We start from the raw sequence: 144,179 nt of genomic DNA, 5'->3' as shown, positions 1-144,179 counted from the left end.
AATAATTTACTAAGCCCATACAGAGTGGAATTTGGAAATTTATTATTGAGAAAGTCTAAGATCTGACGAGGTCATATCGGCAAAATTTGCAGTCCTAAGAGTACTCCTAAATTGGAATTTACTCGAGGGAGTATATAAACAGTAAACCCCCGCAGGAGTATAAAACCTTTGAGCCTCTCATGATCGTCAATTTTCAACTCTTTTACCCCTAAAAACCCTAGGCCTATCCTTGCAATTTTCAGAGCTTCCGAGGGGCAATTTAGCAAATTGTCACACCATGGTGTCGTCCCGTTTGGCGTCAAATATCCAAATGGAGCCAAAGATGACGTCACCAATAATTGAGGCATTTCGTACGTGCGAAGGGACCAAGAAGGGAATGCACGTGCGACATTCGCCTCTCGGATTCCAACGGTTTTATTCCACGCAATTGATAGTACGGTCGAGTCCGGGTTCCCTGGCGAAGATAGAGGCTGACCACTGGATGGTCTCCACGTGTCAAAGCGCAGCTAAATAGCCTACAGTACCCCGTGCACCTTCCTCAGAGGGAGAAAACACGCAGCGATGTTGGCTCGGCTTAGGCTTAGACGACTATGCCTTAGTAAATTTGACAAGACAAGATATAGCCTTGACAAATGTGACAATGACGCCTCTCATAACTGATTCTCCAACGGAGTTGATTACTATGTTACAAAAGGGTAAATGAAGATGGGTGTAAAGGTCCGGTCGGGTGCTTTCTAGCTTGACTCAAGACTGAGTTTAGGTCTAGGTCTAGGTTTACATCATCATCATTTGAGTATTATCCCATCAATTTGGGATCGGCTACATAAATTATATTATTTCAGGTCCAAGTCTCCATAAAAAATATATCATTATTAATATTTTTACAATATCTATAGTCATTAAAATGTAGTTAAGTCCAAATAGTTAGGATAAGGCTCGGATGAAGATGATAGAGTAGGGGTGGCAATGAACCTGGACCCAACCTAAGACCCGAGGGGTAGGTTCGATCTAGGTCTGGGTATGGATCTCGGGTCCAAATCTTGAACCCAAATACTATTCGGGTCCGAGTCCAAATATTGGACCTAAACACTGTTCAGATCTGGGTCCGATCGAATCTGGGTCCGGTATTCAAGTCCCAATATATGAAATATATTTAAATATAGTTAAATACATAGATGTTTTAAATTTAAGGGGCGAATCTGATTGGGTTCGGATCCCACACTATAGTTTAGGTATGGGTATGGGTCTAACTAAACCCAGACATGGCCGGACAATTGCCACCCCTATGATATAGTCAGGTTGACCTTAACCTGGACCCGACATGTGCTGTACCAAGATCAAAATAGCCCGACCTAAATGCCACCCCTAATCATTAGTGAACTGAAGTCATCGTTACGTTGCTTTGTCAAAAATGGGTGGATGAGATGAGGTTGATCTGACAAGGTGCATATTAGGTGAAGGGGCATTAAGCGCCAACCATCTCAGTTGTCAATATATGAGCAATACGGTTCCATTCAGTTTCAGCATTGACAATACAATCCCATGATATATGGCTTGCTTCTGACTAATATGAAAGTACATGATTTATTGTGGTATTATATACAATGTAATTGTTGTCTTTCAAACACAGGCCACAAACATTTCTAGTTGTCAAAAGTGATATAAGACACGTACAAAACATTCAAAAAACAAAAGACACAAAGTTAAGTGCCAATTTCAATACAAAATACAATATTTTTTATTTTTTTTTTGCAGAATTTGAGCAAAGCACTAATACTTGTGACTAAAATTTGATGTCTGACCTTTCTATACAAAAGATAAACGATCTCATTATATACTTCCCCTTTTATTTTAGCATATGTAAATTATAATTATATAGCATAGCTCAGGTTGAATATTTGCATGTAATGTCAACTATTTGCAATCAATATCAAAAGTTTACGGTCAATCACATTCCCTCTTTGTTTTCCATTGCTCACTTATGTTACAAAGAAGGGTCCACATTATTTGTCTGTTAAGTGCAATGATTAAAATTTCCTGTAGTATGCTCATAAATCCCCTTATTATATGATGAATACTTGAAATTTGTTTAGTTGGCTACTTGTTTTTCAACATTGTTAACAGTGGGGCTTCAAGAATAATTGACAAAAAAAACTTTTAAACATGTTTTTAACAATAGTTTGAATTTGCATTACTATAGTTTGAATTATAAGGTCACAATGAATGTTAAATCTTAAATGTAAAATTGGGTGAGTGGGGGGTAATGCTATCGACTAGGCACAAAGTCTTGAACTTTATGACACACCCGGCGAGTTTCACATATGCTACGAATGAATGTGGCCGCCTTGTAGCAAAAGTAAATGGTCGTAAAATATATAAATCCCAAAAAAGGGCACTTTCATTCTCAACAAAAAAACAATTTGGAACTCTAATTTAAAACCATTTCATTTTACTCTCTTTCTCTCTCATTTTTCTATCTATAAAAAGAAATGAAACTAGGGTGCGCTTTCCTAACTGATAGCCATTAAAATTTGCGAATTTGTTTTAGATGGTGCCTCCATTTTGCCCATGATCTCTATTTTTGGCCAAGATTCTGACCAACATTTCCACTCATGGGCCAATTCGGATGTACTCTGGCAATTTACTATTTTAATAAAATTATTCTTGATAATATATTTTTTTATTTTTTACTTTTTCCAAAAGAATTTGCTAAAATAGCATATTTTAACAAAAAATATCTGAAAATAGTTGAAAATCATAGAAAAATTTAATAATTAAATAAAGGTGTGGTTTGTATAGAGCCTGGGCTCTAAACAATCAAATTAGAGCCCACCTTCAAATAGTGGCGAGAAATGTCGTTTCAATACGGCTTTAAAATATATTTTCATCTTTATTTATAAAGTTTAACACTTCAAAAATAGTGTAGATCGATAGATCTATTAAACCTTGAAAATCTTGAAAATTGACTATCCAAAAGTGCATTACAAAATGCATTATTTCCAAAACTTGAAATTCATTTTTTTCTCTGTCCATGCATCTTGATGTTGAGATGAACAATTTTAAGATATTTAAGCATCAAAACAACCTCTTCTAGTGAAATTTTTGAAGTAGGCTCAAATTTGATCGTTTAGAGCCTCGGTTCTATATAAACTTTTTCCATTAAATAATATTATATATAATACAAAATACACACCAAACAACTCTTAATATAATGGGTAAGTATACAATGAGACCATTTACCTTTGGTATGAGGTGAGACCTTAATCTTGACCATTGGATGTGAAATTGGGTGGCTGCAATTATTCTATTGACCAAGCTCAAACTTCAAAAGAAATTCTCTCAAACTTTATGACACATCCAAGCTATCAAACTTCACATCAAATGGTTGTAAGTAATTGTGACCACCTCGTATCAAAGGTAAATAGTCTCATTGTATACAATCCCTCATATAATATATCCATAGTATATTACATTATTAATTTTAGATGAAATGGAATATTCTAAATAAAATCAAATGTCATCCCAATAGGTCTATAGAGCACATGTACTCTAACTAGACAAATTAGCCAACTAATCAAGTATTAATTTTACTCAATTTTCAACCAAATCTAATTTTTCTTTTGTCCAGGGCAAGTCCAAAACGTCCAGACTCGCACTGAAAACCGTAATTTTGACTAATTACCAACGAAACCCCCTTTTACATTTTCTTTTTGTCTCTTCAAATACTCAATTGGCTGCCTCATGGTAGGACAAAATGCCCTTTCCCATCACCATGCGTCCATTTTGTCACGCACTCATCCCTCAAATTTATTTATTGGGAAAATTACTTTGACCGTTATTACATGATGGTATAGAAATAGGCGATATTTACACATAGGTCTTTGCCCCCCATTTTTTATTTTTTTCAAGTTTGCCCCTAGTCCGTCAAATTGTATATTAATTTTATTATTATTTTATAATATTTATAAATCAGTTTAGTGCCAAAAATATCAACAACCAAATTTGTAAAGCAGTTCAATGTTCCAAAAATCGAGCCGGCCGACACTTTTTAGTCGATCCAACATCTGAAACATGGGACCGCCTTAAACATTTAAAAAATAAAGTCTAAACAGGTTCGATATTAGAAACATTGGATTTCCTTTCTAGTAACATGGTATGTGTCTCGTTGATATACATACATTAGTACTAGTAGCATGTTTCCCTTAACATATACCGATTAAGATTCTACATGTATTAGTGCTTGGTAACATCGATCCTTTAACATGCATCAATTAAGATTTCACCTCAGACAGCTCGTAAATCTCATTTTTGGAAAGTTTAAGGCAGTCTAATGTTTTGAACATCGAACCAACTAAAAAGTACAAGTGGTTGTTGTTCAATGGTTTTAACATCGAACCGACATATGAACATAAAAAAAAATTAAAATATAAAATTAATATGCAATCCGATGTTCAAAACCTCATAATGGGGGCAAACTTGGAAAAAAAAAAAGAAAAAAAAAAGGGGAGCGAGGACCTCCTCATGTTTTGGGGCTAGACCGTAATAACGGTACATACATAAATTTTCCTTATTTATTTTTGTCTCCTTCATCAAAAATTCCTTTTCTCTTTTTACACCTCCACGAAATTGTCCAAATATTATCATTTTTTTTTATGAAAAATTTTCTTGCCATATCATGTGTTCGTGTATTATTCAGTGATTTAAAGAATACATATGGGTGGGGAGTCGATCTATCAAGACCAAGAATCGGCCGAGACCGAACCAATTTCATAAAGGAATTAGTATGGGCCAGGTCCACTCTAAAATCCCTCCTTTCCTAATTTGTTCTTCTTTACTTTTAGTGATATTATATATTTCTAGATTCTCAATTCCAACCGTTTTGAATCTGCAATCAGATATGGGTGGACAATCCACGCCACTGATCCATCAAACGCTCATTAATAAGAAAATTCAACCACCATCGTTAATAATTAAGGGAATCCAACATTAATAATTGCACCACATTGTAATTTTTATTATTTAAGCATACAATATTACATGTGTGCTTAATTTATGTAAATAAGCATACAACATTACGTTATGATGTACGTTTAAGAAAATACATTACATTATAATATCATTCTATATACATTTTAATGCACATTATTATGCAATAATTTTGTGAAGCACTGCGCATGCGTCCTGATTCGTGGTCCCTCTAAGTGGACCCGACAGTGCAATTAAAAGACATTGTTTATTGCAACTTGTGGAACACCTAAGGGGAACACTAATTTATTTAGTGAGAGAGAGGTGAAATTGGCATCGACGCTAACGGAAATCTCATGCCAACTGCCAGGTTCCAACCAATTTGGCTTACTAATGAAGCTGGGGTCTTAGATCATGTAACGTATGTAAGGTGGACCTGCGTGTTTATGTCATGGGAAATTTATCAAAATACTTGTGAGATATAATCTATTTAATACGAAGAACACTTTCTAAGGCATATAGGCAAAGTGAATTAGTGTTTTCGCCCCCACAACAGACATGATGTGTCCATTGCGGTTTAGCATGAAAAATTGACCATATCAGACCTACTATGTTTATGGTGGTATTGTAATAGAGATAGTATGTTTGTGGTCGTCAATTTTTCCCCACCGTTCAAAAAAATCGGACAATGGCGAACCTATAGGTGAAAATATCGTTCATTTCTACCTATAAGTATTGTGTAGGGCTTTCCATTTAATATTATTCTGTATTGTTTGATTTTATTTCAAAATACCTATGAAAAGACACATAGTCAGAATAGCTACAAATGTTGTAAAATGTTAAATAGTGTATATGTCATGCACATGTTGATACATTTTTTATATTGTATAATATACAGATGACACACTAGTCTAATAAGGGTTAAGACATTAAACTTTTTATTAACCCGTTCCAAACCTGGGTAAAGAGGCGGATTGCATTTAGTAGGCAGCCAGTGTAAAAATTTACCATGTCTTATCATCAAAACTTGAATCCATATTGAGAATAATGGAGGAACATGATTCATATAGCTGACCCCAAATAATTGGGATAAAGCTTGAATGATAATGATGATGATGATGATAATGATACAATCGTGTTTAACACTAAGTTTAACCAATTCGACATTTCATTTTGATCTTTTTGTTATTGAAATCTTGCTACAAAAATACATAATATCACATGAAATCTTATTTCCTCCTTATTGATACCATGTTCTGATCTTCATGTCTAAAATGTCAATCTTGAAGTTGACATTTTTGACACTACTATATGTAAATTTATATCATTCACGTCGATCATCATGACTAAGATCTCGATATTTAAAATGCCGATTCCTCTCTCCTGAAACCCTATCAATACCATCTTCTCCATCGTCATATGCCATATGCGATGTTTTTTGTTCGTGCCTTCATGGATCTTCCTTATCGGACAAGTCCAGGCACACACACACACACAAAAACTTATATAAAGTTTCCCTTTAGAGTCACTTTAGATTCTCAAATGTTAGACAACAAAACTACCACCTTTCAGACACACTCTCACCTTTCAGACACAATGGTCACAAGTAACCCAAGTTATCCAATCGCCTGATTTCATGTCTAACAATTAAAAGTGATTGTAAAGCAACTGATACCACACAGTTAAGACTAATTATAAATTTTTCTTTACCAAAATTAAAGTATCTTATTCTAAATTTGTTTTTAAAGGAATTCCATGGCCAATTCCTCTATCTCCCCACAAATAGTTTTTGTTAGTTAAAATTTTATTTAAATGTAACAATTGATCTTCAAAGTGCTCACCTCATATTGACAAGGACACTTACCAAAATGGCTAGAAACTTCCTCTCCCAACAAAGCATAAATTCTTATTGCCACGTTTATCATTAGTCAAATGTTTGTCGATCCCCTCTCTCTCTAAAATATGGTTTGAAACCAATGAACCGCCATCTCTTTCTCTCTCTAAAAGATGAGAACCAATAGAACCCATTCCTGTCCTTTCACAACTTGCATCGGTTAGGAGGTTCTTGGGCATGCATTTCAACAACGCGTAAGCAAAACCCTAAGTCCAAATTATTCTCAAAAGAAATCATACTTTACCCTAATTTTGAGGGTTTATTGGGGTTTGTCATTTTTCACAGGGATACCTTGAAAATAGAGAGGTACAAGAGAGAACTTAGGGCACGTTTCGTAGAAATTATTTTTTAAAAAAATTAGTTTCCAACATTTGGTTCGCAATAAAATCCATAAACTCTTTTACTCGAGAATTTGATTTCTATGAGAGAGACCCGACCCGAATAATAATAGGTCGGGTCTAGGTCAAAAACTTGGACCTAAATATTATTCGGGTCCAGGTTCAGTCGGACCTGACGTAGACCCGACCCGAACAATATGAGTATTTGTAGGTATTCATAAATGTTGTCAATACATTTGCTTCTTAGGAATTTCTCGTTATTACGTAAAACAATAAAGAATGTGCATATATGTTGATATTCATAAATGTTGCATAACAATGTAAATGTTGCCAATAATATGTAGTATGGGTATATGATAGTCATAGGGTGGTAATGGACTCAACCAAATCTGAGACTCCGATGGTTAGACCCGACCTCAGGTCCAGGTATAGGTCTAAATTTTAGACTCGAAAGATCAAATTCGGGTCCAAAACCTAAACCCGAATACTATTCAAGTCTGGGTCTAGGTCTAGCCGGATCTGACCCATTGCCACCCCTACTTGTGAGAGTTAAGGAGCCTTAAAGATCTTATAAGGGAAGACACTTAGAGAGAAAGCCTTGATTGAGAGTCAAAAAGATATTTAACCCCGTCCCTTGATTTTAGAGAGAAAAGGCATCGTGATAAGAGAAATTCTTATTATGTGCAAGGGTGAGAAAGAGGCGCTTAATCAAGAAAGTGAAGCCCCAAGCCAACAGAGATGACCTTACCATTTAAGGGTGGAAATGGGGTGGCCAAAATTTGGCTTGAGCCCTAGAGGTCTAGTCTAGAATTGAGCCAAAGGGTGGTCTAGACCTGCATTATTTTTGGACTAGGTGAGTCAGATTATGTAGATGTTAGAACAGTTTTAGTTAAAAACTAAAAGCAAATGTAGGGTTAAGCCATGACTTCAGTGACAAGGCCACACCCAGGCATCAGAACATCATCATTTTTTTTTTTCAATTAATTGTGGTCGGCTACACAAATCCTGGTTAGTCAGTCTATTCTGTTAAAAGTCACGATTTCAATGAGACCATAAGTCTTCTTATCTTTTTTCATTACTTTCAACTTGTAACGTAGTTCAACCTAAACACTAAATCCGTATTTCAAATAAGCACAAGCCTTGTGTCACATTTTGTGGCCAGCAACTCTTGGCCGGGCTGCTCAACACATTGCCTCCTATGCCATTACTTGAAAAATCAATTCAATGGTTTTCACTATTTTACCTAAGGGTGGCAATTGGCCAGATAGCCCAATCAACTCAACTCTAACAAACTAGGTCATGTCCACAAAATGTGGCTTGAGTTCCAAACTAGGGGCAAGGCCATGACAACACTAGCCTTATTCAGCCCAACCAAACCTTCTTTTCTTTTAGTTCTCTATTATTTTTGGAGCAATGATTTCATGCAACAGTTGTATAGTAATATGATGCAACAACTTTAAAAAATCATGTTATGGCCATTTGTTTGATCCAAATTTTGAATTACATTCTTTTCAATCTAATGAGCAATCACAAAAAAGAAAAAATTGAAAAAAAAACCTAGAAAGTATTTTTTTAGCCCAATTAACATAGACCGTTCATTTTGGTGAGATGCTTAGATCTAGGCTTAGAAAGATTTTTTCATTTCCAATTTTGTTTGATGGCTTTATTATCATTAGATGAACAATGTGAAAAAAGAAAAAAAATGATTTTGAGTATACAAAGGCTAAGATCTAAAAATTCATCAAATAAATGGTCTAGATTCGTTTTTGGAGGGGACTCATTTTGACTATACGTAGGGTTCAAATTGAAATATATTTTTTTTAGAGGGATTGATTATTATAATGAAGAGAGTGTGCGTCCAAAATTTTGAATCATACAAATACCACAAGCATGATTTTTTAAAAATGTCGTTGCATGATACTATGATACAACCGTTACATAAAATCATTGTCATTATTTTATTGCTTTTATTTGGCCAAGGCCAACCCTTATGGTGATTAGGGCTAAGCAAGGCCCAAGACATGCTCAATTTCAAATTTTTACCCATAGTCTAACTAGAAGTTAGGTTCGAGTTCCGCTGCCCTGCGGATTGCCACTTTTGCCCATCTTCATCACGGTCGTCGTCAAAGCCTTTTCAGTGATGCTTCCAGAAAAACATTGGCGGAAAGAGAAAAAGAGAAGCCGGTGGGTCCAAACGAGCCGGCGCGTGAGCCGAGAGCGGAAGCCCTGCTAATGACGGCTTTTGCCACTTCAGCAGACATCTTCTTATATTTCCTCTCTCTTTGCGCCAAAACGTTTACAACCAACCAAAAAATACAGAGAAAAAGCCATGCTCTTTCTCTTTCTATTTCCCTTTCCTGGTTAACCCTAACCCTAATATTTTCTTCTTCTTCTCTGTTCTTCGCTTTCATACTCAATTTAGCTCGAAATCGACCAAGAAAAGAGAAAAAGATTGAAGCTTTTTCTTGAATTTTGCGCCTTTTGGTCTCTCTTCGATGGAATGCCTCCGGATCTCGTAAATATCTTCCAGGTTCTTCATGCACTGTGCTCTGTTAATTTTTTGTGTGAAAGATGAGATTTTGGGGGTCCCTGGATTGGTTTTTTTTGTTAATGGTTTCTAGAGCAATGGATGGTTTCTATGTGTGATGGCATTGGGGTTGAATATAGTCTGTTTTTTTTCTTCTCGGGATGGTTTGAGGAAAGAAATGGGTTTCTCTTCTAGCAAAGGATGATTATGTAGCCTTGGCTTTTTGGTGTTTTGGGGGTAAGAATCTGGGATTTTTAATGGTTTTGGTATTCGTGGATGATTGCCTGGTTTGTGTCTGCGATTATAATCGCGGTAGTAAATCAAGCTGTCTTCTTTTTGTTTGTTTTCTTTGTTCTATTTGTTCTGTACAATTGGATAGTTGTCTTTAACAGGTATGACCTGAAAACTGTTTGTTATCTGTGTTGGAATGAATATCAGTGATTCAATGCTTTTTAGTGGTTCTGCAACTATACCGTATTTGTGTATTCATTGTTATAGATTTATGTATATGATTTGATTGAAAAAGTAGGGGATTTGGAGTTAATTTACAATTCAATGCATAATCATGGCTGTGTATTGGTTTTTGTGAAAAAATAGGAAATTTGAAGTTTATTTCAGCTTTTGATTCAATGCATAGAATGTTCTATGGGTTTCTGAAAGTTCAGTTTTCTAAGTGAACAGTTTCAAAAAAAAAAAAAAGGTTCAGTTTCTTAGAATTTTTTTTGAGAAAGTTTACTTGATTTCTTAGATGTTCCACCTTATAGTGGCTTAATCAATTCTTTCTAATGATTGATTTGCAAAACTATTCATTAATTGGCCACAGAGGAAGTCTGTTTGATGGTTTCCTCCAAAGAACTATCAAAATTTGCAGTGGTTGGTGAGTTTTGAAAACTTTTGTCATCTAATAATCAAGTGAAACAATTACTTGTTTCACTTGCCTATAATAAAAAATTTGCAACAATAACCATAAATTACTCGCCTGCCACCATTTTCATAAGAATTTTCTTCTTATTAAAAATATAGTCAATTTTGGCATTGATAGCATTCTACTGTGATTGGGATGTGAATTGTAACCATGACCTGCCTTAATATGCGTTATTAACTTGTGCCTGGGATCCAGCTTCCACTTTGGTTGCATTATATAATTAATAATCAACGCAGTAGAGCTTTCCTTTACAGTCCTAGAAGTTGTTTTTATTTTCACAGCTGTAGTCTTCTACATCAGAAGTTTATTAGTACAAAAGTTTGTTTTTTTTTTAATTATACAGTCCCAGTTTTCTTCATCAGAAGCCTATTAGTTCCTTATTCTGGATCGTTGTGAGAATGGATTATCATGAGAATGGCAAGTTTTTACAGTCCTAGTTTTCTACATCAAAAGCTTTTGTAGTTTTTTATCCTGATCTTAGACCGATGATAACACAACTTTCCATGGCTAACTCCTCTTGGGAGTAACAATTGTAATTTATGTTTAGTTGAGCCATAACAGTTATTAACTATTTGTAAAGTGTGAGAACGATTAAGTGACATTCAATGACTTTTTTCTGAGATTTTCTTTTATTTGCTAATGCAGGATTAATGAAGCTTGAGGACCTTTCAGCCAAGGGTGGGGAATGCTGTACAATTGTGTGGATCTTATCTTTCCTTTTAAGAGGCTTCTATCCTAGAAATGTTGTCAGATATGACCAAATTTCCGTAAATCTTTCAGAAAAAGTTCATTGATTATCAAGTTTAGCAATATGGACAGGTCGGATACATCTGGTTTTGTGAGTGGGGGATGCCCTATATTTAAGCTCCTCATATTTTTCCAATTTGCTTGCTGCTTATAGTGTTATCTCAGACTATCAGATTGATTGGTATTTTCCTAGAATGGATCTCAACGTATCCGATCTTTACCTTCCCGAAAACACTAAAATTATCAACAACCCATTCGAAGGAACCATGCATCTCTCCCATGGTAGCCCCACTGATCACTTTGGAGATACGACCTTGCGGTTAGACATTCCTTGGTTGAGTAAACCCAAACATCACGGCCCTTTCGAGAACCCGCTTTCATGCCCATTGTCTGATGATGGGTGCCGACTAGTCCTTGGACTCGGCCCTGCAATGAGCACAAATCCCAGTGATGGTTATCCCATTCGAAGCAGCAAGGACTTGACACCACGAATTTCAGACCGAAGTATGGATAAGTGTTTAAATAACTCCAAGGCCCATGAAAATGATTTTGACATTCTAAAGCTCGGTCTCTCACATGGGTTATTTGAGACACCGGCAGAAAAGACAGACCTAGTTCATATCGATGATGAGGGCTCGACCTCAGCAGCTCGAAGGCAATCAGCAGGATACATGCAATCTCTTCTCAAAACTCAGTCTTGCACGAACATTCGAGAGAACATTGAGCTCTCAGGCCTCTATAGACTGAGCCCTGAGCCCTCAGTCACTACCGAGGGTTCCTTGGGCCTTGGGTCCAGTGGACCCTCTGATTACCGCTTCCATCCCAAGAAGTGCAAATTCGAGGGGTGCGCAAAGGGAGCGAGAGGAGCATCTGGGTTGTGTATAGGACACGGTGGTGGACAAAGGTGCCAAAAGCCTGGGTGCACCAAGGGTGCCGAGAGCCGAACAGTCTATTGCAAGGCTCACGGAGGTGGTCGGAGGTGCCAAACACTTGGGTGCACCAAGAGTGCAGAAGGGCGTACTGACTATTGTATAGGCCATGGTGGAGGCCGACGGTGTTCACACCCTGGTGGGTGCACCAAGGCGGCACGTGGAAAGTCAGGGTTGTGTATACGTCATGGAGGTGGCAAGCGGTGTCAATTCGAAGGGTGTACTCGAAGTGCTGAGGGCCAAGCAGGATTGTGTATCTCGCATGGTGGTGGACGAAGGTGTCAGATGCCTGGGTGCACAAAAGGGGCTCAAGGGAGCACAATGCATTGTAAAGCCCATGGTGGGGGCAGGCGGTGTATATTTGCAGGTTGCACGAGAGGAGCGGAGGGGAGCACGCCCCTTTGCAAAGGGCATGGAGGGGGGAGGAGGTGTGCATTTGAGGGGGGTGGTGTATGCCCAAAGAGCGTGCATGGTGGGACGAGCTTTTGTGTGGCACATGGTGGGGGAAAGCGATGTGCTTCTCCAGGGTGTACAAAAAGTGCTCGTGGGCGCACTGACTTTTGTGTGAGGCATGGAGGAGGGAAGCGGTGTGCTGCTCCAGGGTGTACAAAGAGCGCACAGGGAAGCACCGACTTTTGCAAGGCTCATGGTGGTGGAAAGAGGTGCACTTATGGGCGTGAGGGCTCAGTGCACGAGGGTATGGGCTCATGTGATAAATTTTCAAGGGGAAAAAGTGGGTTATGTGCTGCTCATGGGAGTTTGCTTCAAGACCCAAAATCTAGCAAGGTGGGTGTGGGGATTGGACCGGGATTGTTTTGTGATCTTGTTTTGGGGGATAATGAGTCTTCAAGCACGCTCTCAAGTACACATTTTGCTTCTGAGGTGGCGGTTGATACATGTGAAGGTTCATCAGAAATGGTGGTGAGGCGGCCCCTCATACCACCTCAAGTGTTGGTTCCTCTCTCAATGAAGGCTTCGAGCTTGGTGGGTTCGGAGAAAGAGAGAGAGGAGGGGAGTGGTGGAAGCTCCTGTAACTTGAGGACCCGAGCTTTGGTGATTCCTGAAGGGAGGGTGCATGGTGGTGGGTTGCTGTCTTTGCTTGGAGGGAGCATCAAGAATGGTGCTGAACATTTGCAGATCTAAAGTCACCAGCTATATTATTTGCTTATGCAGATTTTATGGACTAGAATTATGTGAATGTGTTTTTAAGTTGTGGTCATTTGTTTGTGGACTGTATGAGACTTTGGTAATTGCAAATAATGCTCTGGAAGATAATTCATATGCTTTTATGATTTCGTGAATGACGTCCGGTTTGAAATGAATTTTAGGGAAATAATCCCATATGGTCGGTCTACTTGTAGTCTGATAATACTTATAGTGTAAATAATCCCATATGGTCGGTCTACTTGTAGTCTGATAGTACTTATAGTGCAAATAATCCCATATGGTCGGTCTACTTGTAGTCTGATAATACTTAAGAGTGCATTGTTAAGAAGGGACCTCTGATGATACTTGGGAGTGCATTGTTAAGAAGGGGCCTGAATACCCTTCGAGTGTCTTACTGTCATAAGCCAATGTATGTTTTGCTTTGATGTCAATTACCAGAGATGATAGATTTCTTAGGATCAATTTGGGATTTTGAAATCAATCTGTGTTCCTGTTTTTAAACTGAAACTGTTTTTTACAGTAACATAGCTTAAGACAGCGGTGCTGCTTTGCTCCAACTTTGGGTACATTATTCAATCATTCGTGGATATATTGGATGATTAATACCATAAATGTAATCGCATCTTGTTTGCTTCAAGAAGCCTAGCAATATTGTAACATGGATTAAAAAAACAGCAGTGTTGCTTTGCTCCAATCTTCGGTACATTATCCACTCATTCATAAATATAGTGGATGATTTGGATGATTAATGCCATAAATGTAATCTTGTTTGCTTGCTTCAAGAAGCCTAGAAAAGAAACAACATAATTTGAGCTCATTTATTTAGCTTAAAGAATCCCTGCATATTAAAAATATTGCAGAAGCGATCGATATATAAATATGGGCAAGCTTTCTATGCTTCCCCTATAGCATAGAAATTCTATCCGCCCTTTTATCCAACCCTCCATTTTGAATGGAGGGCGAAGATTGCCCCAATCACAATGTCACCTCTCTACATTATTTTAATTTTAATTTTTTTTTTCTATAAACTATTTTGACACCAAATTTTGGATGTCCATTTTTCTATTAAACTTGCACTAGCAAAAAATATAAAAAAAATATTTTCAATAAAATAAAATGATCAAAATACTCCTGAAAGTTTCAAGAGGTATTTTGATTGTTATATATTATCAAAAAAGTATTTGTAATATTTTTTATAGATACACCCTAATGAGAAGATGGCACGTACCAAATTCATATTCATACAATTTGTATAAAAAAATTAAAAATAAAATACTTTGAGATGCCGGATCTAAAAATGAAAAGGTAAATAGCTCTCTTGATTAAAATTGGACAGCTGGCTCGTAAGGGGAGGATCGAACTTCTATGCTGTAGGGGAAGCATAGAAACCTTTCCCTATAAATATATTGAAAACAAAAGGAACTGATTACAGTAATAACACAAGAATCCTAGACCTTTCCCTATAAATATATTGAAAACAAAAGGAACTGATTACAGTAATAACACAAGAATCCTAAAAAAGAAACATAATTTATGCACATTTATTTAGTTTAAATAATCCCTGCAGGATACAGAGATGGCAGAAGATCCTCCGAAAAGTGAAAAACAAGCCTATATAAATATATTGAAAAAAACAAAGAGCCGATTACAGCAACAACCCATTAAAAACAGTACCACAGCGTGCTTCTCAGCATCGGAAACATGTGTACCTCAAATTGTTTACCTCAAGGAAAAGACTTAAGTAATGAAGCAATCTTCTTCCCTCTTCTTGCTGGTCATCAACTTTGGAGAGAGAGCCAAAAGAAATCTTCGTCCTATTCACCATCAACATCTTCTTTGTGGAGCTCAAAGCTGTCCTCAGCTTGATTCCATTCATGGGAGCCTTCAGATTTGGGATCTATTTCCTCATTGTCCTACATATATCATAAGCATTTCAAAACAACCAAGATATACATACAATGCTTGGTGTGCGATTGATCAGCAGTTTGCGTGCAGGAAGTGAGGTAAGACAAGGGACTACCGCAGTTTCAGAAAGTGTTACTCAGAAAGTAGCACACGTGGAATTTGCTAACTGTTCTTTTTGGGATCCTCTTTTTCCTTTTTTGTTATTTGATATACAAAAGTTGCATCACAATGGAAAAAAAAGAAAAGAAAAGTCTCCAGGGTCTAAAACTATCATCCAACACTTCATCTAGATGCAGTTTCTATAGGGCTCAGGCTTTATGAAAACACAGTAAAGCCTCACCTAGAATCCTCATCCCGAAAGCACTTTGGACATCGGAAATGTCCATGATGGCTCAAAATTTAATTTCCAACGCTAACTAGGAAGTTTGAGGCTCAAAATATGGTACAAATCTTGTAGATCCGTGAATACTTATTTTTTGGGTGAAATGGACGCTCTAGATAATGTATTACGGTATATACTATTTTTAGGGCTTGAAATCTTTTTTTTTTGTTCAACCATAATGGTCAAGCCCGAGATGATCGATTTGGAGGTTTTCCGACGCCAAAACTACAATTTTTGGTGAGGTTTGTAGTGAGGCTTTACTTATTTTAATACTTTTGTAGTCCTATCTAAACATTTTCCTTTTATAATTCCCCCAATATTTGGAATGGCCACTACTCTTTTTCTTTCTTTTTTGAATTTCTATATTCTCAATTTTGGAATTACATCTCTCTCTCTCTCTCGATTTTGGAAGCAATGGTGTAAGGATCTGTTTGCCATTCCTATGGAATCAAGAGGGATCCTTTGGGCCTCCTAGTAAGAAATATGGAGACCAGGGTTTTTCACATTTTACCAAGACCAGCAAAGAAGGGAAATCAGACTAAATGAAAAATGCAAAAATCACCTCATTTTCAGCATTCAGTTCAGCCGCTTCGGCCTCTTTAGCAGCAGCCTCAACCTTGATCCTGTCCATCACCATTTGGTAATGCGTATGATCTGAAAGTCAAAAAATGACGGAAAGATCATAATTTTGTGATGTTACCATAATTAAGACAGGAAAATGTTCATTTATGTATATATGTGAGAGAAAGAGAGAGAGAGAGAGAATGGGGGGAGGACAGATTCTTATTTCCTTCAATGATGCACCCTCCCCCCGAACTTTCCCAACTTCAAAGGTTGCTTCTTTTTTCTGTTTTAAAATTTTTGGGAAGCCCTACTCTTTCTTCGTTCTTTTTTTCCAGCAAAAGGTCTCTGTTCCATGAAAGAACAGGAAAGCTTATTAAAACATAATATTGAAATGGGTATAACTCTACCACTTGATCGGTTGAACAAAGCATCCGCAACTTCCATGGGGTGTTCACGCTCTTCCTTTTTGAACTTGAGTTTCACTTGATGCCGAGTCTTACCAGGGAAGAGCTTCTGTATCATAGCAAAATCTGTCCCAAATTGCCTCATGCCCTGAAACAATAAGAATCTTCCTAATTAGTCCATCTTCAAACACACTCTTTCTCTCCCTTTCATGCACACACAAACACACATTTCACTTTTAAAAGTCCATTCCAGGTCCATGAATGGGTAAATTACCATGCTTTCTTGCACTCGAAGTACATGTACAATAGGAACCAATGGTAACAGTACCTTAAAGAACAATTCTGTATCTGATTTTGACCATCTCTCTGCAGGTGACCTTTTCATGAAGGAATGATAATTAATTATGGGGAGATTCTCCACGTACATGTCATCAATTCCATCCTTGTCACCATTTAGGCCTGCATTACTGACAAACAATACTTGCGTCAGGAAAGAAAGGAAAACGATATCATTGCACCAACAAGACAATCACTCTTACATGGAACTCATACTTTTCTCTCACCCATAACAAGTCATAAATCTCAACTTGGTTTGTAACTAGAGAATAAGCCTCAGACCATACTTGAATTATTTCCTTAAAACTGTAAAAGTCAAACTAATGCAGTGGACAATAGAAATATAAATTTCAAATAGGACAAAATCCACAAGAAGATTACAGTTCCCATTTTGATCTCATACCAAATCATAGGTAAAACATTGTAGATTCTCAACAGAATGTGCAAGAGGCTCCCATGAAGAACATTTCATTGTTTGATGCACTAGTAAAAGCAGCTACTTCAAATTTTAGTCAATATAGGTAATTTCTAATTTCATTGTTTGATGCACTAGTAAACGTATGATTCCTAATTTTATTCAATATAGGTAATTTCTGTACTCTCTGGAAATGAAGTTTAATTTTATTGAGATTCTCTCCCCATGATTTTCCTACTAAGAGTTCTAAAATGACTTGTACTACCCATATATTCAAAATAAGAGAAACATAAACAGAGGTTATTTTATAGTCATATTTTTTTGGAGTCTAACATCACCATTAGAAAAGTGAACTATAGAAAAATCTTATACATGCATACATACATATATATTTTGTGAGCCAACGGCCATATAGAATAATAGATGCCAGAGACTCCGAATTGAAGGAAATGAGGTGACCTGGATTGCCACATATTTTACCCCACATTTTTCATGCATGTCCAATTTTGTTTTTTTTTAATTGGAGCATCAAAATGAGTCCAACATGGGAGAAAATTTTGGGGTCCATCAGACCCCTATTTTGTGCCCAAAAAACATTTTCTAATGTGCAATGCTAACCATTCATTCGTTCTCCTCCATTTGGGCCATGGGTATATATATATATATATATATATATATATATATATATATATATATATATATATATATAAGATACTGCAAAACGCCTATAGGCGAAAATGAACAGTGATTTCGCCTACCCTCATCACCGTCCAAAATTCATCGCACAGTCACGATTTGTCCGGTAGTGTTTCATTTTTATTTTATTTTTCTACAAATCAGAATGACCTGAAATTTGGAACGTGTGTTCATCAAAAATAGGCGAATCTAAAAAAAATCAAAAAAATATTTTATATGAAAAACATTGACCAAAATACCCCCGAAAAGTTTCAGGGGTATTTTGGTCAATTATTTTTTCACGAATCATTTTTTTTACATTTTTATTAGGTGCGTCTCACTAAGATGTACACACGCTCCAAATTTCAGGTCATTCCAATTTGTAGAAAACAAATGAAAAATAAAATACTACTGGACAATCGTGACTGTGCGATGAACTTTGGATGGTGATGAAGGTAGGCGAAATCACTGTTCATTTTCGCATATAGGCATTGGGAAGACGTTCCATATATATATATATATATATATATATATATATATATATACACCACACTAATGGTAAACTTAGAATTTGCTACTCTAAAACTTTTACCGTAAAATTCCCTTATATATTCAAATATAACTTTTGACAATAAATAGTTCACGTATTTTAAGGAAGGTTATTTTTATCTTTTTAAAGTCCCTTAAAAACTCAATCTCAAATTTAAAAATATTCTTTAGACTTTTGAATGATGAGTGCATCTTTAAAATAATTTTAAATTACATATATGCCCTTCTCAAAATTTTCAAACAAGCTATTATTAAAGTTATTTTTATACAATGACACCATTTATCTTTATTATAAGGAGTTCACAATAACTCCTAACCACTAAATCTCAAATTGGATGATTTGGGTTGTGTCACGAAATTCGAGAATTTTTTTTTTGAACTTAAGTCTAGTCAATGACATTCTTACAACCACCCGATTTGAACTATGGAGGACAAGAGTAATTTCGACCTCCTTGTACCAAAGGTAAATGGTCTATTTATATACTTTTTCTTTTTATATTTGTAAGGGCATTTTATTGTCAAAAATTTTGGAGTAGGAAATTCTAGGTTTAGATGATCTGTTTATATGTTTTTCCTTTTATATTTGTAAGGGCATTTTATTGTCAAAAATTTCGGAGTAGGAAACTCTAGGTTCACCATTGGTATGATGTGTATATATCTATATAAATAAATATATATATATATATATATATATATATATAGAGAGAGAGAGAGAGAGAGAGAGAGGGATCCATTATTTCCAATTACCCACACTTTTTTCTTAGAAAAGGTCTATTATAAGCAATACATTACAAATGGGTTATCTGTTATCTCGAGGATGACCTCTAATGTATGGAAATGCATACAATAAGACCATTTATTTTTTATAAAAGGAGGTCAAAAGCATTATTGACCGTTAAATTTGAAATCAGATGGTTGAGGATGTATCAATATTTAAGCACAAAGTCCAAAATAAAATTTCTCGAATGTTGTGACACACTTTCATCTATTGGATTTCACATCCAATGGTTGCCTCTTTAAACCAAAAATTAATGGTCTCACAGTATAGAATCAATCCCCTAGTGTATTCAATATCTTCCATGGTGCTTGTTCCTCACCCATCCAATAATATTCAAGAAATTGGGGACAAGAAATGCATGGAAAAGAACCTAAAACAAAGGAGGACACTAGCTCTTGCCTTAATGGAATCATGGTGCTCATGGGTCACAACACCCTCAACACTAAAACTTCGGTATTTCTAATTGGACCCAATCTTGTAGATCTAGGGTCCTGAAGTGAGTTGCTTGGACATTCAACTTGAGCAACTCGGAGTGACTCACAACTAGAAGCAAGTACCATGATTTTGGTTAAGGGAATCTCATTTTCAGTTAGAGATAGGGTACTCCATTGATGTATGGGGACACCTACTTTTATTAGGCTTGCAAATGGGTTGACCCCCATCTTGGCATGATCCATGATCCAGCCCTGAGCTGGACCCCGACCCAGTGGATCCAAGGTTAGTGTCCCAGGTCAGGTTGACCTGATCCAATGTTTGAAAACCTGGCCATCTGAACAGGGAAGCAGTCCAAACCGACTGAGCCGGTCCTGCCACCACCACCACACACACACACCTCTCTCACTTTTTTTTTCCCCTTTTCCATATAGCTTATCTAATGTTTTCTTAGGTGGACAATCCACACCATCAGTCCATGTTTTCAAACACTTACCCGACCCATTTAGCACCCCTAAATCTGATGCCCTCTAAATTCTTGCTCAGCAAGTGCCAAAATATACAATTGTTGTGATTCCCACCTTCATCAAACCAATGCTAGACTCATCCCTCAAAAACTTTTCTATTTGGCTCCTTTGACAAGCCCCAGAAATCCCTCTTCCATGCCAAGTTAATCTACAATGAAAGGAGGATAAAATAAAGCTCGCTAACTTCAAAATCAAGTACTTTTTTGTTGCTCATTGTCTGAGCTAATTTTAATTTTTCCTAGAGGAGTACATCTTGTACTGCATGGTGATGTTTAAAAAGGGATTCATCTAGCATAGTGGTAGCTTTATTCTTTTTTTACAATTTTATTATCAGCCAAAATATAAAACAAGCCCCAAGAAATTTGTTAAGTACAAATCTTCCATAGAATGTGTTCTCTTTTGGGAAAGGGGCTAATGCTTACAAAGGGATTTCTTCCATATAAAATTGAACAGAATGCTTGACCTCTCTTAACTATGTCCCCCATCGATTTGCTCATGGGGTATTACCAAATGACCTAATATATGTCATCCTTTATATATAATTCTCACATTGGAGACACAATATGACCAAGAGCTTCTAGCAACTTTGCTGCCAAAACCATTCCTAGATCTTATAAAACTCTGCTAGCTAGGGTAACAAGATGGAATAGTAGGGGCTGGAGTGGATGGATCGAGTAAGTTGTATTGTTGACAACATTAATCCTGAATGAAATCTTTTTTGCAATTCTTGTAGTGAAGTTAGTTGGATTTAGCAGCCAGCTATGGCATTTTTCAAACAAGCAGGGTTAAAAAATGGACAAAGACAAATATGTTATGGAATAGTTCCCAACCTAGTGTGTTCAAAAAAATAGAACTAGCTTTAGGCTAAATGAGGGGGTGGGGCACTCCCAATGATAAAGAAAAATAGCCCATGGCCCATAGAGATGGTTCTAGTATTGGTTTTTTGTTTGATCCTTGGCTAAATAAGGAGTTCTTGTATGAGATGTGTGGGGAAGAAATCGCAAGGGATTACACCTTGGAGCATCCCTAACCATCTCGCAAGTTTGGAAAGGAAATACATGATAACTTGTTCATTGTACAGGTGGAAGGAGATTGCAGGCTTGGGAACTGATATTCAGAAAGGCCTCCTATCAAGATAGTGAGGGAAAATATGTTCACATGAGTTCTCAACAAAGATGGAGAAATTACCTCAAAAAAGTTCATGAACTTATAAAAAACCATGGGGCCAAAAATAAAACAGTTGAGGCTGTATTGGTAAAACCAATACACCTGATGACCTCATGGTTTGCATGGGGAGCTTATTAAAAGAGGCCACCAAGTGCCGATTGAGAGCAAAAATTGGGTTATCACAGGTGCAATAAATGGCAAGATTTCAAAAAACGCTAGGAGGCCCCAAGACGGCCTACCTAGCGCCCAACGCCTAGGCAGGAGCCTAGAACCTCAGGCGCTCTGTAGTTTTTTTCACTTTGGGGGTTTTCATATATTGAGAGTTTTTTTTTTTTTTTTTTACTTTGAGGGTTAAAACTAAACCCCATAACGTTTTTATACAACCTTAGAGATCAAAATGACCCCCTTTGCCCTTTTCGGAGATTTAAAAAAACAAATAAGACCTTAGGGACCTGAGCGCCTGCCTAGGTATGTCCGCCCGTGTAGGGCCGCCGTGGTCTAAGCGTGTGGATTTTTGGTCCAGGCCACCTAGGCAGGCGCCTAAGTGGGCACCTAGGCGCCAAGCGGACCGTTTTTTAAATCATTGATACATGGTACTTAAGTAATGCCAAGATCGAAAGATTGTGATCACCGTTGCATTGCATGTGCTTTTGTGTGTGAGATTTGGAAAACAATCATGTGGCAATACAACATCGAAACCAAAGCTGGCTCAAACATAATGATTTTGTTCCAAAAGAAGCTCAACTATGAGTCCCTAGACAAGCTTTGAATTGCTTCTCTCCCATTCTAATTTGGGTCAAAAGCAAGAAAGAAGCCGGTGGGTGAAATACAATCAACATCATACCATCTACATGACATTAAGTGAGATGACATGGGAAATTCGAAATAGCATCATAAAATATTAAAAGGAAAGACAACTCCCTAATGAATGAAAAAGAAAAAGTAACATATGAAAGATGGGAAGTACAGATACCCAATAGACCTTAAGGGAGAGAGTTAATGAGGTTGTTATGTACATAGAGTACAAAGAAAGACTTGTAATAAGGTCCATTGTAATATTATACCCCACATATTGTAAATTTTTAACAAAAATTAATACAATAGGGTGGGATTCCCGTAAAAACCTAAGCTAACATAAAAAAAATAGAACTAGCCATGTTTTGTGGTCCATATGCCCTCTCATGTTTGGGGATCATGTGATAAAGTGGAGCATTAAGCCCTTTGATGAGCTCACTGTGAAAGGGAAACTCCTAAGGGAACTTCAACTAGACGTCATTGACAAAGTCCTAGCCATCCTGGACAAGAAGGAAAAGCAAAACTTTCCAGGTGTGGCACTATATCCCTATCTAAATCAAACACTGCTTACTCACTATTTTTTTTTGAAACTGTTCACTGTATAAAATTAATTCAACTCTATGAACTTTGCCAGTCAAAAAAAGTTTGAATTTGACAGAAAGTCCGGCGGTATACACCATAGTTGTCTATGAATGAAGACTTATTCACTCTTAAAGATAAGTCACTTGTAGATTAGATTACCATTCCTAAACCAGATAATTCATAATCTTGGACTTATAAACTAGCATATATCACCACTAATAAGTCCCCACCCCCTCAAGCCACCAACAGAAAAAAAAAGTAGGTTAGCTTGTTTTGGGATTTTCTGGGAATAACTTCAAGCATTTGAACCATTGTTAGAAAAACAGGCCGGTTGGAACCTGATCCAGCCAGTTAGCTCGGAACCAGTGGGTTCCGAGTCCAAGTTAGAGCCGGTTTTGTGTGTCTAGTAGCCTATGTAATACCCCCCTAAAACTTCTGGCCCAAAACCGGCCGTTTACGGGTCAAACCGGCCATGTTGCCTAACCGACCGGTTTTCTCCTAAACTGGACCGGTTAGCCGATATAACGGCATTTTTTCGTACACAACGGTACAGTATTGATAACGGGTGTTATTTGACATAGGGGCCATTATATGTAGCAGGAAAACCATGAATCCAATTTGTCACCTCTTTTATTCGTTTTCCAGCCATTTTTGGCTTTTTTTTTTTGTTATTAATGCTTTAAATCACTATAAAATGAATATAAAACAATGAATTTTGATTTAAACATCGAAAAAAAAAGGAGTTTTTTTTATCGAAATGGAAGATTTTCTAGGTTTTTGAAAATTTCCGCCATTCTTTCAATTATATCTTCAATACATAATGGTTCTCGAAGAAATTTGAGGGTTTTGATAGCTATTCAAAGTATTTACCTTATTCATGTTTCAATTTGTTCAAAACACCAAAGATCGTGGGTTGATTTTGGCCTGAAAAGCTGCTGCACAGAGAACTTGTGTTTGATTTAGAAAAGAAAATTTTTTATCCAATTATTGGTCATTTTTTATCAAATTTAGTTGTGTATTTCGATCATCAAGGCTTCATATCTGAAATAAAATGGGTATGTTTATTTATGATTGATTAAAAAAAATTATATGAATTCTTTTGGTGCACGATGTCATGAAAATTGCATAGATCTGAAATTTCGGCATTTTATCAATTAAATCCAAAATACATAATATTTTTTGATAAAATTTGGTGTGTTTCTAAGATGATCGAAGCCTTTACAATGCGTGTGTGTTGATTTGTTCGATTATTCGAACATTGATGGTTGTTTCTTGCTCGATTTAGGGGTTTTGAGAAATCGATTTTTTTAAATAAATATATTTTGCTTAGTAAAATTATGTTTTTTGATGAATATGGGATTGGTTTTCTATTTGCTTAATAAAATTATTTTTTAATAAAATTATGTTTTTTGATGAATATGGGAAGTGTTTTTCTATTTTGCTTAATAAAATTATGTTTTTTGATGAATACGGGAAGTGTTTTTTTGTTTTGCTTAATAAAATTATTTTTTTATAAAATTATTATTTTTAATAAAATTATGTTTTTTGATTAATATGGGAAGTGTTTTCTATTTTGCTTAATAAAATTTTTTGATAAAATTATTTGTTCGATTGTTCTTATATGGAACCGCGAAACAATAGCAACATCCTATCCTGATTATGGCCTCAAAGGACGTTACTTTAGTTTGCATTGTTGTAGAATAAATATTCATTTTCCTATTGCTTTCTTAATTGATCATTCTATTTCCGAGCAAAAGATTTGAAACCCTCTCAAATTTTAAGCTTTGGATTTGATAGCAAGCTCGAGAAAAGTGGTTATTGATCCACCTTGGTCATCTACAAAAAAATTTCTTAAGATAAATGTAGGTAATAAGATAATATAAACTGAATCTATGTTTTTTTTTTTTGGCATTTTTGGCCATTTTAAAAAAAAAAATTCTACCAGACCGGTTAGTCCGGCTCCGGTTCTAACCGCTCCAAGCCCTATGTCTAGTTAACCGTTCCGGTTCGATTTTGCGAATACTAATTCGAACCCTTGACTCATATATCTACCATTAAGCCAAAGCCTAAAGGACTCCACTAATAAGACAAGGCAAAAAGAGGTTTAATATCAGCCTACATTGATTGTAAATCATTCTTGCATATAACGTTGAATACCTTTGATCTGCAGCATCATGCTTCCTTTGTGCTGCTTCTTTAATCTGCAATGAATACAAAGTGGAGTAGTTGGTATCAGGAAACACTGAATGAGAAAAAATGAATATCTCCCGTAGCCAATCACAATAATTACCGTGATTTGCAAAAACACTGAACGATAAACATACAAATCAAATATTCATGGAGATGCCGCTTAAGGTACAAATACAAACACAAACAAGGGACTTCAAAAACAATTATGATCACACTTGCGCTTCAAAATTTCAGGAATTTCATCACCTCTGAAAGTGCAGTAAGTTTCATCAGCTGAAGCAAAGTGGAGACGTTTTTTTTAGGCAGGTGCTGATTACTAAATTCTATTTTTGCTCCAACAATTAGTAAGCCGCAAATATCCTAAATTTGTAGGTTGAGTATAATTGCCAAATAAAAAAGTGCCAAAAAGATATGGCAGTTTGACCGTGACACAAACCATTACAGCTGTCAACCATGCAGGTATTGCCCACTACAACTTCACTCTAGCATATTTGAAGAGGTTCTTTTATGCCCTATTCACTACGCAACGATGTGCTATTATGTAGCAATAAAACGGACTGTGGAAAAATAACAACCACAAAGGAAGATGCACATGATGGTACAACTAATGTCAATGATTAAGGCAGAAACATATAAAATTATAATGCAGTGTAAAACAAACTTCAACAAGTGAAAAGAAGAGGAAAGAGTAAAGGTGGAAACCCACCGTTCTCTTTTCCTTGACCTCTGCAAGCAAAATGAGTTGCCGCATAGTCAGTATTGAGACATCAATTTCATCTTCTGGCATAGCGAGAACGTCATCATCCACTGTCAAAAACAGAAACTCCATCATGAGATTCTCTATTCCATAGTAAGAAGCATTAAAAGAAGGCACTACATTGCTAAACAGTTAAATTTGCTAAGAAACCAAGATGTTCTTACACTGCCTTCTTTTTCGTCTGGTGGAGTGGGAGAACTTCCTTTTTGCAGCTTTCTCTGTCAAGTTATCTTCTTCTGAATTCTTTCTTTTATTGGGGCGCACTTTTGCGTTGTTAACAGACTTCTGATTCTTAGAACTTGAATGTTTAGATCTTGATGAACATCTCAACTTAACCTCATCCCCACCCAAGTAATCACCATCGTCAGCGTCATCATCACCACCACCACCACCATCATCAATGATATCATCATTTTGTGAAGTTTCAATGTTAGATTCCTCATCCTCATCAGCAGTTTCTTCAATTTGTTTATTTTTATGGACAACACTCCTCTTCCTAAGCTGCCTTCTAGAGCCACCGGTTCCACTCACATCATGGCTAGCTGGTGGCATTAATGCATGCTCCTCTGCATCTTCTTGCACAGAAGAGGTCATGTTCCGCTTCCTAGTGCTGACTCTCCTCTTCTTCTCACAAGAAACGGGAGCAGAAGCTTCATTATTCCCACTATCATTATTGAAGTCTTGGGTTATTTCTCCAATTTGTGAAGGTTGAGGTTGAACTTCTCTCAATGAGATCAGGCCCTCTTGACCGGTATCATGGTTTTCTGTAGATTTTGATATAGTATGATGCCAATCCGACAATTCCTGGTCAAGACACAAAAATATACATTGTAATCTGTCAATTAAAAGCGCTGACATAAAACACTGTAAAAATTAACAGAATTACCAGATGGTTGATGAATGTGTAACGTCATATATTAAGCACTGCATTCCTAAATAGAGCAATACGTAAAATATCATTGAAAAATCCGTGGCCCAAACAAACCCTTCCATGTTAAAATCCCTAAACTTGGTTGCGGTTTCCGAATATATGCAGAGGATACTAATGATGATGATGATTATTATCAGTAGTAGAACCCTATAATTGAAACCCTCACCAAAAGTGTGATGATGAAGAACTCTTAGGTGTTTGATAATGCTGCAAATGTACCAGAATCACTGTCTTCTTTTCTGAAGAATATCATCACTTGGAGGATATTTGCTAGATTTACCAGAATACTGTCATGAGGCACGTTAGTTTTAACATGCATTCAAATGTCCATTAACTTTTCTGATGTCAATGCATAAAGGATTCGAAGAGAAACCTAAGGATACACCACTTGAGCTCCAATGTAAGCTATTGGGCAGACTCGATATATTACAGAACTTTCTATAAGAAAAAATCATGTCTACATTTTTTAAAAGTGTTTTTGGTAGAAGATGAAAGAAGTAGTACTTCCAAAAAATGATTTTCTCCATTATTCCCTTAGATGAAAATTTACCAACAAATCAACATTCTTTTTTTCACTGATAGAGTCATCATTCATAGTGCGACAGTATCGAAATTACAGATTTTGACCCATATTTTTACTTTTTAAAGTAAACAACTAACCCATTAAATTGTTTATTATATTGGAAATTAATTGACATATATCACTCTGATGAATTACCAGATACATAAAATTCCTAAAAGAATAACAAATTCAGAGCCTTATGCATTCAAAACAGTGAAACATAAAAGCAGGTTTCCAAAAAGCATTAAAGTGGGAATAAACCTCAAAACTCACAGTTTCCTTTGCCATCTCGGAATCTTTCGGCAAGTTCGTTTCATTGGGACCCTCCCCAGCATCGCCATCTTCTCTGATACCAACTTCATCTGAAACTTCTGTTCTCCTAGAGATCAACTCTTGCTCTTGCGTACCATTAGAAACTGATGAATCCAAGACTCCTCTATCATCAACAGGGGATTCAGATGTAAGAAGATGGGTGAATGAAACTTTGGTTGCATCGTTACATGGCTTGATGAGAGATGAAAAGCCATTATTGGGATCATAAATAGATCCATCTTCTACTGTGTTGTTAAGTGGTTTTACAGTGGGTTGAGGATTAATTTCAGGGATTAAAGGTTTATTGGAATTGTCTTTATTCTGTGCATGCGAAGAAGGAATGGACGGCCTCTTTGCCTTAGCCTTTGGCTGGAACTTGGTGCCCACCTTCTTGACTGCAAGCATGAATCCCACCATTGTTAGCCATCAAATTTACAGATCATTGCAAGAGAGAGAGAGAGGGAGAGAGGATTTACAGGACTGAGAGAGAGCGAAAGGATTTCAAATACCTCTAGAGAGAGAGAGCAATCTTAAAAAGCAACCAAATTTACAAAAATCATTGCAAGAGACAGATAGACATAGAGAGAGGATTTAAAAGACCTCTAGAGAGAAAGAGGGGGATTTACAGGCCTCTAGAGAGAGAACAAATCTTTTTTTTTCTTTTTTCTTTTTTTTTAAATCAGTTACTACAAATTCACTACCAAACCATCGACATGTCGTGAGCTAAATACCTAGTTAACAATCATGCAACGGCTACTTTCTGGGTTTTCAAATTCAAAATCAGGGGATGAGGAGACTTGCAATCCCATCTCAAATGCTCCCCGCCATTTCTCTTCACTCTCTTCCCCTGCATCTCCTTCACCACACTAGCATCAAGAAACCCAAACCCTAACCATAAATATGGAGAGATAAACCCTAGAACCATCCTCCATCCCGTTTAAAATGCTCAGACATGGCAACCCTGAACCTAGGGAATAATCCAAACATGCTCAGACCCTCCACTTGGATTCTGTTCCCCTTCCACTGGAGAGAATTTGCACTCCTTTCTATGTTGTCATTTTTTTGTACCTTGTTCTTCAAATATTCAAGTTTCAGATGGGCAGGGCCCGAGGTTGTTTCATGGACTTGAATGGGGAGAGTGAGACTTGTAGCCTTGCATCTAGAGCAGATGAGTACCCAAATTCTCCTAGAAAAGAAGAACCTTTGCCCTCGAGAAATCTGAGGAAGCTTGCCCTTAAGCATCCCAACATCGCTTCGACAGTCACTTTCTATCTGAACTACAAAGATTTAATAGCTTACCATGACTCACAAGCATTGCATTGCCAGTTTGAAAATTAGCATTTGACTCTATGGTTCACCAATAATCCATGCACGAGCAAGAACCATCTATGAAGTGGTGGAATCGCACTCGATCTCTAATAATGATTTCCCTATCAAAGATCCTAGAGATCGCTTTCATGGCCGAATGGCAATCTCCACATATGCGAAGGTTTTTCACAACATAAATCATATCGCAACTTCTCGTAGCGATAAAACCAAAGGCAATGGCCAACTTCTCGCTATGGTAACGCAATGCATCTTCTTTCTCCTCTTCTCCCACATCATGCAACACGTTCTTAGTATCTGGTGAGTGCCCTTCCAATCTCAATGTCCTAATAATCTTTTCTAACATTGCATAAATCTCTTTACTCCTAGAATGAGATCTATCGCCCACTAAGAATTGGTGAACTATTCCCTCGATTTCTATTGAACTCCAACCTGGCAAAATCTTGATCCCTTTCTCTCTCATTGCCTTTCTCACCTTCTTGACCTCACCCCATCTCCCTGCCCCTGCATATATGTTCGAAATCAACACATAGGTAGCAGCATCTCGAGGTTCCAACTCAAGCACACGGTTCACTACCTTTTCTCCAAGCTCAAGATCACCATGAAGCTTACATGCACCAAGCAAAGCTCCCCAAACGATATTGTCAGGCTTCATGGGCATGCTCTCTATCAATTGTTGGGCCTCGATTAGGAGGCCAGCACGGCCTAGGAGATCAACCATGCATCCATAGTGCTCAACTTTGGGCGTAATATTGTAGTCTTTGGTCATGCAACCATAGAAACTTTTCCCCTCTAGCACCAACCCTGAATGGCTACATGCACTTAATATGCCTATGAAAGTAATATCGTCGGGTTTGATACCTGAGATTTTCATATTACAAAAGCAATCCATTGCCTTTGCACCAAGACCATGCATTGCAAGGCCCGAAATTATGGCATTCCATGAATCCACATTTTTTTCACGCATCATATCGAAAACTTCAAATGACTCCTCTAATCTAGCACACCTTGCATACATGTGAATCAATGCAGTACCAATATTAGCACTTAAAAAGATGTTATTTCTCTCTATGTACCGATGAACCCACTTGCCCAGGTCAAATGCCCCCAAATTTGCAGAGACTGACAATACAGTGACCAGTATGGCCTCATTGGGTGCAACCCCATTTGCTTGCATCTCACGAAACAAATCTAAGGCTTCCTTGGACTGGTCACTGCAGGCATAACCTGAAATCATAGTGCTCCATGAGACCACATTTCTATCAGGAATTTTATTGAAAAGTTTATGTGCAATATCCAATTTGCCACATTTTGCATACATATTAACAAGAGCAGTGCTCAAATGTACACTCTGCTTTACTCCAAGCCCATCTATACTGGCATTTATTTGCTTTCCTCTCTCTAAATCTCCCAAATGGGCACAGGCCGATAATGCACAAGTAAGAATAGCATCATTGGGTTCAATCCCTGCCAGACCCATTCGATCAAGAACCCTTAAAGCTTCGTCGAATTGGCAATTTTGCACGTAACCTGCCATTAACGAAGCCCAAGTAACCGCATCTCTCTCAGGCATTTCATTGAATAGTTCTTCCGCAATTTCCATCTCCCCCCTCTTTGCATAAGCATTTATGATTGAATTCCAAGAAACCAAATCAACGCAAGACCCACCATCAAAAACCCACCGCGCGAAATCCACCTCCCCACAACATGCATAAAGATTGATGAGTGAATTTCTCACGAAAATGTCCAAGTCAAACCCTAATTTCAAAGCAAAGCCATGGCAGCTCTGCCCTAATTGAAGAGCGAGCATCCTAGCACAGGCAGTGATAGAAAATGTGAAAGTGAAATTATCGATGGATATCCCTTCGTCAATCATTCCCTTGAATAAGAGTAGAGCTTTAGAGGGAGAAGAACTATTGCCATAGCCTCTCATAATGGTGTTCAAAGCAAAGGTTTTAGGGTTCGGCATTTGAGCACAGAGTAAGGAAGCATAGTTTAAGCAGCCATTGGATGAGAGTGAACAGAAGAATATCAGCTTGTTTACAATATGGGTGTGGCTTATCAAACCAGTGGTAACCATGTGAGAATGAATATGTTTCAGGGTTGCCATGTCTGAGCATTTTTTAAGGAGATGGAGGATGGTTCTAGGGTTTATCTCTCCATATTTATGGTCAGGGTTAGGGTTAGGGTTTCTTGATGCTGGTGTGCTGAAGGAGATGCATGAGAAGAGAGTGAAGAGAAATGGCGAGGGTTTGAGCGTTTGAGACATGATTGCAAGTCTCCTCATCCCCTGATTTTGAATTCGAAAACCCAGAAAGTAGCCGTTGCATGAGAGACAGTGGCCACCATTAACAAGTACTAATAGCTACAAAGAGAGAGAAAAAACTCATGACTATTGTTATAGAGAGAGAAAAAACTCATGACTATTGTTATAGAGAGAGAAAGGGCATAAGAGACAGAATCAACCGCATGAGTTTGCAGAGATAGGGTGTTTGCAGAAAGAGAGAGAGACAAATATAGCAAAAGTTACAGCCATTGCCAATGCCTCTCCAGAAAATAGCAGAGGGTACATAAACATATGCACAGGGCTTTGAAGGAGACCATTACCAGTCGCCTCCGGCACACACGAACCAAAAGAGAGTGAAAGCCATAGAGAGAGAAAAGAGAGTACCGTCCTTGGCGACAGGGAGATCCTCAAGAGCTTCAAAGGAGAATAACATGATTGGTAGAGCCCACTGGTGCAGCAGCAGAGAAGATCCCCAAGCGAGCGAACCCTCTCTCTCTCTTCTCTGTGTTTCTCTCTCTTCGTTTTTCCGTTGAAGTAGTTTATCGGAGGCCGAAGGATCGATCTCTTACTAATGGCTCCAATGCGTGTCCAGGATTTGCAAATTATCGTTCTCTGGTTCGTCGTGGTTTCGAATCCAATCGATAACTTATGAAATAGGTTTATATAGTTTATAACCTCCTCCTATTTAAAGATTTCGAATCCAATTAAGTAATGAAATAGGTTATAATACAACATCTCTCCTATTTATATATTCTTCCTTTTCAATAGAAAACCCCACTAAAGGTTAGAAATTTACGAAATTCTCCTAATTTTTGTATTTGAATAGAAACCTCTCTCTCCTATTTTTCGTCCTTTGTAATAGTAAAACCCAATAGAGGATAGAAATGTAACATATTTATTTAATAGGATAGTTTTTGTATTTGAATAGAAAAGCTATCTTTCCTATTTTCATTCCTTTTTAATAATAAAACCCGGATAGAAATTTTGAACTAATAGAAAAACCCTAGTTTTTGTATTTGAATAGAAAGCCTATCTCTCCTATTTTTTGTCCTTTTCTGTAGTGAAACCCAATAGAGGACATAAATTTTTAATAGAAAAACCCAATATATATCTCATATTTAGCTACAAATACACCATTTATCTTTGGAAAAAAATTATATAGAGCCAAGTCTCTAAACAATCATATTAGAGGCCAACTCAATAATTTTATTGTAAAGGGTTGTTTGGATGCCCAAAAAATCCTCAAATTGATCATCTTGATCTCAAGATGCATGGACATGAGAAAAAAAATGGATTTCAAGTTTTGGAAATAGTGCATCTTGTAATGCATTTTTTTACCGTCAATTTTCAATATTTTAAATTTCATATATTTGCTCAATCTATGTTATTTTTTAAGCTTTAAATTTTATAATTAGAGATGAAAATATATTTTAAGGCTATCACAAATGTTTGCAGTATTAAAACCACATTTTTCGACACTATTTGATGGTGTGTTTTACTTTGATTGTTTAGAACCTTGGATCTATACAACCGCACCATGTTTATCTTTTGCACATGGAGTTCACAATTATTCCTACACTTTAGATGTCAAATTGGATGGCTTGAGGTGAATCAAGAAGTCTAATAATTTTTGTTTTTGAACGTTGTATATGTTCAATGATACTCTCACAACCACTCATTTTGAAATTGAAAGGACAATAATAATTGTGGCGTTTATGTACAAAATATAAATGATATTTTTATAAACAATCCCATATACCTCTCCTATTTTTATTCGTTCTTAATAGAAAACTACAAAAAAAATAATAATAATAAAAATCCAATGCATGTCTCTCCTATTTTTATTATTTTCTTAATGGAAAAACTCAATAGAGGTTAGAAATTTCTGAAATTCCTCTAACGTTTTTTATTTTCAATTCGTACTTTAGGAACTGGTATGGGTTTGTCTCGATTTTATCATATACGACAAGTTGTTAGCTCATTGTTAGAGTGCATCATTGATAATTGCGTTTTTATGCCTAGGCGGTGAGGGTCTTAGCCATATAGATAGTTCAATGTGCTCATTAGCACCTAATTTGGAGATGTGGATCATCCAAGGCACATTAATATGGTATACTCTTTTTATGTGAGCCGAAGGTTGAAACGTTTTCAATTTTTTAATTTTTCTCCAAAATGTCCCCACTTTGTAGTGGAAATGTCTTTGGATCAGAGTCTAAATTCATTTGGCTTTGGATTGTGAAGATCCAAAGCCAATAAAATGACTTAATTTATTCAACTTCACATCTTGAAGTCCACACATAATGAATATTTTTTATATGTGATTTCGAATCTTAAATTCATTTAGCATTGGATTGCGAATATCCGAAGCCAAGAAAATGACTTAATTTATTCAACTTCACATCTTGAAGTCCACACATAATGAATATTTTTTATATGTGATTTCGAATCTTTGAGGTAAAGCTAAAAATTTAGGAAAAATTATAAATACCCCTCAAAATAAACTTTTTACCTATCCTAACTCCAATATTTTTTATACTATACCCTAAATCCTAATACTATCTTTCGTTGTATTTACCCCAAGTCAAAGGTCAATGAGTTTTGAGAAAAATTTGTCGTTTTTATTTTTCTACCCCTTTTGAGGCTCGACTGCAAAAAAAAATTCAGTCCACCAAGAAGTGTGTCGGACCTCATAACAAAAAAGAAAAATTACATAAAACCCCTCAAAATCAATTTACCCCACCTAACTTTTTATAGCAATTTCCCCCCTAAAAAACATGTTCCCTATTAAATACCCCCAATACAAAAAGTTCATTTTTTTTTTAAGAAAATACCCTTCTGTATAGAACAGACCATTATCAGATCCCAGTTAAAGGAAACGCCGAACTGCACTTATACAACGTCGAATTGCTCATTTCAAAACACCAGACCGCCACTTTAAAACGTCGGACTGCCCCCGTATTACCACTTCAAAACGCGGTACTACCCCTTTAAAATACTAGACCGCTTTTTCAAAATGTAGGACAACCCATTTCTCCAATAGCATAATCCTCGGACCGCCACAATGAAACACCGGACCATCCATTATAGTAAAATAATCGTCGGACCGCCATCTCCAGCGAAAATGATTTGTTATGTATGGAAATGTTATTTTCGTCAAAAAAAAAAAAAAGAACTTTTTGTATTTGGGGTATTTGCTATGAAACATGGTGTTTTAGAAAAAGTTGCTAGAAAAAGTTAAGTTGGGGGTAAATTGATTATAAAGTCCATTTTGGAGGGTTTTATACAATTTATCCTAAAAAAAATTGAGAGAAAAAAAAGTAAGGGAGGGTAGAGAGAAATGGTGAGGAGGGTAGGAGAGAAAGAGTGAGGGAAGGTAGAGATATAAAGAGAGAGTGAGGACGGGTGGTGAGAGGTAGAGATAGAAAAAAAATATATGAAGACGAAGAAATATAAAAATAGCAAGTTTTCTCACAACTCATTAACTTTTTGATTTGGGGTACAGACAAGAAAAAACAATATTGAGGTTTAGGGTATAATTCAAAAATGATTGAAAGAAGGATGTGCAGGAAGTTGATTTTGAGGATACCTATAATTTTCCCAAAAAATTATTTCTTAACTTCAGACCATTAAGGATCAAGGTCTAAACTCAACCAAGATATTGAATGATCTAAAATAATATCTTTACCACTTAGGACCTAGATCAAAAGGGTGGCATTTTCGAAAAAATAAGGAATTTTTTTTTTGGAGGGGTGGGGGAGGGGGGAATATTTTGGGGGAATGAAAGTAAATTTCTCTATATAATGCCAAAAATTATCTCTTCGGGTATTGGGCAAGACTCGATTTAGGAGTATTACTAGGATTCTAAATTTTAGAAAGTAACCTCTTTGACCAACCTCAATAAAGAAAAAAAAAAGAAAAGAATCATTGAATATAACAATTGTGTATGCCATTTTATATGTGGCCCTAAAAGGTAATATCACTGGACATGGACACCATCTAATCAGATCGAAGTGTTTCATAACTAAAAATTCAACTTTTCAATGAAATATTCATATTGTAATTCTAAAATGGACCCCAAACTTCAAATACGAAAAAAATAGGAAGTGAAATGTGTGGTGTGCCCGGAGGTTGCGATGGATGTTGGAATAGATCAGGGTAAGGTTTTTGGCCCTGTAAATTCATCTGATTATTTATCATCTCTATGAGAAACCCCTTTGATGCTCTCTCAACATCCATTTTCAGCCTTAATTAAGAGTTTTAAGGTTTTAAAAAATGTTACAAATAGATGTATAAGACTAGAAAATATTAAAAATTAATAGTTTTGATAATATGTTACAAGATGTACTATCTTAAGTTTTAAAATCATTAATTTTCTTTCATATCCATACAATTGGCAGAAAATCCATTTCCGCTTTTATTTATCAATTTTAAAGCTCATAAAATGATTCAGATGGAGTAGACATATAAACGTGTAACAAATTTTTAAAATGAAGAGTGTAGACAATGTGTTACATGACGCACTATCTTAGGATTCAAAATCATTGTTTTTTTCCCATATCTATACAATTGAAAGTCGAGATGATTAGTTGGAAAATTATCTGGCGTTGAAACAGCCCTTTCCTTATGAATTTTTAAGGTGTTGCCTTGTTTTCATGTTACAATATTTAAGCATTATATACACGTTCCCCTTTTTTAAAAAAACAATGAACTTAAAATCTCTATATGGCATGCTAATTATTTATTTGTTGATGTCCATCATCCAAGAATTAATTTCAAGACAGGTTATGCCCGGGATCATATAACCTTTTCGAAAAAATAGGTTTTTTTTTTATTTATAAAATGTTTATATAAGGTATCAACCTTGTACTATATATATATATATATATATATATATATATATATATATATATATATATATATATATATATATATATATATATATATATATATATATAATATGAGACTATTTACTTTTGATATTATGGAGTCATAGTTATCATTGACCGTTAGATGAAAAATCAGGCGGTTGAGAATGTATATTTAGTTGAGCACAAAGTCTAAATTTTCTCAAATGTTGTGACACACTTCAATCTATTGATTTTCACATCTAATGGCTAAAAATGTTTGTGACCTCCTTGTATTAAAAATAAATAGTCTCATAGTATACAATCTTTTTAAAATGTATCGAAAATGTTATTTCGATGGTAGAAAACATGTTATATCAAGCTCAAAAATATATGAATATTAATAAAGTAATAGATTTCAAATCCTAAAAATAATGCATCTTGTAACATTTTATCTAGACCATTAATTTCTAAGACTTTCAAGTATTTATACACATGCGCTATTCAAATGATTTCAAGTTTAAAATTTCATAATTAACAGTGGAAATAGAGATTTAAGCTATCATGAAGATTTCCAACATCGAAACTCGATCTTTCTGAAATGGGGTTGAGGATACTTAGGCTATTGTAAAAATTTCCAACATCAAAATTGGATCTTTTGAGAATGGGTTTGAGGTTGTGATGGTAGCACCACCTAAGCCGTTGCTAGGTTTCTATTGAGATAACGCATTCACAACTATTTCTAATATGCTATTATAATAATAATAATAATAATAAAACACACTAACAATTTCCATAACATGCAGAGATCCAAGGCCGACTCCAACGCAAAGTGTGCCCTCTGATTATATCTTTCACGATCTTCTCGCTCTAGAAAATAAAATTTATATTACGAAATCCATGCGTGTTGGTGATAGGGTTAGGGCACAAGTGCTATTATTTGAAAAATTTAGATAATTTGGTGTGTTTATCTTTCTCTCTCTAAAATTCTGGGGCCTCACGCCCTGTAGAAGGAGGAGTTTAAGGAGAGGCTGTTAAGGGTTCTATTCTATTGAATTGGCAACCATACAAGGCACTGTTTCTTCTCCTCATCTAAGAGTGAGACCAGGAACGAGAGAATACCTCCCTCTTTACAGAACTTGTTAATAGCCTCATCAGGTATGAGCACTGCAAGCTAACCTCAAAATTGCATCATGAATGATATTTTTATGGTATTTAATCCTATACTTTTCTCTAATATTTTCCAGTATCTGAATCCAGGTTTGGGAAAATACCTCTTCCAAACCTGTAAAAACCACTTATTTAGTTTTTTTTTAGAGTTTTTTTGGTAAGCTAGGGTTTGCTTTTATCACCTCGTTACCTTTTCATCAGTTGTAACCATGGGAATTTGAGTGATTTTCATGTAATTTTGTGGTTTTTAGTTTGTGCCTATGAAACTTGTAGAAATATAGTTTTGAATCGCTGTATTATGTAGCAATCTGCAAAAGAAAGTTAGAAAATATGGAAAACAGATAGAAGAGAAGAAGTTTATTGCGGAAACATGGATTTTGAATATCCCGAGATTTGACGTGAACCCAGATCTAATAAAGTTGTTTTGGTTATGAAATCCAGCTTATTTTGAGTTTCTACCCATCACTAAACTCTAGCCTTGTATTACTCTGAGGAAGCACGTACGCTTTTTTTCAGGGTGTACTTTCTACGCACACACTATTCTCATTGCACGCAATATTAGGTATTTGTTTTATTATTACATTGTTTTGTTCACCAGCAAGATAGTGACTCAGTCAATTTTGTTGCAAATTTCCAGGTTTTTAATGTGGTTACTAAGAATTTACCAATGGTAGACTCTTCACACTAGCAATTGTAGCTGGGAGTGCTTTTGCAATGTATTCTAGAAGGCTTAGGTGCAAATGCCAAAATGGGGTTACTTTTCTCCGACAAATTCATGATTTGATCAACTTACAGGGCTATGAGTGTAGGGGATTATGCAGGTCCCATTTTTGGGCTCCCCCAAATTCTCGATCGCTTAAGACTGATTCTTCTAGAGTTCCGGATTGGCCTGATAGGGGGGCTTCTAGTGCAAGTGGGAGTTTTGATCTTTGCTGCCGAATATTTCCAAGAACTTTACAGTACTCTCCAATAAATTTCACAAACACTTATGGGATTAGGAGCCCTTTGTATTTGTCATCGCAGTCTAGGTTTTATAGTTCAGATGGTGACGGAAGGAATGCAAGTGAGGGAAAACATGTGCCTGTTAAAGATACCAGTGATATAGATAAGACAGTGAGTGGCCATATTAATGATCATGGTGGAGTTGGTAAGTCACAAGGAGAGAGAATTAATGGGGATTTGAGGTATTTTACTGACCATGCTCAGTTCGGTGAGCAAGATCAGAAAGAGTGGCTGCTTAGTGAGAAATCATCTATGGAGAGCAAGAAGAGAGAGTCACCATTCCTTTCCAAGAGGGCGAGGTTCAAAAATGAGTTCTTGAGGCGGGTGGTTCCATGGGAGAAGATCAATGTCTCCTGGGAATCATTTCCCTATTTCATCCAGTAATATATCAACCCATCTCTCCCTCTCTTCCTCTCTCTCTCTCTCTCTCTCTCTGTGTGTGTGTGTGTGTGTAGTGTATGTGTTTGTGCTAATATTGCTAATATTTCATTCTTTATTATGTGTTGGTTTTGCAGTGAGCATACTAGAAAGACTCTGGTGGAATGTACGGCTTCACATTTGAAACACAAGCGATTTGCATCACAATATGGTTCCCGCTTGAGTTCTTCTTCGGGAAGAATCTTGTTACAGAGTATTCCAGGTGCTTGTAATGGGAAATTGTGGCTCATGATGCTTTTACTTATTTTATTTCTTTCAGTGTACTTACAGCTAATAATCTGACTGATTTTTGCAGGAACAGAGCTCTATAGGGAAAGGCTAGTCAGAGCTCTAGCACGTGATATGCAAGTCCCTTTATTAATACTAGACAGCAGTGTTCTTGCCCCTCATGTAAGATAAACTTCTGTGATTTTCTTGAGATGGTGTTCTTTTTTTATCAATAGCTTTTTATTATCTATAGCAGTCAGTTCTCCACAAATAAAATATAAAGTATCAATTTGTACATGGGAAGCTCTATTTTGTATGGGATTCAAACCTAGAAATTCAAAGTTGAAGGAATGAAAGTATGGTGAACAATCAAGAAAAATATTGGCTGGAACAGATTAGTAATGTTTATTGCTACTTATGATCACATACACTAATGAGAATTAGGAAGCATTGCTAATATTAATCATATTCTTCATTAAACACTAAATAACTAATTACATTGTTTTTTTGATAATGTTAACCTTTAAGATGTGAGAGAGAATATTACAAGAATTCTTGGCAATCCACAAGCGAGGATGCTCAAGGACGAGAAGAAACAAAAAGCAGAATCAAAATCCTCTTTTAGAGGTTACAGCGAGGCACAACAACCTAGGAAAACAGGTTGATTCGCAACACGCAAGGAAAGGCCAAAAAACCAAAATAACATATCTAAACGTTATCCATCGCCGCTGCTTCTTTAGCCAGGGAGCCAGGGTCCTGATTTCCTTCCCTCCAGTAGTCAGCATACTGATTCATTAATTAATTACATTGTTAATGTCATGCTATTACCGTGCAGGACTTTGGTCGAGAATGTGCATCAGAGAGTGATACAGATGATGAAACTGCAGAAACAGGGGAAGAATGCACTACAGAGTCGGAGGTTGAGGATGAAAATGACGCGAGCAATGAAGAAGAATGGGCAAGCAGTAGTGAAATCAAGTCTGATAGTGATGAAGATGAGGTTGAGGCAAGGGCTGCTGAAGCTCTCAGGAAGCTTGTGCCATATACCATTGAGGACTTTGAGAAGGTAATGGTCCTATGTCATGTTATGGACCCATTGGAAGATTTTGAACGTAATGGATTAGCATAGATGGGCTCTTTGAATAGCTTGATTCATACTTTTGAGTCTGCTTTATTGCACTGAACCTTTTGACTCCTTGATTATTGATTTCGCTTCAGATATGTGGTAAAGGCCCTCTTTTATAGTATATACAGTGGCCTCGTAAACTCATCTTTATAGTTTAAAGACACTTGCTTTACTTGTTATGCTTGTTAATTAAATTTTAATGACTAAGGTTGGGTTGCACCATGAAGAACACGATTTGCCAACTTGCATAGCATCTTTATCAACTCTTTAGCCTTTCCTTGAAATGTTACATTGCTAAAGAGTATCCATTAGATCATATAAATTCGGACCACACGAACCAGGGATAAATCAAAATGCATCACTCCAAGTTACAGGTAAAGAAGTATATCTCTTGTATCCAGTTTGATGAAGTGATCTTGAAGTTGTTGTGCCTAGGCTGACCGATTTGCCAAATTGAGCTTTATATTCCCAACTTGAAGGGGATCCCATCTCTCGGCTAGGGTCTGAGCCTAGTGGATTCTGTCAATTCTTGAGTCTCATTTCTGATTTTTATAAAAAACTTATCTTTATTTACTGGAAATGCCTAGTGAACACCTGTAGCAGTGAGAGTGCGAGCACGTAAAGAAATGATTTCTGATTAGAAACTGCCTATGAATTGCATGGAATATTAGCTTTGGGAATGGGACTACTACCCATGTGCAAGGTTTCTAAATTAATTTAATTTTTTTACCATTTCTTCATCGTCTTCTATATTGTGCTGAAAAATACATCGGTTTATTGTTTCTTCACTATTTTGGTCAAATTTGTTTCATGGAAGAGTAGATGTAATATTTCTTCATAAAGAGAAGGGCAGATGTAACGTTTCTAATATATTATACTGGGGCTGCTAAGTTGCATCGTAGTTTCTAACTTTAGATTGTGATACTTTATAGAGAGTATCAGGAGCAGAGGCTGAAAGTAGTGGTGCATCAACAAAGTCAGATCCTGCTGAATCTTCACAGCAATCAAAACAACCCCTTAAAAAAGGTTGATATTTCCTGTTTACTTTGTTACTTTTGCTTCTTCTTTGGATGAAATTTTTTAAATATAGTTGCTGCTGTCCCTCTATGTGTCCTCTAATTGCAATCCTTCCAAGGAACAGGTGCTTACTGCTGTTGTTTCTGTTAACATTTAATGTAACAAGTAACTGGAAAAAGTCATCCTTTATGTGCCAATGGAATTCTCCATGTCCCTTATCTGGGAATTGCAAAACTAGGGTGAGATGGAGATTGGGTTCCTCCAACACATGCAGCATGAAGGACTATCTAGGACTTTTAGTATTTCCCAAAACACTGTTGACTGTTGACTATATTATCGACTCCATTAAGAATCTTTATACTAAACAACAAGAACACACGAACAAAATAATCTTCATTGTTATTCCGGCATTTCAGTTTCTTATTTGTAGTAGTCTAACTTTGTTGTTCATTTCCTTATTAGGAGACCGTGTCAAGTACGTTGGTGCTTCTATACCTGATGCTGTTAATAACCGGTGTGTTCCTTGTTCCTTGCCCCTTGCTCAAATGGACATGCATTTTGAAACAATAAAGTGGTTGAGCTTGCTTTCTACAATGCTGTGAAGCAGTGTGGATTCATTATTGAGGTCACTGTGATTTTTTCTTGCAGATCCATTATTACTACCATGCCTTCAAAATATTTATATGATGATATGATACATTTTGCCAGACTATGGATATTGTTCAGAACTGAGATGCATAATTTTGCACTAAATCCTCCACTTACCTATAACTCCCTTGAAGTTGATTGTACTGACACATGGTCTGGAAAATTTTTCATGGCACCGACGCACTAGATGTGGTTCCACAAGAGACATGTATGCTATTGATCTATGCAGCAATATAATAAAATTAAAAAACTAAAAAAATAGGAAACGCTCTATGAAGATGGTTTAGGAGTGTGGACTAATAAGACACATGGATGCCTATAATAACAAAAATGTGAATACTGGCCATTTAACAAACAAAAGGGAAGAATGTGGACGACAAAACGTTGAGCTATAGATGCCCTTGATGGAGAAGATATTCCAGGACATGTACAGCTTTTCCCATGGCCAAATGTACCTTGTTGTTTTGCAGAACTGCTGATTGTGTTCCTGTTTTGGAGTGGGTGTGTTGAAAATTGAATTTTGTCAGATGTTTCTGAGTAAAAAGTTACTAGCCATGAAACTGAGATGCTATTTGTTTATATGGGTATCGTGCAGTGATGATAAAGGGACCATAGAATTTTTGGGTTTGCTGCTAGTACTTTGTTGTGATTGCATGCAACTCCGATATTTGGAATAAAGTTTTGGTTCATGATTCTCATTCGGCATGCTTCAACAACTTGTACTGGAGTGTTTTTATCCGTTTAAGATTGAGATATTTTTATAAGGGTTTGTGGACAATGGCCAATGCCTGTTTAAAATGTTCTAAGGGAACATGTGGAGTTGCATTAACCTAAGAAAAATCAAAATATTGATTATGTAATTTGTTTAAAGCTGGCTATTGGTTTATTTGTTGGATTTGTTTTTCCGCTTTTCATTTGATTAGGTTAGTGAACTTTGTGGACTTTGATGTTCTGCTTTAAGTATTTGGTTTCTAGTGCCTGATGCCTATCAGTATTGGCTCTGACCACTGGAGACATAAATCACTATGGGCATATTTGCACATAATGTGATAAACTATGACTAGGTTATGCAAGCAGTAAGTTTGAAGTCTTGCCGTGTTCATGCTTTGACTGCTGACTTTGCAGATGAATCTAGGGATGTGGGGAGCCCAATTAATGAGTGGATAATTTATAAATGGTAGTCATAGCTAGTGCTTAGCATATTCAGCCAAGGCTATATATAAAGAAAGATAGTTGTGTAAAATTTCCACATTTCTGTGTATGCTGGGAGATGGTTGATGTGTTACCCTCAAGATGAATGCAAATGACTCTAACTTCAATGTTGAAATGTGTTGAATCTCTTTGGTTTGGGTATATGAAAGTTCCAAAAACTTAGGCTCAGATTGGAATTAGGCCTGGCCCCTAGATGAGTTGACTTGCCGAGTCTTTTCCTTGTGAAATTTAAAGATACCATTCAATATTTGTTTCTTTAAAGGTCATTGAAAGATTCCCACCCAATTCCTTCAAAAATCTTGACGAGCATCTATCAGGCATTCTTTTTCCTCCCTTCAGCAATTGTTGATGTTTTAGTGTATTCCTTGTCAACTTGGAGATTCTCATGTCTTAAATCAGGAGTAAATTTTTAAACATTTGTGCGACTCTTTGGCTTCTTCCTTTGCTATGCAAACTGTAACATAAACGGATTATCTGATTTTTCTGCTTATCGATTTTAGATTGGGTCTCCTGCACCACAAGAACGGCAGTCATTATTATTAAAATGTGAGGTCGTTATCTATCTAAACTGTATTGGAATTCACTTCATGGTTCATTTTATATCTGTTACACAACTCTCCAGTCTCCATTGTTGGGTTTAATGATTTATGTATATTGTAAAAGAAAACACTTAGCTGACTTTTGATTTGGTTGGTATTGTGGACCTTGGAACTGGTTCGCATATGAATTTAGAGTAGCGTCACTGACTCATTCAGCTTGCATATTTATTCAAAATCCTTTTTCTTGAAGATGTACACCCTCCATGCTGAACTACTTTTTTCAACTCCTAATATTTGGCATATATATTTCATCACAGGATTATTCTTGGGAAAATACCTACAACTCATGGCCCAACTAATGCATTTACATATCTCAGTGGCAGGTGGGTTGGTAAGTCTACAGTGTATTCGGAGTACTGCTGTTGGCTAGAGAGTCTTACCGAGATTTCCTTATTTCACATCCCTGGATCTGCGTTATTCTTTAACAAGTTTTTTAATTTGCTGTCAAATTGTTCCCTCATATTGTTCGACGTACTTTATACTGATGTGAGGTTCCAAGAAAGTGCAAGAATATCAAGGTTCTATGGTCTAGAATAAAATTGTCACCAAATTTAACATTCACTGTTTGATAAGGTCTATGTCCCTTGTAACCACTGGACTCCTTTATGGAAATGCGCCTGGTACCAGGTGTAATTTATGAATACGAGGAAAGTAGATATCTTTTGGTGCCATGCATTCTTCTGTGCGGTGTTCCAACAATCTATGTTTAGCTGTGAATACGTTCCCAGGTTGGGTTTGGCTTTGAATGCCCTCGTATTTCTTCTAGAGCATGGCGATGGAAGAATTTCTATTGGGAAGAGGCTTCTTTGGTTTATGGCATGGGGTTGCATTGTATTCAAGTGACAGATGGCAGCTGTGGCTGTATTTTCTAAAACGCCTTGTGATTATAGAGCCATAGAAAGAATAATGCTTTTGTATCATGTATATATAAAATGTGATGAATGTAATAACATCATGAATAATTGAAGGAGTTCTTGAAGTGAAGGTTTGGTGGTCAAGTTTCAAAGTTTGGGATTGACATCATAGATAATTACATGTTATGGAGATATTTGGCTATGGAACGGAAGAAATTATCTTACATGATCTATGTGTGAAGTAGTGTTTAAAAAAATGCTAGGCGGCACCTACGCAGTCGGGGGGGTCCAGGCCGCCCAGTGCCTAGGCAGGCCCAATAGAAGTTGTTTTTTGGGTTTTAGGTTTCAAATGAACCTAAAACCCACAATTTTACCCTTTTAGTATTAAGAAAATGACCTCAACGAGGGGCATTTCCGTCCCTGGGCGGGGGGCGTAGGCCCTAGGCGGGGCAGGCGCCTGGAATATCCATCGCCCAGGCCTTCTGGACCGCCTGGGCGGCCACCCAGGCGCTGAGCAGTCCGCTTTTTAAAACACTGGTGTGAAGTTCTCTTTTATTTTTCTTTTCCTTGATGGATTCACATAATCTATTTATTGTGGCAGCATGGCTTTGGGCTGTGGGCTTTTGAAGTTTGCCGAGCATAAAGCTTCGTTTGTTTCATCCTGAAAACTGTTAAGCTATATGATGAAGAATTTCAAATATTTTGAGGAAATTTTGTATTCATGTTTCTCTAATGGTCGATAGGGATCTATTATGTAATTGGAATTGAAAAAAGATGAAAGAGTGGCAGGAAAAATATGCATAAAAGAGAACAGGCAGGGAATGCAATTAAACTGGTCATTTTCCTTGATATTTTCTTTCATATTATCATCTCCACTCACTAGTGTGGCAGTTGCACTTGGCCTTGCTTGCATGTTTTCTATATTATGCGATGTCGAGTTGTATGAGTTAATAATATATCGTACGATGGATCTGTAGTTCTTCTTTGTTATTTAGTGATCGTCGTCTCTCAGCTCCCTCAATTATGTCTGAGTTGCATTGCATGCTTTCATAAGTTCCTCTCGAAATACTATTTTCTGCAAATGCTTAGTTAACAGTTTGGTTTTGCTCAGGCCCTTGTCAAGTGGTCAACGCGGGGAGGTATATGAGGTTAATGGGGATCAGGTTGCTGTAATTTTGGATCACAGTGAGAAGAAAACTAAGGATGAAAAGAACGGTGAAGTTACTGAAGATGCTTCTAAAGCACCAGTTTATTGGATTGACAGTACGTTCTCGATTTTAAATATGTACTAACACACCTTGATAAAGAACTTCTATTACCTATAAAAGAAACTACTTCTTCTGAACACATTCCTGAATAGAAAAGAGATCCCTGATTAGCAGCTACTAATGCTTCGTGTACCTAGGTAACCATTATGGATGTTAAACATGGTAGGCTTTTCACTCTATTTGTGCAATTCATATCTATGGCTATTAAACATGGGACGATTCCTATTCTATTTGTGCAATTCATATTGGATGTTATATGAAATATGCAATTCTTGATGGCTGATTAGACACTCTTCTTTGTGGGTTTCATTTTATGAATGGTTTAGACCTTAAATTAGGAATTATGGTTGTGTTTTGGTTTATTGAAGTAATTAGGAACTTCTATGACACATGGCCTCTGGAAACCAAAATTTTGCATTGCTATGCTAGAATTGAGTTTTCTTTATAATGTAGTGGATGATGTTTTCCGTTCACCATATGCTTTGCATTATGCTTGCTAGATCATCATCATCATCATCATTTTAGCCTTTTCCCAATTAATTGGGTCAGCTATATGAATTTTGGTTATCCATTCTGTTATATTAAATGTCACATCCTCAATGAGGCCATAAGTTCCCATGTCTTTTCGGACTACTTCCAACCATGTCCTTTTAGGCCAACCCCTTGCCTTTTTTAGTCCTTCCACTTGAACTAATTCGCATCTCCTAACAAGTGTTGTACTTGGTCGGCACCACACATGTCCAACCCACCTAAGTCTACTCTATCTCATTTTATCGCTTATTAGTGCCAAGCCTAAATTCTCTCGAATAGATTCATTACGAATTCTATCCCTTTTGTCTTGCCACTCATCCATCTCAACATCTTCATCTCCGCTACACTCATTCTATAGGTGTATTGTTTTTTATCCGCCCAACTTTCCTCTCTATAGAGCAAAGCTAGTCTCACCGCTGTCCTATAGAACTTTCCCATCAGCCTCATTGGTATGCGGCGATCACATAAAATTCCAGTTGCAGATCTCCACTTCGCCCACCTAGCTCTAATTCTATGCGCGACTTCTTAGTCGAAGCCTCCATTTTTTTAGATTATCAACTAAATATATTGAAAGTACGGTTTTTTTTGTACTTCCTAGCTGTCAATCTTAACTACTTCCTGGTCTCTACTCCTATTATTACTAAATTTGCACTCTATATACTATGTCTTAGTCTGAATAATTTTAAAACCCTTGGATTCTAAAGCATCTCTCCAAATTCTAACTTTGTGTTGATGCCGTTTCGGGTCTCATCAATCCGTTTCGGGTCTCATCAATCAAAACTATGTCATCTGCGAACAACATGCACCATGATACCTCATCCTGTAGGTGCTTAGTTAAGTCGCCCATAACTAAGACAAAGATATACGGGCTCAATGCTGATCCTTGATGTAGAACTATTGTCATTGAAAACTCACTCGTCTCTGCCCTTGTTCGTACACTAGTAACTGCTCCATTGTATATATCTCTCTCCAAGGCTATGTGTCTAGAGACACCTTTATTTTCCAACACCCGCCAAATCAAATCGTGAGGTACTTTATTATAAGCTTTCTCTAGATCAATAAAGACCATGTGGAGGTCTTTCCCTTCACCCTAAACTTCTCAATCAGTTGCTTAAGTAGGAAAATAGCCTTAGCTACTGACTTTCTTGGTATAAAACCCAATTGGTTTTCAGATACACTCGTTTCATGCCTTAGTTGTTGCTCAATGACTCTTTCTCAAAGCTTCGTATTTATGACTCATAAGCTTGATCCCGCGATAGTTTGTACAATTCTGTATGTCTCATTTATTCATGTAAATAAGTACTATAATACTTTTTATCTATTCGTCTGACATTTTCATTGTTGTCAACACCTTGTTGAACAACTTTGTTAGCTAGTCAATGTCAATTTCCCCCATGCATTTTGAAACCTCTATCGGGATACTGTTTGGTCCTAAAGCCTTTCCTATCTTCATCATTTTCAACGCTTCTTTCACTTCCGACATCCTAATCCTACGAATGTATCTATGACCTCTGCCATCACTTGTACCAACAGTCCCTTCAACCACTACGTTCCCATTTTGTTCGTTATTTAATAATATTTGAAAATAGAGTCTCCACTTTTTGTTGATCTCATCATCTTTTATCAAGACCCTTTGATCCTCACTCTTAATGCATTTAATATAGTTTAGATCCTTCATTTTTTCTCTTTTATTTTTGCTAATTTGAAGTTGTATTTTCACCTTATTTTGTTCCCAATTTATTGTGTAGATTATCATATGCCTTAAGTTCAGCTTTAGTTACTATTTGTTTAGCATTTTTATATTCTTCTAAGTTTTGAACTTTTGATCATTTCTATTACACTGCCAAGTTTTATAACATGTTTGTTTTTTGCTAATGGCCTTCTAAACCTCATCATTCCACAACCAAGTTTCCTTATTGAAGTTTCTTGTCCCTCTAGATTCTCCTAAAACTTCTTTTGTCACTTTCTTGATACAGTCAGCCATCTCATTCCATATTACATTGGCATCATGTTCAAAGTTCTATTTTCCTTTTTCAACTAATTTATCCCTAAATAAGTCAATTATCTCATTTTTTAAATTCCACCACCTAGTTCTTGGACCCCCATTACTTTCATCCCTTCTCCTCCATGCCTTTATACAGACGTCCATAACTACGAGCTTATGTTGGGTAGTCAAACTCTCTCTTGGGATAACCTTGCAGTCTTTGCATGATGGTCGATCTACCTTTTTAACTAGGAAGAGGTCTATTTGGCTTTTATGTGTTCCACTTTTGTAGGTTATTAAATGTTCGTCTCGCTTTTTAAAGTAAGTGTTTGCTATTGCTAGGTTGTAGGCCATAGCAAAATCTAGAATAGTCTCACCCATCTGATTTCTTTCCCCAAATCCATATCCTCCATGTGCCCCTTCATATCCTCTACTATCCTTCCCTACATGACCATTTGGGTCCCCACCTAAAAAAGGTCCTCTCTCTATTTGGTATGTCCATCTATGTCCTCCCAAAATTGTCTCTTAATTCTATCATCGAATCATCCTACTTGTGGTGCATAAGCACTAATTATGTCAATTATCTCTTCTTTTAATACAAGTTTAATTAATAAGAGCCTATCACCTATTCTTTTGACATTAACTACTTTATCTTTTAAATCTTTATCTACTATTATTATCCTTTCCTGTATACCATAGTTTATACGCATCTCTCTCTTTAGATTTTTCTCCTTTCCATTTAATTTCTTGTAGACAAGCTATGTTTACTCTCCTTCCGCTCATTGTATCGACTAACTCTACACTCTCACCTGTAAGCGTTCCTACGTTCCATGTAGCTAAACGAATCCTATTATATTGGACTAACTTCTTTGCCCGCGCTCGTCTAGAGTGTTGCGGGAACTCTTATCTATTTTTGACCACAACCAGGTGGCGCTGCGGCTTGTCGCTTTTAGGGAATGCCCTAGCTACCCCTTGCTCATTTCTCACTATACGTGGGTTTCGGTACAACGCATCGCTTCCGGGGAGCGCCCTAGCATAAGCAGATACATAAGTTTATCAAGATTCATGATGGGTTTTAGCGATTTTATATTGGCTGCCTACCTAATACAGCCATGCCCCTTTACCCGGGCATGGGATGGGTTAAGGGAAGTTTAAGGTCTTCACCCTTCTTAGACCAATTATGCTTGCTAGAAATGTTTTGCAAAAAAATCATTTTCTTCATTTTCTTCCATTTCTGATGGCCGATAAGACATTCCTCTTTATGGGTTTCATTTTATGGATGGATTGGGTTTCAATATAAGAAAAATGGATGGTTGATATTTTGCTTCATTGAAGTCATTTAGATGTTTGGTTGCACATTGGTTCTATTAATTCTGCATTCCCCCATCAGGAATGAAACTTCTTCACAATGCAGTAGATGCTTTTCTGATCGTGTTTAGCATTGCATCGGCATCCTAGAATGGTCTTTGAACTTTATTTTCTCCCATTTTCTGTTCTCTAGATTCATGAACTTTGTTTCCTTTTTGCTCCAGTTCACGACCTCGAACATGATCTGGATACCCAGACGGAGGATTGGTACATTGCAATGGAAGCCCTTTGTGAGGTAACTTGCTTGACCTAGCTGATAGACTTGTTTGACAAATAAATTCTGCTTAAAACCAGTTTTATTTTCCCTTTTCAAATGGACTGGAGAAAGTTTCAGTAGGTTTTGCTATTACATTCCTAGTGGGGATTGCTTGATCTTACTTAATTCTATGTTAATTGTCAGCTAGAATCAGTTAACTTATTAGGACATGTTGGGTATATTATGGTTAAAGAGATTTTTCTGTCCTCTTTGTACAGGTTTTGCCATCTTTACAGCCAATTATTGTTTACTTTCCAGACACTTCACAATGGTTGTCGAGGGCAGTTCCAAAGTCAAGCCATAAGGAATTTGTCCTTAAAGTAGAGGAAATGTTTGACCAATTATCAGGGCCTGTTGTTTTGATTTGTGGGCAGAACAAAGTAGAATCGGGGTCCAAGGAGAAAGAGAAATTTGTAAGTTTTTCTATTCTTGGCAAATTGGGGAAATTTGTTGCTTATAATGTTATTTTTCTGAGGATGCTTATTTCCTTTTATGTTGTATTACAGACAATGGTTTTACCTCATTTTGGTCGTCTCGGTCGGCTGGTAATTTCTTATGATCTTATTTTATTCATTATTTTGTTTATATGGACTTTTAAGTCTGAGAGTTGCCATTCTTCAATACCTTTTACTGGGATTTACATTCTTTGATTGCTCTCTATTATTTGTTGTATGCGAAACTTCTGGAAGCATGGATTTTCAGCCTGTGGAATTGGTTATATTGTTTACCTTTTTTTATTTGTGACGTGCTTATTTCATCATGCCTTTTTCATTTAATATTCTTATTTGATGAGAAATAACATCCATTGTCTGTATCAATGTTATTAACTTGGTATTCGGCCTTCATGCCATGTGATGTGACTCGGCTTGGATTGATTTCTTCTATAACTCAGTTTGTATATTATATTACATAAATACATACAGCTCATGTTTTCATAAGAGTTCATAAAAGCTTGCACAAACCATGAAATATCTGGGGACCTGCATTCATAGTATACTTGTTGCTTGATTTAATCATGTCTAAAACTGAATAAATGGCATATGTCGTCGTAATTGTTTAAAACATCATTGGTAGGCATTAAAAATTACTAGCTATTGCACTCCAGATTTATTCAACTTTTGTGCTCCTTGTTGTTTATTGAATGAACCATATTGTGGTAGTGTTGATGATGTTCGCCTATATGTTTTTTCACTTCAATCAATTTTTTTTTTGATAATTTGTATTGTTATTTGATTTCTTTCACAGCCTGTTCCATTGAAGCGACTTACAGAGGGATTGAAGGCTACCAAAACATCAAAGAATGATGACATATACAAACTTTTCATGAATGTCATAAATATCCAATCGCCAAAGGTTTGCTTTTTCCATCACATATCTTGCTTCATTTTTTTAGCTGTTATTTAGATTTTTCTGTTATCCATTTTGAAATCTGAGAATGTAGGTTGATTCCTGTTTTACATTTGCCTGCTAACATGCTTATTGCTTCTTAACTTACCTAAATATGTTGAGATCCCCTCTTAATTGAGTTTCAGATTTATCTGGTATATAACGATGCCAATCCATTAACTTAATTGGGGAGCTTATCTAAATCTGTGCTCGGTACTGACAGCCAGGCCTATTGGTGGATATAAACATCAAAGATCTAGCTCATGAGAATGTAAAAGTCTGTGCTTGTTACTTTCCTAATTCATATATATGATTTTACACTTACTTTCAATGTCTGTTCTACTCATAAAGTGATTTTCATAAAGTTATGCTGTTGTAAATTGAAGATCCCAGCCAGAGTCACATTTGCCATCCCTTTAGACCCGTGAAATACATTTGCCTTCAGAGATCCATGGTCTAATCTATAAATCAGCTAACCCATGTGGTGTTCTATCACTTGGTGTTTGATGATCCATTTGGGAAATGTAATCCCCAGATTTGAGTGGGACTCTATTGTTCCTCTTCATTCTTCTCTATTCCTTTGGGCTTTTGTATCTGACAAAAAGGGAATATCAAGATCATATTGGAAATCAGGAGCTTCTGCCATTTGATATTTGCCATCTACTCAATGTCCAGTAGTATCTACCTTGTGTTGGTTATAGCTAGGGCAGATCTTAGCTTAAACTTTATGAGAAGGTTGTTCATAATTCAGCATATTTAATGGCATGTTTATTTCATGTGAACTTGTGCATTTCGTTTTGTAATCTATCTCCAACTGCAGGAAGACGAATTGCTAAGAACATTCAATAAACAAATTGAAGAGGATAGAAGAATTATCATCTCTAGGAGCAATTTAAGTGAGCTACATAAGGTGAGAAGATAATGATTTCCAACACCAACATCTATATGGTATTGCGCATTACTTGACAATAGTTGTGTTATATTCATTCATGCTTGCACTTGAGTTTCATGTTTGTGCAGATTTTATGTTTTGGTGAATTGGTTTCTACAGGTTCTAGAGGAGCATGATCTATCATGTCCCAATCTTTTGCATGTCAAAACTGATGGGGTGATTCTCACAAAACAGAGTAAGATATCATGATGTCCACATTTTAACATTTACCCTTCTATTTAATGTTATGATGCTCTATTATGTAACCTAGTAGCATGGAGCTCTTAATCTTGCACCTTGGTTGAGCTTTCATATCTAGCACTTGTGATTATTTTGTCCCCAAGAATTTTGCCTTGCTGTCTATATGAATCTTTTGAACAAACTAGTTCATGATACTAGTTGATTTTCTTTTTTTGTATTATTTTTATGATGTCTCCGGAATTTTTGAGGTTAGCTGCATTGTTTGTGGGAACAGTGTTTAAAATCAAATTTTATTTTTCTTGCAGAAGCAGAAAAGGTTGTTGGTTGGGCCAGGAATCATTATTTGTCAGGATGCATTCTTCCTTCAATAAAGGCTGATCGGCTCACTGTACCCCTTGAAAGGTAGTACTTTAAAAGTTTTTTAAGATACTGTGCACTTCAGTTAATTAGGGCTTTCGTGATGTAGACCATGGCTCTGTCTGCAGCCTGGAAATTGCAGTTACAAGATTGAGGGATCAGGAAGTGCTGTCCAGAAAACCCACACAAAGCTTGAAGGTATGATTACTCTAAATGTGCGTAGTGTTAGATTTTGATTATATCAATGAAAAAAAATATTGTTGTAGTCAGTTGCACCTTTCCTGTATAACATTTGAAGTTATGGCAGAGTCTAGCAAAGGATGAGTATGAGAGTAATTTCGTCTCTGCGGTTGTTCCTCCTGAAGAAATTGGCGTAAAATTTGATGATATTGGTGCCCTGGAAGAAGTAAAGCAGACATTAAATGAATTAGTTACTCTTCCAATGAGGAGGCCAGAGCTTTTTTCTCGTGGAAATCTCTTGAGGGTAACTTCTTGTTTACAGAAATCTTGAGAATTTTTATAGGTTTTAAGTTTCTTTCCCATTTTTCTATTGGCAGTGATTACACAGACTGCAATTTTTTTTGGACAAAATAAAAAATAGATATGACGTTTCTGTTAGGTTTCTCTGGCTTCACTCTAACGATATGAAGCTTTTTCAGCCTTGCAAAGGAATTTTGCTCTTTGGTCCTCCAGGGACTGGGAAAACTCTTCTTGCAAAAGCGCTTGCAACAGAAGCTGGAGCAAATTTTATCAGCATAACTGGTTCCACTCTTACATCTAAGGTAACCTCTTCGGAATATTAACTTGGGACCTCGATAAGAATGGAACATCCTGACCCTCCCAACCCTAGAGGTCATTCCTCATCAATAGTTTATACTGATAAAAAAAATTTCTGTAATCCTTACTTGTTTCAATGGGAATGTGAGCTTCTCATAGTCGCTGTAACACTGGCTGCTCATCAGAACACATGTGGCATAGATTATTCTCTCGCCATGTGGAAGCACACCATCATAAACAGAAATCTCCTGAGCTTGTGTTGCTCGAAATGCAATGCTACCCAAATCTTCTAGTTTGCTGTTTCAGTCTCGGATCTTCATCTAACACTTCTGACACCTTGAGACACTCATTGATATTTAATACTTTGATTTGTTGCTATTAAACAAATTTGTATAATTGTTAACAATATTTATCATCTCGCATTATAGGCTTTAGGAGAATTTTATTGTGCATAGGCTGATGCACGTGTCCACCCTGATTTTGAATGGATTTAGGATCTGGGACACATCCTAAATCACAGCAAATGCATTTCTGTCTTAGCTCCATGGTTTTGCAGCTCCAAAAATAGTGCAGATCTAATGATCTGCAAAGAATTAACCCAAAAAAACAATAAGCTTTAAAATATACTACTTTTAAGGTTCAAAATTTATTTAATTTTTCTTTTTTCCATATTCATAGTCATAATGGTTGAGATTATTGACCTGTGAATTCAAAGTCCATCTTTAAGATAAATTAGAGATGGATTTTGGAAGGTTTCAACAGGTCTGTTGGCTGGCGCACCAAAACCGTATCCTAAATTTTATATATGCAAGTATGTAGAGTTGTTGTGCAAACTGCCTACTCGTTCAGCAACCAATGATTAATCAACTAGTTACAATTAAGATTTTCTATGCATATATGGCTTCTAAGTCGATGCTCTTATTTATAATGTTCTGTGTGTCTTAGTGGATGTGTGCTTATAGATGCGATCTTTTTTTAATACCATATATCGAGTCTCTCTCTTCATTGGTAACTCTCTTTGTGATTTTATTATAAATTTACTCATTGTTTTAATATTGCCCTTCTTGGTCAGTGGTTTGGAGATGCTGAAAAGCTCACTAAGGCCCTTTTCTCATTTGCATCCAGATTAGCCCCAGTTATCATATTTGTTGATGAGGTAAACATTGTTTGGGTACTTAACATTTCTAATTTTTCATGTTTTTTTATCTTAGATCTTCATTATTTTATTGAAAAGCAAGCTATTGTGGATATGAGTATGCTATAATCCGATGGACTATGGTATGCTCTTTGTCCAATGGATTCATCACCCATTGTGCTATGGTTTGAAAATCTGTAGTTATACTTTCCCCATATATACTCGTAATCAATACTATGCTGCTGTATTTTAAATTAGTTTAAATGATTGCAATATTAAGTTTTCCAGGTCATTAAGATGTTTTTTATCCCATGCTTGTTGAGATTTGTAACTTGGTTTTGTAGGTTGACAGTCTTCTTGGAGCTCGTGGTGGTGCATTTGAGCATGAAGCCACAAGAAGAATGCGTAATGAATTCATGTCAGCTTGGGATGGACTTAGGTCCAAAGATAGCCAGAGAATCCTCATTCTTGGTGCAACTAATCGGCCGTTTGACCTGGATGATGCGGTCATACGCCGTTTGCCTAGAAGGTTAGCTTGTAACATGGAAATATTCTTTCTCAATGAATGATAAAAAGATTATTGGTAGTAGGATGACCAAAGAGCGCAAGAAGGCTAAAACCTGAAAAAATCGCCAAGTTTTCTCATTTTAATATGAAGTGCAAATATTTGTTGATTTTTATGATCTGAGTCGTAAATCTAATGGTTAGTTTGGTCTCTAGAATATATGTGGACCTGCCAGATATGGAGAACCGAATGAAAATTTTGAAGATATTCCTTGAGCGAGAAAACCTAGATTCCAGCTTCCAACTTGACAAACTTGCCAATGCCACCCTAGGGTATTCGGGAAGTGATTTGAAGGTGAGTTGCATGGAGTGCAAGAAAAAAGAAGAAAGCAATTTTATGTAAAGCATGTGCGTTATGACACTAGTTGGTATAATCTGTTTAACTGTTCTTTTGTATTTGGTGTAGAACTTGTGCATTGCAGCAGCATACAGACCTGTTCAAGAACTTTTAGAAGAAGAAAAGAAGGTATGCAAACCAGATCTTTCATCCTCTTTATTTTTGTATTTTAGTTTGAGAAAGTAATTGCCATGCAGTATCGTGTGCTATAATCCGACTGGGTCACAACTTCCCACCACCCAATGGTGGGACACTTCATTATCGTCCATGAGCTATGTTTAAAGTTGATGTTGAGTTGAAAAACGTCTGAGGGTACTTTCTTCAGTTCCTCATCATTCAGGCCTTTCAAATGAATGATAGGTTTGGATCTTTCTGAACAGAGTATGAGCGTACAGAGCATGCTCCCATGGGTAGTACACTTACACCCTTGGGCAAAGAGCTACTTAGGAAGATTATTTCAATATGAAATTCTGGGATCCACCTAAAAATCTCCAGATGGTTATTTTTACATAAAGAAAAACAAATGGATTGGATTTTGAGTTATTAGAACTGGATGGTCTTTGTTCAATCTTAGGACATACTTGCACATATGGAGTGCCTTTTTTTCTCCTGAGGTCAGTCGCTAGGTTGAAGAGGTTACATTCCAAAAATTTGGGGGGCCTAAAAATGCTCCTATATTGGGTTTTACCTGAGGGAAGAATGTAAAGAAATGCTGATCTGGGAGTGTAGAATCGTTTGATTATTTGTTTTATCCCCCATACGAAATATATGCTTTTACATGGTTTTCTTTGTCGTGGCCGTGTCTTTGTGAAACCTTGTATGCTGTAAATTTTCTGGAACACATTTCTCATATAAACATGGTCTCCTGCCCTTTTCTCAGAATGGAAGAAAAGAACCAGCACCAGTTCTGAGGCCATTGAACCTGGATGATTTCATACAGGCAAAATCGAAGGTATGGATCCAGAATATCCTCTATTCCTGTCCCTTAAACAGAGAGAGAGAGAGAGAGAGAGAGAGAGAGAGCAGCAGCAGCATGTCTCTATTCCCGGCAGAGGAACTCTCCTTCAGATTTCTTGGTGTTCTCCCATTGTAGTTGTTATAAATGGATGCATATGTGCCTCTCACCTTTTATGTGTTATGCTGTAGTTTGAGGTTTTGGAAACTAAACTAGTCAATTTTCAAGTTAAATGATCCTGGGGCATGCTTATTACTGAATAAGGATACCAAACGTTAAGAAACATGTTTGGAAGGTCATTCATGAACCTTAGAAGCACAATTAAAAATGTTCTAGTTTCAGCTGTTGTTTGAACTTCACATTTCATGATAAGACCTGATGAGGTTTTAGGAAACATAATGTTGTTTTTGAGCTAGATTTGTTGGAGAGAGAGAGAGAGAGATTTGTTCTGGCAGATGCATATTTACTGGTTTCATGTTCCACCAGGTCGGTGCATCGGTAGCATATGATGCCACGAGTATGAATGAGCTTCGGAAGTGGAATGAACAATACGGGGAAGGAGGCAGCAGAAGGCGATCTCCATTTGGTTTCGACAACTGACTTGATATTCCCTCAAAAAAAACCCCATGTAACCCCTTTTTGTGTGTTCCTCTAAACATCCTCTTAGAGTAAAGGTTAAGAAAGCAGGCTATGTAATTTATGGATGTAAGGGCCTTGCCTGTTTCTAAATTTTCGGCCTTCTTTTGAGCGATAATTCTTCTATGTAATCCCATTTGGGGAGCTATTTAGGGTTTAATAATATATATTTGGCATTTAATTTAATGTTCATTGTGTACCCTTGTTTCTTTCTTTCCTTTCTATAGTAGTTCAAGTACAGTTCACTGAAATGGATGTTGGGTGTATTTGCCTGAGGAGATCAACTGTCCATTCAAGAAACTAATTGCCTGTTACAGTATTGCAGTGTGTGTTCCAATAGAATTGAGTTGATTGAATTCAATCATGTTCCAATAGAATTGAGTTGATTGAGTTCAATTATTTTGTGAAAAATAGTTGCCAAGAAGGAATTATGTAGTATAAGACTATTTACCTATCGTGTAAGATGGTCGCAATCCCCCAAGCCATCGTATGTCAAATCAAGCAGCTGCTTATCTATTAAAGCTGAAGAATTTTTCTCAGGCTTCGAGTATGCTCGATGGTATAAGTGCAGCTACCCTGATTATGACTTTCTTTACCAACATCATATGATCTTTTTCTGCAGTATTATTGGGTTTTATGTACTTTTCATACTAGGTGAAGCACACAATAAGGCTGCCTTTGGTAAATACTTGTGAAATACAGTTGTGCCATTGACATTGCTCAAAGTTCCAAATATTATTTATTATCATTTTGATCGTTATCACTATTTTAACTTGCTATTAGGAAAGGTAAAGATCGCAAGAGATGAAATCTAGGTCCTTTACCCAAAGACTTCTTTTGTTTAAAGTGTAGGCACAGAATTTAACATGATTACGGTTTCCATATTGACACTGCAAATCTACTTCCCAGATTCAAATTCCTACAGCTGAACGGCCTGTAACTCAAGGGTGTATGAAATCTTGAGGTGATTTTAGCAGGTACTAGTTAAATTTTCAGCATAACTGGTATTAAATTTTCTTAATCATGATTAAAAAAAAACCGTGTCAGCAACATAATAACCCCAAAAAAAAAAAAACATTAAACCTATGTTTTTTTAATATAATTTAGATCTGCGTTTGGTCAGAACCCTATGACTTGTGAGTTGTGATTTCAAAGCCAAGGTCATTCAGTAACTTCTAGTATTCTGCCATCCCATGTTTCCATATCCTTTTATTTTCCCTCTGCCTCAATTGCTCTCCCTCTGTTTTAACTCTTCTATTTAGCTAAAGACTCGCTTATCTACGCTCCCTCAGGTAAAACCCTTGTCCACAAGTATTTTTTGAGGGGCCTCAAATTTTGGAAATGGGCCTCTCTCTCTCTCACTCGGGTAAAACCCTCGTACACACAAATTTTTGTTACAATCCGATTTTTAAAAAAAGATTAAGATTCAGACGGTGATATATATTGTGAACTACTTGATGAAGATCTGACGGTTGTAATTTCATCTATATTATTATTCATTATAATTGTCAAGTATTTGTTAGTTTTTCTATATATATATATATATATATATATATATATATATAAACAACGATATTATAGAACCCTCCCACACGTACAAGCATGAGACCCTAACTCAGCACCATCCATTTCGATCCACATCTCAAACATTCACTAAAATTACGACAATCATTTTAAAGAGAGAGAGAGTTAATGTTTAATCATTTTAAACCTTCAAGAGAGAGAGAGACAGTGCTGTTGTTTTGGAGAAAGAGAGATAGAACAACTGATTTAGAGATAGGGGGTGGTGAGAGAGTGCTGGATGGAAAAGAGTTTGGAGAGAGAGAGATAGAACAACTGATTGGAGAGAGGGGGGGCGAGAGAGTGCTGGATGGGAAAGAGGAACGAGAGAAAAAACTCAACAACTGGTTCTAGAGAGCTCGTTGACTGGATGGGAGAGAGAATGAGAGAGATTGAGAGGGAGGGGGCAACTGGTTCCATAAAGAGAGGGTGAGTTGAGGATGGATGGGAGAGAGAACGAGAGAGATTGAGAGGGAGGAGGTGACTGGCTCTAGAGAGAGAGAGAGGGTGAACTGAGAATGGATGGGAGAGAGAACAACAGAGATTGAGATGGAGGGGGGCGACTGGTTTTAGAGAGAGAGGGTGAGCCGAGAATAGATGGGAGAGAACAAGAGAGATTGAGAGAGGGGAGCGACTGGTTCTCACAGAGTGGGTGACCTGAGAATGGGTGGGTGGGAGAGAGAACGAGAGAGATGGAGAGAGGGAGTGAGGGGCATTGAACGAGGTGTGTCAAATATGTTGACATAGAGGAATTAAAAAAAGGGAGGAATTCAAATCTCACCTTGGATCGAAATCGATGGTGATGAAGGGGGATCTTATGCTCGTAGGTGTGGGAGGATCCTGTAACTTCTTTTATATATATATATATATATATATATATATTTCATACAACTATTTTATAATAATATAATGAAATAATTTTTAAAAATTGTATTAAGGCGATTCGTTTGACCTTGCCTTTAAATATATACTCTTTTTATTCTAATGAACAATTATAAACAAGAAAACAGAAAAAAAAAAAGGTTGAAAATAGATCCTCTAAAGCATTTTTTTAGCTCAATTAATATAAATTGTCCATTGTGTTAAGATACTTAGATCTAGGCCTTAGAAAGTTTTTTCCTCTCCTCATATTTTTTAGATAGCTTTATTATTATTGGATGAATGATGGTAAAAAAATAATAATTTGTAAAAGCCTTAATCTTGAAATTCACCAAAAAAAAAATGAAGATCTAGATTCATTCTTGGAGGGAACTCATTTTGACCACATCTAAACTGTAAATTGAATTTTTTTTTTTTGAGGATTGATTATTGAGATGAATATTTATTAGGGCCGTACAAATGTCACAAATATGATTTTTCAAAAATGTAGTTTCATTATATTGGGATGACATGCTGACATGAAATCACTCCCCTTATGTATATTCATTAGGTTGCGAGCTTGCAGCCATCGGCAATGTACATTAACTTGAATGGTGGATATATTTCTTGAAATTCAATGGGAGAAACTGGGAGACCTAAATCCTCTCTCCCTCCACCTCTTCTCTCTTCTTCTCTCCTCTCTCTAAACCGCTTTTTATATGCAGAAATCTACAGACCCCTTTCCACCACTTGGGCTGCAATAAGCCCAGGTTTTGAACTCGCAATAATGGGCTGCAATAAGCCCATCCTCTTACTCTACCTCACTTAAACCCTCAAAATCCCACAGGTTTTGAACTTGACAAAGGAGTCTACAATCAAACCCTCAAAATCCCACAGGTTTTGAACTTGACAAAGGAGTCTACAATCCCATTGTTCTAAAGTAGGCCCAAGCTTGGCTCGACATACTGCAAAACTCAAACATGAGTGTAACAAAGATGAGTCTTGGAGTTTAGGATTTCCTCTCCATTATTTTAAGAGATGAACCAAATACCAGGGAGCTCTTTTTTGTTTTTACAATGTGAAGTGCACTAGCCAGTTCAATTCTGTTGAACTTTTGCAAGGACTTAGTGATGATGTTAATTTTTTTTAGGGAAAGGTTTATATGCTTCCCCTACCATCCAGCCGTTGAATTCTAGTCACGAGAGCCACTCACCGTTTGATCTTAGATCCGACGTCTCAAAGTATTTTTTTTTTTAGCTTTTTTTTTATATATACAATTTGTATGAATATGAAATTTGGTACAGGCCATCTTCTCATTGGGGCACACCTATAAAAAAATATTAAAAATAAATTTTTGATAAAATATAATGACCACAATACCCCTTGAAACTTTTAGGGGTATTTTGGTCATTATATTTTATTAGAAATATTTGTTTTATTATTTTCGCTAGTGCGAGTTTAATATATTGGATGTACAAAATTTGGAGTCAAAATAGTTTATAAAAAACAAAAATGAAAAATAAATTAGTGTAGAGATATGACCTTGTGATTGGGGCAATCTTAGCCCTCCATTCAGAATGGGCAGTTGGATAAGGGAAAGTATATAAGTTTTATGTTGTAGGGAGAACATAGAAAGCTTACCCTTTTTTTATATATGCTAATGGTGGGTATAACTTCACCTTGGCTGGTCATGTCGTTCCTAAGTTCGAGTAAAAGATGAGTTTTTTGATATATGCTAATGGTGGGAATAACTTCACTTTAGCTGGTCATGTCGGTCCTAAGTTCGAGTAAAAGAGGAGGGTTGAGTTCGGTACGCAGCCAACATAAAACTGTGCCACAACTGTTCATAAATCTTGAATTTATGTTATCTACTCACGCTAGGGCGCTCCCTATACAACCGATCAAACTTTGTTTTTTTTTTTTCAAATTTTTTTGTACCTTTTACGGGTGATAAGATTAGAGAAAGTAATTTACGTAGCTCGACACCCAAATAATTAGAATAAAACTTTGATGATAATGATGACACCCAACTAATTAGAATAAAACTTCCATGATAATGATGTTATCAGTGGAATGGAGGGTGGGATGTATGTTGAGGGGTTTGTTGTTACTAGTTCATGGGGTGATAAGGCTGCTACGGATTTTTTCTCTATCAAAGGTGGAATGTGTTGCTATATGGTTAGCGAAGATAAAGCATAGAAATCCCCAAATACAATAGGTAAAAGTTTATATAAAGATTAGCCCTAAACAACCAAATTAAAGCACACCTCAAAAATTCGCTAGAGGAGGTTGTTTTGGGGCCCAAAAATTTACTAGAGGAGGTTATTTTGGGGCTAAAAAATTGTCAAATCAATTATCTCGACTTCAAAATATATGGACATGGACATGATAAAAAATGGATTTCAAGTCTTAGAAATAGTACATCTTGTAATGTATTTTCCAGACCATAAATTTTCAAAATTTTCAAGTACTCATCCATACACTATTTTTGAAGTTTTAAATTAAAAATGAAAATAAAGTTTTAGACCATCACAAAGTTTCTAGTACTGAAACATCTTTCGACACTAATTGAAGGTGCACCTTACTTTGATTGTTTAGGCCTAAGCCTTGTACAAACTACACCCAAACCCCAAATACAATAATGCGGGGAACAATTCAAAAATATTGTGATATGCATCAGTCCTCTCCATCCCACAATGCTATGCTGAACAAACTTCTGTGGCGCGGGAACCAATGTCCACAAAAGACCAATTTATTTGTTCTAGTCGCAGGACTCTTCTTTGATAATTAACCCTAAGGATATATCCTAAAAATTATTTTGCCACAACCCATTAAACCCCAAAAAAAACGCATTCCTTTCTCACGGATTTTATGGCTTTGTGTGGCTTGTGAGATATTTAGCGTTAGGCTTTCGGGGTTTCCAAAGTGGGTTGAAATTCTTGGGTTTTGAAGATGAGGCAGCGTCTGTCATTCTTGAAGATGACTTGAGAGCAGGTCTGGCATTATTGAAGACGATGAATTTTCTTAAATAGAGGAATTGGATGATCCAGTGATCAAGTTGCATATAAATTAGAGATGATCATTATGATTACGCTACTGGCTGGTGCTCTGGTTTTCTGGCCGGTTTTTTCCTCCTCCCCTTGCACACAGAGAGAGAGAGAGAGAGATGCATAAAAAATTATCCTACCGAGTATCCAATTTTTGGAAACGCATATCTATATGTTTTACCAATTCTATTTTTTTATTTCTGAAATGCTCATCTCGTGATTATGAAGTGGATCCCTAAATTTTAGATTAAATGACTACTTCTAAGCCAATTAAGTGTAAATTGTGCTCACACAGGAGTATGCTATATGCACTTCTTTTCTTTGGTCCACAAACCGAACTTTTCTTTGGTTCTGAACTCCAAGTAGATCTCGACCCAAATTTGACCATCTAAATTACATAAAAAGAAACCATTTATATACAGGGGCTAGTTCAGAGGTTGGCCTTCTCCATGAGGCCATTTACCATAAGAATAGGAAGTAACACCTCCTGCCTTTCTATGCTCTGAATACTTACAATGGGTCAACGTAATAACTTCGGGGCAAGGGGATCAGTTCCATCTCTTTGCATTCTTCAATCCTTTCGACTTTGATTTTGCCTGTTGAAATGCAGCCACCCTCTGTTTCTTCCTAGCTTCCTTCTCCGCCTGCAATAGGTAACATATTAAGAATTTGAGAATGAAAAATGGCAGTAAATTGAAAGAAATAAACTAATACCATTAAATTTGGTCAAATGGATCTTTCTCATCAGAAAGCAGAACCCATGGTGATAAAAGAAAGTTGGACTTTGTTGGTTGGAACTTCTACATATGCATGCGTTAGGGCAAACATGCAGAGGCACGTGCATACATATGTGTGTGTGTGGGAGAGAGAGAGAGAGAGAGAGAGAGAGAGAGAAAGAGACCTACACATGAATGGATATACTTCTCTGTCGCTGGTATAAGAGTTTGTAATTATACTTGATACAAATTCTAATTTTGAAATGTGTAATTACTAATACAAGTCAGCAAAATGTTATTTGCGTGCTTTTGATTCGGCTGCCAGTGATTTCATTAGCTCTTGCTGCAATTTTCGCTTAATATGACTTTGAAGGTTCCTTCTACTCTACAGTCATTTGCAAGCTCACAAAGGAAAATCTAAAAATTCTGGATAGGCAAATCATCCAACTGAAAGGATATACAATCGTGAAAACCAGGAATATCATCTTCGAAATCATTATCGTGGTACTCTCATGAATTGCTCGAGGAGAACACACCTTTGACATCTTAGATTTGGCTTTCACTTTGGGCGCCTTTTCCTCCAACTCTGCTTCCCGTTCCAGTTCTTTTTCTCGGGCATCGAGGTTTTTCTCCAGATAATACTGTTAACACGCAGATATTGAAAGAAAAGAGAGAGAAACATAAGTTAAACGTCATTAGATAAAAATCCGGTAAATGTTGGCTAGTCTTGGCCAATTTTTAATTTTAATGTCCGGCACAACCAAAATGAGTATATAGGCATTTTGGAATCTAGCTCCTTTAAGACCTTAACCCAATAGCACATTTCTTTAATTTATAAATTCATTCCACCATAAATCCGAATTTCATCTTTTTTACTTGGACTTATTTCTCTACTTTTCAGGATGAAGTTTGTCTTGGAAGTCAGCATCATGTGTCAACATACTTCACCAAAACTGTTCCAAAATCAAACACTCTAAACCTTTGTCAAATTCATGGCCAGGAATTTACTTCCACATTAGGAATATACATTTTGCCGACCCCAATTAATTGGGAAATGGCTAAACTGATGATGATGATTAGGAATATACATTTTGATTGGCATCTAATCCAACAAATATGCAGATACTTCTTTGTAACAAGATATAACATTATCTGTTAGATGAGTTCAAGGAAGTGTAAATATATGCTACATAGGCGGTGTATGGCATATGGTAGACAGCCTTGGTATTCACTCTCCATTCTCCATGACATATGAGAGTTTAACCTTGTCATGGGAGTTTAACCATACGCAGATTAATCATTGAGAACTATGGTTAATATCGACTTTCAGATGTTGAGAAATGACAACAAATGCCCTGGCCATACCAAACTACCATATGTATGCTGTAAATGTTACACTATGTCTTGGTAATCAAGGAGTTGGAAAACATAATAAAAAAACCTTCAAAGCAAATTGGAAGAGATGCAATAATTTGCTTTTGAAATTTATTTGGAAATAGAAAATTGAAAGGCATTACCAGGTTTCTTTGCGCTTATGCGAATAATCCAATAAACCATTCCTACCAAATGCTCATCCATAAGGCACATTTTCATTCATTACATTGACCTTGTTTCTTTAAAATATATGCAGAACATTACAAGGCAGACATATCAATAATATAAGACAGGCAGGTATGCTTACATTATAATCCCCTGCATAGTCTTGTAGAGTTTTATCCTTCAATTCCACCACTCTATTCACTATTTCCCTAATGAAGTACCGATCGTGAGAAACTGCAACAACAGTGCCTGTGTATTCCCGTATCGCCTCCTGATCATAGATTAAAAAACTTTTCAGCAGGGCCCAAGAATAACAAGAACATAAATGAGATGCACCAGCTTTAGAAACTGAAAAAAAAAAAAAAAAAAAAAATAGAAGAAAACCAAAGCACTTTAAGCAAAGCCATAACCTCCAGCATCTCCTTTGTAGGTATATCAAGATGGTTGGTTGGTTCATCCAAAATGAGTAAAGTTGATGGTTTCACCATAAATTTGCAGAAAGCAAGCCGTGCCTGCAAATCAAAATCAAAATCTTAGCACAGCCAAAAAAGATGGAATATTGGTGCCCAATGGCATCAATAAGTGGTAAAAATACAGCATCAAATTATACAGCATGGTTCGAAAAGATACTGCAATTACCTTTTCACCACCACTCAAAAGCGAGACCTTTCGGTCAAGCATGTCTAATTTAAAATTGCAACGACCAAGGAGTCCCTTTATATCGTCAAGTCTCCAATCCTCCACAGCTTCTTCCACTGTTTCAATAACAGTCTTATCCAAATCCAGGGCTTCTGCCTGACCAAAACAACAGAGCTAATACATAAACTGCCATGCTTAAACATGGTAAATTCAGTAATGAGAAAATATAAAATTGACCGTGCATCGATGTTTCGTCCAAAAAAATAGAAAAATGAGACATGGTAAATGAGGGGAGGTTCCTCAATCATTAAATAATTTATAGGATGACCTAGATAAGCTATTTTTCTAAAATTTACACTGACAGAATACATGCATGGCACAAAAGGTCACACACATCAAGAAAATAAACTACATAAAAATATTAGCTTTCAGTGTTTCAAAAAAGAACATGTTGTGCTAGCTACTCACCTGGTTCTGCTCAAAGTAGTTAGGCAAAACATTGTGCTCCCCAAGTAAAACTTCACCACGATCTGGTTTCACATAACCCATTATCATTTTAAGAAGTGTGCTCTTTCCACATCCATTTGGACCAATAATAGCAACTTTTTCACCCCTCTCAATATTCAGGTTTGCCTTATGAAACAGAATCTGCCACGATTGACAATCAAAGGGAAAAAGCATTAGGAAAGTAGGAGCAAATTTAGTGAAAAACACTCGGTACATCTCCAAACTTCAGATGCTGCCCAAGACCAAAAATAAAGTTTTTCACCTGATCCTCGTATCCAAATTCCACATTTTTAATGGTTACTACAGATCGTCCACTCCTTTCCTGCTCCGGGAATCTGAACTTTATCTGTTTGCGCTGGAATGGTTTCTCAATTTGTTCTTCATCTTGAAGTTTCTCCAGCTTCTGTGACAAATAAAAACGAAATAATATGAAGAATGTGCTAATATAATTTTCTACGCTGTAGCATAAAAGATCTATGCTTCCCCTACCATCCAGCCGTCCAATTTTGATCAAGATAGCCACTCACCATTTGATCTTAGATCCAATGTCTCAAAGTATTTCATTTTTAGTTTTTTTTATACAAATTGTATGAATATGAAAAATTGTACGTGCCATCTTCTCATTCTGGCGAACCTATAAAAAATATTAAAAATATTTTTTCGATAAAATATAATGACCAAAATACCCCTTGAAATTTGCAGAGGAATTTTGGTCATTTTATTTTATTGGAAATATTTTTTTTTATTTTTTGCTAGTGCGAATTTAATAGAGGATTGGACGTCCAAAATTTGGTGTCAAAATAGTTTATAGAAAAAAAATTAAAAATAAAATAGTGAAGAGATGTGACATTGTGAATGGGGCAATCTTAGCCCTCCATTCAGAATGGAGGATTGGATAAGGGGAAGTATATAAGTTTTATGTTGTAGGGGAAGCATAGAAAGGTTGCCCACATCTGGAATATAGCAAGTGCAATATCAGAGTACACAAATTTTTAAAGGAACAAAATACTCAACTCAAATGTCTAAAGCATTTTGTTTTCTTTTTTTATTCTCACATGAACTTGTGGAAAATAGACATTAAGATCTTGCAAAATCCAATCAACACTACAAATTTAGAAAATAATGAGAAAGGGATGACACAAGTGGAGTAAAGGCCCATATGTTGCCAATCAATTTCTTATGAGATCAAAAACCTTAATAACTGTCTATATCCAATGCAGCTGACCAGTTTCAAAGAGGTTTGCACCAGAAGAATGGACCAAGACCAAACTTCTCAGGAAAAGATCAAGAGAAAACTTTAAGCTGATAAGTTTCTTGTCATGAATTTCTAAGAAATGTGGTCAAAGAACACTTCTGAGGTATGACCCATCTTTTGAAGTAAATGGTAACTTCATAACGATGGGGTTTCTAGTGTCAATTACAAGAGGTCATAGGGCGTGGGTTTTCCTGGTGTTCACATTTCAATAGGAAATACTAGAATTCCCAGCTTACCTTCTCTGCAGTAGAAGCACGACCAGCATTAGCTCCAGCACTCAGTCTATTTATAATGCCTTTTGTATGATCAATTTGTTTTTGCTGTTTCTCCCAAGCCGCATATTGAGCCTCTATCCATGTTGCTTTTGCTATGATATACTCAGAGTAATTCCCCTCATATGTCTTCGACACACCCATATCTGTCTCAACAATTTTAGTGCAGAGCTGATCAAGGAAAGCTCTGTCATGTGATATAATAACCATCGGTACAGCTTGCTTTTTAAGGTAACCTTCGAGCCACTCAATTGTGTCGAGATCAAGGTGATTTGTGGGCTCGTCCAAGAGAAGCAAATCAGGTTCCTGCAGGTGGTAAAACAATGTTAGCAACTATATCATCGAGGATTAATTACAAGTGACCAACTGGATTCCATCATTATCTTGTTTAAAAACGTAAAAAAATAAATAAAAATAAATAAATAAAAAATACTGCTATGATCTGCTGTTAAACAGATAACACAGTAAATGTCCTAATTTGTCAAGATATCCTAAAGTGTCAAAGACATTGACAAGTATAAACACTAAGTCTTGCATCTCCACAAAAGCAGGCTGAAAATAAGCAACAAAATAAATCAGCAGATGTAACAAAAGGAACAATCACTATGGAGTGGGTCTTAAAATATGATCAAATAGCAACATCTTCATACTTTCACAAGTCTAAAGCAGGCATACCCTAAATGAAATGCTAGAAAAATAACCCAAAATCTGTACGGAAACTTCTTTAGGGTTTTCCCATAGATCAGGGTAAAAAAAAAAAAAAAAGAAGGCATTTGCGATTTAAATGGTATTTCTAGAAGAACATATATTATGTACTTCAACCTTTGGAATCATTTTGGTATTCCCAAATTTCTTCCCATTCTTTCCAGTTTTCCCAAATTACAGCCTGTAAAACTCTTTAAGCAGTTACAGCCTGTAAATCTCTTTAAGCATTACCAGGCTCTGAAGTGATAATATTTTGCTTGGTGACAACTTCGTCGTACAAATATCTAGGATGCAGTTTTGTAACAAATAGCAGTTTTCCGGAGTTCTGCAAGAGATACTTACTTGTCAAACAACAGAATAGACTTAGAAGTTACATCATGCATGAAAAAGGTCAAAATTTACATATTTCAACAAAGAACACAAAATACAACCAACAAAAAAAAGTGGGTATAAAGCAGAGGTCTTTGGTAAATAAACAGAAAGGATATCAGTGTGATCAACATAGTTTACTGTACCAGGCTAGCAGAAATAGAACAAAGTTCTTAATGAACAATCAAGTAACATTAAAATCATTGTTTTATATATAGCACAATGTCAACAGATATCAGACTTCAGCATGAAAGAAATATTGGCATACCAGCCACAATACCCATGTCAGTTTATAAACTTACTTTCTCCAAGTTCAGAAGAGTTTCGAATTATAACTTTATGCAACTTTTTTTGTTTTTCAAGTGGCTTTGATTTAAAAGATTGGTTTCAAAATCTGTAACCTATTTGACCATGACACGGTTAGGTTTAATATCTGAAATTATCATCTCAATCAACAACCTAACACCACTTATCAGCATCATAAATGACAATAAAATTAAACTCGACATTAAACTGAAACCAAAATCCAAACATTTCAAATCTTGAAATGAGCTAGTCTTGCACGGTGATCACCAGTCCAAAGATAGATTAGCAAAACCATGAAAGAAGAATCACAAATGAAAAGATTGAAGAATCATACCTGAAGAAGAATTTTGCCAAGTGACATCCTCATTTGCCACCCGCTACTGAACGATGCCACCAATCTATCACCATCCTCTGGTGCAAAACCTAGCTCAGGCATCATCTTGCTAATCTTGGCATCCACTTCATCCAAATCCAAAGCCTCTGCCCTCTTTAGAAGCAAATCCTGCTCATCCAAAAGCCTCCCCATCAAATTCAAATCCTCAATTGTGGACTCAAGAGCCTTTTCAACCTTTTCAAGTCTCTGTGCAATCTCCATTTCCTCCTTAAAAGTACTCATAAATTCTTCTCTTACAGTTTTGCTAGGCGAAACCTCGAATTCCTGGGTCAAAAATGCGATTTTCATATTGGGTTTTGCCTTAATTATGTTTCCTGAATCGGGTTCTTCTTCACCAGTGATAATTTTCAATTGGGTTGTTTTTCCGGCTCCATTAACGCCCACCAAACCAACCTTTTCCCCCTTTTTCACTTCCCAGCTAACATCTTTCAAAACTGTAACTCCTTTAAATGTTTTGCTAATGTTCTCTAGCCTAATACCAGAAGAAACACTTGAAGCTCCAACAGATGACTGCTTACTATTCCTCTTAGGTTGGAACTTAGCAGTGGAATCATCAGAAAACAAAGACTCTATGTCAGTGGTTTCAGTAACAGTGGTCTCAGCTGCAACTGCTGAAACTCTAGGGTTCCTCACACTAAAAGAACATTCTTTCTTGATGAAATGCTCATTTTTCTTCATCGAATTAGTAAAAAGCAATGGCTTTTCAAAACGCTTAATTCTCCAAGCCAAAGCTGGCTTAAAATTGGGTCTTATAATTGGTTTTCTAGTATCCAGTGAAGATGAACCAGTCAAAAACTTTGAGCCAAGATCAATGCATTTCATTTTACTGGTAACCTCCATTTTTAGACGAATATCAAAAAATAAAGCTTGAAATCTTTAAGACAGTAATACCTTGTTTCAATCCTCTGATTTCTGATTACTGGTGGTTCATGTAAAAAACAACACAAAAACTATAGAAAAGATGAAGCTTTTAAAGTGAGAATACAATACTTCTAGAGAGAAGGGAGAACGAGGGCAACCAACTTCCTCTGCTCTCTGAGAGTTGCAGAGAAACTCGGTCCCTGAAACTAACCCAAAACAATAACAAGAGAAACAATGGCAGTTCCCGATATTAGCAAGAGACTGGTTCCAGGTGGAAAGGAAATCCACTTATCCCCATGAAATATGAAAAATGCAATTTGTATCCTCACTTTCTTTAAATTTTTAAAAAGTTTAGAAATGGGAAATTACAAGTCAATATTCCATATTATTGGCATTTTTTTTAGAGAGAACACGGTTTCTATGAGGCCAACCAGCATATTGTAGAAATGCGGCCTTGGCAATAAATATATTTTAAAATATAATTTGATCTTAATTTTTAGAGAATATGTATAATCTTTAAAATGGAAATCATGCATATGAAAAACAAAAATTAAAACTAAAAATAAAAATTATATTAAGAAGGCATTTGAACCGTTAGTTACAATTGTTTTAGATTGACCACCTATCATGTTAGAAAAATCGAGCGATCGATCCAGTAACTGCCCGGTTATATCAGAACCGGCAAGCCGGTTCTGGTTTTGGGCGGTTTTGGTGATCGACCGGTATTTTAAAAAAGCATAATTCAAAATATATATATAGAATATAAAAAATAACAAATTTAGTTTGTAATGCATTTTAAAAATATTTTGTATATGAAAGTTGCAAGCTTAAACAATCCAATTAAGTCGCACCGTAAAATTTTATAATAACATGTAATTTTGTTGTAATTATTTCTTATAAATCATCAAATATTCATGTAATTATTTTGTTGTAATAATTTCCCATAAATCATCAAATAAATCATTGATATATTGTGATGTTATTCTCTCTTACCCTAGTTCTCTATGCTCCCCTTATTTTCTATAGATGCAAAATTATTTATGGGAATCTTAATGTCTTTACTAGCTTTTGTGTGGACAAAACTCCTTCCTTGATTCATTTTTATTTATCTTGTTTTTTTGGGAGCAAAAATTAGGGATCATGTGAACAAGTCAAGAGATAATGTCACGTTGAAATGAGCTCTGATTCAGTCGGACCTTAGCCACTAGTTGCATGCCACGTGGTCTAAGGCGTAAGGCCAGGGTTTTTTCTTTTTTTCATGGCCTTTTTTTAATAAAAAGGACGGTTCAGATTTAGCCGAGCCAGAGCACAGAGCTTGATATAAGACATGAAACGTACGTTCAATGAAAAGGCGCATCACTATCGAATCTGGGCCGTTCGATATACCATGCATTGTACGCCAACGAAAATTTAAAATAACGAATTAGGAAAAATAGACGTTGACTCCATCGTTCCCTCGCAGTGATGGACGGCAAAGATGATGTTACTGTTGGCACAAAGTGGACCACAAAAGCAGATATAAATGAATATCTTTAAACATCAAATTGGACGGCTGAGAGTATGTCGCAGAGTTCGAAAATAACTTACTTTAACTTTAAACTTGATTTATTCTACACTTTGAGCGTTTCGATTTTGAAAACAATCATAAGTGATTGTGACTTTTTTACACCACATAGAACAGGCTTATTGTAGATATTTCAATAAGTAAATTCACCCCTCTAACAAATAAATTGTTTAGGATGATTTTCTTGACCTAAAATTTTAGGATCTATTTTAAAGTATTTGTATGAGTGTTTTTTATAGAGTAAACTGTGGATATCACCTTAAAGTTTCATATTATTATGTGTATATTGTTCGCAGGCGATATAGTTTTTATTGATGAGACCCGAAGTGGCGTCGAGATGAAGTTAGAACTTTAGAGGAATGTTTTAAAATTTAAAGGGTTTAAAATTAGGCATACTATCATATGGTATATGAAATTTAAGTTTAGCAATAATGGGAATAGAGACGCGGAAGTAGTTAACATTTATGACAAAAAAATACAAAAAATAACGTACTTTCGATATATTGGGTCGATAATCCAGAAAAATATAGAATTTGACGAAGATGTTGCACATAGAATTAGAGCTAGGTAGAAGAATGGGAGATGTGCAATTAGAGTTTTGGGAAATAATATAATGCAACCGTTGTATAGTAGTATAATGCAACCACATGCCTAAAAAATCATACTTTTGGCATCTGTATGACCCCAAATTTTGCACACACATTAACTTCATCCTCGTAATCATTCCTATGAAAAATAAATAAATTTAATTTACACCCTAAATATGGTGAAAATTAGTACCTATCCAACAATGAATATCAACCGTCCATTTGATGAATTTCAATATCTAGCCCTTGATAAATTCAAAATCACTTTTTTCTTTTTTAGCATTATTAATCTAGTGATGATAATGCTATATAAAAAATTTGGGAATAAAAAAAATTCCTTCCGAGGTCTATATCTAACCATATCAATAAAAATAGACTGCTTGTATTAATTGCGCTATAATGAAAACTTTCTAGAGCATTTTTTCAAAATTTTCTATTTTGTGATTGTTCTCCAGAATGAAAAGAGTGTCAAACAAATGTCTCTAATATGGTTTTTTAAGATATTTGCATTATACTACTATACAACCGTTGTATAAAATCATTTCCCTATAGTTTTATTTGATCGTCGCATATCGATGAAGTTGAAGGGGAAGTTCTATAGAGCATGTATGAGATCATCATTGTTTTATGAGGCAGGTTGGGTGATCATAAACAATATAATTATAAGATGAGTGTAGTTGAGATGGATGAGTGGCAAGACAATAAGGGATAAAATTCAAACCGAATACATTAGGGAGAACTGGGATGTGGCTCCAATAGACACTAAAATGAAAAAAAATATACTTAAATGGACTAGCCATGTACAACACAGATCTAGTACAACATCCATCAGGAGGTACAAGTCAGTCCAAGTTGAAAGTTCAATTCTCAAAAAAAGCAAAGGGTGGCGTCGAAATGATATGGTTGGAAGTAGTGATAAAAGATAGATAGACTTATGGCCTAACTAAGAGTATGCCTATTGACAGAGCATAATAGTGGAACATGATTCATGTGGTCATCCTTAAATAGTTAGGAAAAAGCTCTGATGATGATAATAATAGTGTATATACCTAGTTTGTTTGCAATTTTAAAAAATAATGATATCGGCCCCTACTTTGAATTTTGAGAATCAGGCTTAGCAAAAAGATTGGAATTCCAAAATCCAAAGTATTTATATGACCAAATAATTTGGAATTAGATAATTCGATGTATTTGGCTGGGGAAATACTTGAGAATTTTTTAACTTTGACAAATAAAACCTCAGAATTTAAAGTTCCGAACCATTTGATAAGCTATGATACTTTAGATTTTCAAACTCCAAGATAATCTCAGGCCTCTTTGCATGCCTCACGAGTTGGGGTGCATATAAGCGTAACACAAATAAATCTCAAAAATTGAAGTGGGGTCAATATTGCAATCTTGAATTGTAAATAGAATTTATTATAAACATACATTAATTTTCTCTTAATTGGAAAAAAACCCTCAATTTTCGTAGACCTCGTTTATACCATTTTTCATCAATTTTGATTTTTTTTTTTTTACTAAAATAGCTTTTATGATAATTGTATTACCGTAATGATTACCTCATTACGGTATTTTAATTACCGTAATAACAAGCTAAACAATATAGTACTTTAAAGACCGTAATGTTCATCGGGGTCTCTTTTCCCCTCATTTGCCACATCCGAGCATTATGATATTTAAAATACCATATTGCTTAGCGCATAACGATCAAGCTTAAGCATCACGGTACTTTAAGTACCATAATGACAAGGCTAAGCATTACATTACTTTAAAAATCGTAATGCTCATATGTGGCAAATGATGGAGAAATATACATAATAAGCATTACGGTCTTTAAAGTACTGCAATATTTAGCATGGTCATTACGGTACTTAAAGTACCGTATTGAGGTAGTCATTGCGGTAATACAACTACCGTAAAAGTTATTTTGGTAGACAAATACCAAAAGGTCTTTTTTTTCTAATTAGGTGAAAATTAAGATATATTTTTTTCTAATTTTTCAATTGCAAATAAATTAGGTACAAATGTGATAACATGAAAAATTTAGGGATTTTTAAATAATGAGATTTTCGAATGATATATACTGAAATTATTTTTTTGTAAATAAAAATATTTTCAATACTTTGAAGACCTTAATCGAAGCTTTGTGTACTCTCAAATACGAATTTATTTCGCATCAATCCCAGGGGTGCGGTTTGTATAGAACCTAAGCTCTAAACAATCAAATTAGAGCCTACCTTCAAATAGTGTTGAGAAATGTTGTTTCAACAATGGAAATCTTTGTGATAACCTTAAAATATATTTTCATCTTTATCTATAAAGTTTAAAACTTTAAAAATAGTGTAGATCAACAGATCTATGAAAACTTAAAAATCTCGAAAATTGACGGTCAAAAAATACGTCACAAAATATACTATTTCCAAAACTAGAAATCTTTTTTTTTTTCTCACGTTCATGCATCTTGATGCTGAGATGATAAATTTAAAGATATTTGGGGCATCAAAAAAACCTCTAATTGAATTTTTCGATATAGGCTCCAATTTGATGGTTTAGAGCCTCAGCTCTATATAAACTTTTCCCTCAATCCAATGTGCCGATTCAAACTTTTTTTACGTTGGTCATTCTTTTTAATATATTGCACATTGAAAATATAAGATCCGGCTCGGGTAGTGGTGGTAGCAACCCCTCACCCTGGTTATCACGTTGTGGCTTTCATTTTTTATCAACGTGTGGAAGTCTGTTTTTCCCACTTAATTATCCAAAATAAAAAACAAACAAAAAGAAAGCTACTAGTCAGGGTTTAGTCCGGGAGAGCAAATATACACTTTGCTCGAAGGAGAATGCAAACAAATTATCTAAAAAAATAGATGAGAAAAAAATGCGTTTGTCTTGGAGGTATAGAGTCGTTTGTCTTGAGAGGTAGTTGACCCTGACCTACTAAACGATAGAGGTTTCGGATTTTAAACTATTTTTCAGCATTTTCCTTTATTAAGTATGACCTATCATTTTGTGGGAAAATGAACTTACTAGAGGAACCTCGTGCTTTTTTAAAAAAAAAAATATAATAATGGTAAAGAAAAGATCCATTATGCTTTTATTTTAAGAGTTTGGATATTGTTCTTTACAGTGTCTATTGGGCAAGAACTCGGACTCGCCACTATGGTGAGCTCTAGTATACCTAAGTTGGGTGGTCAAGTTGAGGATTTAAAAAAAAACAAAAAACTCAAAAGACAAGGAATTTATTAGGAATGTGTTTTTTTATCTTCTATCATTAAGATTGGAAAGTATTTTGGCCATAAATATTTATTTTTTATATTTTCCTTTATTTTCTGATTATTTCTAAAATCCAGCCATCGCAAATGGATTTTTTCAAAATCCATTTTCTCACTAAATTTTCTAACCTTATTTAGGTGTGTTTCATTTAATTTTACTTCAAACATATTTTTTCGTTTTTTCTAGGATTTTTTAATAATTTTTGGCTTGCCCAGAATAAGGCCTGACTTGGGTTTAGTTACTCAGCTTGGGTAAGGGCCGAGTCCCATCTCCGAGTCGGAGCTTTGAAATTTTCATATGGTGTTTTTAGAAGGGTGAAAACCAAATTTGTAATCCTTCAAAATCGGCAAATAAGTTTTTATTTTTAAATGAATTTTTGGGTTCACCAACTCTCATGTCTCAGCATGGGTTCCATGTTTAATTATTTCCCAAAAAATTAGCTCAAGAAAATAAATATTTTTAAAGAATAATGATCGCATAGGTTCATTATTTTAGATCGAGAAGATGCTACCAAAGGTTTACATGTGCATTCTTTATTTTGTTGTTATTTTGAGCCATCCACAACCCCAACCATTGATGCCCCAACCCTATTCCTCTATAAAATTGAAAGAAGGGGTGGTAATGGGTTGGGTCGAGAATGACCAGTCCGGCACCCGACCGGATTAGGTCGTAGTTTGGCAATAGACCTGACTTGGACCCGAACTTACCTCCGTATAAATAAATATCAGGTCCGATCTTGATGCGAGCCTATCTTGATAAAATCTAGAACGGACCCAAACTTAGACCTCAACCCAGGTCGGATCCATTGCCCATATTGAGAACTCAGGTCGACCCCCAATTGTTACCTGCGGTACAAAACCGGAGACGACTATGTATACTTTGTAATCCCGCAGGAGCGCTTTATACTCTCTCTCTCTCGACTGAAGTCACTCAACCCTCCTCCTAAAACCCTAGACACTCTGCCTGAAAACAAAACTCTATACAGTCTTTAGTCGGTGCTCGACTAAACCAAAAAAACCCTAGAACTCCATGACCATGGCCGCCTGCTATTGTTTTCACCATCCCCCTTCTCTTTCTGCTTGAATGGAGTTAAACCATTACGTCTCTTGATTTATCTCTTCAGACTGGATTTGCATACCGCTCCTTTACATTTCGCAGCATTTTAAACAGAACATGAAACATTGAGTCACCATTGAACCTGTGACTTTTGGGAATTATAAGCAATCCAACCCAGGATGATTTTGATTTCAAGATTTCGGTCTCAATTCTCAAATCGGTTTTGCAGAAATGCTGGTAAGTTCACTCCCATGTCTTCGAAGTGGGTAAGGCCTTATCAGGTCATGCATTATAGCAGTGCTCCATTAAAGGACGAGGAAGATGAAGAAGAGGTGACAGTAGACCAGAGACAGCTCCCAGCTGATTATGATCCAGAAAATTTTGACCCCACCGAGCATAGAGGTCCACCCACTGATAGGGTTTTTAGGCTCGTTGATGAAATATCTGGTCTCACATTGCTTGAGGTTTCAAAGCTCTCTGAAATCATGATGAAAAAGCTTGGAATGAAAGAGATGCCAGTTATTGGCATGATGAAAGCTGGAATGGGTCTTCCTGCTATGCCTGGTAAGGGTTCAGGGAGTGCAGCCAAGGAGGAGGAGAAGAAGCCAGAAAAAACTGTTTTTGAATTGAGGCTCCAGAGCTATGAAGCTGCCTCGAAGATCAAGGTCATCAAAGAAGTTAGGTCATTTACTGATTTGGGCCTTAAAGAAGCTAAGGATTTGGTAGAGAAAATCCCTTCTGTTATCAAAAGAGGGGTTTCCAAGGAAGAGGGCGAACAGATTATCGAGAAATTGAAGGCTGTTGGTGCCAAAGTTGTCATGGAATAAATTACATGGGTGCCGTTTCTCAGTTTTCTCTGTGTTTTTTGTTCTCTGTCCTAGTCTCCACTTTAGTTAGCGATTTTTTTTATCTTCAAGTTTAGTTAGAATTTTGCTGAAAAACTTCCAATGAATGAGATGTATAACAATGGGATTTTTTTTAGTTAACCTTTTCCTCAAAAAAAACAATGGGACTTTTTTTGTTTTGTTTTAATTGATACATCTGTTTCTAGGACTTTAAGAATAATTGACCAGCCGCTTGTTGAAGAAACTCGCTGGTAACATTTTGAGTTCATCTTTGTCTTCTGTGGTGATTTGAAGAATCACAGATGCGGTTACTTTTTGTATTATATTGTATCGAGGAAATGTAATGTCCTTGGTACTTGGTGGGCATCAGCTCATTCATGCTAGTTATTTTTGTGATTGATTATGTCTGTGGCCAGAATTTATTTAACACTAATCTATGATCGGAAGCCATGGTCATCAAATTAGTTTTTGTTATAGGAAGACATGCCCCATTATCATATGATAAGATGCATGATTATGTTATATTTTCAGACTTTCTTGATTCATGCTTTTGAGAAATGCCTCCTCTAAATTTTGGGTTTTCTATTGATTTGCGTATTAGTAATTGTGTAATTGAATGTATTTGGCTCTGGTTCATAATAGGGCATGGATTCTTGCTAGTCCCTAGGGTGGATGGAACCTAGCATATCAGGCTGTTCAGTTTATCTGTATTGTGCGTATCATCAGATACAAGCTAAAAAAAGGACCCTGGCTTCTTGATGTAATATTGTAATGTCTCCCATCTGGTCAAGACCGTATTTGCTACCACACTTTTTACTTGTGTTTTGGGAGATGGCACCATACACAGCCTGCATAATATTTTGGTATAACATGGTAACATCCACCATCTATTCCGGATGATGGTGGTGGAATTAACTCTTCAAAGGTCAGTTCTTCACTTTCCTAAGAAAGGTTTGGTATAGGACGAATGAAATAAGCCTCATAAACAGAATCATTAGGAGTAACTTTTTCCCAAGATCGACTTAATTGGAATCTCTTCAGTTTGTTGTCATCCTCTATGTAACAAGTCAACTGAATATCTAACATACTAAGGAGATAAGTTAGAATGTGGTGCATGCATTCCACTACGCTATGATGCCATCCTTTCTATGATGCCTTACTACTTCCTCAGTCACCACTTAGTTGAATGGATGATCTGAACAGTGGAAATAACTCTTCCCAGAACCAGATTTGTTGTAATTTTGAATCCCATCAAGCAGAATCTATGTACCCATGCATGGTAATTATTCACATAGCAAGTTCAAGGAAAATTTTATACTAATATTTAAACATTCGCCAAACAGCTCAATATGTACAAGCAATTGATTTGGATTATACTCTGAGCTCCTTCACTAGATCTAATTTGGCTGCCAAAATCTTTGATGATTTTCATTCTAAATTTTTTAAGCTTAGGTTCACTATCAACAAAAAGTGGTTTTATTGAAGAATCCCTGTTTTTTGAAATGTTATGTCCCTCTGCTTTCTTGATTGTATATCGACCTGCATCTCTTGAACTGAGAAAGGTCAAGGCTGTTGTTCCAAACTAAGAAGAATATTTGCAATTCTTAAAATAAATATTCTTTAGGTAATCTTTGGTTCAACTTACTTAATCTCTTTCTAAACTGGTGTAATCTTTGGTTCAACTTAGTTAATCTCTTTAAAACATTTTAAAAAAAAAAATTTAATTAATTTCTTTCTAAACTGGTTTCAATTCATTTGAACTCATCTGTGGCCATCTTGCATAAATGATTAAACTTCTGTTTTATACTTCCTCATGTCTTTCTGAGGGAGCTCAAATTTCTACATTTGACTGCCATTATGATCATTAAATGTCTATAAGACAATAATGATTGATTTTCAATAATTTGTTTGAATTAAATTAATTGAGCATGAATATATGGCCTCTATTTGTATATTAGGTTTGAAGTTCCACAAACTTGATCAGTACTTCCCGTGACATGGGAATGCTCTCATTGCTTTGTTATATATGTAGTCCTACCACAAACATAATGATTACTAGCCCCTTTTCCATATTAGCAGGCTCGCCTCTTATGTATTGATTTCATTTTACCTCTTTTCCCAGATATTACAGGGAAATCCATATCCAGCCTGAGATGGCCCCCAGCTTTAAATGCTAGGATGATTCTGTGGATCCACAAGACATGGAAGCAATAGGAGTGATCATAATTGGAAGCTGTTGGAGAAACTCAGGGTAAGATAGTCCAGTCTCACATGATCCTGATGGGCAGCCTCACGTATGCAGATTGATACGAGGGTAACTCACTTCATCTCAATATTTTTGGAGTTTAAGTGAAGATGATATATGGGATCTATGAATTATACTTCATTTCTAATTTGATTATGCATCCTCTATTTAGTGGCTGGATTTTGTCTACATAATCTGCTTTCATAAGTTTTTGTTTGCTCTTCAATTTGTAGTGAGAGACTATAGAGACAGCCAGAATTATTGTGTGATTAGGATAACTTGGTATGCATGAGGTTTATCTAGGAATTGCATGCAAGTGCTAAATTTTACTGCCGATGATATTTTTCTTTGGGTTAATTTTGATACATTACGTGTGTGTGTCCTTGAGGAATAGTTGAGTAAGCACAGTTCACGTTCATGTACTCCAAGTTCATTATATTACATCAAGTCCTAAAGTTACAATTTATCATGACACAACAGGAACATAATTTCGCCGATTTGAATTTATTTTGAAATTGAAATTAACAAAATCGTTTTGCTGTGTCTAATACTGATTAGTTGCTCATTCAATAAAATAGAAAACAATCCTGGACATACCTAACCATAGGTTGAATACCCTCTTCAAAAACTTTCGACCTTGTTGATGTCATAAAGGTCATTCAAGTCTACCTACGTAGATCTGAGTCAGTAGACTGGATCGACTGACTGCCTCTGGCTATAGGGTTTGACCTATCAACCTTGCTTCAATCCGTCGACGCATCCTGAATATTCATTGACTGGTCTTCTCTTGTAATGCTTAACTCAACATGGAAATGACATCCCTTGTATTTCCACCATCATTTCCTTGGCTTTGCTCATCACCCATCTAAGATTCTTCTGGTTCTTTCATCAACCCAATATTGACCACTTTCTGGCTTATTTGAAATCTGGTTTGCTTCATGGAAGAGTTATTTCAATCATTGATTCAAAAAGTGGTCTGCCTAGCACCTAGGTGGCCGCTTAGGCGGGCTAGGGTTCCTGGACGGACCAAGTAGGCGGGCTGGCCCTGGGTGGATGCTCAGGGAACTGTGCTTGCCTAGGTGCAAAAATACCCATGGGGTGGGGTGTTTTTGTTTGGATTATAAAAAATACATGAATATGCATTTGTAAAACCAAACCTAGATCCAAAACAGGATTACTGGACATCTCTTGCCCCCTTTTGAACCTAGGCCGCCTCGGTTCTGGATGGCCGCCTAGGTGCTGGGCAGCCTAGACCCCCACGGCCGCCCAGGTGCTACCCGACGTTTTTGAAGCATTGATTTAAATTGTCAAATAGTCACTTGCAAATCAACCATCTTCGGGGGAACTGTGAAACTGGAACAAAATATCTTAGATTACATTTCTTCTTTCACGTCCTGAGCTACCCTGGCCTTAAACCAACGTCTTTAACTTCATTGTGAGTCGGCTTCTTTTCTTACTGGGGCTAAGTGAGAACATGCTCCATATGCTCTGACAATCAATAATGGAGCATATGCTACTGAAATCCTTGTCATTGGTAACATGCATTGTTGGAGAATTGATTGAATACAACTCTCACCATTTTGTTGTGAAGTTGTGAGTATATACAAAACATAGAACTTTCAATTGCAGAATTTAGGGTTTATGTTGCTAGCATAAGATAAAGGGGGACTTGGTGTGACGGTAAAAGGCTCGGGTAGCCAACGCAAGAGCACGGGTTCGAGTCTTAAGAGTGGCCACTTTGTGCATAAAAAGCCAAAGGTTAGGACTGTCTCCAGTTCATCCCTCCTGGGACCCTGCGTAGGTGGGACCAGCACCGGGTTATGGCCCTTTTTGCTAGCGGAATATAAACTCGATGCTCCACTCTAATTTAAAAGAATGTTCCATCACCCAAGAAACTCATGCAGATTGTTTCTTTGACTGAGTGGAGTGTACAGTGGTGTCCATATTCTAGACTTCAAATGACTGATTTCATCCATTGTAAGCATTTTGAAGAGAGAATTTTTTTGTAAAAAGTACTATATATCAATAAAAGTTCACTTCCCTCAACAAAAAAAAAACTTGGAAAAGTAGTTACCTCTTCTCAAAAAAGGGTAAAAAAAGGAACATGGGGGTCAAAAACTAAATTGTTACAATTCAAGAAAGTCTAAAAGCGCAAGGACAAGGCCCAAAAGGACATGGATGGAAGTAGTGAGAAGAGATATGGTGGCCTGTGGTTTGATAGAGGATATGTCACTTCATAGAGCGCAATGGCGGAACATGGTTTGTGTAGCCAACCCCAAATAGTTAAGAGAAGGCTCTCATGATGATGATGATGATGACGACTTATTTCTTTCGGGGGTGGTTAATTTTGCAGTAGTATTTGAACTTGGGATGTAGTATTGGAACCATCTCCACCCTAACTTGTGAAGCTCAAGCTTGAAATCTTACAATATAAGAAAGTAGGTTAACATTAATTGGAATTGAATTAATTTGATTGAGTCATGCACCATGTTCTTCCTGAATTTGGGCCTTTGTGTTGCAATTGCATTTAAACCCTTTTAAAATTTCGCTTTGGGTTGAAAATCTTCTATTTTTATGACCAAATTCTAGACTATGGCTTCCATGAGCCCCAAAAGAACAATTTTCAAAGTTCCATCATTTGAGAAACTATGGTATCAGTGAATCCAAAGTACGTAAAATACCTTTTTTAGTGGTTGTATAAGAGACTTCGAATGAAAAAATAATTAGACATTCATGGATGTACCTACCGCATGGATGATGTACTTGTTCAACTATTTGTTCCAGTTGTGTCAACGTTCTTCTAAAATTTGTGTCTTGATGTAAAAAACAAAAAAAGCTTGTTTCTCTATGGGGCCTGTTTGGGTGCCTGGAGAGGTCTGTACTTGGGATAGGCTTCTCCTGGAATTGGCCTATCCCTGGGATAGGGGTGTATGCTGCTTGAATAGCACCTCGTAAGAAACATTGAATATGCCTGTCCGCTGTTTGGATTGCCTGGAAGATGTGAATCCATGGAGCTTCAGTGGTATTTTTTATATTTTTTACCCTACATTTAATTGTGAGATATACCAATTAACTTCTCACTTTCATTGCAAACTTCAATATTGTTTCTTATGATGAAATTCTTATTATTTTTTTCTTCCTTTCCAATATATCCTTGATATGGGATTTTTACATTCCAAAATCTCTATTAATGTCAATCTATTGAAAATGTATCAAATTATTTATTTATTATGAAATTCGTTGATAATATCTCAAATCCTTGTAGGGCAAACAATGTAAGACATTTTTCCCCAAACTACACAATTATTATGGAAAAGAGTTTGTTTTTCCTCAATGCTTGGGGATATGCATCGAGTATTATCACGATTTCCATGTGGAACTGTAGGTGTGCATATCTTTAGAAGAGAAGCTTGCTATTGCTTTTTGGCCGAATTTGGAAAGGTGTCCACTTCAGCCCGTCTCCCTCTTTCTTAATCTCTTTGTTTTGCCGATTATTAAAAATCATACCATAGATAAACATTCACAAATTACAGAGCATAAAACATTTAATCTGAAAGTCCGTCATGCAACCATTTTCTATCCATATTGAGAGCCCATGTCCTAAGTTATTCCAAAATTACATCATAACCATAACATAACCATTTCATTAGTGATATAGGAAGTTAAATATAAAATCAACGTGAGGTCTAAAAGTTCATTTAGCATAGGTCCATATTTAGCCTTATGAATCTATTGCATAGGTTGCACTATTCCATGTCATCTGCGAAACCTTGGTGCATAAGATGCATAGGAGGTAGAACCATGCCGAATTTCTTTGAAGCTGCTTCATCAGCCTATGCACATGCACTTTGTAAAGATTCAATAATTATACCGGCATGTGGGTTTTCTAAACAATAAAATTATACCCATATGAAAATTTCCTTTTATTTGATGCAGTCAAGTTTTTCGAGTTGGATTTTTTTTGGAGCGAGATTATTGAGCTGGATTTTTTTGGAACTAACGGATCGTAGTCGGAAGGAGTAGTTTAAGTTTGTATTTTTTAATTTTAATTTATTTTTCTTTCTTACTCTTTATTTTTTCAACCAATCTTATTTTAGTAAGATGTTTTTTATTTTTTATTTTTGGAAGGGTAAATCCTTCATTTTTTTGGACGGTCCATATTTTTCTTTCTTTGCTTCATAAATAAGAGATAATGAGGTTGTTGGTAAAGATAAAGTTTCAAATCCCGACGATCTCATTATCTCTTATATATATATATATATATGTATAAATATAAAGGAGCATGTACAATATATGAGAGATGAAATTTTGGTTGAATAAACAAAGGTTATTCTGAAGAGAAAGAGAGAGAGCGGGAGGATGGCTCTTGTTTTTTTTTTCTTATTTTCTTGTTAATGGTGTAAGGTGGAAATCTCAAATCCTGACGTTTATGTTTTTTTTTTAGTTTTTTATTTCTCTCTCTAAAATGTGGTTATTTTGTAGGTATTAGCTATTGGTAATTTCCAAATGCGTTAGGTGATACCACCAGACATAGTTTAAATTCACGGGCACCAACAACTGGCAAAATGATTACGTTTTAGGGAGAGAAATAAAAAAGAGAAATAAAAAACTTAGAAGAAATCAACAAGAAGAAAGCACAGACGTGGGGATTTGAGATCTCCGTCACACCTCATCAACAAGAAAGAAGAACAAGAGCCATGCTCTCACTTTCTCTCTTTGTCTACAAAATAATTTTTTTTTTATTCAACTAAAATTTTATTTTCCATACATTGTACGTATTCCTTTTCATCCCACCAAACATCATCGTACTAAAAAAAAAGATGTGATGGCTTATCCTTTCCAAACTTTATCTTTACCAACAACCTGATCTAATCTCTTCCTACCAAGAAATGTCACCCGTATCTATTATTTTTTATGCAAAGAAAGAAAAATACAAACCTTCAAAAAAAGAAGAAGAAGGATTTGCCCTTTCACAAATAAAAATAAAACACTTCTTACTAAAATAAGACTGGTTAAAAAAATAAAAAAGGAAAAAATAAAAATAAATTAAAATAAAAATGCTAATTTAACGCTACTTAAAAAGGTTGATTCAGTTTATGTTCTAACATGCATAGCTATCACAAGTATGATATGCGGACCATTCGAGAATGTGAAAAGGTATATGGCATTTTTAAAGCATTTTACCATCAGAAAGAGTAGATAAGAAATGTACGGGAGACAGGTGAGAGAAGAGACAAAGTAGAACTTGAAAGAGGAGGAAAGATGAGCTGCAAAAACGAGTGAAGAAGACAACAAGACATAAAGTGCGAAGAAGCGATTGGATACTATACTGTAGAAGGGCGCCAAAGATGAGTAAGTTCGATAGCCCAAATAAAGAAGAGGATAACTCGGAGCACCAGAACAATAAAAGTCAGCGAGGTAGGGGAAAAGCAGACTTTCAATCTCTAGTAGGTTACCCAAGTTGTTCATCATCAACTGGGTAGTAACTACGATGGTATTCATGTGTGGTAAGCTGTTAGTTGACTAGTAAGTAGCAACAGCATCCGCTCTTCTGTTTTATGATATTCGCTTGGCTAATGCATAGTAGGTGATGAACTAATGGTTGGGAAGGACACTAATTAGCAGCCTCAGTGGGGGATCTCTACTTCCCTTTTCGCTAATGGTTTGCTGTTAGTTTGCCGTTGTTGCCTCAAGGGCTGTTAGCTGAAGGGGAGAAAAAGTGAAAAAGCAGAAGCAATAGTGAACATAAAGAAAATCATGAAGTAAAACATAAAACATGTAAAATCAGCAAACTTCTTTTCTCTTAATGGCACATGTAAAATCTGCTAACTTGTTGAGTGGTTTAGTCCTCTTGTTGCGTAGTGGAGTGTATACCTTAGACACCTAGTTTTGCTAGGGTGGATTTGTTCTCTACATGCTAGTAGTGTTTATAGCGGTGATAAACTGGTTGGTCCCGCCATGTCTTGTGGGTTCACATGGACCAAGTTGGTTTGGTTGCATTTGCTAACTAGAGAGAGAGAGAGAGAGAGAGAGAGAGAGAGAGCTACTGAATGCTGTAGCCTTTGGTTTGGTAGCAATTGCAGAGCTCATGGCTCCAAGCGCCGTCCATTTCATCAAATTTTAATGGATGGTGGGGTGTTTTTTTTTTGTTTCATAGAGAGAGAAAAAGTCAAGAATAACAAAAGACATATATGAGATAGAGTATGAGAGTTAGAGTGCAAAACAAAGCGCAGAGAGAGAGAGAGAGAGCTCGGGGAGGTCCTTCACATCAAGGAGAGCTTGAGGCGAGAGAGATCCATGCTTCAATGGCTAGGATAGCTTGAGGGGAGAGAAATCCATGCTCCGATGGCTAGGAGATAGAGCTTGAGGAGAGAGGGAAAGTGGACTGGAGATACGGAAAGGGAAAGTGCAGAGGAGAGAGGGAGAAGGGTTTGGTAGAGGACAATGAAGAGAGAGAATCTAAAGCTATAGAGTCTCTCTATGAAAAAAAAAAAAGAAAAAGAAAAAAAAAAGCATCCCCAACATCCATTCAAATTTAGTAGAGTGGACATTGTTGAAGCTATGACTGCTCCAATTGCTACTAAATGCCATAGCGTTCAGTAGCTTCTTCCATACATACATACAACTCCACCATGACCTATCCCAAACTGGTCATGCCGATCCCAAGCCACGGAGAAATGTAGAGGGTTATCTTATGTGGCAGCTAGCAAAAAACTTTTGCAATATCTAATTCATAAAAGCTGGACCCCAAAAAGTTGGGATAAGGCTTAGATGATGATGATACACACACACGCCATACACAACACACATAGATACACACATATGCATCGAAAAGCTACTGAACGCTATAGTGTTCAGTAGCAATTGTATATGGAAAGACCTATTAGTAGCTCCAAATCGCTTTCTACAGTACTTTCAGTCCACCTCACAACTAGTTGTATGATATTTGATTGGATGGTTGACATAGTGTGTTATTATTTGAATTCCATTCTTTTTTTTTCTTGCACATCAGATTTATGTGAAACTTGGCTTGTCTACTTCTCACCCCTATGCACCTTAAAAAATAATAGAAGATAATTTTAAAACTAAGTGATCAAAATACCGCTGCAATATTGCATGGGTATTATAGTCATTTTACTTTTTTGAATTGTTTCTTATTTTCTCTTAGGTGCACCCAAATGAGGTGTAGCTTTCAGTCCAAATTGATTTTTAAAAAAAATTTTCATTGACTAACAAGCATTCTCAACTGTTCATGAAGATCGAATGGTTGAGAGGTAGGCCGAAAATGCGGTAGGAAATAGCTGGACAGTTTGCTAGGTTCATAATATTTTATATATACATTTGGATCCATTACACCTGTATCTGATCAGTCCAAGTTTCATCTGGAAGTGTTTATTTGATGCGCACCTTGTGAAATTAGGTTTTGGCATGATGGTATTGTTTGCGGTTAGGAACTCCCCGTTTATTTAGTAGCCTGAGGAGTTCCATACGCGATTGCTGCAGCATATGGTGTTGTTTAGCAACAATAATCGTAGGGCACCCCCTATTTCTTATTTCTCAAAAAAGAAATGAATGGTGTCTTCATGACATTCTTTAGATTATAGGAAGTTTCTTTCTAGGCATCTTTGAGCGTCCAGGTTTACCTCTTCCCGGTGTGGAAAGCCATCAACTAAGTAGGAAAGGGAGGAAGCATTTTGAGAAGGCAAACCCGATTGAAACTAGAAGCCCTAAAGAGATGGAGGAGAAGTTGAGCAAAGCTAGAGAGAAGCTCCCAAGTGGAATGGATATAATGGAGGGGGTGTTGTGATTCCTGTCCTATGTCCCTTGTTGGGGGCAGTCAATAAAATCTAGAGAAACCAGCAAGGTTCTTAAAACACCTGTCATAACCCATAACATGTATAAAGGCAGTGTTGGCAATGGTACCATGAGAGAGAGAGAGAGAGAGAGAGAGAGAGAGAGAGAGAGAGAGGGAGGCAGTGTTGGCAATGGTACCATGAGAGAGAGAGAGAGAGGGGCAGGAGGCCATGGTTACTGCACTACTGATATAACTGATCTTTAGATAGAAGGTCAGGAGGCCATAGTTTCTGCGTTACTGATCTCTCTGATGTGGACTCTCTCTCTCTCTCTCGCCAACACAATCCTTGGGTGTGCTGATTTCTTAGCATAGATTCCTGAACAGCTGTTGATTGAATCATCCTGTACACAAGGCATGTATGCACAACCTTGTCTTACCTCAAAGGTGTTCATGATATTTCGACCAACCTATGGGTGTTCTAGGAATATATTAGGACTTGCTTGTTTGATTTCTCTGGTACTATTTCACTTGGAGGCAAGTTTGAAGGGTAAGTTAAATGTGATTTAAGGATGTGGACATCTTTCTTCTTTTTTTTTTTTTTGAGGGTCTTAAGGAATTTACATATCTGAATTACCAAGATTTTACCAAATTACCTGCCCCACTGAAAACTTGTATTTAAGACTGGTACGTATCAGTTTGGATTCATATTCGAGGCACAATCTAGGACCATGAGAAGTGTTTTTTAGAAACTCCTCTCCTGTGTAGCATGGACATGTCTATGCTTTTTGGTGTTTGTCTACATACCAAAGACATGATACTTATTCTTGACAATTTGAAAATTTAGATATTACTTGTTAACCTCTTTGTCTGAAATCTTATTATAGAATATAGAAATATTTTAGTGTCACCTAAAATCTCACCTCCTCTTTTCTATGAATAATGTACTGATGTGTCGTGTCTGAAAGGTCAATTTTGAGGTTGGTATTTTTGACACTCGTATCTGTGTCAGATGCTGACAAATATATCCGTGTCCTCGTAACATAGTTCCTCGCTAGTAGCACTAATAAGCCATGTATGCTAGAAACTCATTGTCAAGACTGCTTATAAGAAGCTGAAACTCTTAATGAGTATATGCCAATATTGTGACTATCATTCTCATGCCGTACCTAATGTCGTACTCGCTCATTTATGGCTTCCTTGTTTTCTCTTGTTATCGTCTATCCTTCTAAGTACGCAAATTACATGATAATATTGCATATTACATACACATGTTATATAAAAACAATTATCTTTGAATTATGTTTTTATGTATGCATGTAAACATTGTACTTCTTTTGAACTTTTTAACTGTTCAATGCGTATTAAAATGATATAACACAAATTGCTGTAAATAAATTATCTGGAAATAGGCTATCTTGTTTTCTAAGAAGCTAGTAATATTAGTGATATTTCAAAACTATAATCATGAGTTATGTTAAAAAATCTGTGTCCTTTGAGCATATATGGAGAGAATCAAATAAAATGGTTGCTCCTTAGCTCGACAATGGGCGATCAGATAATTTGTATTCATTACTCAAGTCTCCAATGCAACCTGTACCATCCCCTAAGTGACGCATTATTTTGTTGAGATTTAATCATTTGACAATATGTATACCTATGTTGCAAAGACACCAAGATGTGGGTCACCGTTTGATACGGATAGTCAGAAATACGAACCTCAAAATTAGCTTTTTAGGAACGACACGTTTGTACGTTATTTAGAGAAGGAGGGAGATGGGATTTTATTTGACATTTAAGTTTTTTTATTGTGACATTTCAACAAGAGAGGTTTGAAAGATGTGTCTATGTATCTAACGTGTCAAATATGGTGTGTTGTGTCTTGGTGTGTCGATATGTGCCAAAAATAATGGACAAACGTGTCATATGTTACATTGGCTACCTCTTGTTCCTCTAGTCTGCAATATCTTTTCTTTCCTTATTGTGTTTATCTTAAAGTACATTCTTGTACATTTTCATGCACAAATCAGTGCGAAAGTGTTAACAATCGAAACTAGAGAAATATTTCATAACTAAAATTAAGATTTTAACTGCTCAATTCTGGAAGTTAATTGTATTGGAGGTTGCAAGGGAAAAATAGGGGTCTAGCAAAGTTTGGATCGAATACTCATCTGTTTTATGTTCTAAATGACCGGAGATATGAAGTGTAAAGATCTCTCTCAAGAAACAGATCCTATTAAAATGGATATCCTACAAAATGTAAGAAACTGATGTCTCCAATTTTATAAACAATACTAGAATTACAAAAACACATATATAATAGTTATAACAGAAAAAAAATTCTGAGATTATTTTACGAACATTTTTTAAAAAGAACTGTATGTCCCAAAATTTCATGGGGCGTTCCTTGTCAAACATTTTTAAAAAATAAATGTATGTTCCATAATTTCTGACTTTGCCCAAAGTATTCATGAATGTTTTCCACACTTTCTTCTCAACTTACTCTCTTTCATCTTGCATGGTGGATTTTCTTTTCGGTTTTTTTTTTTTTTTGGTGTAGTCTAATTCAGAGAGAGAGAGAGACAGAGAATGAGAGAGAGCAGGACAGGAGGCCATGGCTACTGCATTACTGATCTTTCTGTTTTGGAATCTCTCTCTTTCTCTAACACTTGATCCTTTGGTCATGCTGATAACTGAGCATGGACTCACTGATTGAATCGTCCTGTACACAAGGCCAATATGCACAACCACCTCTGTATTACCTCAGAGGTGTTACATGATTTTTCGACCAACCGAGCATGGACTCACTGATTGAATCATCCTGTACACAAGGCCAATATGCACAACCACGTCTGTATTACCTCAGAGGTGTTACATGATTTTTCGACCAACCTATGGGTGTTCTAGGGCCAAATGAGAACATATTTGGTTGATTGCTTGGGTTACCTAATAGACTTGGAGGCAACTTTAATTGGCAAGTTCATATGATTTCAGGATGGGGATGTCTTTCAATTTTTTTGTGGGCCTTAAGGGATTTACATATCTGAATTATCAAGATTTTGCCAAAGGACCTGCCTCATTGAAAACTTGTATTGAAGACTACTACGTATAGGTTTATAGGTTTACATTCATTTTCAAGGCACATTCTAGGGCTATGGGAACTACTTTTGTATTTTACTAGTATCTCCTCTCCTATGTAACATGAACACGTTTCTATGCTTTTTGGCACGTGTTGATATACCAAGGACACGATACTGGTTTCCGATACTTATAGACTTTCGGCATTTCTTGTTGACATTTTTGTTGAAATCTCATTGTAAAAATACTTTAATGCTACCTAATGTTCCACCTCCCGTTTTCTCTGGGTAATGTATGAACCTATCGTGTTTGAAAGGTTAATCTTAAGGTTGACATTTCTGATGCTCGTATCTATGTTGATGTTGACAAACATATCCTTGTCTTTGTAAAATATACCGTCTGTACTAGTAATGAAAACATATGTCAGGTGGGAACTCACTGTTGAACCATGTCTATAAGAAACAGAAATTCTAATTGAGCATGTCAATTTTATGACTATCATCCTCATGCCATACCTAGTGGTTTAGACGTTAATTTTTGGCTTCTTTTTTTTTCTCTTTCTATCCTTTGTTTTTCTATATATTCTTATGACATGATACATATTATCTAATTACATATACATGTTATACAAAAATGCATACATATAAACTGTACATTATGTATGCATGCAAACCTTGTAGTCATTTTGTTCTCTTTTTATCCTTTGTTTTTCTAAATATGCAAATTATGTGATGCACATTATATATTACATACACATGTTATATAAAAATGGATATCTATAAATTATTTATTATGGATGCATGCAAACATGCTTCCTTAAACTAAACTATTTAATTCGTACTAAATTATATGACACCACAAACTGCTGTAAATAAGATGTCCTGAATAAGCAATAGTGCTTGAAGAAGCTACTAATATTTCAGTCGTATAATGTTAGTAATATTTCAAAACTGTAATCATGAGGATGTTCACACATTTGTTTGTCCTTTGGGTATATAAGGAGAGAGACTGAATAAAATGGTCTACTCAGCTCGATAGGGGGCAACATGGTCATTGTTTTTTTGATGATCATCAATGTTCATTACTAAATGTCCAATGTAGTTTGCGCCATCCCTTATGTGACTTAATTATTTTGTTGAGATTCAATCTCACCCTAATGTCTGTAGTTATGTTACAAAGACACGAAGATATGTGTCTGTGTCTGACATGGATTCAAGTGTTATAAATGCTAATCTAAAAAATTGGCTTTTTAGAGGTGATACTTATGTACATCTTTAGAGAAAGGGAAGAGTGGGATTTGATGTGATATTAAGAAGAAGTGTCGACATTTCAGCATGATAGGTTTAAGAAGAAGTGTCTAAGTTTCTAAAGTGTCAAACACATGTGTCATGTCCTTGGTGTGTCGACATGTGCCAAAAATAATGGACAAGCGTGTCTTATGTTACATAAGTCTGTACACTTGTCCCTGCCACCTGCACTCTCTTTTCTTTCCTTATTGAATTCATCTTTACACATTTGTGTACATTTTTGCACACAATCACGATGATAAATTGTTAATCATCATCAAAGAGACTATTTCATAACTATAATTAAGATTTTAAATGCTCAGGAATCTGATTGTATTGCATGCTGCAAAGGAAAAAGGCAAGTCTAGCAAAATTTGAATTGAATAGTTTACTCATCCGTTTTTTGTTCTAGATGTGAAATATGAAGTATATAGATCTCTCTTAAAAACTGATCCTGTTAACATAGATATCCTCGCAAACTGATACAAAACTTCTCAAACTTTATAACCAATACTAGAATTACAAAAACACTGGATAGAATGATTATAATAGAAAAAGTTCTTGAACATATTATTTTGTAAGCATAGAAAAAATAAATGTATGTCCCCAATTTTCCAACACTGACCAAAGTATTCATGAATTTTTACCATGCATTCTTCTCAACCTGTTGTCTTTTCATCTTGCATTGTGGATTTTTCTTTTTTATTGGCATAGTCTAGTTTTGAGAGAGAGAGAGAGAGAGAGAGAGAGAGAGAGAGAGAGAGAGAGAGAGAGAGAGAGAGAGGCAGGAGTCAATGGTTACTGCATTTCTGATTCTGATGTGGATTCTCTCTCTCTCCAACTTGATAGTTGGGCATGCTGATAGGATAGCTTAGACTCGTGAACCACTGTTGATTGGATCATCCCATACACAGGGCAGATATGCATGATAAGCTTGTCGCAAATCAGGTGTTCGTGGTATTTCTACCAACCTATCGGTGTTCTAGGACCAAATTAGGAGTTGTTTGTTTGGTTTTTTTGGGTAGTTCAGGCGGCATTGAAGGTCAACCTCATTGTGATTCAATAATGGGATGCCTTAAAATTTTTTTGAGGGGCTTAAGGGATTTACATATCTGAATTACCATGATTTTGCCAAATGGTCTGCTCAATTTGAAACTTGTATTGACGACTAGTAGAACGTATTGGCTTGCATTCTTTTTGAAGGCACAATCTACTACTATGGAAAGTGTGCAGTTCACTGGAAACTCCTTTCCTATGGAAGATGGACAAGCGTGTCTATGCTTTTTGGGGTGTGCTGACACACTACGAACATGATACTTGTGTCTTAACACTTTAGAAATTTTGGCACTTCTTTTTAACCTCTTTTGTTGAAGTTCTCGTATTAAAATTATTTTATTGTCACCTAAAATCTCACTTCCCTCTTTTAGTTGAATGAAGTACTGATGTGTTATGTCTGAAAATCTAATTTTGGTGCTAGTGTTTTTGATGCTTATATTCGAGTCTAATGCTGAGACATATTTGGGTCTTTATTACATATTACCTAGCTAGAAACTCATTGTGGAACCCATGTGTATAAGAAACTGAAACTCTAATTAAGCATCTGTCAATGTTGTGGCTATCATCCTCGTGCCTTACCTAATGTCGTACCACTCATTTCTGGTTCTCATGTTTTCTCTTGTTATCCATTTTTATCTAATTATGCAAGCTACATGGTAAACATTATCTGTATCTATGCTACATTTTTAAACACAGTTAATGGGTAGACACATGTTGCAAAAATAAAGGGGAATCCTATTTCTAGAGAGGATATAGGGCATATGAAGTTCTGATAGAGAAGTTTAGGGCATTTGATACGGGCTATCTTTCCAAATTTTCAATAAAAAAAAGAAGCAAATTCTATCTTTTTTGGAAAGAAGTATATGGTGTATGAAATACATATTGTTAAAATATATTAAGGTAAAAATAAATATATTCTAATGTATAAGTAGATAATAATAAATTATTATATGTTTATTATTACTATGATGATGATGATGATGATGATGATGATGATGATGATGATGATGATGATGATGATGATGATGATGATGATGATAATAATTATAATGATAATAATAATAATAATAATTATTATTAATATTAAATATGAATATTATAACTGTATAACAATTTCTTATTACCATTATTATAATTATATAATTTCTCATTATGAATATTATGGCTGTATAATAATTTCTTATTACCATTATTATAACTGTATAATAATTTCTCATTATGGTAATAACTATAAAATTTTATAATATCATAACATAAAGATTTGTATAATATTATGATAAAAGTATTTCAAACATCAAATTTCTTCTTTCCATTTTTTTCGTTTGTTTCCTAAAAGATGATAAAGAAAATGTGTATCGATAAAACCTAAATATGTTATCAATAAATGACTAGATCTTAAGGAGAGCGAAACACAAGTTGATTCAGATAAATGTTATTAACATTTTTTAATTATATAATGAAATATACACACATGTAAGCACACACTTATATATCAATAAATTCTTGAATATTATTAATCATCATCATCATCATAACCTTTTCCCAATTAATTGGGGTCGGTTACATGAATCCTGGTATGCCATTTTGCTCTATTTAAGGCCATACTCTCAGTAAGGCCATAATTCCCCATATCTATTTTGACTACTTCCAACCATGTTCTTTTGCGTCTACTTATTACCCTTTCCAATCTTTCCACTTGAACTAACTAGCAGCTCCTAAAAAGTGCTGTACTAGGTCTAAACCACACATGGCCAGCCCACCTAAGTCTATTCTGACTTATCTTATCGCCTATTGGTGCCACACCTAAACTTTCCTGAATAGATTCATTTTAGATTCTATCTCTTCTTGTCTTGTCACTCATCCGTCCCACTACACTCATTTTATGGGTATATTATTTTTTGTCCTCCCAACATTCCTCCCCATAAAGCAAAGCTGGTCTCACAATTGTCCTATAGAAAGCTTCATTGGTATGTAGCAATCACATAAAATTTCAGTTACACATTTCCATTTCGCCTATTAGCTTTAATTCTTTATGCGACATCTTCTTCAATCTCTCCATTTTCTTGGAATGATGACCCAAGGTATCGAAAGTGTGGTCTTTTTGTACTTCTTGGTCGTCAATGTTAACTACTTCCTTGTCTCTACTCTTATTATTACTAAATTTGCATTCCATATATTTTTTCTTAGTATGACTAATTTTAAAACCTTTGGTTTCTAGAGCATCCCTCCAAAGTTCTAAGTTTGTGTTGACATCGTTTCGGGTCTCATCGATCGAAACTATGTGATCTGCGAAAAACATGCGCCGAGGTACCTCATCCTACATGTGCTTAGTTAAGTCATTCATAATTAAGACAAAGAAGTACGGGCTCAATGCTGACCCATGAATATTATTAATAAAATAATTATAAATTACTAGAATTTATGGGAGATCGAAGCATGAGGTAATTATAATAAATATTACTAATATATTGTAATTATATAATGAGACATGCACACTCATGTGCACACACACTTACATATCAATTAAATTCTTAAATATTGTTAATATAATAATTATATTTGTATTAATAATTTAATTATATAATTATATTTATAGTATGAATTGCATTATTCTAGCTATATAGTTGGATTAAATTATAATGATATTTTTAAAATAGATTATTATTGTTATATAATATTTTTGTAATGATATAGTAATGATAATATATAATGATATATGAATTTCAATAATATAATATTTTTTCAAAAATTTCAATAATATAATATTAAGAAATTGTAGCACTACAATAAATTATAATTATGTTGTATTAGTTTACTATGGATTATATAATATTATAATTATTGCATAACTGTGAAACTGTCATTATACAACAATGATATTTTGTATAATTATATATTACAAGTTACGTATATATGAAAACATTAACACCTAATGGATTGGGCTCTAATTTTTTTTTTATATTTTTTTGAATATTCCACTTTAATAGCGTCTTTCTTTAATTCCATCCAAGGGAAACATCTCATATTTATTCAGATTTTTATCTCATACATATTTAAATTGATCTACTAAATGCAACGCACGCAAATTTACTAGTATATTACATATGCATGTTATAATATAATAAATTATAATATTATAGTGGATTATAGTTATTTTTTATTAGTTCGCTATGAATTATATAATAATATAATTATTACATTATTTTGAAAACTATCATTATACAACAATGATGGTTTTCTATAATTATATTTTATTAATTACATTTATATGAAAATATTAATACCTGAATGGATTGGATCCTACGTTTTTTTTATCACTTTTAAATATTCCTCTTTAATAGTGTCAGTCTTTAATTCTATTTTAGAGAAACGTGTCATCTCTATTCAAATTTTTTGTCTTATACATATTTAAATTGATCTAATACATGCAATGCATGTAAATTCACTAGTATATTACATATGCATGTTACATAAAAACATCTATAAATTATGTATTCTGCTTGTGTGTGTACACTGTACTTCTTTAAAACTTGTGACTGTTTGATGTGTATTAAATTATATTGCACCACATTTATTCAAAAAAAAATTGCTACAATAAAAATGTCCAGAAATGTGCTGTTTACTATTACTTTGATTCCTATTATTTTAGTGATATTTCAAAACTATAATCATGAGCTATGTTTTATATAGAGAGAATCCAATAAATTGGCTGAATCCTTGGTTCGACAGTGGGAGACGTGATCTATATTCATTACTTAGTTTCCAATATAATCTGTAACATTCCCTTCGTGACTTCATTATTTTGTTGAGATTTAATCAAAGATATAGAGACGTGTGTCAGCATTTGACATGGATATGAGTGTTATAAATGCTAATATCAAATTGGCTTTTTAGATCTGACATGTCAATACATCATTTTGAAAGGGGTTGAGGTATTATTTTATGTGACATTAAGTGCTTTTGTAATAACATTTCAAACCGAGAGGTTTAAAAAGAAGTGTCTAAGTTTCTAAAGTGTCAGACATGAGTGTCGTGTCCTTGGTGTGTCGACATGCCCTACAAACAATAGACAACTATGTCTTATGTCACATCGGTTTGTACCCTTGTTTCCCTCACCTGTGCTCTCTCTCTGGTTTTTTTTTTTTTAATTGAATCCAGCTCTACACATTCTTGTGCATTTCACACAATCCAATGCGAAATTGTTAATCAATTGGAGAAATAGTATAACATCCCATGCTATGGATTCTTGAAGGATACACGAGCACCATTTAAAGATTCAAATTGAAGCTAGTATTATCCAATGGCCCAAAAAGGATTTCACATTTTATTTTTAATTTTATTTTTAAAAATATTTATCTCAAATTTGGGTTATGCATGTATTTATATATGGAGCAGCAAATAAAAATAATAAAAAATATTTTAAACAAAAAGTCGATCAAAATACCCCTAATTAAGGTTATTTTTGTCAATTTTTGGTTAAAATATTTTTTTGTTGTTTTTTATGGTGCATTATGTAAAAATACATCTAACCAAAAGTTTAAATAAATATCATTTTTAAATAAAACATAAAAAATAAAAAATAAAATTCTTTTGTGGCTGTTGGATGTGACAATGTCTAATTTGAACCATTGGAAACGGCTTGTGTGCCCTTCCACTGTCTACATCATGTGGACAGGAGACTTTCCCTATTTATATGTATAAGTAAGATTTTAAATGCGTAGCTACTGGAATTTGACTGTATTGGAGGCTGCAAGGGGAAAAAAGGAGCCTAGCAAAGTTTGGATGGAATAGTTTTCTCATCTATTTTATGTTCTAAATGACTTGAAATATGAACTGTTAAGTATATAATCTTTCTCAAAGATTGATCCTGTTAAAATAGATATCCTATCAAACTGATGCAAAACTGACCTCTTAAATTTTATGACCAATTCTATAATTACAAACACACCATAAAGAATAGTTATTATAAAAAACTTCTGGACATATTGTATGGCAAATATAGGAAAAAGTGATAATAACAAAGTATTCATGAATTTTACACACTTTCTTCTCAGCTTATTCTCTTTTTATCTTGCAGCGTGGTGGATTTGTTTGGCATAGTGTAAGGCAGAGAGAGAGAGAGAGAGAGAGAGAGAGAGAGAGAGAGTCCACATCAGAACTGTCTCTCAGTTGTGTTCATGATATTTCGACCAACCTATGGGTGTTATTAGGATCAAATCAAAACTTGTTTGTTCGATTGCTCTGGTACTTCTAGTCATGGAGGCAGCTTTGAACGGTAAGTTCATTGTGATTTCAGTATGGGAATGTCTTCCATATTTTCTAGGGGCTCAAGGGATTTACATATCTGAAATTCTGAATTATCTTGCCAAACGCCTTGCCCCATTTGAAACTTGTGTAGATGACTAGTATAGTAGTATATATCAGTTCTTATTTGTCTCCGAGGCACAATCTAGGACTATGGGAAGTTTTGTTTGTAGTTTACTTGAAACTCCTCTCCTGTGTCACATGAACACGTGTCTATGTTTTTTTGGTGTGTGCCGATATATTAAAGACACGATACTTGTGTTTGACACTTTAGAAATTTAGATGTTTTTGTTAACTTCTTTTGTTGTAATTTCATTTCAAAAGTACTTTAGTGTCACTTAAAGTTATAGGCCCCCTCTATTTAAATGATATATTGACGTGTTGTGTCTGAAAGGCTAATTTTGGGGTTGACATTTTTGACACTTGTATCTGTGTCAGATGCTAACACGAATATTTATGTCTTTGTAATATATTTCCTCTCCAGTGGTATTGGAGAACCAATGCAGGCTAGAAACTCATTGTCGATTCCATGTCTATAGGAAACTAAAACTCTATTACATATCTGTTTTTGTAACATATTTCCTCTTTAGTAGTATTGGAACTAATGCAGGCTAGAAACTCATTGTTGAAACCAATACTTATAAGAAACTGAAAATATAATTGAGCATATGTCATTAACATTGGAGCTAAAATATATTCTACTCCCTCGGGAGTATATTATTCATTTACTCCCTCTAGTAAAACCCGTTTTACGATTAGTCTAGGATCCCAAATTTTGCGGATGTCACCTCTTTAACACATAGATTAACCTTATTCTAAAACAAAAACACCCATAGATTAACCTGAATAACAAAATTTCGTAATTGCACCATTTAAGCTTTTGAATAAAATAATGTCTCAAGATTGAATAGAAACCGTCCAAATTTTAGAGGGTGAGATCTAAGTGGTAGAAAAATTTAATGTCAAAATATATTTTGAGTAATTATCTAGTAATTCTATGGTTGTCACCAAAATTTCAGATTGAAAAAAATCCTCCCAAATAGGTCATCTGACCAAGGTACTAGAAGTAGACTATGCTCCCATGGGAGCGTAATATATGTGCTCAACATTAGATATCACATATAAGTATTATATAAGATTGTATATCTGTAAATTATTTATTATGTATTCATGTAATCATTGTGCTTCTTTGAAACTTGTAACTTTTTAATTAATACTAAATTATATTATGCCCACATATGGCGATAAATAAACTGCCTGGAAATAGGTTATTTTATGCTTGAAGGAGCTACTAAGTCCCTTATAATGTTGGTAATATTTCAGGTTAACTTTCTCAAAAAAAAAAAAGAAATGTTAGTATTATTTCAAAACTATAATCTTCACCCGCTTGTTTGTCCTTTGGTGGCATGGAATCAAATAAAATAGTTACAAGGGCCACCACAATCATCTATATTCATTTATCTATCCCCAATATAATCTGCACCATTCCCTTTGTTGTTGAGATTCAATCTTAAGATTGAATCTCACCCCAATCTCTGTAGTTACAAAGACATTAGGACATGAATTAGTGTCTTAGATATGAATGCTAGACGTGTCAACTTCAAAATTGGTCTTTTAGAGATGGCACATCTGTATATCATTTAGAGAAGGGGGAGGTAGGATTTTATATGGTATTCAAGTACTTTTATTGTGACATTTCAACAAGTGGTTAAAAATAAATGTCTAAGTTTCTAAAGTGTCAAACACAAGTGTCATGTCCTTGATGTGTTGACACATATCGAAAACATGAGACGAAGGTGTCTTATGTTAAGTAGGTTTATACTCGTTTCCCCCTCTTGTGCTCTCTTGTTAAATTTGTCATTACACATTTTGTACATATTCGCACAATCACAATGAGAAATTGTTAACCATCAAAATGAGAGACATTTCATACCTATATTGAAGTTTTTAAATGCTCGGGAGTTTAATTTTATTGTAGGCTACAAGGAAAAAAGAGGAGTCCAATAAAGTTTAAATTGAATATTTGTCTGTTTCATGTTCTACATGACTTGGAATGCAGAGCATAGAGATGTCTCTCAAAAATAGCTCCTGTTAAGAAAGATATCCTCTCAAAACTGACACAAGATTGACCTCTTAAGTAGTACTAGAATTACAAAAATACCATACGGAAAAGTGATAAATGTATGTACCAAATTTTCCGACATTGACCAAAGCATTACACTTTTTTCTCAACTTATTTTCTCTTTATTTCGCATAATAGATTATTTTTTTCGGGGGATGAATAACTTAACACTTTTCTCATATCTTTTAATTTAATTTCAAAATACCCATGGAAAAATGCATGGTCTTGTCTTTGAATAGTTGCAAATACGCAGAATGTTATTACTTCATCTATATTGGGTAATTTGATAAATTTTCGATAATTTATTTTCGCATTTCAAACCACAATATAGCCACTGATATATTTCAGCTCTAGACGATCCAAATATTCCTAATATTTGGACATTGATTTAAGCAATAAGAATTTAAACGGTGTGGTTCGTATAAGGCCGAGGCCCTTAACAATCAAAGTAGGCGCAACCTTCAAATAATGCCGAAACATATTGTTTTTGTTTTAGTATCATAAATCTTTGTGATGGCTTGAAATTTATTTTCATCTCTAAATATAAATTTAAAAATTAAAAAAAAGTGTAGATCAAACAAATCTATTGAACACTTGAAGAGACATGATCCATGGTTCGAAGTTGGTATCAAATTGATCGTCATGCCGAGCCCTATAAGAAAACAATCATCTTTCAATCAAATGGGTATCAGAACAACCCGGGATCATCCATGAAAAATCATGCACGTCTTAGGGCAGCACAGGGATTGTCTTGAAATTTCAAAAATTGTTAGGAAGGGGCAAATCTATCATTTTGCACCCCATTTTCTAATTTCTTTTAATTCAATTAAATTTTAATTTCCAGCAATTAGGTTTACTTTTTGTCAATCCACCAATGTTTGGGCACAACTATATATATACCACGTACTACCATTGTACAAAGAACCCTTCACTTGCTTAATAAAATTTTCATCTTGCCTATTGTTGGGTCACATTTGGAGAGAGAGAGGAAGGAGAGAAACTTTTGGATCGGTACCCAAACTCAAGGTAAATCTTTCTCTCTCTTGTCTTTTTCCCTTTCTTCTTCTCTCTCTTCTTTTTCTTCTTCTTCTTCTTCGTCTGAGCCTCCCTCAGAGGCCATGCACGACAGTGGTAGTGTCGTGCATGCCTCTTTCTTTTTTTTTCCCCCTCCTGTGGGTTCACAGGTCGCGCATGGCGATGGCAGCACTATACGCGAGCTTCTTTCCCCACTATTCGTCCATCTCTGTCTCTCAGCGAGGCTCGCAGACGCGTTGCTCATCTCCACCCATAGATGTGTCCTCGACGTCTTAGTGAAGAGCACAGAAGGTGAAACTTATTGCCGCCCGTAGGGGACTCCCCTTGTTGCGTGCTTATCAAAGACGGCGATGCCTATCACCACCCAGGAGAGGTCACGACAACACTTATCACTGTCTACGAGCTTCTTTCGCACGCTCGATGTCTATCGTCGTCTGCGAGCTTCCTTCGTGCGCTCGGTGCCTATTGCCATCCGCAAGCCTCTTTCATACGTTCAGTGCCCTTCGTCGTCCGCAGGTTCTCTTGCATCCAACGCTTATCGCCGTACGCATTGAAAAGAACTATCGTCATCTACTTCACAAGAGACTATCGCCACCCACATAGGGGTGTGCTGCCTTCTCGTGTTGCCAACGACGATGCCCAACACCGCTTGTAGTTCACTACTCACCCTCTAACCGTGAGCAGTAGTGTCTAGCGCTGTCCAAGGGTCACGACACTGTTACTCCACAGTTGTGGGTGGCAACACCTAGCGCCGTCGGGACCCCATCTCTTCGCCGTCTCGCGCCTTCTCTTCACACTCTCCTGTTCTCACTTGACTGAAGGTTGACTTAGTCTAGTACCGCCATAACAGTCTGGCTGTCGAGCAATATTGTCGTCGTGCTGGTTCTGAGTACCATGTCCGTCTTGCTGCCACACCAGATTAGGACAGTTATATTGGCCTCGATTTCGGGTAGTATTATCGTCGTGTTGGTCCTAAATACCATGCCCGTCTTGCTACCAATCCGAGTCGGTTACTATCCGACTATCATGCTAGTCTCGTCCCTTCATCAAGTTCTCTTCTCTTTTCGACCTTTATTTGAACGTTCCACTTCATCACCCTAATTTCTCACCTTTTCATCCATACGAAGGTGCATTGCCCTAAGACAAGGGTGGGTCTTTCGGCCCACTTGTCATGCAAATTAACCATAGTAGTGTTGTGCAGAAAACAAGGAGATTGCAGGTCAATGGAGGCGATTTCGAACCAGCTGGAGGCTTTCCATCGTGATCTAAGTGGGCGCCCATGCGAGTCAGCCCGAGTAAGTCACGGACCCAGGTGAGGTTGGTCCCCACCTCACATTCAAAATTCCTCTCTCACTAGTTGGACACCTGCCCTTGTTTTGTTAATGTGGTTCTCGAGAGAGCGATCTTAGGTCCCGGGCCTTCCGAACCCGAGACACATGTCACCCAATCAACTAGATCCGTGGAGACGAGATCGAGGCACCTAACCAGCCTGGTGACTTTACTGGGGACTTTATTACCCCTTCATCGGTTCGCTCTTGTTTACTCAGTATCACTTTTTACTTTCTGTATTACATTCTATGACATCTGGGTTATTCAACCCGTTCATCTGGGTCGGGAACTTTCTTATCCCCACATTCGTGACTGTCCCAGGGAAGCGAACTACTCAAGTTTTCCTCCCTACACTCCTTATGAGTCAAGACTCACAGTCCGGCTCCCAGGTTCTTTCCTGGGTCGGTGCGAGAAGCGACTTAAAGGTCCCTGACTCCCCGCTTCCTCGCCCTGGTGGAAGATGCATGTCAATACATCTTGAGGTTGAGATGATCGAATTGAGGGTTTCTCAGCATCAAAACAACATCTTCTAGTGAATTTTTGAGACGTGACCTCATTTGCCTGTTTAGAGCCTTTAAACTTTTAAATATCTTTCCTAAATAATAAAGAGTCTCCTAGATTCTGCCAACCTCTCATCGAAAATTCCATCTAAAAATTAGGATGGGGATGAGCAAATGCTCTTGTTTCCTAGCTGGTTCATGTTTATGCTTAATCCCAATCCACAACTATTATTGTATTTTGTTTTGAAACTTCCCTCTACTGTGACCCTTGATGAAACTTCCTAGTGCAACCCCTGATGAAAACTGTCATATGGACTTCACATTGGGTCATGGTGAAAATACAAAACATTAATATTGATGCATGATTCTTGGTTAGTTCTAGGAATTTTGATATGTAGGTACATGCTTAGTTTGGAAATTATCATCATTTGAGTCTTATCAAAACTATTTGGGATCACCACACGAATCTTGGTCCGCCATTCCATTCTATCAAGGGTGATACCCTTAATGAGACCATAAGTCATTATATTTTGAAAGGGGCATATTTTAAAAATATTATATATATTTCATTAAATATCAAGTTGATGTTTTCAAAGTTGTTTTCAAGCATTAGAAGCATGAATTTTGGGAAGTGTTGTATTGGTTTTGGGGTTTGCATGGGTTGGCTTCTTTCTGCACGAGAGAAAAAAAAAACCCACATTAAGCTGATTCAGCAAAAAAAAAAAAACAAATTGAAGAGGAAGTTTGGAGGGTTTTAAATCAAGGTTTTGTGGGAAGACAAATTTTTGCTTTATGAGGTTTGAATTTAGAACTGTTGAGCTTCTTCTTAGTTGTGATCTTGTTATGTTGAAGGATTCCTGTCGGATTATTTGCTTATTCATTATTCATTGTTCATTTTCTTATTGAACTCTTACTTCCATTTCGTTTCGACTTTATGTTATCCCACTAGCATTGACTGCGTTTAGAGAGAGAGTTTTACTCTAATGTTGGTTTACATTATTTTTAGTCTCGGAACAAGTTGATTTAGGTGACCCTTGATTATTCCCTACACCAAGTAGATCATTACAGTTCAATGGCAGCCTTAGGCGTGATTGTAGATGAATATGAGGACCAGCAGGGCATGTCTCCAACAACAAATAGATCAACTAACACATTTTCTATTGTGTCGAGAAGCACAGGCATAGTGCACGAAAACTCAAGTTTCATGGTTCAAAGCATGGCCATGAACCCGTTCTTTCCCGTTTGAAGAGGGTGGACAGGACAATGGAGTTGGGAATTCAAAGAATCTTCTTCGGGAACAGAGGTGAATCGAATTGAGGATTGTCGTGTAACGGACTTGGAACAAAGTCAGGATCATGGAGTTCATGTTGAACAGATTCCCATAGCTGATTGCAACCTGATGATTCCTATATCGGTTGGAAAGCATTGAACTATTTTTGTATGGAAGGTGAGCCAGAAGATAGAATGTTAACTTTGTGAGTTTGAAATGGAAAGGACGTTCTTTAATTTGGTAGAAGCAAGTCCTAACAGAACAAAGGCATATGAAAGATAATATTTGTTCATGGGACAGGATGAAAGGCACGTCCCTCCAAAATTCCTCCCTACTGATAACAATGAGGTGCTATTTCATCTCCATCAAGGTATCGAATACGTCCATATGTAGTTCTGCCCGCTCATGACCTGGAATGACCCGAGCGAGACTGAGAAATAGTACATTGGTTGTTATTTAGCCGGCTTCGTCTTCCCGTTTGAGATAAAGTTAAACTTTGATTCTTTTTGGCGAGTGGGTGGCACTTACCAACTTGCCGTAAAGTTGAAAAACAACAAAAGAGAACCTCGACGAGAACTATCGGTGACCAAGGAGCATCATGCGTGGAGGTCAACTTTAATTGACCGACTGCTCGAGCAAAACCCTCATCAAGAGTGCGACGGTAAAGGTTATTGGAATTTCTACTAGGCAGCAAGGAGAAGCCACTTTAGGCCATAAATATGAAGTAATCATGCAGATTTAAGCCTTGGTTAGGGTTTGCAAATCTGGAAAGCTAAGGAAAAGGCAGTTATAGCCATTAGGATCAGGACTGTGCCATCCCTGGAAGATCTTTAGTAGGCTGGCTTCTCTTTTGAGTTCAAATTAGGCTTAGTATTTTGAGTATACCATTCCAATCCTTTCCTTTTATAATGAGGGAAATTTGTCATAATGCACCTATAAGATCAACTATTTAACATTTTACTCATATGATCTTAAGTTAATTTCAAAATTCCTATAAAATTTCACATGATTATGATTTGGAATAGTAGAAAAAGGGTAAATTGTTAAGTAGTTAAAATGTGATGTGTATTTTGATAAATTTCTCGTTTTATAAGAAAGATGATTTTCCTGGCTTATTATATAAAAATTATAATGTAAATTAGGTGGGAGGTCCCTTGTATTTGGTTGCGTGGGAGCTTCTTTCCCAACCGTTGGATTAGAAATCAAATGGTTGATTGATAGGATGGTGGCCATTAGTAGCGTGGTGGTTAGCTCTATTTGCCATATGAATGTCTAACTCAACAGCAGGGGAAGGAACTTTGAAACAATCAAATGAGACCTACATAATAACATTGTCATGTATGTCGATTTTTTTGCCTGAATCGTTACACTAAGGACACGACAGCAGTATCTGACACTTAGAAATTGGTATAGGAATCGCCTATGTTGCCTAAAACTCTGCATCACCGCTCTTTTTTTAAATGGTTTATAGACGAATCTTGTTTGGAAGGTTAATTTTGATAGAAGCCTTTTTGACACTTGTTTTCAGTTAGGCATTGACACGTGGATGTCCATGTTCTACTATTGCATTAGCACTTGCAAGCCTAGTCATCGAACCAAAGTGAGACGTGATTTGGGGCATTCCTATTTTTGTGGGTATTATTTTAATTCTCCTAATTTGCGTAATTTCAGAGTGCACTGTGGGTATTATCTTAATTCTCCTAATTTGTGTAATATCGGAGTGCACCTGCATATGTGGAGCCACAATATGTGGAGCTGTTGTGAGAATCGGGTTGGGGCATTGGTGGTTAGGGGGGCAAATGCCTCATCATAATGTCCCACCCTCCATTCCCTTGGTTAGCATATTACAAAAAGAAAGTTCAGCCATTGTATACATTTGTAGTATTCTTTGCGCGAAGAGGTATCCACCATCCATCTTCCTCAATGGATGCTGGACATGAATCATCAGTCTATCATGAAGCCCTCTTTTTGTCCAGACCAGACTCCATTATTCCTTGTATAGCATATGTGCTCAATAATATTATAAATGGCAGGTTTTTTTCTACTCTGGATTTCTTGTATGATTTAGAAAGTAATTTTGCTAATATGGGAAAATCAGATTCATTTAGTCTGAATGAGCCTTATGTAAAGGACAGGGTTTTGGTGCATGAGCCAATATGCTCATGATTAAATGTGGGCTCTCTCAACAACCTTACTTGAGATGGATTTGGACTTAAAAAGTTCTAGTTCCACAGATTTATAGATCAGGATAATCTCAATTGCCATGACCATGAATATCAATAAAAAGGAAAAAATGAAGGTAAAATATATAGTAATTGAGACACTGTTCTGATCGTTTATTATATACTCTTTGTGCTTTCCAATCATGGATTTAAAGACTGTATCTATGGTGACTTGAAATGTATTTTAGATCTTAATTTCATCAATTCTAAAGAGGATCACATTTGAAGGGATCTCATTTCTAAGCCTAAAAAGTTGGTGTATCTTGTAGAGCCCCTTGATCTGTACTATTTTTGGATATTCAAAACCCGTAAGGGTAAAAATGCACTTGTAGTACTCGGCCCATGCTGAAGCTACAAGTTGAGGTACAATCTTTACCAAATATCGTGAAGCCGCGGACATATGAAAACCACACCCACCCTCGTAACTATGGGGGCAGTTTAATACATACTCGAGAAATCTCTGTTGTCCGTGATTGGGCTGTACATAGCTTAGTTGTATTATTTTAGAAAAAAGTAGCCAAGAGATAAAAATATGCATTTTCTTTTATTTACTTTAGAAAGTACATTTGATTTAATTAAAACAAAACACGTCACCATTGGTTAATTAAAAAAATACTATATTTTAAAGCATGGGATGATCATTTCACTTATTTTTTATTAAATCATTGTGTTAGTGGGATCTTGGTCTTGCGTAGCTTGAGCTTACCTAATAATCGTGCAGAACACACGTATATATATTCTCTCTTAGGTTCCACCAAATACTTCCCCAACAACCGATAATACAAATCTCACAAAGTCCAAGCCTGTTGTAGCTTGTATATCTTCGCTATCTCTCGGTATATATAAATTTTTTTTATAGGGTTGCAAGTTGCAACTTTAAAATATAAAATAAAAGTGTACCTCAAAACGTGTTTGATGTTGGAAAGCCTTCTAATCGATCTTCTTGGCATTGAAGCGTATGGATATGAAAGGAAGAAGAAGATTTCGAGTTTAAAAAATAGAGCATCTTGCAAGAAGGGAAATGTTTATGTGGTTCCCCTACAACATAGAAGATATATACTTTCTCCCATTCAGTCGTCCAATTTAGATCAAGTGAGTTGCTGACTGTTTGATCTTAATCCGATGTCTTAGAGTATTTTATTTTCAGTTTTTTTTATACGAATTGTATGAAAATGAGATTGGCACATGTCATCTTTTCAATGGGGGCACACTTAAAAAAAATATTATTATTATTTTGTATAAAATATGATGACCAAATACCCTTTAAAACTTTTTGGGGTATTTAGGTCATTTATTTTATTGAGAATATTTTTTAAAATCTTTTGTACAAGTGCAGGGTTAAGTTTTGGGGGTATTTAAGTCATTTTATTTTATTGGGAATATTTTTTTATATACTTTTTGGAAGTACGGGTTTAACAAAGGAGTGGATGCCCAAAATTTGGTGTTAAAATAATTTGTTGAAAAAAATAAAAATAAAGTAGTGTAGAGACATGACCTTGCGATTGGAGTTATTTCAGCTTTTCATTCAGGATGGACGGTTGGATAGGGGGAAATATATAAGTCTTATGCAGTAGGAGAAGCATAGAAATCTTGTCCTAAAATTCAATAAGTGGAATTGTATCACAATATTTGATAAATTTTGGTTTTGACTTTGTCTAAAAAATGATGCATCCTCAACTACCCAATTTTAAATCTAACAGGCAATAATGATGTTGGTTTTCTTGTACCAAAAATAAATGGTCTCATTGTGCGTGTATTTATCGAAATAATCATTATTTTTTCATTAAAAAATTATTTAAATAGGTAATTTTACATTTAAACAAGAGCAAATTTGAAATTTTTACAAAAATACAATGGCATTTTAGAAGTTAGTGTACTAGAACTTTATTTGTAGAGTGCCATTGTCCTTTAGTTAAAGTTTCAATTTGATCTTTTATGGAGACGACAAAAATACCTTGTAGTAATATTTACAAATTTGCCTCACAAAAGTAACTTTTTTTTAAAATAGACAACAAAATTAATAAATTCACCCTTCATAACTCTCTCTATCTTGAACTTTTGTAATTTTAAAGGTTGTGAAGTCTAGAATATCCATATGTGTATATATATATATATATATATATATATATATATATATATATATATATATATATATATGGATGTGGTTAGCATGCAGCCAAATCCGCATAGGCACAAATGGGTTTGGCAATAAATATATATTTTTAAATATAATTTGATCCTAATTTTTAGAGAATATATAATCCTTAATATGGAGATCATGAATATGAAATTTTATATTTTTTGAAAGCTAAAAATAATAATTATATTAAAAAAATATTTGAACAGTTAGTTACAATTGTTTTTAGATGGACTGCCTATTTGCATCCATCTTTAAGGGATGCTTTATACCTTTGGTCTTAATATTGTACAAATGCGGTCCAGCCTGCGTGAGACCATTGTTACACAAGATGCAATATTTCTTAGACTTTAAAAATTTCCTCGGATGGGTTGTGTTTGTGTGTTACCCAAGATGCAATATTTTTTAGACTTGTAATCGTTTTTTCTCATTTCCATACATATTAAGGTTTGAGATAATCAATTTAAAGATTTTTCGGTAGCAAAGCAATTTTTCTTTGGTGAATGTGTAAGGTGTGCCTTGCGTTTGTAATATAATGCTATAAACTTCCATACACATTGTATTTAAAGACCTAGGTATTTTATATTATAGATCGATTTATAGCTATATCCCTCACAATTACTTCAAAAAAGAACGAAAAAAAATCTTTGATTTTTAAAAGTGTATCCATTTTTTCATCATTTACTTTATTCTCAAATTGGACCACTTCATGTATTCAATATCTGATATGACTAAACTATTTTAAAGATCCAAAGTCATGCGACTTGTGAATTTGGACCTTGAAGACCTAAAGTCACGTCCCTTATGTATGGGTGATTTCGAATATTGAAAATCTAATATATATATATATATATATATATATATATATATATATATATATATATATATATATATATATATATATATATATATATATATATAAAAGTAGCAAAATATATTTGACTTTGGGTATTCAAGATCGGAAGTCATAAACTCACTTTACAACTTACAACTTAAGATCTTGAAGATCCAAAGTGGTAGTATATAACGAATAAAAATAAAAATAAAAATATGTGCATCGAAAACAACTATCGTAGGAATTCTTTTCAAGGGTGTGGTTTGTGTAAGGTGTTAATATTAAACATTCAAAGTATTTTGACACCTCTAAATTTGATCTAGTGCAACCCTTATAATATCCTAAAATCAACTCTAATTAATGCTTAAAATAACTGATGAGTGATTTGAATCGGTCACACCCATACTCGTGTTGGATCGAGAGAATTGGTGGATCGGATCAAAAGAATTCGTAGAAACGGTAATTTTTGTCCCAAATTTTTTTAAAAAAATATTTTAAGAAAAAGCTGTTCATCCTTTTTTTTTTTTTTGCACTTAGACTCGTTGAAGAATTGTCGGAATCAACAAATTCGTGAAAAAATCGGCGAGTCTACCACGAATCCTGGTTTTTTACTAGTTCCAGACTGGTCATGGCGATTATTGATCCGGATCGCCCGATTCCAAATCTTTTAAATCATTGGCAAGGTTTAAAAAAATTGATAGGTGACTTGAATCGGTCACACCCGTACCTGTGTCGGATCGGGGGAATCGGTGGATCGGATCGGAAGAATCCATGGAATTGGTAAATTTTGTTACAAGTTCTTTAAAAAATAATTTGAAAAAAAATTGTTCTATTTTTTTTTTTTCGCTTCTCAGTGAAGAATCCAAGGTGTTAAAAATCAATGATTCGATCCGGATTGGGAATCGCCTAGGATGCTTCGGATTAGGCCAGAAAATGGGATTCGGGAAGTTCCAAATAGTAGAATCGCTGATTTTTTTCACGTAATTACCGATTCCGACGATTCTTCACTAAGTCCAGTCAATTCTTCACTGATTCTTCATCGAGTCAAGCCAAAAAAAAAGGATGAAGAGTTTTTACTTGAATTATTTTTTAAAAAGAATTTTGAAACAAAAATTAACGATTCCCCCGATTCTTTCGATCCGTTCTACCAATTCCCCCGATCCGACATGGGTATGGGTGTGACCGATTTGAGTCACCTATACATTTTTTTAAACCTTGGAAGAATCAGTCGGACTCGTTGAAGAATCGTCGGAATCAGTAGTTTTGTAAAAAATCAACGATTAAATCAACGATTTTACTATTTGGAACTGCGAATCCCTTTTTTTGGCCTAATCCAGAGCAAAACCTTGCTTGATACCAAGCAAGGTTTAAAAAATCACTAGCCTAATCTAGAATAAGACGATCCGGATAAGAAATCGGTTGAACCTTGTCGGATCTAGTCATTAAACGAGATTCACTGATTTTTTGATACACGGTATAATGGCGTGACTCGTTGAGATCGGTGTGACGTCACGTACTTATGAGTGTCGGTGATGAATCGGCGGTTCCGCTAAAAAATCGGTGAATCTACTATTTGGAACCCCCTGAATCCCATTTTTTGGCCTAATCCAGAGTGTCCTAGGCGATTCTTGATCGCCCGATTCCGGATTAGGTTACCGATTTTTTAAACCTTAGTATTAAGTATGAAATTTAAAGCTAAAAAAATACTGAAAATCAAGTAAATATATAGAGGAAAAAATTTATATAAGGTTGCAACCTTAAAATGTAGAATTAAAGATCATGTCAAAAATACATAAGAACATGTTGTTTTAAAGTTGAAAAACCTCTAATTGATCATCTCGACATTGAGACGTATGAATTTGAAAAAAGAAAAAAAAAAAAGATTTTGATTTTTAAAAATAGTATATCATTTAACACATTATCTAGACTGTTAATTTTCAAGATTTTCAAAATGTTTATATTTTATAGATCTACTTGATTTTAACCATTTTTGAAGTTTAAAATTTTATAATTAGATATAAAAATAGTTATTTAGATAATCCGAAGAATTTTTACATCAAAATTACATGTTATAACAAAATTTGGAGGTGTGCATTGTTTAAGGTTGCAACCTTATAGAAACCACACCCATATATAAATACTTGGAAAATTTTAATAGTAGATGATCTAAATAAGGAAAACGTTTATGTAAAGATGAAACCTTATAATGTAGAGCTACGGATGGACCTCAAATATCTATGAGAAAAAGGTAGTTTTAATGTTGAAATACCATTTGATTGATCATCTCGACATCAAGATGTTTGAACATGAAAAATAAAAAGATTTTAAGTCTCAAAAATAGTGTGTTTTACAATAGATTTTCATATGTTTATAGATCTACTTGATTTTAATTTTTTTAAAAAAATTGAAAATTTTATAATTAGATATAAAAATAAATTTTAAAATAATCCAAAAAACATTTTACATCAAAATCATATACCATGATAAAATTTGAAGGTGCACCTACCTCTACAGCTACAAATGCATCTGCACGCCAACTGCACCTTCTAAATAATATGTCATACGACGCTATTTTTAAAACTCAGAGATTTATTATTTATATTGTGATATGAAGATGATGGGTGCGTTATCGAGTTGAAACAACCTTTTTCAGGGGAATTTCATGGTGCACCATATAAATCAGTGTACAAAAAGTTGATATCTTATCTAATTTTTTATTGAAGAGAAAAAAAAAAATTTCTCTATGTTTTAATCGATACTCTTGGGCCCCTTCAAAAACATCGCACGATCCCTAAGCACCAGGTGAATCGGATGTGCAAAATTTACGAATTTATCCCTCTTAAAAAAATATCGCACAACTCCCAAAAAACCCAGAGAAGCACATATGCGAAATTTTGGTAATTATGGGGTTTCGGGTCCAAAGATACGTGTGGCCCAAACTTGCCTTCCTACAAATGAGAAGGAAGAGGTGTATATAAGGTGTCAACGGGTACACTTAAAAAAAATAGACCGGAAAAGGTCGTTATTTGAAAAAATTCTCAAATCGATAAAAAAAATAGAGTTTATCTTATAGATCTATTTGATCATCATTTTTTTTGAAACTTTAAATTTTATAAATAAGGCGACAATAGATTTATTTATATAGCTTTGCGGCATCAAAACAATATTTTTGATATAATTTTGAGGTGCGCTCGGGCTGGAAAGAATAAAAATTTAAGAAATATAAAATAAAATATTGAAAAAGAAAATGAATGCAATGAGAATATGGGTCATTTAAAATTGATGAGAAGCGGTTTAGTCCAGGTAAGAGACAGTTGTTACAAATTAGGAGGGGGTGCGATGAGGCCAAGAAAACGCGTCATCTCTTTACCACTTTCTGTCTCTTCCGCACCTGCCTCCCTGTCTACTTTCCTCTCATATTCTCTCTCTCTCCCCCTTCTATTTTGTATAAAGAACCCACTTTTCTCTCTTTTCATTTCATTTTCACACATCTCTCTCTCTCCCATTTTCACATTTTTCTCTCTCTGCGTCTCAAGAAATCAACGCCACAGATTTGAACCCATGGAAGACCGCAAGGAGGTAACAACCCTTTTCTATGCCTCACTCTCTCTTTTGCCTGGGAGATGCATACGTTTTTCGAGTTTCAAAGCAAGATACATTTTTAGTTCTCCGAGGTGCTACGCATCGCTCTATTAATGAAGATTTATTTCATGGAGTTATGGGGTCCTTGGTCACCCCCAACTCTCTCTCTCTCTCTCTCATTGTTTTTATGCATTTTTCTGATGTGAATTTATTATTCAGAGGAATGCTTGCGTATCTGTACCACAATTTGGAGCATGGGAGAGCCAGTGTGACATGCCCAATTACTCCATGGATTTCTCTATGATCAGAGAGTTGAAGAAACAAAACAAGAAGGATTTTAGTAGAGCAAGTCTTGGGAATGAAGAGGAGCTTATACACCACCACCACCATAGCAATTCTCCCACTGTAATTACTCAACTGAAACCCTCCTCTTCTTTACCACTTCCCAACTTTATTAGTAGATTGATCTTTGAAAGATAAAGTTGAATTATGAGATTAGTATCAGTGATTTTATAAGCGGAATGCAGTGAAAACAGTGAGAAAAGAGGGGTAGGTTTTCAGGTTGGATTCCGGATCCCTTAGGCAGTTCCTTGGCTGCCTAAGAGGTCCTCACCTCGGCCACCAAGAGGGTTCCCCAACTGAGGTGTGGGGCCTTAGCAAAGGCAAGATGCCTAGGCCCCCATCGGCCCAAAGGTGCCGATACGGGCCCATTTAAAACACTGATTAATCTTCATTTAGGGGAGAGAATGGCCTTGGTACTTTTTGGGAACTGACCCGATTTTTACTTGCGTGCTTTGAAGTTTAAAATCATGGCTGTAGTTGTTTTCTCATCGCACTGAATGATTGTGTATTTGCAGACAAGGAAGAAGCTGCTTAGCTACTTCAACTGTTTTATAAAGGCATAATTCATAGGATCTCTACTTCAACTCTGGGTCAAGTAGCTTGTATTTTCAGATGTCAAGCCTTTTGAGTAGGTGAAATAAAAAGATTGTTTTTTGTTCTCTGATTGCTTGCTTGTTCTAAGCTTTTAATCCTTTAGATAGGGCAGGCATTTCCTTAAAAGATATAGTCTCTGTACTTGGATTCTTATGTCCATGGGTTTTTTTTATTTTTCCCTGTTCCACGTTCATTTTTATTTTTCCCTGTTCCACGTTCACTAAAGCATGCCACATTATGATATTTTAGAAATTTCAACATTTCTTATTATATTTTGTTCTTGAAGCGATAAAAGCGTAACACATTCCGACACCTTAGAAACTTGGACACTTATTGTTATTTGTTCTTGAGGCGATCAAAATGCGAACAGCCTTGGTGACGGCAGTGACAATGTGACATCTGGAGTCCTGTTCTGATCAGGTCCCAAGTTAACATTAGAAAAAGAAGATGAGGCATAGAAATTATTTTTGAGTCATTTATAAGCAAATGTATGCATGGGTTCAGATCACACTAAAACACAATCAATTTTATTAAAAAAAAAAAAAAAGATTTGGGACAATGGGTTAGCCCAAGTGGAGTGGTTTTTAAAACGACAGTGGGGTTTTGTTGTCAGCTTTGTCGTATTTACCTTAAAATTAGTCAAGTGTAGTGTAAAAGTATTGGCATTGGGACAATTGGTTCATGGATTTGCAATTCAATAAATGGGTTGTGAGAGTATTGGCATTGAGGCAACTGGTTCATGGATTTGCAATTCAATGAATGGGTTGTGAGAATTACGTAACCAGTTGAAACTGGTTTCAAGTGCTTCGTGGTTTCGGATTTTGACCCTAAGACCAAACCAAATTGTATAAATGAGGACGTTAGAGGTCCATGAAGAGAGAGAGAGAGAGTATAGAATATGGAATTACCAACAAAATTGAACTAGAGTGAGAGGAGAGTATACAATATGGGATTACCAACAAAAATTGAACTTCCACACCTGTAGAGAGAGAACATAATATGCAATAACCACAATTATACTAACACACCTAGAGAGAGCGCGAAAGAGGGCAACAAAATTGAACTTTTGTTTTGGGTAATTTAGTGGGGAGACAGTCGTCTAACCATTTTTTCAAATAATTCAAGAGTTAGTTTTTTATAGGACCACAACATGGTGACTAGGGTGGCAAAGGTGCTACTACCGCCATCTCCTTTTCCCAACATCTCAATACTATCTCAATGTCTCTTGATTCCTTGGGCATCTTCTAAATTTAAACTCACTCTCTTGTCTCTCATTACCCCCAAAGAAAAGGAAAAAGTTTATATAGAGCTGAGGCTCTAAACAATCAATTTCGAGCCCACCTCAAAAATTTCACATTTCACTTGAATAGGTTATTTTGATGTCAAAATATCCTCAAATTGATCATCTCAACGTCAAGATGCATAGACAACACAACAACAAAAAAAAAAACGATTTCAAGTTTTGAAAATAGTGTATTTTGTAATACATTTTTGAACCGTTAATTTTTAAGATTTTCAAGTTTTCATAGATCTATCAATCTACACTATCTTTTAAGTTTTAAATTTTATAATTAAAGATGAAAATATATTTTAAGGCTGTCACAAAGATTTTCAATATTAAAACGACATTTCGCGACATTATTGAAAGTAGGCTCTACCTTGATTGTTTAGAGCCTAGGCTCTATACAAACCGCAGCCCAAATAAAATCCCTCCTTCATACAAACAAGAGTTTCACCTCAATGCTGTGATCATTGTTGTGAGGGCCCATCCACCATTGGATGAGTGGACAAGGCTGCATCTCCTTTGAGAAACTTGGTAACCCAATGGCTTTATTGTGGCACCAACTTCTTATCATCAATCCAAAAGAAGATTGGGGGCCTCTCTGTCATGATATGATGGTGGACCCCTGTTGTGTGATCGGTCTTTTCATTCAATGTTTGGCTAACATTTCTGTCTGGTTAAAACGACCGGCCTTGGGTCATGCCTAAAAAGGGCAAAAAAGCAAACAGTGTGTGTAGACAATAATAAAGTGGGTCGTGTACACAAGATGGATTGGCTTTTGTAGTTCACTAATTAAGAGTCGATGGTTTGATATTTGATGTGTATTCATTATGTCATGGACAAAGTTTACATAAGGCTGCAACCTTAAAATGTAGAATTAAGGTGCACCTCAAAAATTAACATAAAAATAAAAAATTAATATAAAATGTTGTTTTGATATTGAAATACCTAGACCTTCTAATTGGTCATCTCGAGAAAAAAGATTTTCATATTATCTGGACCATCCATTTTCATGATTTTCAAGTGTTTATACTAATTGATTTGTATAATTTTTGAAGTTTAAGATTTTATAATTAGAGATGAAAATAGATCCTCTACCCCTCCTAAGAATTTTTTACACTAAAATTATATTTATGATAAAATTTGAAGGTATTTTGATAGTTTAAAGTTGCAACCTTATACAAACCACACCCACCCTCTAGGTAGGCAGCCAACGAAAAATTTTACCTAATTTTTTCATGAACCCTGATAAAATTGTATCTCAAAAATTCAGTAAAAAATAGTGTTTTGAAGTTGAGAAACCTTCCAATTAATGACCTCATATGGATATAACGAGAAAAAAATTCAAGATCTAAAAACCGTGCATCTCATACTAAATTATTTAGACTGCCTGTTTTCAAGATTTTCAAGTGTTTATATGTTGCAAGGGTTTCTACCCCAACAACTGCATTTTTTGATTTTTTGATGGATTTTTTAGGGGCAACTACACAAAAAGTCAGAAAAGTTGCCCATGCAAAAACTGCACGTTTTGTGAGATTTCCCAAGTGAAACAACAAATAGAATCATAATTTCACCTCAGATTGAAGTCTGAATAGTTTCAATGACTTTAAAATGAAACCGACACGAAATAACACCTAACACTTGTAAGGAGATCAGAGAAAATAAAAAGTTTGAAACTAATAATCTTACCAAACATTATAATGCCATAACACCTAAACCCTAGAAAAAAATGCATCAAATTTCCAAGAAGGAAAAGGTGAGAACAAAGTGATTTCACAGCCTCAAACAGCTAATGTTCTTCATGGACTTTTTGTCATAAATTGTTTCACGTTTTTTCTTTTTTGTCTACATAATCATACATCAAAACATTAGTAGAGTAATAGAGTTTCATACAGAAAATCTCAGAAGCATACCTATCCTCAAATGGGGAAGAAACCGACATACCAACTGAACAGGACCAGGTAATCTAAGGGCAGCACCCCATCTATTTTCTCTCTGTAAGGATCCTTCAAACTCCAAAATAAATAGCCTTCCATATTCTATAGATTTTTCCTTTCTCAGTTGAAAATTGCCTTCTAAGGTTAACAAACTCACCTCTAAACTAATCACACCTTCTTGATGATCTGAACCACATCCTCATCTTCAAGCTCGTGTTCCTGCAAAGCATCAGAGATCATTTGTGATTATTAGGTCTGGGAAAAAAAAACCTAAAAAATTCCTAAGTTTATATGTAACTTTGAAATGCAGCCTGAATCAATGGAAATGGTACATAGGTGCACCACATGGCATATGGAATTCATGCTTGGTAAAGGACGGTGAGGATTAATCTCCATCTGCCAATAATGGGGATAGGCGGTAGACCATCTGTAGTGTGCTATATATCATATACACCAAAAGTGTATGCTATACTTCCTCTGAACAAATTTCGGGCCCTTCTTTTCATTGTACAAATAAGACGTTGTCTCTAAGACTGAACTTTGGCTGAAGATTTGAAGTTCCAGATTTTGAAAGAAAAAAAGGAAGACTACATAAAAAGAAGCTACAGTACCTTTCCAACTCTCTGCGGCTTGTGTTTCACACTGGAGCCCCATACCAAAGCACTGAAAATTTCAGAAGTCATCGAATCAGTACAAGGACTGCAAACCGACATAGAGTACAGCACATGCATACATGGAGAGAGAGAGAGAAGGTGGAAAACTCACTACTTGAATTGCTTTAACATGTCTTTGTGGATTCTGTTGCAGAAATCCTCGACTGTCCTTCTCTTGGACGATAGGATTACCGGATCATCGTAGTCTGGGTTCATTCCCTTTGGTTTTGTGTAAATTCGAGTGAGGTTTAGATATTCCCATATCTTCTCCAATAGACCGTCAAGGTTCCATTCCAAGTGGGCACTAAAGCAAGAGGACAGCATCCATGTAACTTATGTACAAGAATGATATAGGAACACAGATAATAACTTATGTGCAAGAATTATACAGAAATCTGAGAATAAAGTCACAAGCATACAGTAATCTCTCCCTCTCTCTTTCTTTCTCTCTCTCTCTCTCTCTCTCTCTCTCTCTCTCTCTAATAAAGTCAAGCACATTTGTAAGCTGTCTCTCTCTCACACGCACACGCGTGCACGCTCTCACACACACACAGATGGGGAAATAGTGATTGACTTTGAGCCATGCGTTGGGCCAGAATATCAACATACCTTATTGGGCAATAGTGAGGAAGTTTGTCCAGGATCTCCAGCTCCTCAATTGTTATTTGGTCGATCTTGTTGACAACATAGATGCAGGGGATATATTTTCTACTTCCCTCGATAACGTCTATGAGGTCATCAGCAGTTGCATCATATCGAAGTGAGATATCAGCATTATGAATCCGATATTCACTACATATTGCCTTAATGGTTTCAAGGTCCAGATGTGTGTTTGCAACAGTGGAAGTGAAATTGATCCCACCCTTGTCTTTCTTCCTGAAAGTTAAATTAGGTGGTTCCTTGTTTAACCTGGAGATATGCAAAAGTCAGTAATTAGACTCCTAAAAAGAAAAGAAAATCAAAGAAGGTAGAAAACACCAGTGGTGTATCACATTCAATGCAACACAGGGGTACCCTCTGACCGTTCCCAATGAAACAAAGCAAAATGTGAAGTGATTAAAACAAGATTACCTTATACCAAATCCCTCAAGCTCTTTCTCAATCAGACGTTTGTGAGTTATCGGTTTTATGGCATCAAGAACAATTAAAATACAATTGCAGGTCCTAGCAGTGCTGATAACCTGGAACAAACATTTGCAAGATGCTCCCTCACAAATACATCATACAGGAATTAAATAAATTTTCAGACATAACAAGGGTCAAATGATGTCATATCATAATTAACGACATCAAAAGTGGGAATAGGATTAGGAGCAGGGGACTGTGAAAAGCTAGAAGATCCCTATGGTTGGGACCGCCGACCATATAATATATATGTTAGGGATCGGGATCCCCAAATGTTAGAAATCTGGATCCCGACATTTTGGAATCTCAATCCCAACCTTGTAGGGGTCTTACTCCCAACGTTAAAGAGTGTATATAATGTAGGACTACAGACACTTTTTAAAGAAGCGATCTCTTCATTAGGAAGCAATGCCACTAAAATAAAAACATTCCATTGCGAGCTGGTTATAAATAAAGAAAACCCATCACGTTGGCTGTTGCCTTGGTCATTAATTTGGGGACCGACGTCCCAAACAGTGGGGATCGAGATCCCATAATTTAAAAATCGAGATCCCTTTGCTGGACCTCCAAAGTGAGATCCCAGAGAAGGATCACCACCGAGGTTGGAAGATCCTAGCAAACTATGTCATATATAGCAAATATATTTCTACATACCTGCATGTGCATGTGCATATGCATATGCATATACATTTACTTTATATACTAATGTATATTCATGCATATTTATGTATGCGGGCTTATGACATACTAATAGAAGATACATATCTATTATATATTTTGTATAAGATTCTTACTTTTTCTGAAATTTTTTGTAACGCTTTCATACTTTGTTTTCAAAATATAAAAAAATAAAAGATCTTGATAACTTCACCAAGCTAGGAGACAGCTTGTTTTTGCTCAGTCGAGTATCAAGCTTGAAATGATATATGGCAACCAAGTCAAACCAAGAATATATTAGGAAACCTTGTAAGAAAGAAAAATTTCGAGGGTGACACCTTTGTCTTTCTTAGGTCTGTTAGGAAACCCGTAGCCATAATTGGGGGAATTAGCATGGGTAGTTAGAGAGTTACCAATTTGAATAAAATTGAATAATTCAAATAAGATTTAGGAGTTATTCAATTTGGGTTAGTTTCTTAATTTGAATAGATTTCTAATTAATTGGAACTTGAATAAGTTTTTGGTAGGGGATTTGGGGAATGGGTTTTAGGAAAGTGCTCAATGTATAAAAGAGAGTTTGAATAATGAAAGGATAGAGAACCATTTTCTTTTCATTTTGTGTGTGTTTGCACATAGAGGAAGATCCACCTCTAAGAGGACCAAACTTTGGCACTTTTGTGTTGCTAAGTACGGTCTCACCTTGCCGGATCCTATCATTTGGTATTAGAGCATCGAGCCCGGGTGTGCCCAACGTAGGCCATAAGGCTCAGAAGACTCAGAACGTGCACAGGACGGAAGAAAAAAAGAATGAGCTTGAAGGACAAATGTAGCAACACTCGGGGCTGCTGCGCGAGATACGTGAGACCCTCGCTGCTATGAGCCTCCAATGCAAGTGGCTAGCATCTTAATGCCAAAGATGTTGCAGATCGGTTGTCAATCGGAGCAGGAAGACTGAGACAGATGTGTGAAATGGAGGGACTTTTCGCACCCCGGTTGGTGGAAACCCGTTACATGCGTGTAGATTTTCCAAAGTTTTATGGTGATGATCCAACAGGGTAAATCTATTTTGCGGAGAAGGTCTTCAGATTCTTGGACACGCAAGAGGAACGAAAGGTTCTCTTGACATCCTTCCTCATGGAAGGAGACACAGCACAATAGTACCAGTGGTATGAAAAGGCACAAATAACTCCGACATAAACAAAACTAGTTAAAGCTACTCTCTTTGTCCATTTCAGTCCCATAGAATACGAAGATTTCGATGCACTCCTCTCTAAATTAAGACAAATGGGAACAATTCGGGAATATCAAAGCCATTTTTAGCGGATAGCGAATCAGGTTGGGTGGGTGGACTGAAAAGGCTTTGATCGGCTGCTTTATCACGGGCCTAAAGGAACAAAGTGGGATTAAGGTACAAATGTTCCAGCCGACAACCTTGATGGCTATGATCACCTCATCTGTATGCAAGAAGAAAAACTACAAACGCCTTAGCCTCAAAGGGAAAAACCAATTCAATTGGCAAGAGGCTACCGTACCCTGGGTATGGCCTCTAAGATGAAAATCCCTGCTATTAAGAAGCTAACTTGAGCCGAGATGGAGGTAGAGACAGGGGCCTCTGTCATAATTGTGACGAAAAGTTCATGCCGGACCAAAGATGTAAGTCCCATGAGCTGTTTTATGCTAGATGGGGATGCCGACTGGAGACGGATGATTAGACGGGCTAAGGAGGGAGCACTTCCTAGATTTGCAACCTTGAGGACAAGGTTGATTTGAAGGAGGGTCGAATGTTAGAACTTAGGAAAGCCATAGCTACAATTGGAGGCTTCGCACGTCAGTTATCAATTTGAACAAATTTGAATATTTCAAATAAGATTTTGGAGTTACTCATTTGGGTGAGTTTCTTAATTTGAATAGTTTTTTTATTAATTTGAATTTGAATAAGTTGTTGGTACGGGGTTTGGCGAATGGGTATCGGGAAAATGCTCAACCTATAAATAGGAGGTTGACTAGTGAAAGGATAGATAACCATTTTCCTTTAATTCTGTATGTGTTGCACAAGGAGGAAGATTCCCTTCGAAGAGGATCAAAATTTGGCACTTTTGTGTTCTTTGGGTTGTTGAGTACAGCCCTGCCTAGTGGGATCCTATCAAGTTCAAAGCCCAATCAACCGTTAACATCCCAAAAGGAAAAGAAAATTGGAGCACTTCAATTCGTCTGATGAATACTTTTAATTCCAGAATGAGCCAAATCTGTTGTTCTTGTACTTCTACAATTTAAGTTGTTGCATATCGGCAAATTGTTTTCAGACACCCACTACAATTTAAATAGGAAAAGTATACCATACACATCCTGTGTGTAGTATACGGTATACTAGATACCGGCACAGAATCAAGCATCTGTTGTTCACAGCAGATGGTGGATATAAAATGTAGCTCTGAAGATGGATGGATATTGGAATCAGAACTAGGGTTCATCTCAACTGCCGGTCTTGTGAAGGATGGATGCCCGGCCTCTTTAGTTTGTATGGTATGCCATGCACAGGATGTGTACATTTTACTCTCCTCTGAGCGTGTATAAAATCTTAAGAGCATTACCATTAGTTCCACTCACCTGTCGCCCTCTGCCTTTACCATCCTTTGCACCCTCAATAATTCCTGGAAGATCCAGTAACTGATAGTGATAGCAAAAAAATTAAGATAAATCAGTTTCGATTTTGCTAATCAAACATCAGAGAATATTGTAAAATACAAATTCATTTGATGAAGACCACACCAATAAATCGAATCCCTAGAAGGGCCAAACTATACCTGAATTTTAGCCCCCCTGTATCCAATTACGCCAGGAATGCAAGTCAATGTAGTGAATTCATATGAAGCAACCTGTAAGAAGAAATATGCAATGACAAAGGAAAATTATCATGACAATGGAACATTAAATAAGCCAAAAACCTAATATAGAAAAAATCACAAGCCCTGTTAGTCAAAAAGATTGCCATTCCGTAAAGTGAAACAAACAAATAAAATACGTTAGTTTATTCCTGTGAAAAGTGACCAACAGGTTTATACTAATCTCTTAAATAGCTCAGATGGTATACCATATAATAAATGCTGATAGCATATATTTTCTGGATTTTGTTGATAGCATATCTTTTCTGGAATTTTTAAAGCTGGCAATGGTTGAATATGAAAGAATCAATTAATAGGATGTGAAAAGAAAGTGAAGATCAAATGCTTTGATGATCCCTCTTTAATACTACGAAGGTCTACTTCTGAAAGAAAATTTTCAATTGGAAATTTTTGACAGTAAAAAGAACAAGCTGAATAGAGCATATTGGGAAGTATGACAAGGAGCACTTTCTCAGATGGTGTTCTACCACACATTCCCGCTCCTAATGTCTGTAATGTTTTACTTGTCATTATTGTGTCACACAAGATGTAAATATCCCATAGATTAATTAGTGAAGGTTAATTATAAAAAGGAGGAAGAATAACACCAAACATTATGACTTTTGTTACAGATAGCATGGTTGTGGAGAATTGGAGTAATGCTAAACCATACCTAATGAATGGTATGCCCTTAACTTGTTACAAATTAGCCAAAGAAACATCCATGAACAACACTAGCGATTGGCACACTTCTCATGTTACAGGCAAAGAGAGTAAATTCCTTGAATCATGTTGAATAGATCAAATTCTTCATAAGAGTAAATTACACATAGTAATTATATATATATCTAATATATATATATATATGGGGAATGATTTCATGCAACGATTGTATGATAGTATAATGCAACCATCTTCAAAAACCATCTTAAAGACATTTGTTTGACACAAATTCTTAAATGTGCACTCTTTTTATTCTAAAGAACAATCACAAAAAAATATTTTGAAAAAACACCATAGAAAGTGTTTTTCTAGCTCAATTAATATAAGCCATCCATTTTAGTGAGATGGTTAGATATAGCACTCAGAAGGATTTTTTTTATTCCCAAAATTTTTATATAGTGTTATCATCATTAGATTAACAATGCTGAAAAAGAAAAAAGTGATTTTGAATATGTTAAGGACTAGATCTTGAAATTTACCAAATGAACGGTCGAGATTCATTGTTGGAGTGTACTAATTTTGACCATATCTAGGGTGCAAATTGAAATTTTTTTTTTTTTTTTTTGTAGGATTGATAATAAGGATGAAGAGAATGTGTGTGCAAAATTTGGGGTCATACAAATGCCAAAAGCTTGGTTTTCTAGACGTGTGGTTGCATTGTACTACTATACAAATGTTAATGATAGAATGAGTTGTGAATGGTGGATTTACTAACTTTGTAGTTTATTTTTTTTAAAAAAGTTATTTTTTATGATATCTTACTTATTAAGTAAGGGTATTTTTGTAAATATCATTACAAGACAGAGGCACTTTGTCATCTCCATATGGGGTAAAGTTGAAATTTTTACTAGAAGATAAGAGCACCTTACAAATAAAGTTTTAGGACACCAACTTCCAAAATGTCATTGTACTTTTATAAAAATTTCAAATTTGCCCTTGCTTAATGGTTATGTTACTTATTAAAATAATTTGTTTTAAAAAAATGTAATGACCTTTTTGATAAACACACCCATCAGCACCCCTTTTAACATTAACCTTTGTGTTTTGAGTGGTTGTTAACTCTAGATAAACCCCACACACACACACAAAAACAAATAGAAACAATATCACATGCAACTTTTCCATCATACACATGAAATATTGTTCAACCCACCCTTAAGAACAAAGCCACATACCTCTGAGAAGGTACCAGTTAACTTATTAAGCAGCGTTGACTTCCCAACTGAAGGAAACCCCACTAAACCAACTCGAGAGTCACCACTTTTTGTAACATCAAACCCTTCCCCAGCACCACCCCCTCCCCCTTTTGATGAAGGTTCCAGAAGTTCTCGTCGTAATTTTGCCAGTTTCGCCTAGTAACATGGCAGGCAAACATCTAGGATAAATCAATTGGAAGCTTAAAAAATTCCCTCTTTCTTTTGATAGCTCCAAGCTTAAAAGGGTGTAGAAAAAGAAACTGCATATAATTCATTATAAGACAGAAGAATAAAAAGAGAGAAAAAGTTGCCACCATAGATGTCCTTGGTTTATAGATTCCATAAGTAAAATAAGACAATTTGTTTTCATATCATTTTCAAGGGAAGGTGTCGCAAAATCAGAAGTTGGATAATAGGCTCCGTATCATCAGCATAATTCTACAAGCTCCATCACTCATACAAGACTTATGTGCAACATCAACTAAGATTTCAGACCAGATGTGAATTTTTGTGTATTTGATAAATAACCCGCCCTTTGAAACATCTGCATCCTTGTTCACCACATATTAACTATCATTTTATTCATGATCAAATGGCAACTTAGGATTTAAAATTAGAACTTATAGCAAGCAATAACTAAATATAAAACAAGTAATCGGAGTTATTTCACAAAACTATTCAGTAAAAATTTATCATGGATATGTTTTTTTAACACAATCATATGCCCATTCCAGTCTTCAACCTATGTTTTTAGGAAAGCACACATCATGACTGTTACTTTCACAATTTCTCAACAGTTGAATCTGTTTGCCAGGTTTTTTTAGCATGCATGTTCTCAAATGGCAACCTAGTTTATTCAATTATGCCCTTTTTCATATGACCCATTCATTAGTCAACCATAAGTTTATTTCCCATATACTTATCCACCAATTTCTTTGGGTGTTTCTTGGAGGAGACAATGTGGCAAAGGAATCCGCAATAAAAAAATGTATGAAATGAAAATACCACATTCTGTCAATTGCAACTATTCCTAGAGAGGATACGGACAGGGCACTAGTATACCTTAAGCAACCCAAGGTGATGAGCTGTAGCTTTATTTTTCTGCGTCCTTGCCATCTGCATTAACAAAATCATAGTAGTAAATATTTCCAAGCATCATTCATGTCGATTATCTATTGAAAAAAAAATCTTCATTTCAAAATTTATGCCAAATAATGATAATAGAAAACTTTAAATTTGAGTGAAGCATGGCACTTCCCAACTATAATTATACAAACAAACCAAGAGAGAAAATCATCATTTCTTGAACTGTTGTGGCATAAAACATTTGCAGCCAATAAGCAAACATATTTATAGAGAAGAAATGAATTTAAGTGTTCTTAGAAGTACAAATATAAGATAATAATATATAAAGGCTTCTAAAATAAATTACGAATACAATATACTGAATTGTCAAGAATCCCTTCAAGATTTTGGCATGCATAAAAAAAAAAAAGGGTATGTGCAAATTCATAAAGGAAAAGATAACAGGGCTTGCCATGCGGGTCATTTTCCCGAGTCTTCCAAGGAAGCTGAGAGCCTCAGGGTTGGTGAGGCAGCATGAGAATTTGCAAATACCCTATATGTCCGAAATCATCATTTTTGGTTCAAGATAATCTCATTGATAACCAGTACTTAAAAAGGCGAAATTGATGGTTCATCTCCCGGTTTTGTTCATTTCAAGAAAGAAAGGAATGCCACAGTTGTTTTGGCACAAAGATGGTCCAAAAGGGGATTTGTTCACAAAGCATATGCCGTCTTTTCAATCTTTTTTTTTTGTTTGGAGCTGCATTTTTTCAATCTTCAATAGCTTTAGGAAGATTCACTACATCAAAACACCCATAACAGTGTCACCATCTCTTACTCATTTGATATTCACTGTAATATCAGGAATATCCCACACTCCTCTCATATGTTAAAAGATGAAATTGATCATCATATAATTGTGTGCAACTCATGCAGCACCCACATGGTCCTTTCACTGAATTTCATTTTAAGCATCCCAATTGCTTCTTCTTTTTTTTGCTTTGCTTTCTCTTGTTTATAATACTATGGAGCACATATTCATGGTATAATCTGTTAATCATGAAGCACAAATGTAGTATCAGGAACATATCCCAGTCCTTTCATTTGTTGGGTCAATCTCAATAACATGGAATCGATCTCATCACTCTCACTGCGTGATCTATCTCGCACAACAAACACATGGACCTTCTTTTTTACTTCAATCCAACTGTGTCCAGGCTCCTTCACAACGCCATTGCAACTCATTCCCTTCCTCACATTTGCCACATCAACCCACATTCCCTTTGAAGCATAAATGTTGGACAATAACACGTATGACCCACTATCCTTTGGATCGATTGAGATGGCCCTATCGGCTGCATACTTTCCTATATTGATATCCCCAAAGGTTCTACATGCACTGAGCAGACTTCTCCACACCATTGATGTTGGTTCAATAGGCATCGTTTCTATAAACTCTTTAGCCTCACTTAGTTTTCCTGCCCGGCCAAGAAGGTCAATCATACAAGCATAATGTTCAACCCCTGCTTTAATGTTAAAAACTGTTTTCATTAAATTAAAGTACTGGAACCCTTTATCAACCAGCCCCACGTGGCTGCAAGCCGATAGAACCCCAACAAATGTGACATAATTGGGCTTTATTTCTTTCTCTTGTGCAATAAAGGAGTTGGGTTCTACTTCTACTTTGATTAATTGCTCAAAAAGATTAACAGCCTCTTTGGCGTGGCCATGCTGTGCATATCTTGAGATCATAGAGTTCCAACACACGATATCTCTAGTTGGCATACTCTCAAAAAGCCTCCAAGCTTCTCCAATATTCCCGCACTTTGCATACATGTCCACGAGTGCATTTCCAACAAATGGATCAGACTCGATACCCATTTTTATGGTCTGGTTATGCAGCTGTTGGCCATGGAACAGGGCAGCAAGGTTACTGGCTGATGTGATCAATCCAACAAAAGTGAAATCATTGGGTTTCATTTCCTTTAGCTGCATTTTTTGATAAAGCTTGAAGGCGTCCTCCCCTTGCCCATTTTGTGCATACCCTGAAACCATAGCATTCCACACGACAATATCTCTTTCCTCCATCTCCTCAAACACAAGCCTAGCATCATCTACACCAAAACATTTTGAGTAAACATCAACCAGAGCACTACCTGCATAAAGATCCAATGAAATACCCAGTTTTATCATATGGGCATGAATCTGTTTGCTCAAGTGCTCGGCTGAAAAGGTTGCTGATACCCCAAGGAGGCTCACAAATGTCAATAAGCTTGGTGACACATAGTGAGACCTCATCTGTTCAAATAAAATAACTGCCCCCCAAAGATCACCATGCGCCGCGTAACCTTCAATCATAGCATTATATGAAACAACATTACGCATAACCATAACATCAAAAACACGCCTTGCATCAAGTAAAGAATCACATTTACAGTACATATCTACCAGACCATTCTTAACAAACTCATCACTTTCAAGATTGGTTTTTACAGCATAAGAATGCACTTGTTTTCCTTGTTCCAAACCCATTAGAGCACCACAAGAGCTTAGCGCACTCGTGCAGGTATACCCATCAGGTTCCCACCCTTGCGCATGCATCTCCATGAACATATGCAGAGCCTCACTGTTGCAACAATTTAGCATTAACCCGGCAATCATGGTGGTCCATGAAACAACATTCCTAACACTCATCAGATAAAAAACACGCCGCGCATAACCCAACTCTCCACACTTTGAGTACACGTCCATTAACACATTATTAACTGAAACATCGACTTGGGGTTCGTTTCGAACTATGTAAGAATGGATTTGCTTACCACCTTCAATATATTCCATTGCTGAACAGGCACTTAGCACACTAGAAATCACATATCGATCAGCCCGGACATTGGTTTGCCTCATCTCATGGAAAAGTTCCAAAGAAATCTCACTTTTTCCTGACTGAGAATATGCAGTGATTATCGTAGTCCATGTAACTTCATTTCTAACCGGTAATTCATTGAAAACCAAATTTGCAAATTCTAAATACCCACTTTTTGAATAAGAATCAATGAGTGACGTACCCACAAAGACATCGTTCCCTAAACCCAATTTAACAACAAGATTGTGGACCTGAGATGCCTGATTTAGAGCTCTCAGATTAGCACAAGCCCTCAAAACACTGGCTATTATGTACTGATTTGGTGGCGTTTCAGAGAACCTGTGAAACTGGGAGAAGAGCAGCAGGGCTCGATGCCCATGGCCATGCTGACTGTAACCAGAAATTAAAGCTGACCATGTGATGATATTTCTTTGAGGCATGTTATCAAATACACTTTGGGCAAGGTAAAAACAGCCTGATTTTGAATAGAAGTTCAGTAAATTATTGGTCAGAAATGGGTCCAATTGAAGGCCCGAGACTATGATCTGAGAGTGGATTAGTTTAGCTCGAGATGGAGATTTTAGCGAGATCAACGACTGTAAAATACATGCGAATTCCTGAATTTTTTTAACTCGCAATAACTCATCAGAAAATAATGGCTTTTCTCGCACAGTTAAAGAAGAAAAGGAGCTAGATTTTGCTGAGAAAGGTCCATTTCTAAGGTTGGGCGTATAAACCCTAGAAATTTTGCATTGTTGAATGAACAGTTTTAAGCCATGGAATTCCATTAATCCAAGCGAAAACCAATGAATAAGCTATCGAAAAAGGGACAGAAAAAAGCAGAAAAATCGGCAAACTTCCCAAGAAACAGAGGAACGGGTAAAGGTAAGTACCTCATCTTCAATGTCTTTAATCTTCTGCATTACCGTGGCCATTTTAGGGTTTTTGAATAAGCTTTCTTGTAGTTTTGCAGGAGCGACGAGGGAGTGATATCGAAGAGAGAAACACACAGAAATCTCTAGATTCGCAGATGTTCTTTCTTCTTTGGTTTTAAGTGGGTGAAATACATGTATACCACGTGAAAATTAGGAAATAAGCCTTAAAGACTTAAGGATATTACAAATTTGGGCTTTTGTTTCATACCATTCCAATTGATCATTTTACCACGAGTTTGACCATTTATTTCTCAGTCATCAAGTCGGAGAATTATTATTTTTTTGAACTTTGTAAATATTCAATAACACTTATACGACTGCCCATTTAAAAATTTAAAAGATAAAAATAATTGTAACTTTTTTGTACAAAATATAAATAGTTTTTTTATTAGCAATCCCTTTTTATTAGGTAAATACGATAGGAGTTGACGGCAACTTCTAACCACTCAAGCCCAACCCAAGCCCAAGCTCCATTGCTAAAATATGATATCGTAAATATGATATCGTAAGTATGATGGTAAACTAAATTGATCATAAAAAAGCTCTATTCATCTTTTAAAAATTGGCAGTGTCATCGAATAAGTACAGGAGTTGAAAACTATGCCTTCAAAATTAGCAATTGTTCAAGTCAGCTTGGAATTTGGGCAGGGTTCCTGATTTTAGATGGTTCAAGTTGAGAAATTGCCTCGGGTTGTCGAGAATCAAGTGGTTCACTACTCGGTTCATCATTCGGAGTCAAGACTAGGGTGAATTGATAATTACTGAGTCTGATCCTTTTTTATGAAATTTTTTTCTTCTTTTTTCATTGGAAGGTTCTCGAGGACCAGAGTGGGGAGCTGAATTGATAATTACTTTGGTTAAAAGCAAAAGTCAATGCTCTGGCGTGTGTAGTCCAAAATAAAAACTACAAATGCCTTAAAATGGGTCAAAACCAATATTTTACTAGTTTAGTTAGTTTGATTGTTCGATTTTTATCTATTCAAATGGCTAAAACAAAGTTAGTCACTTTTTGTATAATATATCTTATAGTTTTAAATTATCATTCTTATTTTCTCTATCTAATTCGACAGGCAGTTGGACCTATTTTGACTAAACGCAAACCCTTCACTTATTTGGTGGTCAGTCCAATTATGATACTAATGCCTTGATCACAGGTTGGCTTCCGATCCCGTTGAATTGTGGTAAATTAGTCTTTCAAAAGAAGAGACGTACAATAGGTTAGATTTGAAAACAATCTCCAAAGTTCGATTTTAAACTAAAGACCTAAAGATTACCCTCAATCAAGATAGTTAGGGAATTTAGTAGCAATCCACTGTCCTCAAACCCCATAAATTAAAAAGTGGTTTAGGAAGAAGAGAGATATACCCTCTCCATTGTTGAATATGGTGATATCTAAAATCACCTCCATAACAAAATCCTATATTATATAGGATTGATATTGATCTAATACTTTTATTAAATTAAGTACGATGCCTATTTTAGATTAGGATTCCTTGTTATAAATTAACTTTGAGATATATGTGACATCTATGAGATTCCTATCTAATATGAAAGTCATAATCCTATATGTATGGAATGAGAGATGAAAGAACTTAGTGTGCCCTATTTGGGTTTACCATATGGGAATTGTGGTTTACGGATAGAGAGGCAAGGGCTACTTGTGCACAAGAGGCAAGGCCTCTACATAGAGAGAAATGTAGATAGAAATGTTGTGATGTTGCTTCCTACAAAGTGAGATGTCATTTCTTGTAGAGAAGTGATTATGCTTGTGGGTGCAGCCCTTTAGGGTGAGCCATGTAAATCTTTGTGCGCTTATAAATGTATTTTTGATGCTTATTTTTCACTTTATGGTTCATGCTCTTGCTAAATTTGTTTATAGCTAGCTAAGTATACGATCATAGTGAAATCGCACTTTTGTTGCTCTTATTTCAACATCTAAGATGGTTCTTAAATCCTAACATTCATCTCTTGTTAGTTGTAATCGGATGGACATAAGCTCATTGCAGTATTGAACACAGATGCTAGCTGCTCTCTTTTGGCTTTTGCTTGAAAATGAAAAGGGAAACATAAACTATGCCCTAGTGGAAGCAAAAAGTACACTTGCTTCTTTGGGTACAAACATTCGATTAGGGAAAAGGTGACATAAAATTTTTGGGATTCTTTAGAATAGAATATATTTGGAAAAAAAAAAAAGAAATTTTTTTTTTTTGACTTCCTAAACATAAGTACTGAATGTTACAGAGTGACTTTTTCAAGCAGATATGAAGTATTTAACTTTTACATTTTTTTTAAGTTGGTGGCCAGGTTGAGTGGGTTATATCTCAAAATTTGAGGCCCTAAATTTGCTCTTTGCTGGGGTTTTTCCCTAGGAATTAAATGAATACCATGCTCAATTGAGATCATTAAATCTTTTGAAATAAGAAAAAGGCAGCATGTTATGCACTTGAAAACAGAAAATTGATCTTTGAATGTCTGTCTCCTTTGAACTCCCAAGCCCATGTGCCAATACTTGAACCCCAACTTACTTGCTCTATAAATTAAAACTCAATAATATGTACTTTTGTCACACCCCAAGAATTTACAATACAGATATTCTTGAGATGTGACAGTCAAAACATATATATGACAAATTTACGGTGGCGAATTCTTACAAAGTAATAAAAGAAAGCTTAAGCACAACTACAATATCTTTCAAAGTTGATCCTGACGAGCACTCAAAATGAAACTGCAGTTATCCTCAAAATGAAACCGCAGTTATTCAAGAATACGGAATCATCACAATTTATGGGATATCAATTCACAAATAAACATTTCACAACAATGCTGTAATCAATTGCAAAAATATCAATTTTTAAATAATAAGGCAGTTATTTGCACATGAAATTTACAATGTCTAAATATTAAAAAACAGTAGAAAGAAATCTCACAATTTTACTAATAGCAGAAATATCACATTTATTTCTAACAATTTTACAGTATCTAAAATTTTCTAACAATAGACAAGAAAAATAAATAAATTTATTTCCAAGAATTTACAAGATTTAAAATTTTTAACATAGATATAATATCACAATTTTATTCAAAAGATTATTTTTCAAAATAATGAGGTCGCGTGCGCATAAAATTTATAGCGCCTAAAATTCATGATAATAAGCAGAAATAATTATTTCATTTTATTTTCAAAAAGAACGGATTATTTTTCAAGATAATGAAGTTACTTATACACAAAACTTTTAAAATAAAGATCCTGGACGAAAATATCACTATTTATTAAAAACATACTATATTTCAGAAAGATGATGTCACTTACCTTAATTTCGAAATTGAGGGAGCATCCGTTTTGGATGTAGGCTTATCATATGTGTTATCGTAGTCTCGTGTGTATGGTTCATAGACCATGGTTAGAGAGAGAGGTTATAAATGGAGAAGGTCCAGTACAGAGAGTTGTGGTTGGGTAGAGGAGATAAGCAAAAGAATCTCCTTTGTTGTTGAAGCAGAGGATGCTTCTTGAGGGAGGGTTGATGAGCTCTTAATGAGAGAAAAAGAGAAGCCCCTTGACCCAAAAACGGTGAGAGAGAGAAAGAGAGAGACAGGCTAATAAAAACGATACACCTCATATGCAAGGTGTTGCTTAAAGAGGTGTTCTTATAAAACTTTAAGTCGTGGCCGTAAGGTCCACCCACGTAGAATTGAACCCTCAAGTACATTAACAATAATATCGTTTATTTATTGTTAATATAAAAGCAACAATATCTTAACGGTATATTAGTATTATTATTATTATTATCATTACTAATATATACTTATTATTTTATTTATTTATTTTTTATATTTATTTCTGTTAACACTATTAATATTATTATTATATTTTTTTTTTTTTTTGTAAGTTTAGGATTGTTACAGTTTCTCTCTAACTATTCTAGTGTCTACACATATACTTCTTCTCTCTTAGCTATGCAGAGTCTTCCACCTTCTCTATTCACTCTGCACACCCTCTTTCACCCCCCTTTCAATTCCAACCTCTAATACCAATCACACTTATCCTATTTCCTAAAATGCCACTCTAAACATGGGTACACCTTCCTTTTTCAATCTACCTCCTCTCTCTCTCTCTGATCTCAAAATTCAACTCCAACCTCCAAAACTCAAAACATCCCAAATCAAATCAAATATGAGCCTAGCCTATTGTTTCCAAGCTAATGAACTCCTATGAAAATCTCCCTTCATATCAAATTATCAAACCCAACTTCACTTCACATCAAATTCTCAAACCCAACTTCACTTCACATCAAATTCTCAAACCCAACTTTTTTGAATTCAACACTAGTACAAGGCCAATCACCACCAGGCACTAGCAATGCACTTCTCAAGAGCACTCAACTGTGTAGGGAAATCCAGCTTTTGGGTGCCACCGCTGATGCCTCTAACTACACATTTGTACTCAAAGCTTGCCCTCATTAGGCCTCCAAATTGGAAAACAACTCCATTCTCAGGCAAAAATAACTGAGTTTCAATCCCATTTATTTGTGCAAAACATCCTCTTGCACATGTCTGCAAAGGTGTCCAAACTCCAAAACCATCATGCGAAATGTTTCATAGCTAGGCTTTATAAAGGGACTGGCCTAATGTGTCCTTGCCCTTGTTCAATGAGATGAGATTGAGAGATATGGAACCATACAATGCGACATTGGTTTTTGTTCTCTCTTCTTGCGCTCAATTCGGGGCACTCCACTGAGGGAAACAGGGTCATAGTATTGTTTTTAATTTGGGTTTCCATCGATTTGCTCCAATTTGAAATGAATTGATAGATATGTGGCTTTATCGTGTGTTCGTATCGTCTGTTTGATAGAATGAATGAGACAAACTTTCTTAGTAGGTCTAGCTATGTATGGGCATGGCAGGAGGCACTATCACCATTTGATGAAACAGAGAGAGGGATTAATTCAGAGAAAAGGATTCAAGGCTGATACGGTCACAGTTTTAGAGGTTCTACGAACTTGTAGCCATGTTGGGTTGGTCGAACACTGCTCCAGGTATTTGTCATGCCGGTAGAGCCCTGATGACATTGTTTGGAAAATCTTGTTGCCGCACTCTTGTAGAGTTCACGATAACATTACTTTGGGTGAAGAGGCGTTTCAGCGGCTTGCGGCCCTGAAGTTTCACCATGTATGGTACTATATGCTCCCCTCTCAAATATGTATGCCTCTAATGAACACTGGGTTGGGTTTTCAAAGGCCAGGAAGATGCAAAGAGAGGGGCTTAAAATAAGACAGAGGGCCAACGCCTTATAGAATCAAGCAATGCATTGCATGGGTTATTTTGTTCAAGATAGAATGCACCCTGTGAAGGAGGAGATATACTCCATGTTGGAGATGACCGAGAAGGTTATGTCGGTTGGGTATAAGCTTTATACATTGGATGTGTTGCATAGCATAGTGGTCTAATAAGGATGACGACCGTTAACTTTCAATTCATCCCAAATCCAGGTAAAGGAGGTGGGTTGCATTAGGTAAATAGCTAATGTAAAACTTTGTCATATCTTATAATGAATCTTGAACCTATTGAAAGAACATGATAAAACTTTGCCACGTCTTATGATGAATCTTGAATCTACTGAAAGAACATTATTCATGTAACCGACCCCAAATAATTTAAATAACGCTTGGTTGATGATAATGATGTGTTGCATAACATAGGTGAGGAGGAAAATATACTGCGCTTTCGGTCATTCTCTAGTGAGGAATTGGTTGTTGTATTGCTTAGCTTTCCAAGAGGGATGGCAATAAAAGTTTGCATAAAAAATGAGGATGTCACAAGTACCTTTGGTTGCTGAAATGTTAGATTGATTTGCTAGGGGTGTGCTATTGACTGAGCCCAAAATACCAAAGAGAAGTTTCTAAACTCTGTAATATATGTCAAAGTTTTATTTGGAGATAAGACTGTTATTGTGCAACATAACTAGGGCTGCTTATTGGTAGGGATTGATTCCCCGATCTGATCAGTTAACATGACATGGTTTGAGTTACATCCAGTTCTAGACCTTGTTGGGTCGGGTCGTCCCCTGCCCATTTACAGCCTTAAATGTAGCCAATAGTTAAACATTTCCTTTTAAAGTTCAAAAAAATAAATATTTCCTTTTATTTCACCTCAAAAGAAAAGAAATACCTCAAGATTCCTAGCCATCTAATTATTGAAATAATGATTTCTCAATGTTGATTCCATACATAAAGATGCAAAACAACTACCATTGCTTGCTCCATGCCATCTATGTCATGTTTGTTTCTGTCTTTATGTATTCCAATGTTTATTAAGTATATTTTTACCAATATTCCCTGCATGAACACTCTATTCTAAAGATGGTAATATCTACTTCGAACTAGTATCTCTATTCTAAAGATGGTAATATCTACTTCGAACTAGTATCTCTCTAGAGAGGACACCTTAGATATTTATTTTATGGAAGGAGGGCAATCATCACATGCTATAATATTATTTACTACTCTAGCGAATTTTACACTATGAGGCCATTGACTTTGATGCAAGAATTGTCGCAATCATTTTTGGCTAATACAAAAAATCATAATCACTTTAAAGTTTAAACCATCATATGTGAACTCAAGCCGTAAAAGTGTCTCACAAAATCCGAGGAAAAATTATTAGACTTTGAATGTTGTCATTAAGATGCCTTCAAGCACCACGTTTCACATCTAACAAAAAGAAGATTGTGACCTTCTTATACTAAAACTAACTTGTTCGATTGTGTAATTTCCTATATCATAGTAATATCCCCCAAGAGAAAGCAAATACGTTTCCTGAGCTGAGTTATAATTTCTCACCATTTAGGTTATTTAAAAAATGTTTGTGGATGCTTTCTAAGCGTCCATCCAATCACATGTTCTTGGTGAAGGGGGATTTCAATAAGCTGCACGACTTTGTGAGAGAGGGAGAGCGAGAGAGAGGAAACAATTTTAAACACATCCCATGTCTAGAGAGAGGAAAGAAACAATTTAAGAGCATCCTTAGTCTCTCTAGAGAGAGTTAGAGAGAGAAGATTGTTATTCCCAAATCTACATGTATTGAAAGTTTGGAACTCCAAATAAATTTTTTTTTTTTCTTTTAAATATCACTCTAGTGATTTTAGAGCGGATTTCAAAAAGGGCAAGCTTTCTATGCTTTCCCTACAGTATAAAACTTATATACTTCCCCTTATCCGACCGTCCATTCTGAATGGAGGGCTAAGATTGCTCCAATCACAATTACACGTCTCTACACTATTTTTTTTTTTTTTTATAAACTATTTTGAAACCAATTTTTGGATGTCCAATCCTCTATTAAATTCTCACTAGCAAAAAATATAAAATATTTTGGTTATTTTATTTTATCAAAAATTATTTTTAATATTGTTCATAGGTGCGCTCCAATGAGATGATGACACGTACCAAATTTCATATTCGTACAATTTGTATAAGAAAAACTGAAAATAAAATACTTTGAGATGTTGGATCTAAGATCAAACGGTGAGTGGCTCTCTTGATCAAAATTTGACGGTTGGATGGTAGGAGAAGGATAGTTCTTCTAGACTATGGGGGAAGCATAGAAATCTTTCCCTTTAAAAAATGAGCAAACTTTTTATGTTTCCCCTAAGCATAAAACTTATATACCTCCCATTATCCTACCATCAATTTTGAATGGAGGTCTAAGATTGCCCCGCCCCAATCACAATGTCACATTTCTACACTATTTTATTTTAATTTTTTTTTCTATATCTATTTTGACACTAAATTTTAGACCTCGAATCTCTATTAAACTCTCACTAGAGAAAAATATAAAAAAAATATTTCCAATAAAATAAAATGACCAAAATACCCCTGAAAGATTCAAAGGGTATGTTGGTCATTATATTTTATCGAAAAGTTATTTTTAATATTTTTTATAGGTGCGACCCAATGAGAAGATGGCACGTGTCAAATTTCATATTGGTTCAATTTGTATAAAAAAAAACTAAAAATAAAATGCTTTAAGATGTTGGATACAAATTGTGAGTGGCTGTCTTGATCAAAATTGGACAGCTGGATGGTAAGGGAAGCATAGATCTTCTGTAGAGGAAGTAAAGAAACCTTTCCCTTCAAAACTTCATGTAGAGAAAATCCTCCAGTATAGGTCTTTTGACTCTAGGAGTTAATGTACAGTATACTGCCGAAGGAGGATGCTATACGCGCTAGAAATTTAAAGCCAACTGCCAGAATGAGGAAAGTGGATACTTGTATTAAAATTGAATTACCTACTTGATCATTTTTATGGGCAGTGGAATTCATTGTGGCATTTTATCCAACAGGATCACCCCAATTAGTACAAGTGACCTGATAGATTTGAACCTCAAAGACATGGCCCTATTGCATTCAATGATTCAAAAATCACTTGCTTGGGCAGAGAAGAGAAAGAGCAAAATGGCCGGCAATGATCACATAACTTGCATTGTAATTTGTCTGGACTGCGCTATTTCTTTCACGATTGATACGGATGAAAACGACCTCCCGTCCCTTTACTTTCAGAAAGATTTGTTAACTATAGTTCGATCTGACTTGGGAATCGCCGGTGTCGGTAAAATGGAGATGGACCCGTGGCAGCCTAGAGCCTTAGTTTGATATTTGAAGCACTAATGCAATTGAGATAGCTTTCCCCAAGAGACTAATTAGACAATTTTCTTAGATTCACATCTGTAGGTCCACATATTGACTTTTTATTTTTGATTCTTGAGACATTGATCCTGGTGTGCAACGGATAGCATGTTCTTCAATTACAGCTCACAACAACCATGAAAGTTGAATACATGGCACTTGTAGGGCCTCTAAGTCAAGCACATGGATCATTTACAGCTTGAGGCACTATCCATATAAGTCTAAATATGAGTAAGAAGAGTGGTTGGTTGCTGTACAGGACCATTTATTCTTTCTTCTTTATAAGGACATATGCCCTTCAATGCAAGGAACAACTGTGGATAACATCTCTTGACATGTACAAGCTAGAGGATATGAATAAATCAATGGATGTTGTGAAATTGCTTGGTCCTTAGAAACCCACATTAAAAGAGCTTGACAAAATTGAGGCATTTCAATTTTCACTGAATTTCAACCATATTTGGTGCTGATCAAGACAAAGCTTGCAAATTTTTTGTCAGACTTTTTGTCCATAAAGTCCAAAATTAGATGGAAAGTGACCAATTTCACTAAATTTCCGACAAGTTGAGCCTAAGCCTTACAAATGAACCAAATTTGGTTAATTGTTAGTGGAATATAGCCAGAGGATGGAAAAGGAAAGATATCCTTCTGTTTATTGATATCATTCTCATCCAAATTATCTATCGGATTGAAATTCATTGTTCGAAATCAATGTTTGAAAACACAGACTAGGGCTGGGACTCACCATCATCTGAGTCTTCAGCCCCAGTCACCCTGTCCAACTTGGACAATGTCTGAGTCGGACGAGTGATATTTTAACAAAGAGCAGGTTGGGGGGGACTAGGGTGAGTCCAAAGGTTTTGCCTCCAGACATTCTAGGGCAACGACTTGAACCTACTCAAGTGAGTCCCAAGCCAAGTCTCCATTTTCTAAACATTGTTTGAACCTGTTTTAAAAAACTCGGATGGATCAGGTGAACAGGCCATCCGGTAAACTAGTTCGAATTGGTCAATAGCTAATCTGGATTGTCAAACGTTGAGAAAATTGGCCAATAAAACAAAAAAAATAATAAATTAATAAAATAAAAATTTGAAAAATTTAACAAAAGCAAAAATAAATGTGGGAACCGGCCAATTCTATTAAAAAACCTACTCTGCCCCATTCCCCTGCGTTGGAGCCGGCCATCAAGTCTACCTCATTGGAACTGCCCGCCAACTCCGCCCACACATTCCGATGCCCCTGCGCTGGAGTGGCCTGCCAACTCCACCCCATTTCCTTGCGCTAAACACTAAAAATGAATTGGAAAATTAAACATTTAGAAAAATATTAACAAAAATAATTGCACCTTTTGTTCTGTGGGGACCGAGTCGACTCCTAGTTCCAATACGAAACTGGATAGATCCCATTGATACTTGATCCAGATCCACCCATTCCCGTCTAAATTGGCATTTTTCAAATAAAAATTCAAACTATGGAAAATCTAAGTTATCCAATAAGGAAAAAGTTTATATAGAGCCAAGGCTCTAAACAATCAAATTAGAGCCTACCTCAAAAATTTCACTAAAAGAGATTGTTTTGATGCCCAGATATCTTCAAATTGATCATCTAGTCATCAAGATGCATGGAAATGAGGAAAAAAAATAGATTTCAAGTTTTGGAAATCATGCTTCTTGTTTCGTATTTTTGGACCGTCAGTTTTCAAGATTTTCAAGGTTTCATAGATCTACTCGATCTACACTATTTTTTAAACTTAAAATTTTATAATTGAAAATAAAAAAGTATCACAAAGATTTCCATTATTGAATATTGAAACCGCATTTCCTAACGCTATTTGAAGGTGGGCTTTACTTTGATTGTTTAGAGCCTCGGCTCTATACAGACGTCACCCATAATAATAAGGTTGTGTCCAACTTTCGTACAAATTAATTTCCTTAAGGTACCGTATTTACCTGATCACATGCGTACGTGGATTTGGTGATTCTTTGATGCCGAAAGTGCACAAAGTCCCCATCGTCGATTCTATGGGTCTGTTTGTATGGTGCTCTTTCTTTATTTTGATTAGCAATGGAAATCGCTATAATAATTAACTTTTCTCCCCTATATTTTTCTATATTTCACTTCATTTTTCGTTAGTGATTTAAAACTCGCACATCAGTGAATCACCGATTCGGATAGGGATTGTTGGGGGGCCGACTTGGTTCCTTACTGGATTTGAGAGTGGGTTTGATTTAGAGGTATTTGCCCAGTTCTTTTAGAAAATTGGGCTAGTATGTCATCGAACATGGTAATTTGGACAAGCTAAATGGCTTACTTCCCACCAAATTTATATTATTTTATATTTTTAAAATATTTTATATTATTTTATATTTTTAAAATATAAAAAATATTTTAAAACTCCCCGTATCATGTGAGAGAATCACAGCTCGCATCGTAACTAACTAGTTCACCCAATTGATCTGAGTTTTTAAGCATTGTTTTCGTTATATATAACCACAAAAATCATATAAATGCATAGGTATTGTCAATCTGTTTGAAGAAAGAAAAAGTCTTCCCACCTTACTTACGGAAGTAATTCACACCGTCCATTTTAAATGAAAGATGTAGATTTAACATTATTTTAAACAAGTGTCATTTTTTTATAATCTTAAAAGACGTATCAAATCTATACCGTCCAACTAATATAAATAGTGTGAAATACTACGACGTTACTTCTTAATTCTACAAGGAGGATTATACAAACCACACTCTTTAAAAATCAAGTTTGATTCTTTACTCCAAGGCGAAAGACTTGAGTAAAAAAGATTTGTTGAAAGATCCGTGGCTGATTAGAATTGAGTGATGATCTTGTTTTTTTTACTGTAAGTGATGATCGAAAAGTATCCATGAATTAGATAAAATTCTCGATTTTAGCTCTAATAGACCTCCTCATGCCAGAATTGGGCATGCATATCAAAACTAGCAACAAAAAAAATACATGTATTAGTTGTTTGCCTGTAAGTTATTGATTTTTTTTTTGAAACTTTGTATTTATTCAATGACACTTGTACAACCACATATTTTAAGAAACAAGAATGATTGTGACCTATAAAAAATAAATAGTTGTAGACAATCCCTTAACTTATTCCTTTAACTTTTGGATACCCTAGTTGGGTACTTGTTTGTTACCTCTATAATAAAAGGGTAGTTTGGTAGGGCCGAGGTTTTACATTATTTTGTAAAAGCTGCTCCTCAAACCCCACTAGGAAATGCAGTCTTGGCAATAGAAACCCTTGCCTTTGAATTTATTTTAATGGTTATAGAATTTGAAGATTCAAAAATGATATTAACCTCTATATATGAACTCTTGATATGATTGGCAAAAAAACTGTGTTTCAAGAAAGACCTTTTTTAGAGCTTAAATCTAACTTTATCAAGATCTTTGATTATTATGGTTGAGATGATCAATTTGTAAGTTTTATCGTGTTAAAATTGTATTTTTTTAATTAGGTTATTTATTGAGTACTTGTTACCTCAATGAATGGGGATAGTCGGTATAGGACACATGCCTTTAATATTCCAACATAATAGATGAGTTTGCCCGTATAAACTACCCCTCCTCAAGTGGGTAGTTTTGCATTATTGAGGACAAACAAAAATACCCCTGATTAGGGGTGAGATGCCCTAGGAAATAAGGATAAGAAATGTGTAAGTTTGCAAAAATATATGGGTGGAGATTTTTACGCAGACCCAATAAAGAAGTTCTCTTTGTAGTTAGGTTTTACCTAGCTCTGGCTTACCTAACAAAATAAAGAAAGGAAGAAAAAAGTATGCCTTTCCTTTATTTTTCTCATTACCTTGTGGTCAAAATCTTTGACAAGGTGCCCTAAGTTTGGTGCACCATTAATTCTTATCAAATTCATATGAGCTAACTTCCAAATGAGTAAATGGTTCCCACTCACATGCATCTTGGAATGTTGCTTGCTTTTTGATTACTATAGGAAATTAATTCTTGAGATATTCATATGCAAGATAAAAGTGGTTTTCTTTAATCTACCAAACATCACCTTAGCTCTTTTATGAGTAGAACGCACCACAAAAGGTGCATGGTTTTCCTTAACTTTGAAGAAACCCAACATTCAATGGGAACATAATTTAAAGATCTATAGAAACTTTAAAGAAATATATAAATATATGGTTGTGGTTAGGGTAACGCTGTGTAGCTTTACCTTTTAATGAGGCTTCAAAATCAGAAGTAAACTTCACTTAAAACTGTTTTGATCAATAAACGTTTGCAATTGGTCTAAAAATCCATTTCGCCTGTGATTATAAAATTTGAAGCTCCATAACTGGTGTTGATATAGGGAGATCCGTAAGCACTTGAAAATAGATAGTCCAAATAATATGTTACAAGATATTTAGTTTTTATAGTTTTAAAAAAAATTCACTTTCAAATCCACAATTTTCGAAGTCGAAATGATTAATTTGTTAGTTTTACTTATGACATAACAATATTTGAGTCGCGGCAATGACAAGCCGTGGACCAGTCGTTTTCCTAAATAATATAAGATCATTAACCACCAGCAGATTAGTTATGCCTCTAAAGCCATGTCTTAGTCTATGAAAATGACCACCACATCCTTTGCGCGTTTGATCGTAGAAGTCAGCGACAAAAGAAAATAGAGAATCAATTATTTAGACAGCCTACTACCCACCGGCTTCAATTCACCATGTGGAATCCTAAAACAAGTCGCAAAATTTAAATTTAAAAAACATGTTTTTTTTTTCTTTATTTCAAAGAAACCTAGTGAATTACGAGAAGAAAAAGACAGATACACTTTAGTGTTCACAAAACATAAATGACATGGTGTTTTAAAATTAGAATGGTGATGGACTCGCCAAGTGTCTAATTCTGATTTGTTTGGTTTGAATTGGGAGATTCTTAAATCAGATTGGGCTATGATTAACAATAAATAAATAAATAAAATAAAAATAAAAAAAACTTGGAGATTCGAGGAGTTTTTGGATCTCAATTGCCTTTCCCTCGATCCCAATGGGTGCGGTCGGATCGGGCATTGGCCGACCTCAATCCAACTAGGTACTAGTTGGACACACACATGTATATGGGTTATGTTAGGGTGCTTAGTGCTTACATTATAGTGCATTTTTATAATTGTATTCAATTAATTCTGGACATTTATATACTTTTGTTTTGTAATAGAATTTTATCTTTTTAATAATAGTATTTTTTTGTTATTAAAAAAAATGTGACATCATCCACATAACGTGTGACATCATCCATATAAAACATTAAATGACACTAGTGTGCTCCATGATCCATCAGACAAGGTCCAAAAAACCTCGAACCCAACCCAGAGTCCAAACCCAAGATTGGGCCGAGTCGAATTGTCTTGGCCTGACTATTTTTCTGGATAGAGCAATTTCGAGTTTGAAGTCACCTCGAGTATTTTTAAGCCACACGGATTTGAGCACCACATGAGCATGTCCAAAACCCTAATTTTCAGCATGTCCATTTCAATGGCAAAGGAAGGCAGATAAGAGGTGCAACCTAAAGAGCGCCGGTCCGGCCACTTGCCGCCTACGCGCATCCAGCTGATCGCGACAACCATCGTCCAGCTGCGTGCCCGTTACTACACGACGTGGTCCCTCTTATCATTAGGGAATCAAGACATTTTATCTCGAGGCATGAAGATGGCCTTAAGAGTCCTCTTTTAGTCCCCACACATGGGACCTAGGTCAATTTCATGGATTCAAGAACAAGATAATATGATTCAATTCCTTTCCTTGGGAAAAACCCGAAGCGTGCAACGACAAAGGGGTTGCTTTCAAGCCACCAACATACATTCTTAATGCTTTATGGCTAGGCAAAAATCATTTGAAATTTCAATGGGGGACCCTAGGTGTGGGTAGATTTTTATTGCATGAAGAAT

At 35.8% G+C, this 144,179-nt stretch overlaps 8 protein-coding genes across 24 annotated transcripts; 4 read left to right on the top strand and 4 right to left on the bottom strand.

The window, feature by feature from the left end:
- Positions 1-9,495: 9,495 nt before the first annotated feature.
- LOC18422393 (uncharacterized) lies at positions 9,496-13,626 on the top strand. 3 transcript variants are annotated; one of them, XM_011623588.2, is made up of 2 exons: positions 9,496-9,712; positions 11,295-13,626. In XM_011623588.2, exon 2 carries the CDS (start codon positions 11,591-11,593, stop codon positions 13,466-13,468), a length of 1,878 nt encoding a protein of 625 aa, XP_011621890.1. In that variant the 5' UTR covers positions 9,496-9,712; positions 11,295-11,590; the 3' UTR covers positions 13,469-13,626. The 3 variants fall into 3 exon arrangements, with proteins under 3 accessions (XP_011621890.1, XP_006827129.2, XP_011621895.1); XM_006827066.3 differs by having other exon boundaries at positions 9,496-9,727; XM_011623593.2 differs by having other exon boundaries at positions 9,496-9,961.
- Positions 13,627-15,006: 1,380 nt separating this feature from the next.
- LOC18422394 (Homeodomain-like superfamily protein) lies at positions 15,007-31,874 on the bottom strand. 5 transcript variants are annotated; one of them, XR_016054991.1, is made up of 9 exons: positions 28,487-31,516; positions 27,717-28,150; positions 26,115-26,754; positions 25,900-26,000; positions 25,161-25,204; positions 17,076-17,214; positions 16,751-16,895; positions 16,342-16,433; positions 15,007-15,405 (listed from the first exon to the last, which is right to left on the bottom strand). XR_016054991.1 is itself a non-coding variant. In XM_020663273.2 (9 exons), exons 1-9 carry the CDS (start codon positions 31,799-31,801, stop codon positions 15,307-15,309), a joined length of 1,755 nt encoding a protein of 584 aa, XP_020518932.2. In that variant the 5' UTR covers positions 31,802-31,874; the 3' UTR covers positions 15,007-15,306. The 5 variants fall into 5 exon arrangements, 4 of the variants coding, with proteins under 4 accessions (XP_020518932.2, XP_011621882.2, XP_088722039.1 ...); XM_020663273.2 differs by lacking the exon at positions 28,487-31,516 and adding an exon at positions 31,753-31,874 and having other exon boundaries at positions 27,705-28,150; XM_011623580.3 differs by lacking the exon at positions 28,487-31,516 and adding an exon at positions 31,753-31,874.
- A 5,374-nt stretch (positions 31,875-37,248) lies between these two features.
- On the top strand, positions 37,249-57,357 carry LOC18422392 (uncharacterized). 3 transcript variants are annotated; one of them, XM_011623575.3, is made up of 25 exons: positions 37,249-37,370; positions 38,020-38,764; positions 38,900-39,024; positions 39,118-39,212; positions 39,865-40,095; positions 41,088-41,181; positions 41,635-41,686; positions 43,889-43,954; positions 45,597-45,748; positions 49,801-49,871; positions 50,111-50,305; positions 50,399-50,437; positions 51,138-51,245; positions 52,099-52,188; positions 52,330-52,405; positions 52,716-52,812; positions 52,896-52,965; positions 53,075-53,251; positions 53,427-53,549; positions 54,617-54,700; positions 55,024-55,208; positions 55,400-55,538; positions 55,650-55,709; positions 56,461-56,532; positions 57,022-57,357. In XM_011623575.3, exons 2-25 carry the CDS (start codon positions 38,097-38,099, stop codon positions 57,133-57,135), a joined length of 3,183 nt encoding a protein of 1,060 aa, XP_011621877.1. In that variant the 5' UTR covers positions 37,249-37,370; positions 38,020-38,096; the 3' UTR covers positions 57,136-57,357. The 3 variants fall into 3 exon arrangements, with proteins under 3 accessions (XP_011621877.1, XP_006827127.1, XP_088722036.1); XM_006827064.4 differs by lacking the exon at positions 43,889-43,954; XM_088865910.1 differs by lacking the exon at positions 43,889-43,954 and having other exon boundaries at positions 39,558-40,095.
- Positions 57,358-62,951: 5,594 nt separating this feature from the next.
- On the bottom strand, positions 62,952-70,423 carry LOC18422391 (ABC transporter F family member 5). The gene is made up of 9 exons (XM_006827063.4): positions 69,279-70,423; positions 67,529-67,870; positions 66,300-66,440; positions 65,999-66,178; positions 65,531-65,686; positions 65,302-65,403; positions 65,034-65,162; positions 63,889-63,993; positions 62,952-63,280 (listed from the first exon to the last, which is right to left on the bottom strand). The coding sequence occupies exons 1-9, from the start codon at positions 70,176-70,178 to the stop codon at positions 63,185-63,187; spliced, it is 2,151 nt and encodes a 716-aa protein (XP_006827126.2). The 5' UTR covers positions 70,179-70,423; the 3' UTR covers positions 62,952-63,184.
- Positions 70,424-76,199: 5,776 nt separating this feature from the next.
- Positions 76,200-106,586, top strand: LOC18422390 (uncharacterized). Of its 8 annotated transcripts, none has more exons than XR_016054988.1 (4): positions 76,200-77,518; positions 79,650-79,841; positions 98,062-98,259; positions 106,073-106,586. XR_016054988.1 is itself a non-coding variant. In XM_088865908.1 (2 exons), exon 1 carries the CDS (start codon positions 76,862-76,864, stop codon positions 77,507-77,509), a length of 648 nt encoding a protein of 215 aa, XP_088722034.1. In that variant the 5' UTR covers positions 76,200-76,861; the 3' UTR covers positions 77,510-77,518; positions 79,650-79,963. The 8 variants fall into 8 exon arrangements, 1 of the variants encoding a protein (XP_088722034.1); XR_016054985.1 differs by lacking the exon at positions 106,073-106,586 and adding an exon at positions 104,453-105,543; XR_016054986.1 differs by lacking the exon at positions 106,073-106,586 and adding an exon at positions 104,448-105,543.
- A 6,458-nt stretch (positions 106,587-113,044) lies between these two features.
- LOC18422389 (uncharacterized) lies at positions 113,045-114,428 on the top strand. Its single transcript, XM_006827061.4, has 3 exons — positions 113,045-113,317; positions 113,540-113,725; positions 114,178-114,428. The coding sequence occupies exons 1-3, from the start codon at positions 113,078-113,080 to the stop codon at positions 114,223-114,225; spliced, it is 474 nt and encodes a 157-aa protein (XP_006827124.2). The 5' UTR covers positions 113,045-113,077; the 3' UTR covers positions 114,226-114,428.
- Positions 114,429-117,309: 2,881 nt separating this feature from the next.
- On the bottom strand, positions 117,310-129,665 carry LOC18422388 (GTP-binding protein-like protein). Of its 2 annotated transcripts, none has more exons than XM_020665085.2 (10): positions 126,249-129,665; positions 125,774-125,827; positions 124,691-124,867; positions 122,715-122,786; positions 122,518-122,577; positions 119,200-119,309; positions 118,738-119,037; positions 118,241-118,432; positions 118,087-118,138; positions 117,310-117,694 (listed from the first exon to the last, which is right to left on the bottom strand). In XM_020665085.2, exons 1-10 carry the CDS (start codon positions 126,258-126,260, stop codon positions 117,644-117,646), a joined length of 1,080 nt encoding a protein of 359 aa, XP_020520744.1. In that variant the 5' UTR covers positions 126,261-129,665; the 3' UTR covers positions 117,310-117,643. The 2 variants fall into 2 exon arrangements, with proteins under 2 accessions (XP_020520744.1, XP_006827123.2); XM_006827060.4 differs by having other exon boundaries at positions 129,533-129,665.
- On the bottom strand, positions 126,352-129,427 carry LOC110006936 (Tetratricopeptide repeat (TPR)-like superfamily protein). Its single transcript, XM_020665076.2, has one exon. The coding sequence runs from the start codon at positions 129,425-129,427 to the stop codon at positions 126,830-126,832; it is 2,598 nt and encodes an 865-aa protein (XP_020520735.2). The 3' UTR covers positions 126,352-126,829.
- Positions 129,666-144,179: the final 14,514 nt, after the last annotated feature.

This window comes from Amborella trichopoda, chromosome 4 (assembly GCF_054954075.1).
Source record: "Amborella trichopoda isolate Santa Cruz 75 chromosome 4, AtrichopodaSantaCruz75HAP2 v2.0, whole genome shotgun sequence".
In the NCBI taxonomy this organism is placed as follows: Eukaryota; Viridiplantae; Streptophyta; class Magnoliopsida; order Amborellales; family Amborellaceae; genus Amborella; species Amborella trichopoda.
The sequence above is the reverse complement of the archived record's forward strand: the minus strand, read 5'-3'. Positions and strand labels throughout refer to the sequence as shown.

Coding starts and splice junctions, on each gene's coding strand:
- LOC18422388 (XM_006827060.4), bottom strand. CDS start 129,574: ATGGCCACGGTAATGCAGAAGATTAAAGACATTGAAGATGAG. Junction 119,038..119,199: donor CTTGAGGGATTTGGTATAAG/GTAATCTTGTTT, acceptor GCATATCTCCAG/GTTAAACAAGGAACCACCTA. Junction 117,695..118,086: donor AGCCGCAGAGAGTTGGAAAG/GTACTGTAGCTT, acceptor GATGCTTTGCAG/GAACACGAGCTTGAAGATGA.
- LOC18422394 (XM_020663273.2), bottom strand. CDS start 31,801: ATGTTATTCTCCTTTGAAGCTCTTGAGGATCTCCCTGTCGCCAAGGAC. Junction 26,001..26,114: donor CAGACGAAAAAGAAGGCAGT/GTAAGAACATCT, acceptor TGTTTTTGACAG/TGGATGATGACGTTCTCGCT. Junction 25,205..25,899: donor AGGTCAAGGAAAAGAGAACG/GTGGGTTTCCAC, acceptor TATTCATTGCAG/ATTAAAGAAGCAGCACAAAG.
- LOC18422393 (XM_011623588.2), top strand. CDS start 11,591: ATGGATCTCAACGTATCCGATCTTTACCTTCCCGAAAACACTAAAATT.
- LOC18422391 (XM_006827063.4), bottom strand. CDS start 70,178: ATGGAGGTTACCAGTAAAATGAAATGCATTGATCTTGGCTCAAAGTTT. Junction 66,441..67,528: donor GTGCTTCTACTGCAGAGAAG/GTAAGCTGGGAA, acceptor TATTTGTCACAG/AAGCTGGAGAAACTTCAAGA. Junction 65,404..65,530: donor TTTTGAGTGGTGGTGAAAAG/GTAATTGCAGTA, acceptor TTTGATTTGCAG/GCACGGCTTGCTTTCTGCAA.
- LOC18422390 (XM_088865908.1), top strand. CDS start 76,862: ATGATTTTGATTTCAAGATTTCGGTCTCAATTCTCAAATCGGTTTTGC.
- LOC18422392 (XM_011623575.3), top strand. CDS start 38,097: ATGTATTCTAGAAGGCTTAGGTGCAAATGCCAAAATGGGGTTACTTTT. Junction 50,438..51,137: donor TTGGTCGTCTCGGTCGGCTG/GTAATTTCTTAT, acceptor TTTCTTTCACAG/CCTGTTCCATTGAAGCGACT. Junction 51,246..52,098: donor TAAATATCCAATCGCCAAAG/GTTTGCTTTTTC, acceptor CTCCAACTGCAG/GAAGACGAATTGCTAAGAAC.
- LOC18422389 (XM_006827061.4), top strand. CDS start 113,078: ATGAGGCCAAGAAAACGCGTCATCTCTTTACCACTTTCTGTCTCTTCC. Junction 113,318..113,539: donor CCATGGAAGACCGCAAGGAG/GTAACAACCCTT, acceptor TTTATTATTCAG/AGGAATGCTTGCGTATCTGT. Junction 113,726..114,177: donor ACCATAGCAATTCTCCCACT/GTAATTACTCAA, acceptor GTGTATTTGCAG/ACAAGGAAGAAGCTGCTTAG.
- LOC110006936 (XM_020665076.2), bottom strand. CDS start 129,427: ATGGAATTCCATGGCTTAAAACTGTTCATTCAACAATGCAAAATTTCT.